The sequence below is a fragment of the Macaca mulatta genome, chromosome X, assembly GCF_049350105.2.
Source record: "Macaca mulatta isolate MMU2019108-1 chromosome X, T2T-MMU8v2.0, whole genome shotgun sequence".
Taxonomy (NCBI): domain Eukaryota; kingdom Metazoa; phylum Chordata; class Mammalia; order Primates; family Cercopithecidae; genus Macaca; species Macaca mulatta.
The window spans coordinates 136,652,409-136,790,835 of record NC_133426.1 but is presented as its reverse complement, the minus strand read 5'-3'; the positions used below and the strand labels follow the sequence as shown (position 1 = coordinate 136,790,835).

Sequence of the window (138,427 nt, the reverse complement as noted above, 5' to 3'; positions counted from 1 at the left end):
GAAAAGCTAGAAGAGAATTTATCAGTAAACCCCCTTCCTCTCTGCTCTTATTTTATAAAAAGTAAATAGTAAACCCTCAGAAATGAGAGCATTCTAATCTTAAAGTTGAAAAAAAGAAAAATCCCAAAGGAAAAAAAAGGTAATAAATCAAAATCAACCTCGCATAGCCTTTTCCTAAAAAATGAAAGCAACAAACATAGAAAGACAGGCTAAATAAATCTATATTACATTGAAAAATTACAGATTATATCTTTATTAACATTTTCCTTGGCATCAGATTCCTTGCTGTTCCAATACGGTTTTATCTCAGTTAAGAATGCCTGTCTCAGTTCAGCCTGGAAATTCACCACAGGCGCTTGCTGCTGCTGAGAAGGCCTCGGGTATAACTGACATTTTTGGTTCTCAGTGAGGTGGTCCTTTTGCGTTTAACTTGGACTTCCACCTCTTGCGCATGCTGGTCTGTAGTCCGTCTCAGGTGTTAGTGATCCCTCGCTCGCTCCAGCGCGTCACTGACAGCTCCTCGGGCATCAGAGACCTCTAGTGGCCAGCCGCTCTGCTCTGCCAACAAAGATTTAAACACACACAACACACACACACACACACACACACACACACACACACACTCCCATTGCCCAGTGAAATACACGTTAATGCAATCTTTCTGGGATTTCTTTTTATGACAATTGTTTCTTCAAATAAACGTTTTGTTCGTTCCCATGGAATTCTAAACATGCTTTTAAAGGAATAATATTTTAGAAATGTACTTACCTTGAAATATACAATTTTCCAAATAATATGCAGCCATCAGAAATTATGTTTATGGGAACCATGTAATAATAATTAATAAACCCTACCATCTATAGACTGCCTACTATATTCCAGAAACTTTACGTACACCAACTCTAATCCTTACAACAACACTGTGTAGCCTTTAGCCTCTGACAGACCAGGTTTCGCTAGCTGTGTGGTCTTGCATAAGTACCCAACCACCCTGTCTTCAAGTTTCCTCACCTGTGAAAACAAGGATCTACCAGACTTATCTCTGGACTTACTGAACATTTAAATGAGCTAATTCATATAAGGCACCTGGAACAGAGCCTGACACATCGTAAGCACTCGATATATGTCTATTATCACCAACAAGGGGCGTGCCTTAAAATTTAAACATGACAGAATAAAATCAAACCATGACAGTACCAGAAGAAGATGTAGGTGAACAGTATTATAACTCTGGGGTGAGAAAGACCTTTCTAAGCACACTACAAAAGGTGGAGACAATAAAAGCAAAGGATTAATAAAACTGACCACTCAATGAAAATAACTTCTGAACAACAGAAAACACTACCAAGTTAGAAGAAAAGCAATAAATTGGAGGAAAAAAAGGCAGGGCACGGTGGCTCACGTCTGTAATCCTAGCACTTTGGGAGGCTGAGGCAGGCAGATCACCTGAGGTCAGGAGTTTGAGACCAGTCTGGCCAACATGGCAAAACCCTGTCTCTACTAAAAATACAAAATTTAGCTGGGCGTGATGGTGCACACCTGTAATCCCAGCTACTCGGGCAGAAGGGAAGGAGAATCACTTGATCCCAGGAAGCGGAGGTTCCAGTGAGCTGAGATCACATCACTACTCCAGCCTGGGTGACAGAGCAAGATTCTGTCTCCAAAAAAAAAAAAAAAAAATGATGACATATTTGATGGATGAAAGGTTATTGTCTTTAATATACAGTGAGCTTTACAAGTTAAAAGAAACCTGTAAATATTTTTAAAAAGAAACTTGTAAAGCTCACAGTACATTAAAGGGGAGGAGAAGGTAGTTGAGATGAGGTCAGGGAGGTACCAGGGGTGGGGAGATCAAATGGGGCTCTGTGTATCATGCCAAGGACTTTGGATTCTATTCTAAGTGTACAAACACTCAAAAGTATTTTCCTTTAAAAAAAGGCAAAGAACATAAACAGCAGAGCAGGACCGTTTGATGTGGCCATTTTATCCACAGAGACATTTTGATAAGCCCTGCTGACACTGCTATCCCTAACCTCCAGTCCAGTAGACTTTTCACTTTTTACTTTACTCCTTTCTGCATCATTTAAATTTTCTTCTATAAATGTGTGACTTGTCATCAGGGAAAAGGAAAGAAAGAAAAAACTTATTAGACAAGGGTAGCCTCTAAGAGGAAACCAAAACATCTTTATAAAATAAATTTTATGATATTAAATATAACATTTGAAACTTAAGTCCTGAGAGAAAAGTTAAGAATTTAGTTTAGTATTTCCTCTACAGCCTAGAGCTGAAAATAAAATATCTTACTGAGTTCCAAATACCCTCCTTCTTCCCCTCCACCTACTGTCTATCTATATCCAATTCATTCATTCATTAGGCTCTTATTGAGCCCCAGTTTTGTGCCAGGCATGGTGCTAGGCCTCAGGACCTCCCAGAGAAGCAGAAACAGTCCCTGCCCCCATGGTGCAGACAGTCTCATTGGGAGTTGGAGGAGGAGCAGGTAAAAAATAATTACATATTCAGGTTAATGATATATTGTCAGGTGTGAGGAAAGGGCGCAGAGAATGGCAGGGGCAGCTGTTTTAGCTACAGTGGCCAGGAGGCCTCCAATGGAGTGATCTTTGAGGAGAGGCATGCAGGAGATGAGGGGACATTGATGAGGATTTCTAAGAACACTCCAGGCAAAGACCTGAAGCAGGCAGGGGCCTGGTGTGTGTGAGAAACCTCAAGTTCAGTAGCACGGCTGGAGCAGAGCCATGAAGGGGGAGGGCAGTGGGAGATGAAGGCAGGGAGGTACCGAGGGTGGTGAGATCAGGTGGGGCTCTGTGTATCATGCTAAGGACTTTGGATTCTGTTCCAAGAGCTGGAAAGGTTGATGTGATCGGGGGAAAGCAAGCCCACACAAAGCAGAGGTGTCTAGTCTTTATATTTTTAAATGAAAAAAAGAGTAACTTCCATTAAAAGAAGTGACTCCTGGTTTTGTGTAATTGCAGACCAAATGGTGCCTAATCCCTAACCATCCCGTACTCCCACATCTAACCTGTACCTCAAAGTGGCAGTGGTTAGCAATAGAGAAATCTTCTGTTTGGCTGTTGTGAAGAAGGCATTAACACAGCATGTTTGGTGGCTTACTCCTTGCATGTCTCCAAGTCACTCCTTGGGAATGTAGCCTTCAGCATGTTCTTTAGGTCACTGATGGATTGACTATTTTGCTCTGTACACCTGGAGTAATACACCATGCCATAGCACCTTGTTAGAGTTGCTTTGCCCAAACATCAAGATTGACGTATGTGAACCTGGTTTCGTTGCTGGGGTCCTGACCACGATCAATGGCACAATCTTGGCTCACTGCAACCTCTGCATCCTGGGCTCAAGTGATTCTCCTGCTTCAGCCTCCTGAGCAGCTGGGATTACAGGCGCACGCCAACATGCCTGGCTAATTTTTGTATTTTTAGCACAGACAGGGTTTCACTATGTTGACCAGGCTGGTCTCAAACCCCTGACCTCCAGTGATCTGCCAGCCTCGGCCTCCGAAAGTGCTGGGATTACAGGCATGAGCCAGCACACCCTGCCTCCTGAGCTTCGATTGCCATGGCCAGTTGCTAGCAGGATGTGCATATACGACTAAGTCTTCCATCAGAGCCTCAGACCTTGAGACTTGAAACAGTCTTCACTGGGCACAGATATTCCACACATGTCCCTGAAGTTCACTGCTATAAGAAATTGAAAGGGGAGCTATAAAGTATCGTAAACTAAAAGAAAAATGAAAACGCAACATAATTAAAGCTGTGGGATGCAGCTCAAGCAGTACTCAGAAGGGTATTCAAATCACTAAATCCCTATACTAGGAAAGCTGAAAGCCCTCAAATCAGTGACCTCAACTTTGATCTTAAGAAACAAACAAAAAACAAAAAAACAAAAAACAATAACAAATTTAACTCAAAGTAAGCAGAAGAAAGGAAATAATAATGGTAAGGGGAAAACATCAGTAAAATAGGAAATAGGAAAAAACAGAGATAAATCAATTACATCAAAAGTTGGTTATTTGAAAAGACCAATAAAATGTACAAATCTGTATCCAGACGGATCAGGAGAAAGAAAGAAGATGCAAATTACCAATATCAGAAATAAGAGAGGAGATATCACCATGTATCCTCCAGACATAAAAAGGATAATAAGGGAATATTATAAACAATAAACAAAAAAGAAAAAATAGATAAGTTAAACTTTATCAATTTTTTAAAATGGACCTCAAAGGACACCACCAAGAAAGTGAAAAAACAACTCACAGAATGGGAGGGAATATTTGCAAATTATATATCTGATAATGGTTTAGTATCTTGAATACATAAAGAACTCTTAAAGGACCCACCTCTCAATACTGCCAAGTTGGGGATTAAATTTTAACATCAGTTTTGGGGGAGGACAAATATTCAAATCATAGAAACAACTTTATGCCAATAAATTTGACGAGGTTGGTGAAATTGACAAATGTACACATTTCTTAAAATACAAAAAGTGCCAAAGTTCATTCAAGAAGAAATCAATAACAATAGTCAAATATTAATTTGTAGTTTAAAAACCTTCTCACAAAGAAAACTTTGGTCCCAGACTTCACTGGCAAATTTTCCCAAACATTTAATGAAGACACAATTACAATTCTATATGAAATCTTCCAGAAAATAGAATAAAATAGAATATTTCCCAAATCATTCTACGAGGTCAGAATACCCTGACACCAAAATCAGATAAAGACATTACAAGAAAGAAAACTAAAGACTAATACTGTTCAAAAAGACTCAAAAATTCTTAAAATTTTAGCAAATTGAATCTAACACTATATAAAAAGGACAATTTATCATAACTACATGGGGTTTATCTGAGGAATGTCAAGTAGATTTAATAATCAAAAATAAATCACTATAATTCACTATATGAATAAAAGAATAAATAAAAAACATATAAACATTTTTATAAACACAGAGAAAACATTTCACAAAAATGCATCATTCATTCCTGATTAAATCACTAAGCAAACTAAGAATAGAATACCCTAAAGAAGGGTAACTACAAAAGACCTGTAGCTAGTATCACACTTACTGATGAGAGACTGAATGCTTTTCTCCTAACATCAGTAATAAGGCAAGGCTGTCCATTCATCCTGCTTCTATTCAGTATGATACTGAATAGAAGAAATTCTAGTCAATGAAATAAGGCAAGAAAAAAAAGGCATTCAGATTGGAAAGGGAAAACAATGAACTCTCATTATTCATGGATAACATGTTGTCCAAATAGAAAATCTTCTAGAATGTTGTACAAATAATCTACAACTAATAAGTGGGCTTAGTAAGGTCACAGAATATAAAGTCAATACACAAGAATCAATTGTACTTTTATATATTAGCTGTGAATAACTGGACATTTTAAATTTTAAAAATATTTAAAACAGCATCAGACATATAGAATATTTAGGGATAAATGTGATGCTAAATATACAAGATCTGCACATTGAAAACTATAAAAAATTACTAAGAGAAATTAAAGAAAACTTAAATAGGAAGATATACTATACTCACGGTTTGGAAGACTCAATAGCATGAAAATGTCATTTCTCCTCAAACTGATCAATAGATTCAACACAATACCAACCAAAATCCCAGGAAGCTTCCTTATAAAACTGATAAGTGGATTCTAAAATTCTTAGTTGATATGCAAAGGATCTGAAATACACAAAAAATTTTGAAAAAGAATGACAAAGTTAAAAGAATTACACTACTTGATTCAAGATTTATTATAAAGGTAATCAAGACAGAGTATCATTGACAGAAGGAGAAATACATAGATCAATGGAGTAGAATAAATGGTCCAGAAATTGACTCACAAATATGGTCAACTTATTTTTAACTGAGATGACAAGGCAATTCAATGAGAGAAATAATATTTTCAACAAATAATGTTGTCGAAATTCAATAACCTTGTCAGGCACATTGACATACACCTGTAGTCCCAGCTACTTGGGAGGCTGAGGTGGGAGGATTGCTCAGGAATTTGAGGCAAGCCTGGGCAACAGAGAGAGACCCTTATCTCTAAAAAATAAATACACACAAAAAATTTTGAATAATCTCATGCAAAAAACCACAAAAGTTAGACCTGTATTTTATGCCGTATAAAAAATAAAATCTCAATGAATCATAGACCTAAAGGTTAAGAGTTTAAAAACTATTTCTTGAGACTGTTATGTAGCAAACTAAATTCCTAACTGATATAGAAGAATTCCATGTTGTAAAAAATATATGAAGAAGTATATTCCTTTTGTAAATGTTTATAATTTGCAATAACCTATTAAAACTCAGAAATCCAACAAATAAATTTAATTTTGTTTAACCCGGTAATACACAAGTATATTTGGCCATGAAGCTCTTTATTTGCATATTAGTAATAGTCTGTGAAACACAATTTGAAAACCATGATCTTGTTCAAGACTTTTGCTCTAAATATGAGAACTCTAATGCCTAGAAAGAGTAATTCACTTGAGAGAAATAGGAGATGTCACCAACCATAAATCCTCTGCTTTTTGCATTACACAACAGATTATCGTTTTCAGTGGCATGGAATATGCGTTGAAGGTTTCATAAGTAAGTGTTGCTTCTACTTCTGTGCTTCTACTACCTCCTGGGCCATCCCTATTATAGCGCTAATCATCCTACAGTACAATAATCTGTCTTTTTCATGAGACTGAGCACTCCTTCTGCCCAGGGAATGATAATGGATCATTTTTCTTTTGCCCAATTAGTGCCAGTGACTAGAATATAGTGGAATTTCAGTAAATGTTTCACGAATAAAATATAAAGGTGGGGAGGATTTCCATGCGAACAGCTGATATGGTTTGGCTGTGTCTCCACCCAAATTTCATCTTGAATTGTAGTTCCCGTAATCCCCATGTGTCATGGGAGGGACCTGGTGGGAGGTAATTGAATCATGGGGGCAGTTACCCCCATGCTGCTGTTCTCATGATAGTGAGTGAATTCTCACAAGATCTTACGGTTTTATAAGGGGCTTTCCCCGCTTTTGCTCAGCACTTCTCTTTGCTGCCGCCATGTAAAGAACGTGTTTCCTTCCCCTTCTGTCATGATTGTAAGTTTCCTGAGGCTTCCCCAGCCATGCTGAACTGTGAGTAAATTAAACCTCTTTCCTTTATAATTTACCCAGTCTCAGGTATGTCTTTATTAGCAGCCTGAGACCGTTATTAGCAGCATGAGAGCGGACTGATACAACAGCCCAAGAACAAGAGTACAGATATCCAACAGTCAGAGTACAAGACTCCAAGTTAGGAAGAGAGGAAACATTATCTAAGGGAGGAAGTCATGGTTGGTGGGAAATTAAAAATAATATATGCACGACAAGGAAACAGGAAAGTAAGCACAATGAGATGCAGCATTAAAATCAGTACAGAAAGATTTTTGGTTCAAGACAACTGGTATATAATTGCATAATCACTAAATAATTGCCTGCACTACACACCAAGAATATGCTGTGTTTCGTGCAAAAAAATCAGCACATTATTACATACTAACCACTTTAAAATCATTATTGCAATTAGACAGCACTGGATATATACAGGTTTAAGTATCAGTTCAATATGTTGAAAGAAATAATTTCAAGCTTGCTATTCTCAAAATAAAAATGTTAGAATATATGACAACAAAAGTACATTACAAAAGAAGCTAACTTTTTAAAATTTATTTTTTTTCCTATAGTAGGTTCAAGTTCAAGAAGAAGCTAACCATTATATATCACACTAAACTCTTGACTTATTTAGGTCTCATAACTACCCTGTCAGGTAGATTTCTCCTAAACCTCCCACCTTTTAAACAGATTTCAGGAAATTAAGCATCCTCTCTCTAACAATCTGCATTCAGTCACAAGAATCTAGGTTGCCCCAATTTTCCCCTAATAATTTCCAAATCTCAAGATTTTTTAATGCAGTGAACTTTTCCAATGACTCCAATTTTACAAATAGAGTTTAATTTTCCTGATGTACAGAACCTCTTGTTGAACACTTAAAAATGATAACATGGAAGCTGAGGCAATAACAGGAACTGCATGAGCTCAGGAGTTCAAGGCTACAATGAGCCACGATTGTGACACTGCACTCCAGCTTGGGCAACAGAGCAAGACCTCTCTTTAAAAAATGACAACAGGTTCATCATCTTGTTCAGGAAAGACACACTCTAGAAATTCAAAACAGGTGCCTCTCCAAGGGAAAACCTAAGACTTGTAAGAGTTCCCAGCATGGTTTTGACTTGAAATTGATTTGTAATTTTTCACAGAACTGTAACCAAGTCCAGACTCATTTTGTTCACCACACGACAGCTCAATATGCCAAGAGACAAGAAGTTAGAGCAAGAACAGTGACTTTATTTTGAAGACCCAGTAAACAGAGAAGATGGCAGACCAATGTTCTTATTCTTGTTCTCTTTCTTTCTTTCTTTCTTTTTGAGACAGAGTCTCACTCTGTCGCCCAGGTTGGAGTGCAGTGGCATGACCTCAGCTCACTGCAACCTCCGCCTCCCGGGTTCAAGCGATTCTCCTGCCTCAGCTTCCCCAGTAGCTGGGATTACAGGGGTGCACCATCACGCCCGACTAAGTTTTGTATTTTTAGTAGAGATGGGGTTTCACCATGTTGGCCAGGCTGCTCTTGAACTCCTGACCTCAAGTGATCCACCAGACCCAGCCTCCCACAGTGCTAGGTTTATAGGTGTGAGCCACCGCACCCGGCCTGGACTACTATTCTTAATAACTTAAGAACCATCTTAACTCAGTAAAAATTTCAGCTCCTTTTATGTTAAGGGCAGGGGAAAGAGCAAGGGGTTGGAATCAAGAAGTGAGCAATGGCTGCAGATATCTGGGCACCAGTGAGGGTCCAAGGAGGTTGGGATCTGTTTTCCTTGGCCAGGTCACAATACTCCTATAAATCTTTAACAAAACATAGTTTGTTGTTTATATACTTCCCCTTTAATGCCAGAGTTAGTTTCAAAAACTATATGATTGCCATTTTTGCATTTTATCTCAGTGCTCTAAAATTATCCTAACTACATGCAGGAATGGGTAAAGGCCCCTTAAACAAAAATGGAGTTAGTTATGTTAGTTCTTCTGCTATTTTACTGTTACATAACCAGAAGTAAAAAGAAAACAAACATGTATACAGTACGTAATAAATTATACAGATATTATGCTAAACACTTTTTAAAGTGTCCTCCATTTAATTCTCACATCTTCCTTATGAGATAAAATGGACCTTGCTTCTGGAATGTTTACTAAACTTTGTGAGTTTTTACATTTTCAACAAAGGTGCCAAGAACGTACACTGGAGAAAGAACAATCTTTTCAATAAGTGATACTGGGGAAAACTGGATATTCATCTGCAAAACAATGAAACTAGACCCCTATCTCTCACCACATACAAAAATAACTCAAAAATAACTCAAAATTGAAGACTTAACTGTTAGACCTGAAACTGAAACTGCTTTAAGAGAACATTGGGAAAATGCTTCAGCACACTGGTCTGAGCAAAGATTTGGGGTAAGACCACAAAAGCACAAGCAATAAAAACAAAAATAAACAAATGGAATTATATCAAGCTAAACAATTTCTGCACAGCAAAGGAAACAATCAACAGAGTGAAGAGACAACCTACAGAATGGAAGAAAATATTTGCAAACTATCCATCTGAAAAGGGATTAATAACAACAATACATAAATAACTCAACTCAATAGCAATAAATAAATAAATAAACACCCAAATAATCCCATTTATAAATGATTTGAATAGGTATTTTCAAAAGAAGACATACAAATGGCCAACAGGTATATAAAAACATGCTCAACATCATTAATCAGCAGAAAAATGCAAATCAAAGCCACAATGAGGTCATCTCACCCAGGTTAAAATGGCTGTTATCAGAAAAATAAGAAATAACAGATGGTGGTGAGGGCACAGAGGAGGAGGAACTCTCATACACTGTCAGTAGGAGTGTAAATTAGCACAACCATTATGGAAAACAGAATGGAGGTTCCTCAAAAACTAAAAATAGAACAACCATACGATCCAGCAATTCCGCTAGTGGGTATATATCCAAAAGAAAGAAAATCAGTATATTGAAAAGATATCTGCACTCCCATGTTGATTGCAGCATTATTCTCAATAGCCAAGATGTGTAACCAACCTAAGTGCCCATCAACGGATGAATAGATAATGAAAATGTGGTATATATTATATACACAATTGAATGTCATTCAGTCATAAAAAAAAAAAAAAGAATGAAATTCTGTCATTTGAAGCAACATGAATGAATCTGGACCTTCACTCTAAGACTTGTAAGAGTTCCCAGCATGGTTTTGAATCAAAATTGATTTGTAACTTTTCACAGAACTGTAACCAAGTCCAAATCCATTTTGTTCACTGCACGACAGCTCATATGCCAAGAGACAAGAAGTTAGAGCAAGAACAGTGACGACCCAGTAAACAGAGAAGATGGCAGACTAGTGTGAAATAAGGCAGGCACAGAAAGACAAATATTGCATGTTCTCATGCATATGTGGGAGTTAAAAAATTAATCTCATGGTGGTAGAAGGTAGAATAGTGATTATCAGAGTCTGAGAATGGGAGAGGGGAAGGGGGATGAAGAGAGGTTGGTTAATGGATACAAAAATGCAGTTAGAAGGCACAAGTCCAAATGTTTGATAGCACAGTAGAGTGACTACAGTTATCAATAATGTATTGTATATTTCAAAATGTTTAAAAAAGATTTGAAATAAATGTTCTCAACATAAGGAAATGATAAATATTTGAGGTGATGGATACCCCAACTACCCTGATTGACATATTGCATGCATGTGTCAAAATATCACATGCATCCCATAAATATGTACAATTATTATGTATCAGTTTAAAAATTCTGGCAACTACTCTAGGAAATAAAAGAAAAAATTGTGAGTTTTTAAAAGGTAGAAAAACAAAGTACATAAATAGGATAAATGTTTAACAATGGAGTAGATTAGTTATAAATAAACAGAAAGTGTATTAGTCCATTTTCATGCTGCTGATAAAGACATAACCCAAGACTGGGAAGAAAAAGAGGTTTAATGGACTTACAGTTCCACGTGGTTGAGGAGGCCTCATAATCATGGTGGAAAGGAGGAGCAAAGTCACGTCTTACACGGATGGCAGTAGGCAAAAAGAGAGCTTGTGCAGGGAAATTCCCCCTTATATAAACATCAGATCTCATAAGACTTATTCACTTTCACAAGAAGAGCATGGGAAAGACATGCTCCCATGATTCAATTACCTCTCACCAGGTCCCTCCTACAACTCGTGGGAGTTCAAGATGAGATTTGGGTGGGGACACAGCCAAACCATTATCATTCCGCCCCTGGCTCCTCCAAATCTCAAATGTCCTCACATTTCAAAACCAATCATGCCTTCCTAACAGTTTCCCAAAGTCTTAAGTCATTTCAGTATTAACTCAAAAGTCCACAGTCCAAAGTCTCACCTGAGAAAAGGCAAGTCCCTTCTACCTATGAGCCTTAAAAATAAAAAGCAAGTTAGTTACTTCCTAGATACAATGGGGGTATAGGCATTGGGTAGATATAGCTATTCCAAATGGGAGAAGTTGGCCAAAACAAAGGGGTTACAGGGCCCATGCAGGTCCAAAATTCAGTAGGGCAGTCAAATCTTAAAGCTCCAAAATGATCTCCTTTGATTCCATGTCTCACATCCAGGTCACGCTGATGCAAGAGGTGGGTTCCCATGGTCTTGGGCAGTTCTGCCCCTGTAGCTTTGCAGGGTACAGACTCCCTCCCAGCTGCTTTCATGGGCTGGCATTGAGTGTCTGCAGCTTTTCCAGGCACACGGTGCAAGCTGTCAGTGGATCTACCATTCTGGGGTCTGGAGGACGGTGGCCCTCTTCTCACAGCTCCACTAGGCAGTGCCACAGTAGCAACTCTGTATGGGACTTCCAACCCCATATTTCCCTTCTGCACTGCCCTAGCAGAGGTTCTCCATGAGGATCCTACCCCTGCAGCAAACTTCTGCCTGGGCATCCAGGTGTTTCCATACATCCTCTGAAATCTAGGCAGAGGTTCCCAAACCCCAATTCTTGACTTCTGTGCACTTGCAGGCTCAACACCATTTGGAAGCTGCCAAAGCTTGCAGCTTGCACCCTCTGAAGCCTCTCAAGTGCAATAGAGAAGACGAGACAATTAAATTTCAGTTCTGTTCAATTCGGGGATGAAAGTAAGGATTTCTCCAATGATAGCCAGTCAGTTTTGGGGTCACTGGATGTGGTAAATATCTATAAGACTCAGGCAGAAGAGACACTGCTAAGAAAGAAGGCAAGGCATATCCAAAGTAATAAATCGAAGAAAGTAGCCACCATCTGAGGGCAATAGCATGTCAAGAAGAGCTATTGGAACTTAGAGTTGGATTCCATGGAAAATATGGAAATATTTCTTTACCAAAAGAGTTGTCCAGCAGGGGAAAGCAATTGTATCTTGAGGGTGGGGGTTTCCATGATGTTGCCAATGGCTAAGCCAAGACCCTGAGGTAGCCAGCCCAGTATTCACCTCTCTTTTCTTGTTGGCCGCATCCATGTCCTTTACTGTCACATCCCTGCTCTAGCTCGTCCCTGAAACTATAATTCTAAAATAAGCAAATTAGCATAATTCATATTTAAATCAATCAGCATAGTCCCATTCCCTGCCATTGGTTGATTTTGTCAGGGCTTTGGGAATAGTTTTCCTTTCATATTCGGGAGGAATTTCAAAGGCAACGCCCTCTTCATGCACTCAAAGAAACAAGGAGACTTGGAGCTGTGGGCAGCCATATCTCAGCCACAAGGAGAACCAAGTTGAAATAAAGCAGACATCAAGAAAACATAGGCAGAAAGAAATCTAACTTTGGTGCCATTTTTGAGTCTCTGAATTAAATAGGTTCTAAACCCAGGTCTACTTTTATTGATTAGGCCAGAGGAATTTGACTATTCTCTTACTTGTGATTTAGTATTTCTAACTGATACAAGCCCATTGGTCATTTTTGGTAACAAAGACCCAAGTAGGAAATGAACAGAAGGATTCGATAACTTTTTTTTTTTTTTTTTCCTGAGATGGAGTTTCAGAAAACTGGAGTTCGCCCAGGCTGGAGTGGAGTGGTGCTATCTCAGCTAACTGCAACCTCTGGCCCCCCGGGTTCAAGTGATTCTCCTGCCTCAGCCTCCTGAGTAGCTGGGACTGCAGGTACATGCCACCATGCTCGGCTAAATTCATTTTATTTTATTTTATTTTATTTTATTTTATTTTATTTTTGTATTTTTAGTAGTAACGGGGTTTCGCCATGTTGGCCAGGCTGGTCTCAAACGCCAGATCTCAGGTGGTCTGCCCGCCTCGACCTCCCAAAGTGCTAGGATTACAGGCATGAGCCACTGTGCCTGGCCAGGATTAGATCACGTTTAAGGCCTCATCCCAGTGGTAAGATTCCACAGCTCAGTGGCAGAGCTATAGGGAAATCCTGAGAAAACGAGGAGAAATGTAATCTAACCTGATTCATGCCTATTTTTAAGAATAATGGAAAGCCAGCTTCTTACCCTTCCCATACATACTGACTCAGAGGAAGAAGTAGCCATCTGCCCAAATCCTCAGTCATGACAGCTCCTGTAGTGGGACTGACTGGTGAAAAAAAATTATTTTTTTTGAGGCAGGGATTCACTGTGTTCCCCAAGCTAGAGTGCAGTGGCACAATCACAGCTCACTGCAGCCTCGACCTCATAGACTAAAGAGGTCCTCCCTCCTCAGCTTCCTGAGTAGCTGGGACTGAAATGCATGCCACCATGCTCAGCTAAATTTTTATACTTTTTGTGGAGACAGGGTTTCACTACGTTTCCAAGGCTGGTCTTGAATTCCTGGCCTCAAGCGATTCTCTTCCCTCAGCCTCCCAAAGTGCTGGGATTACATGCATGAGCTACTGTGCCTAGCTGTGAAATTTTTCATGTCTATCATTGCCCAGAATATTTTATACTTCCTTTTTTCTTATTAGACTGTGAATTCCTTGAAGATTGGGGCTGCCAGGCATCTTTCTACATTATTCAGCTAATAAGTTAGACACTCAAAAAATGGGAGCTGGAATGAAATTTATCATCATTTGACATTATAACAAGGCTTTATTTTTCATGCTCTAATGGGGCCTTTGCACGTGCTCCTCCTCTTCCTCCTCCTCCTCCTCTTCTTCTTCTTCTTCTTCTTCTTCTTCTTCTTCTTCTTCTTCTTCTTCTTCTTTTACTTTTTTAACAGAGTTTTGCTCTCGTCACCCAGGCTAGAGTGCAATGGTGTGATCTCAGCTCACTGCAACCTCCACCTCCCGGGTTCAAGCGATTCTCCTGCCTCAGCCTCCCAAGTAGCTGGGATTACATGCGCCTGCCACCACGCCCAGCAAATTTTTGTATTTTTAGTAGAGAGAGGGTTTCACCATGTTAGCCAGCCTGGTCTCGAACTCCTGACCTCAGGTGATCCACCCGCCTTAGCCTCCCAAAGTTCTGAAATAACAGGCATAAGCCACCACACCCGGCCACATATGCCCTTTTCAATGAGAAAATATTATTCCCACCAGTGTATTTCCTATAATATCTCTGTCCACTTGGGACTAGAAGGAACAATATGATGGAAAAATTAGTTTAATAACAATCAAACCCTTCAGGTAATCACATACCAATCACAGCTGAACTCTCATTATTCTCCTCTAACAGCTGGCAAGAATTTCCCACTTCTGGGGGTTCCTGGCAGAAAATTTGTTTACATTTACTCTTTTAACATTGGTAGATACAAAGATTTCCCTAAACCTTGCTGGTATTCTTGTTTATTTTTATTAAGGTGAAATTCACCTAACATGCAATTCACCATTTACAAGGGTTCAATTCAGCGGCATCTACTACTTTCACAGCACTGTGCAACCACCACCTCAAATCCTTTCATCATCAAAGAATAACACTATGTACCCAGTAAGGAATAAGAAAATGAGGAGACAGCTCACAGAATGGGAGAAAATATTTGAAAATGATATATTTCATGTGGTTCTAGTATTCAGAATATAGAAATAACATCCCCAACTCAACAACAAAAAGATAAACAGCCTAGTTTAAAAATGGACAAAAGACTTGAACAGATACTACTGCAAAAAGGATATCAAATGTCCTATAAACACATGAAAAGATGCTAAACATCATTCTAATGCAAATCAAAGCCACAGGAAATACCACTTCACACCTACTATTATGGCTATTCAAAAAAAAGGAGAAAATAACATGTGTTGGGGAGAACGTAAAGAAATTGGAACCCTTGTGCCTTACTGGTGGGGGAGTAAAATAGTGTAGCTGCTGTGGAAAACAGCTTGGCAGTTTCTCAAGTCAAATGTATAATTACCACATGATCTACCAATTTCATTTCTGGATATTTACCCAAAAGTATTGATAGCAGGGACTCAAACAGGTATTTTTATACCCATAGTTATAACAGTGGTTATTCGCAATAACCAAAAGGTGGAAGCAACCTAAGTACCCATTGATAGATTAATGGATCAACAAAATGTGGCACAATGAAATATTACTTGGCTTTAAAAAGGAATGGAATAGGCCGGGTGCGGTGGCTCATGCCTGTAATCCCAGCACTTTGGGAGGCCGAGGTGGGCGGATCACCTGAGGTCAGGAATTCGAGACCAGCCTGGCCAACATGGTGAAACCCCGTCTCCACTAAAAGTAAACAAATCAGCCAGGCACGGTAGCAGGCGCCTGTAATCCCAGCTACTCGGGAAGTTGAGGCAGGAGAATCGCTTAAACCCAGGAGAAGGAGGTTGCAGTGAGCCAAGATCGTGCCATTGCACTCCAGCCTGGGCAACAAGAGTGAAACTCCATTAAAAAAAAAAAATTAAATACAGATACATACTATAGCATAGATGAACCTTGAAAACATTATGCTAAGTGAAATAAGCCAGACACAAAAAGGCAAACATTGTATGATTCCATTTAATATGAGATATCCATTATAAACAAATTTATATATAGGGAAAGTATAATAGAGGTTACTAGGTGCCAGACGACAAGGGTAATGGGGAGCTCAATAGTTACACTTTCTGTTTGGGGAGATGAAAAAGTTACGAAATCAATAGTGGTGATGGTTATACTACAATGGGAATGCATTTAATGTCACTCAGTTGTAACTCTTAAAATTGTTATGATGTAAAATTTGCAATTTTTATATTACACATATTTTGCCACAAGTTGTTTTTTAAAAATAATGTAATATACAAAAACCATTGCACTGTGCTCTTTAAATGGATTATTTGTATTGTTTGTGAATTATAGTTCAATAAGGCTGTTTAAAAATCCATTACCAGCCCAAAAAAGTAGCATCAAAAAGGATAAAAATATTAGAGAACCTATTTAACCAAGAAAATGAAAGCTATTCTTGAACAAAATTTTAGAAGACCTAAATAAGTGGGAAACCAATCTAGTTTCATGAACTAGAAAGCTAATATTTTTGAGATGGCGATTCTCCCCAAATTGATCTGCAATTTGAATGCATGACCTACCAAAACACCACCGGCCTTTTTTGCAGAAATAGATAAGTCTGTCCTAAAATTTACATGTAATTCCAAAAATCGTCAAATAGCCAAAACAATTGGAAAAGAACAATAGGGAAGAACCCACACTACTGAATTAAACAACTTACTACAAAGCTGCAGAAATCAAAACAGTGTAGGTCTGTCATAAAAAAGAAATATACAGCAATGGGATAGAACAAGAGCCTAGAGATAAACCTATAAATCTATGGTCAATTGATTTTCAGCAAAGGTACTATTCTGATTCAATGGGAAACAACAGTGTTTTCAACAAATAGTTCTGTTGCAACTGGATATTTATGTGAAAAATAATGTATTTGGTCTCTATCCCATACCATAGACAAAAAAAAAAAAAAATCATTCAAAATGGATCAAAGACCTAAATATAGCCTAAAGCTATGAAACTGTAAAAGAAAACACACACTAAATCTTTATGACCTTGAAATAGGCAATGGTTTCTTAATTATGATACCGAAAGTACAGGTATGAAAATAAAAAGTAGATGAATTGGGCTTCATTCAAATTAACAATGTTTGTACCTCGAAGGACACTATCAAGAAAGTTGACCAGACAGTCCACAGAAAGGGAGAAAATATTTGCAAATAATATAACTCATAAGAAGGTGGTATCCAGAATATATAAAGGATTCTCTCATAAAGCCCACTTTAAAAATAGACAAAGAATTTGAACAGACATTCTCCCAAAGATACACAAAATAAATACGCAAATGAAAAGATAGCCAACTCATTAGTCATTATAGAAATGCTCATCAAAATCATGAGATATTACTTCACATCCACTGGATAGCTACAATTTTTTTTAAGTTAAAAAAAACAAGTATTAGGAAAAATGCAGACAAATTGAAACCATCATACATTGTGGATGGGAATCTAAAATGGATCAGTCCCTGGGGAAAATAGTTCTGCAGTTCCTCACAAAGCTAAACATGGAGTTACCATATGCAAACAATCCACTTCTAGGTGTCTACCCAAAAGAGTTGAAAACATGCTTACACAATACTTGTCCACAAATTTTCATGAATGTTCAGCATTATTAATAACAGACAAAAGTAGAAAAACCCAAATGTCCATCAACTGATGAATTCTAAACAAAATGAGATATATCCATACAATGGAATACTATATAGCCTAAAAAAGGAATGAAGAATTGACATATGTTATCACATAGACAAACACTGAAAACATTATGCTAAGTAAAGAAATCACACACGGCCGGGCGCGGTGGCTCACGCCCGAAATCCCAGCACTGTGGGAGGCTGAGACAGGCAGATCATTTGAGGTCGAGAGTTTGAGACCAGCCTGACAAACATGGAGAAACCCCGTCTCTACTAAAAATACAAAATTAGCCGGGCATGGTGGCCAGGCGTGGTGGCGCATGCCTGTAATCCCAGCTACTCGGGAGGCTGAGGCAGGAGAATCGCTTGAACCCAGGAGGCAGAGGTTGTGGTGAGCCGAGACCGCGCCATTGCACTCTAGCCTGGGCAACAAGAGTGAAACTCCGTCTCAAAAAAAAAAAAAAAAAAAAAAAAAAAAAGTCACAAAGACAACTTATAGAATTCTATGAGTCCATTTATATGCAGAAAACGCAAATTTAACAGAGAGCAAGTAGACTAGTGGGTGTTCATGATTAAAGGTTATGTAGGATAGAAAAATGATGACTAAACACTACAGAATTTCTGACTGAGGCAATGAAAATATGTCATAATCAACTGTGGTGATGGTGCACATATCTGTGAATATACTAAAAACCATTGAATTGTACGGTTTAAACGGGTGAATTTTCAAACAAAGCTATTTGAAAAACAGTTGTATTCCTATATACTAGCATAAACAACCAAAAGTAAAACTAAGAAAAGAATTGTATTTCAAACATAATCAAAGCTAATAAAACACTTAGGAATAAATTTCACCAAGGAATTGTGAAACTTATACACTAAAAACTATAAAATGTTGAAATAAATTTAAAAAGATATAAATAAATGGAGCACCATCCCAGTTTCATGGTCTAGAGAATGTAATATTATTAAGATGGCAAACTCCCCAAATTCATTTACAGATTGAATACAAGGCCTATCAAATCTGCCTTTTCTCCCCAACATAGATGAACTCATCCTAAAATTCATATGAAACTGAAGAGTTCCCTAAAGAGCAAAAACAGTGTTGAGAAAGAACAGTGTAAAAGAACACAGTCTTCTTAATTTCAAAATTCATTACAGGCTGGGTGTGGTAGCTCACGCCTGTAATCCCAGCGCTTTGGGAGGCCAAGGTAGGCGGATCATTTGAGGCCAGGAGTTCAAGACCAGCCTGGTCAACACGGCAAAACCACATCACTACTTAAAAAAAAAAAAAGAAAGAAAGACAAAAAACAAACAACAAATAAAAATTAGCCAGACGTGGTGGTGCACGCCTGTGATCACAGCTACTCGGGAAGCTGAGGCATGAGAATTGCTTGAACCCGGGAGGCGGAGATTGCAGTGAGCTGAGACTGTGCCACGGCACTCCAGCCTGGGAGACAGAGCAAGACTTCATCTCAAAAAAAAAAAAAAAAAAAAATAGACTGGGCGCGGTGGCTCATGCCTGTAATCCCAGCACTTTGGGAGGCCAAGGCGGGTGGATCACAAGGACAGGAGTTCAAGACCAACCTGGCCAAGATGGTGAAACCCCGTCTCTTCTAAAAATACAAAAAATTAGCCAGGTACGGTGGCAGGTGCCTGTAATCCCAGCTACTCGGGAGGCTGAGGAAGGAGAATCGCTTGAACTTGGAGGGTGGAGGGTGCAGTGAGCCGAGATTGCACCACTGCACTCCAGCCTGGGCGACAGAGTGAGACTCCATCTCAAAAAAAAAAAAAAAAAAAAAAAAAAAAAAAAAAAAAAAAAGCTTATTACAAAGCATAGGATAGGAACACAGAGAAATGGAATACAATGAGAATCCAGATATAAACCCACACATCGATGGTCAAATGATTTCTTTTTTTTTTTTTTTTTTTTGAGATGCAGTCTTACTCTCTTGCCCAGGCTAGAGTGCAATGGTACAATCTCAGCTCACTGCAACCTCCACCTCCCTGGTTCACGCGATTCTCCTGCCTCAGCCTCCTGGATAGCTGGGATTACAGGCATGTGCCACCACGCCCAGTTAATTTCTGTATTTTCAGTAGAGATGGGTTTCACTAAGTTGCCCAGGCTGGTCTTGAACTCCTGACCTCAAGTGATCTGCCTGCTTCAGCCTCCCAAAGTGCTGGGATTACAGGTGTGAGCCACTGCACCCGGCCTATGGTCAACTGATTTTTGATGAGGGTGTCATAACCACTCAATGAGGGAAAAAAATCTTTTCAACAAATGGCTCTGGGAGAAATGGATATTCAAAAGCAAAAGGAGAATTTTGTCCCTTACCTCATACCATAATCAAAAATTAACATAAAGAGGATTCAATATCTAACAATAAGACTTAAAACTCTAGAAATCTTAAAAGGAAATATAGATGTAAATCGTTGTGACCTTGGATAGGGCAATGGTTTCTTTTTTTCTCCTTTGAGACAGAGTCTTGCTCTGTTGCCCAGGCTGGAGTACAGTGGCGCAATTTCGGCTCACTGGAACCTCTGCCTCCCACCTCAGCCTCCCAAGTAGCTGGGATTACAGGCATCTGCCATCATGCCCGGCTAATTTTTGTATTTTTAGTAGAGACGGGGTTTCACCATGTTGACCAGGCTGGTTTTGAACTCCTGGCCTCAAGTGATCCACCTGCCACCTTGGCGTCCCAAAGTGCTGGGATTACAGGCATGTGCTACCTTGCCTGGCCCCAAAATTTAACCGGGTGTGATGGCAAGTGCCTGTAGTCTCAGATACTCAAGAAGCTTAGGTGGAAGGATGGCTTGAGCCCAGGAGGTGGAGGTTGCATTGAGCCAAGATTACTCCACTGCACTCCAGCCTGGACAGCAGAGCCAGACCCTGTCTCAAAAAATAATAATAATAATTTAAAAATGGATAAAATACTTTGGAATAAATTTAACCACGAAAGTGCAAGACTAGTACTTTGAAAACTAACAAATACTGTCTAAAGCAATTAAAGGAGACCTATATAAATGGAAAACCATACCAGTTTCATGAACAACAATACTTAACATTGTTAGGATAGCAATAGTCCTCACTGATCTACAGTTGAAATGGAAGGCGTGTAAAAATACTAGATGCTGTTTTTGGCAGAATGAACAAATTGATCCTAAAATTCACATGGAATTGCAATGGACCCTGAATGTCCAAAAAAAAATAAAAGTCTGGGAAAAGAACAAAGTAGAAGAACTCAGTTTCTGATTTCAAAACTTACAACACAACACCTCTACGAAACTACAGTAATCACAACCTTATGGTCCTGCCATAAGCATAGAAATATACAGTGTTAGAACAGAACAAGGGTCCAGAAATCAGCCCATACATCGATGGAAATCTGATTTTTATGAGGATGCCACAATCATTCAATAGGGAAAAAGTCTTTTCAACCAGTAGTTCTGGAACAACTGAATATCCACATGTGAAGAATGCATTTGGCCCCTACCTCATACTATACAGAAAAATTAACTCAAAATGGATCAAAGACCTAAATGTAGGATCTAAAACCAGAAAATTCTTTAAAGGAGTGCTCACTTTGGCAGCACATATATTAAAATTGGAACAATACAGAGAAGATTAGCATGGCCCTTAAGCAAGGATGACACAATAATTTGTGATGCATTCCGTATTTTGGGGATTTTTGGTGCAGGGACAGGGAATAAGAGCTTGCTCTGTTTTTACTACTGTTATTATTTTTTAAATAATAAAAGTTTTACAAAGAAAATTCTTAAAAAGGAGCATAAATGCAAATAATTATGATTGTAGATTAGGCAACAATTTCTCAAGTGTGATACCCAATGCTGAAGAAACAAAAGAAAAAACATGAATTGGACTTAATTAAAAGTAAAAATATTTGTGCCTCAAAAAATATTATCAACAAAGTGAAAACACAGCCCATATAGTGGGAGAAAATGTTTGCAAATTGTAAGTCTCATAAGACTCTACTATGAGAATATATAAAGAAATCTCTCAACTCAAACACAAAAAGAAAAACAGCCCTGTATAAAATGGGTGGAGGGACCAGGCGCAGTGTCTCACGCCTGTAATCCCAGCACTTTGGGAGGACAAAGTGGGCTGATCACCTGAGTTCAGGAGTTCGAGACCAGCCTGACCAACATGGAGAAACCCTGTCTCTACTAAAAATACAAAATGAGCTGGATGTGGTGACGCACACCTGTAATCCCAGCTTCTTGAGAGGCTGAGGCAGAAGAATTGCTTGAACCCTGGAGGCAGAGGTTGCAGTGAGCCAAGATCACGCCATTGCACTCTGGCCTGGGCAACAAGAGTGAAACTCCGTCTCAAAAAAAAGGGTGAAGGACCCAATTAGACACTATTCCAAAGAAGATATACAAATGGTAAATAGATACATGAAAATATAATCAACATCATTAGTCAACAGAGAAATGTGAATAGAAACTGCAGTGAAATACCACTTCACACCCACTAGGATAGCTATAATTTAAAAAGAAATAAAACAACAAGTGTTAGCCAAGATGTGGAAAGTTTTGAGCCATCCTACAATCCTGTGAGAAATATAAAATGGTACAAGTGATGTGGAAAACACGTGGCAGTTCCTCACAAAGTTAAACATAGATTTACCACGTGACCCAGAAATTCCACTCTTAAGAACATACCCAAGAGAATTAAAAACATATGTTTACACAATAACTTATATACTGATGTTCATAGAAGCATTATTTATTTATTTATTTATTTTGAGACAGAGTTTTGCTCTGTTGCCTAGGCTGAAGTGCAGGGTATTATGCAATCACAGCTCTCCGCAGCCTCAAACTCCTGGGCTCAAGTGATCCCCCCACCTCGGCCTCCAGAGTAGCTGGGACTACAGACAAATGCCATTATAGCTGGCTAGCTTTTTCTCTTTCTTTCTTTCTTTCTTTTTTTTCTGTTGTAGAGACAAGGTCTCACTATGTTGCCCAGGCTGGTCTCAAACTCCTAGACTCAAATGATCCTCCCACCTCGGCCTCTCAAAGTGCTGGGATTAGAGGCGTGAGCCACCAGCATTGTTCTCAATACAGAAAAAGTGGCAACAACCCAAATGTTCATCAATTGATGAATGAATGAACAAAATGAGACATACACATGTCATGGAATATTATACAGCTATAGAAAGCAATGAAGGTGAAGGACTGCTAATGCTACCAACAAGGGTAAACCGTGAAAACAATATGTTAAGTGAAGGAAGCCAGGTACAAAAACCTATGCATTGTATGATGTCATTTATAAGGAATGTCTGGAATAAACAAATCTATAGAGACAAGAAATAGATTTGTGATTCATTAGAGCTGTGGAATGGAAGAAGAGGGCAATGATACCTAAAATATATGGGGTTTCTTTTGAAGCAATGGAATGGTGCCATAAAAAAACTGTGGTTATGGTAGTATATTTGGAACTAAACAAAAGTAATTAAATTTTACAGCTTAAATGTGTCAAATGTGTGTATTTGATTTATATGCCAATAAAGCTGTCTTTAAGCCAGTAGTATTTCTATATACTGGCATTGAATAACCTGAAACAAAAATTAAGAAAATAATTTCATTTAACTAAAAATGGAATAGGGCCTGGGCATGGTGGCTCATGCCTATAATCCCAGCACTTCAGGAGGCTGAGGCAGGCAGATCACCTGAGGTCAGGAGTTCGAGATCATCCTGGTCAACATGGTGAAACCCTGTCTCTACCAAATATACAAAATTGGGCAGGTGTGGTGGCGGGTGCCTGTAATTCCAGCTACTCAGGAGGCTGAGGCAGGGAGAACTGCTTGAACTTGGGAGGTGGAGGTTGCAGTGAGCTGAGATTGCATCACTGCACTCCAGCCTAGGCGACAGAGCAACACTCCATCTAAAAAAAAAAAAAAGTACCTAAATAGATACCATTAACCAAGGAAGTACAAAGCTTGTACATAGAGAGGTGCAAATATTTTTTTAAAGTAAAGAAGATGCACATAAGGAGAAACGCATTGTGGTTTCTTCTTGGGACTAGAAGAATTAATATTAAGATGGCAATATTCCAAAATCTGTCTACATATTGAATGCAAGATCTATAAAAATATCACCAGCCTTTTTGCAGAAATGGGTGAGCTGATCCTAAAATTTACATGGAATTGTAAAGATCACTGAACAGCCAAAAATCTTGAAAAAGAGAAACAATGTAGGAGGATACACTTTCTAATTTTAAAGTGTACCTGAAAGCTGCAATAACCAAAACACTGTGGTCCTGACATAAGGATAAAAAAATAAACAGATTGGTGGGATACAATGATTGTCCAAGAATAAACCCATACATATGTAGTCAAATACTTTTTGATGGATAAGGTTTCCATGTAAATTTAATCTGGGCCGGGCACAGGAGCTCACGCCTGTAATCCCAGCACTTTGTGGGGCTGAGGCAGGTGGATCACCCAGGGTCAGGAGTTCGAGACCAGCCTGAACAACATGGTGAAATCCCATCTCTACTAAGTACAAAAAATTAGCCGGGTGTGATGGCGCATGCCTGTAATCCCAGTTACTCAGGAGGCTGAGGCAGGAGAATCACTTGAACTTGGGAGGTGGAGGTTGCAGTGAGCCAAAATTGCACCATTGTACTCTAGCCTGGGCAAAGAGTGAAACTCCATCTCAAAAAAAGATAAAAGAAAATTTAATCTGGAAAATATAGTCTCCTCAACAAACGGTGCTAAGACAACTGGATAAATACATGCAAAAGAATGACATGGTCCCCTACCTCAGAATGCATACAGAAATTAACTCAAAATAGATCAAAGAGTTAAATGTAAGGCCTGAAAACATGGAAATCTTCGAAGGAAACATGGTGTAAATCTTCATGATCTTGGATTAGGCGACAGTTTCTTCAATATAACAAAATCACAAGGAACAAAAGAAAAACTAGATGATTAGCATTCTTCAAAAAAAAAACTCTAGGCCTCAAGGGCAATATCAAGAAAGGGAAATACCAAAAGTGGGAAAGGAGAAGGAGGAGAGGCAGCCTCCCTGGCCAGAATTGGCTGGGAGCCAGGAGTGACTTCCCAGTGCAGGGAAGGGGTGAGTAGGAGTCTACCAGTGACCCACATCCCCAACATGGAACCATGCAATCCTGGCCACAGAACTCCTTGTCCCTCCCAACCTCTGAAACTAACATAGGAAGCTGCTGGGAGACTGTGGGTCAGAATTGTTCCAGGGAGGGAGATCATACTGGGTCCCATACCCTCGCTGAGACCTAAGCAGCTACAGTCAGGCACCGTTTTGAAAACTAGCCTCTGGCAACTGCATGTGGTTATGGTAGTATATCTGCAAGTAGGCAAAAACAATTAAATTTTACAGTTTAAATGTGTCAAATGTGTGTGTATTTGATTTAGATGCCAATACAACTGGGGGTTTTGGGGTTTTTTTTTTCTTTTTTTATTATACTTTAAGTTCTAGGGTACATATGCACAATGTGCAGGTTTGTTACATATGTATACATGTGCCATGTTGGTTTGCTGCACCCATTAAGTCGTCATTTACATTAGGTATTTCTCCTAATGCTATCCCTCCCCCTGCCTTTGACAAACCTGACAAAAACAAAAAATGGGGAAAGGATTCCCTATTTAATAAATGGTGCTGGGAAAACTGGCTAGCCATATGTAGGAAGCTGAAACTGGATCCCTTCCTTACACCTTATACAAAAATTAACTCAAGATGGATTAAACACTTAAATGTTAGACCTAAGACCGTAAAAAAAGAAAAAAACAAACAAACAAAACAAACAAACAAACAAAAACCCTGGAAGAAAACCTAGGCAATACATTTTTTTTTTTTTTGAGGCAGAGTTTCGTTCTTGTTGCCCAGGCTGGAATGCAATGGTGCGACCTCAGCTCACTGCAACCTCCACTTCCCAGGTTCAAGTGATTCTCCTGCCTCAGCCTCCTGAGGAGCTGGGATTACAGGCGCCCGCCACCACGCCTGGCTATTTTCTTGTATTTTTAGTAGAGACCATGTTGGCCGGGCTGGTCTCGAACTCCTGACCTCAGGTGATCCACCCACCTCAGCCCCACAAAGTTTCTGGGATTATAGGCATGAGCCAACACACCCAGCTCAAAGCTGTTTTTTCTTTTTTAAGCCACTAATATTTCTAGATACTGGCATTGAACAACCTGAAACAAAAATTAAGAAAATAATAAGTCTTGGAAGTGCTGGGACTGAGGTATTATGGAAACTTGGGCTATCACTGCTGAGATGTGGGAGTGAGCTGGAAGTTCTGCTGCAACCAGGGTTAGGAGGTGACTAATACCTGGGCAGCAGCGGCTGGTGCTGGAATCTAGGACAGGGACATAGGCAGGACATGAATTGCTGCTGGGACTTGGTCACAAGCTGACAGTGGTCTCCTACAGCCAGGGGTAGGGGAATGGGGGAGTTGAGCCCCACAGGGACTTGGGTGTGAAGGAAATACACATTCTCTATTCCTCAGCCCAGGCTATGACCACTAAGGGAGGCCCCACCCTCTCCAGTAGCAGAGCCTCTGCATAGCTGCTACCACCCCTCACTCAAGCACTACAGATGGGGCCTGAGGAACTTCCTGCCCCTGCCCTCCATAGCTGATGCCTACTGTCACCACTGGGGGACCTCAGCACAACATTCTTAGCCCAGGTTTTCCCTCAATCCCCACGAGACAGAGGACATAGCCTGAGGTCCCAGGAATTGCCAAACTCAATCCAACACCTTGGACACCTGAGCACTCCTCCTGGGTGCCTGACATTGGGTTTAAACTCCCAGCTGCTACCACCTCAGCTGGCACCTACCTGCAGGCCTGGAGACTGTCCTACCAAGCCAATTGCAGCCACCACCAATATCAATACACACACTTTGTGACCCAGAGAACCATTTCACCATTGCTATTCTTATTGCTCAAGCCACACCAGCTGCCCAGAAACCTGAGAACTCTCCAACCTGCCCAGTCCACTGCTTCCAGTACTGGAATCTGATCAAGCCGCCCTAAGGCGAAAGAATAGACCTGCCGGTAACTCCCAACAAAGGCTCCAGTGCACTCTGCCCTGCAGCACAAAGATAGGTTCACTCAGCCCGCTACCGCCACTACTGTGCCCTGAAGCCTGGCCCGCCTGCCATCTCAGTCCCCAGCACAACTTCACCACAGCCTCCACTAATAATCACACCCTCACCCACCGAGGAAATCACAGGTACTACTAACACTGTTTACAGCCAAAGAAATCATACAGAGACTACACTACTGCATGCACCCAGAATCAAAGCTGAAGTACCCTACTGAAACAACATCATACATATATCTTCAGGAAAAAGTCCTCCCCCATGAAAGTAAATTTGAAAATAGCAAGAAGTGAGAATAGTTTGGAGGGGCCTCAGAAAAACTAAAAATAGAGCTATGATACAATCCCGCAATCCTACTGCTGGGTACATACCAAAAGAAAGTAAATCAGTATATTAAAGAGATATCTGCACTCCCATGTTTATTGCAGCACTGTTCACAATAGCTAAGATTTGGAAGCAACCTAAGTGTCCATCAACAGATGAATAGATAAAGAAAGTGTAGTAAATATACACAATGGAGTATTATTCAGCCAGAAAGAGGATTGAGATCCAGTCATTTGCAACAACATGGATGGAACTGAAGGTCATTATTTTAAGTGAAATAAGCCAGGCACAGAAAGACAAACATCTCACGTTCTCACTTATTTGTGGGCTCTAAAAATCAAAACCATTGAACTCATGGAGATAGAGAAGGATGGTTACCAGAGGCTGGGAAGGGTAGTGGGAGTGGGTGGGAGGTAAGAATAGTTAATGGGTACAAAAAAATAGTTAGAAAGAATGAGTAAGACCTAGTATTTGATAGCACAACAAAGGAACTATAGTCAATAATAATTTAATTGTACATTTTAAAGTAAGTAGTAGAGTATAATTGGATTATTTGTAACACAAAGGATAAATGCTAGAGGTGATGGATACCCAATTTTCCATGATATTATCACTATGTGTTGCATGCCTGTACCAAAATATCTCATGTACCCCATAAATATATACACCTACTATGTATCCACAAAATTAAAAATAAATTTTAAAAATATATATTTAAAAAGCATTAAAAATAAATTAGTTTCTAAAAAGGTACACTGCTTACAAATCATTTTAACCAAGGGAGTACAAGACTTGTACACTGAAAGCTACAAAATGCTGTTGAAAGAAATTAAAGAAGGCCTAATTAACTGAAAAGACATCTATTTTTGTGGACTAGAAGGCTTACTATTGTTAAAATGCCAATATTTCCCAAATTTATTTACAGTTTGAATTCAAGGTTTATCAAAATATGATCTGGCTTTTATGCAGAAATAGACGACCTGATCTTAAAATGTATATGTAATCGAAAAGCATCCTGAAGAATAAAAACCGTCTTGACAAAGAATAACAAAGTAGAACTTATTGTTTTCAATTCCAAAATATTATCAACCTGCAGTAATCGAAACACTGTGGTCATGCCATAGGATTAAAAAGAAAAACAAAGCAATGACATACAGTGAGAGTCCAGGAAAAAGCCCATGCATTTATGGTACATTGATTTTAAATTTTGTTACCATGACAATTCAATAGAGAAAATATAACCTTTTCAAAAAATGTTTCTGGGAAAACTGGATACCCATGTGCAAAATAATGTATTTGGCCTCTGCCTCATACTGTGTTCAAAAATTAATTCAAAATGCATCAAAGATCTGAAATGCAAGACCTCAACACTCTAAAAATCTTAGAAAGTAACGTAGGTGTGAATCCTCATGAACTTGTATTAGGCAATGATTTCTTTAATATAATATTGAAATCACAAACGACAAAAGAAAAAATAGATAAATTGGATTTCATCAAATTGTAAAAGTTTTGTGCCTCTAGGAAACTATCAAGAAGGTAACAAGACAACTTAGGGGATGGAGAAAATATATGCAAGACACATATCTCATAAAGTTGTAGTATCCAGAATATATAAAAACACTTGTAACTTAAAAAGATGGGCAACTTCAGAAAAAAAAAAAAAAAGGCAAAGGACTTGAATAGACATTTTTTCTTTTTTTCAAGTTCAGATTCCTTTATTTATTTACTTATTATTTTTTATTTTACTTTAAGTTCTGGGATACATGTGCAGAACGTGCAGGTTTGTTACATAGGTGTATATGTGCCATGGTGGTTTGCTGCACCTATCAACCTGTCATCTAGGTTTAAAGCCCCATATGCATTAGGTATTTGTCCTAATGCTCTTCCCTCCCCTTTCCTCCCACCCCGACAGGCCCCGGTGTGTGATGTTCCCCTCCCTGTGTCCACGTGTTCTCATTGTTCAAAAAAGATAAACCAATGATCAGTAAGCACATGAAGGGGAGCTCAACATCATTAGTCATTAGGGATATACACATCAAAACCATAATGAGATACCATTTCACATCCACTACGGTAGTTATTATTAACAATTTTTAACAACGCAAGTATTTGCAAGGATGTGAAGTATTGAAGCCCTGATACAAGGGTGGTGAGAACATTCTGTAGTACAGCTGATGTGGAAAACAATTTTTTACAGTTTTTTACAAAGTTTAGCATAGAGTTACCATGTGACTCATCAGTTCACCTCCTAGGTATAGACCCAAGAGAATTTAAAACATATTTTCAGACAATAATGTGTCCACAAGTGTTCATAGCAGCATTATTCTTTTTTTAATTTTTATTTTAAGTTCATGGGTACATGTGCAGGATGTGCAGGTTTGTTGCATAGGTAAACATGTGCCATGGGAGTTTGTTGTACAGATTATTTCATCACCCAGATATTTTTTTTTTTTTTTTTTTTTTTTTTTTTTTTTTTTTTTTGAGACGGAGTCTCGCTCTGTCGCCCAGGCTGGAGTGCAGTGGTGCGATCTCGGCTCACTGCAAGCTCCGCCTCCCGGGTTCACGCCATTCTCCTGCCTCAGCCTCCCGAGTAGCTGGGACTACAGGCGCCCACAACCGCGCCCGGCTAATTTTTTGTATTTTTAGTAGAGACGGGGTTTCACCGTGGTCTCGATCTCCTGACCTTGTGATCCGCCCGCCTCGGCCTCCCAAAGTGCTGGGATTACAGGCGTGAGCCACCGCGCCCGGCATCACCCAGATATTAAGCCTAGTATCCATTAATTATTTTTCTTGATCCTCTCCCTCCTCTCACCTTCTATCCTCCAAAAGGCCCTGGTGTGTGGTGTTCCCCTTTATATGTCCATGTGTTCTCATCATTTAGCTCCCACTTATAAATGAGAACATGTGGTATTTGGTTTTCTGTTCCTGCATTAGCTTGCTAAGGATAATAGCCTCCAGTTCCATATATGTCCCTGCAAAGGACATGATCTCATTCTTTTTTATGGCTGCATAGTATTCCATGGTGAATATGTATCACATTTTTTTATCCAGTTTATCATTGGCGGGCATTTGAGTTGATTCCATGTCTTTGCTAAGCAGTATTATTCTTAATACACAAAAAGTAACAACAACCTAAATGATCATCTGATAAATGGATGAACAAAATTAGGTATAGCCATAAAATGGAATATTATACAGCCATAAAAAGTAGTGAAGTATGGCTACATGCTACCACATGAAAAAAAAAAAAAAAAAAAAAACCTTGAAAACATTATGCTTGGTGAAAAAAGCCAGACACAAAACTTACATATTTTTTAATTCCACTTATATGAAATGTACAGAATAAGCACACCTAGGGAGACAGCAAGTTGATTATATTTTGGGATAATGGAAAGACACTGAATCACACATAAAGTGCACAGCTTCTATTTGAGGTGATGAAAATGTGCTATAATCGGCTGTGGTGATGTTTCCATGTATCTGTGATATACAAAAAACATAGAATTATAGACTTTGTGTGGGTTAATTCTATGGTACGTGAATTATATCTTAATAAAATGCATACATATCTAAAAATGGTTGCTCTTTTATATATTGCCATTGAATAACCCAAAGGCAAAGTTAAGGAAACAATTGCATTGAAACTTGTCTCATAAAGGATAAGATACTTAGGAATAAATATAACCAAGGAAATACAAGATGAATACGCTGAAAACTACAAAATATTACAGAGAAGCATTAAAGAAGATTTAAGTACAAAGATACCTGGTTCCATGAATTAGAAGACTTAATATTGTTAAGATGGCAATACTCACAAGATTTATCAAAATGCCAATGCCCCCTCTTTTTTGCAGAAATGGGCAAATTGATTCTAAAATTGATATGGAATTGCAATGGAATAGCCAAATATCCAAAACAGCCTTGTAAAAGAGCAACAATGTAGCAACACTCACATTCCCAATTTCAAAACTTGCCAAAAATCTGCAGTAATCAACACTGTGGTTACGCCAAAAGAATACATATTAAAATATTAGCTGAGAAATATGAGAGTCTAGAAATAAAGCCCATACGATAAGAAAAAAATAGTGTCTTCAACGAATGGTTCTGGGACAACTGGATATAAACATGCAAAAGAGTGAATCTGGGGCTGGGCGCAGTGGCTCACACCTGTAATTCCAGCACTTTGGGAGACCAAGGCAGGTGGATCGCTTGAGGTCAGGAGTTCAATACCAACCTGGCCAAAGTGGTGAAACCCTGTCTCTACTAAAATTTAAAAAAAAAAAAAAAAAAAAAAACCAGGCTTGGTGATGCATGCTTGTAATCCCAGCTACTCAGGAGGCTAAGGCAGGAGGATCACTTGAACCCGGGAGGCAGAGGTTGCAGGGAGCCGAGATCATGCCACTGCACTCCAGCCTGGGTGACAGGGTGAGTGAGACTCCGTCTCAAAAAAAAAAAAAAAAAAAAAAAAAGAGTGAATTTGGCCCTTGCCTCATACCATACAAAAAAATTAACTCAAAATGGATAAAATACCAAATTGTAAGAGCTAAAACTATAGAACTCTTACAAGAAAACATAGGTGTAAATCATTGTGACCTCAGATTAGGCAATGCATGCTTAATTATGATACCAAAAGGACATTTAGAAAAGAAAAGTAGATGCATTGGATTTCAACAAAATTAAAGATTTTTGTGCCTCAAAAGATACTATCAAGTAAGTGATGAGACAAACCACAGATTGGGAGAAAATATTTGTAAATCACAAATTTCATAAGGAATAGTGTCCAGAATATATAAAGAACTCTCCGAACCCAAGAGTAAAAAGATAAACAGCCCTGTTTAAAATTGGGTAAAGGAGTTGAAGGATTTCCCCATAAAAGTTATATAAAAGGCCAATAAGCATGTGAATAGAGGCTCAACATCATTAATCATTAGGGAAATGCACAACCCAACAACCACAGTGGGCTACCACTTCATCCCTACCAGGATTGTGATAATTTTTTTTGAGTAAAAAGTGTTGGCTAGGATGTGGAGTAACTGGAACCTTCACGCATTGATAATGGGAATTTAATATGGTACAGTCACTGTTGGAAACACTGTAATAACCCAGTCATTCCACTCTAAGATATATACCCTAGAGAATGGAAACATATTCACACAGTAACTTGTACGCAAGTGTTTGTAGTAGCAGCCCCAAAGTGGAAACAACCCAAATGTTCATAAACCAAAGAATGGATAAGCAAAAGGAGGTACGCTAATACGAGATATTTTTCAGCCATCAAAGGGATGAAGTACTGCGACATGCTACCACATAGATGAACCTTGAAAATATGATGCTGTGTAAGATAAGCCAATGACAAGAGACTGCATATTGTACCATTCCATTTATATAAAAGGTGCAGAATAGGCAAATCTATAGAAATATCAAGAATGGAGGTTGCTTATAGCTGGGGAAGAAAATGAGTTTAGTAATTTACTACTTAATGGTATAGGTGTCCTTTTCAGGGTGGTTAAAATGTTCTGGCATTAGATTGATGACAGTTGCACAATATTTTGAATATACTAAAAACGACTGAACTGTATACTTTAAAATGATTACTTTTATGGTATGTGAATTTTACATCCCAATTAAAAATGTTTTCCATAATGAAAAATATAGAAACCAATAAAAACTTATGTTTATTTCTAATCCCACCAAACAAATAGCCAGTAAGGACTTTTTGGTATATATTCTTTTCCTTCTAATCTGTGTGTGTGTGTGTGTGTGTGCGTGTACATATATAGCACATATTTGAAAACTGAAAGTGAGATCTTATTTTAAGTACAAGTTTACAATCTAATTATATTCTATGAAAAAATTTATACCCTTATCATGTGGATACAGCAGTATAATTAACTTCCATGTACCTACCATTTAGATCAACAAATATTCAATTCACAGCCAATTTTGCCTTCTCCTTACTTCTTGATTAATTTGAAGCAAATCCCAGATATCAATTCATATTGATGGTATCCGCTGCAGCAGGGAGGTGTGGCTGGGGCTGCCCACTCCGTGGAGCAGGCAGGAGCCCCACCCTCCTGGGTGGGGCTGCAGCTGCCCAAACTGTAGCTGTAGATGTGAACCTCCCTGTGCTCCTGGTGGGTGCCAGGAGCAGGCAAGATCTCTGCCCTCTCAAATACAGCTGCAGCCGCCTGACCTGTGGTTGCAGACCCGGGTCTCTCGCTCCACTCCACAGAGAGTAGCTGGGGACAAGCGGAAGCCCCGCCCCTTCTGAATTAGCTGGACTGGAGCTCCCCGGATGCAACCGCAGCCACGCTCCCAGGTGCAGGACCCTGGCGGCTCTGCAACCTGCAGCCTCGGGGGTCTGGAAGGCCCTAGCCCACTGTGTCCCCGCAGGCTCATGCGTGTTTTCTGCTGCTGCCTGGCTTCTCTCTGCTCCCAGTACTCCCTCTGATCTTGGAGCAAGGTTGGCGCTGAGCTCCTGTGCTGTCCCACCCTGGCCGGGTGTGCACAGGTTCGGTGCAGTGTTGACACGCAGGCCCCCTGCCGTCTGGGACCCTCAAGACTTTAGGCACCAATGAGCACAGGAGGGAGGCCAAGATGGGGCTGGGGACAGCTCAGCAATGGCCTGCAGGTGCCCCTCGTCTCTAGTGGTCTGGGCACCATAGGCAGCGGCAGGAAGCAGACAGGCTCCTGGTCAGGAAGGGATAAGTCGCCCGGGCAAGGCCCCACCTTCAGGCCAGGGAGAACCTGAAGGCTGGAGGCCAGGCTGCCAGACCTGCTGACCAGAGTGGAGTCTTGTGGTGCCTCTTCCAGGCTGCCCATGGCAGCCCATGGACCAATCAGTATGAACTTCCTCCCCTCTGAGTTCCATAAAAGCCCCAGGCTCAGCCAGAGCAGGGCAGAGGACAGAGAGATGATGGGATGACCAGTGGCAGAGAGGAGCTACCCTCTCTGCTGAGAGCTTCAGAGATCTGCAGAGACTTCTGAACGACCTGCCAGCAGAGAGGAGCCAGCCTCTCCAGGGCCTCTTCTCTGTTGAGAGCTGAACAGTCCACAGGATGACCGCCTATAGAGAGGAGCTACCCACTGTGGGTCTCCTCTGAGTTGTTCTAACATTAAATAAAGCTACTCTTCATCTCATTCACCCTTCACTTGTCTGCATGCATCATTCTTCCTGGACACAGGTCAAGAATTCAGGCAAAGGTGCCACCAGTCACAGAGGTTTCTGGGAAGAAAATTAATACCCTAAAGATCTGGTAACAATTTTATCCATAAATATTTCACTTACATATCTAAAAGATAAGGACACCTCTAAAAATATATAACAATAATACCATTAATATACCTATACTTCTCATAATTTTTAATAACATCAACAGTCAGTGTTCAGATTCCCCCCAACTATATCATGAATGGTTTTGTTACAGTTGATGTGTTCAAACTGAGATCCAAATAAGTACCACACACTATGTTCGTTTGATATGTCTTAAGCATCTTTGAATCTAGAATGCCTCCCTTCTTCTCTTTCAATTTATGTGTTGAGGCAATACTAGAATATCTGTCCTATAGAGTTTTCCATAGTCTAGGTTTAAAAAAATTATCATTTAATGTGTTATTTATCCTCTGTATTTTCTGTAAATTATTATATACATTTAAAGGCTTGATCTGAGTTTAGTTTGATTTTTTGCAAGAATACTTCATATGTGGTGTTGTATATATGCCATCAGGGCAATAATGTCTGCTTGTCTGTTGTGAAGTTAATCACCATTGCGGATTCTTTCCATCCACACTGTTTCATTGGGGGTAATAATTTCTATCATTTCTTCTTCACGTATTAGTTGGAATACTTCTGTGAAGAGAAATGTCCTTTTATTAACTATGATTAATCTGAGGTACATCATGCATATGAAAGGTAGAATAAGTACTTGTTTCATTCTATTTTATTTTATGGTCTTCAAAATAGTAAGTTGATTCCCTAGGATTGTTTTGGAATATCAATCTGAACAAATGCATTGAAATAGATTTGATATGTTCCAATTCATTATAGTTATTATACTAATTGATGCTCATGTTGTCCTCTCTTTGAATCTTCAAGTTGGCCCTTGAGTCCTTTTTGACATGATTCAGTGGTCTTTGGTACTTAATTTCTGGTATGACAAGATGTTCCAGGACTATCTTGTAATATCTTACTTCAATTCTATTTAATGTTTAACAAAAGCCTGGTCCATTGGCTCATTTATGGCCTGGCACATAAAATAAACTAGGGTATATCATTTGCCTATTAGAGACATATGCCTCTAGAATGGGGCTTGCAAACAATGAATTAAAAGGTGTTAACAGACATGAATAAAACCTCTTTGTGGTGAGGGAGGATATGTATATATTTAATCCCTGATACTCATTAGCCCCTAAGGATATTCTGCTTCTTGAAATGATAATCCCTCTGACAATTCCTGGACATTTCATCATCAGTCAAGAGGATAAGACTTTATGGGAGTATGATTACTGAAAGATTTTTGTTGGTAGGCTTCATTGAAGGTGGCTTACTTCTTGTTCACCTGTGCAAGAAGTTGTTACCAAAAAATGACTCCCTTACTCTTAAGAATTATAAACAGAAAGTCACCCAAAACTACCTATTTGGTTGCTTTGGTTAGCAATATTTGTGTTAGCTAAAATATTAGGGTGAATTGAGCCACCTTATGAATAAAGGCAATTGGTAGATATTTTGGAGTACTGAAAGTTTTCTTTAATTTTTGCATGTGATACTTCTAATTCTAATTGATACACCATGCAATCTGCCTCTTTCCTATATAGAATATTTGAAAGCTATTTTTCTAAGAGTCCTGGACATGGACAACAACTCTTTTCTTTAGGAAAAACTGAAGCATTCTCCAGAGGGAAGCCAGCACATGTTTTTTCATATTTTATTTCCACATACTCTCTCTAATTATTTTAAGATTCAGTTTATCCCTATTTTGAAGGAACCAAAGTAAAGTCTGTGGGATAAAAGTACTTTTGGTCAAAATTCATTAAGAAAAAGTAATTGCAACTAATAGGTATATTTTTAGAAAACAGAAACGACCTTAACCTGTGGAAGAGTTCGTAGAGGAAGTGACTCATCCTTCAAATTATAGGGACCTCAGGCATGGAATGCTTACGCAGAACTCGGTGTGCTTGAAACTGTGTAATGTGTACATTCTCTGCTGACATGCTGTTTATAATCTTCTATGCCAAAATAGAAAACTGGTGTGCATGCATTCCTGTAGGTTATTTTGTCCATTTCTGTTTCTTTTTGTTCGTTTTGTTAATCTTGGGGGGAGGGGTATGTGGATAAGTAGGGCTGCCAGATAAAATACAGAACATACTTATATCAAAAAAAATGATTCACTGTTTATTTGGAAAATCAAATTTAACTGGGAGTCTTGTATTTTTATTTGGTAACTCTAGCAACCCTATGGATGAGTAGAGAGTAGTGGTGACTGATCTTTGAAAATTAAAAAGGACTACATATTATATAAAGTAGAGCAGCACTTCTAAACTTTTATGTACATGCAAATTATCTGAGGTACATGTTAAAAAGCATATTCTGATTCTGAAAATCTAGAGCGGGACCAGAGTTTCTGCATTTCTGACAAGCTTCCTGTTGATGCCAAACCTGCTGGTCTGTGGACTACTACAGTCTGAGCAAGGTTGCAGTGGAAAGGGGTGTGTGTGTGTGTGTGTGTGCGCGTGTATATATATTTACGGTCCAACATCTGAACTCACTTTCTGCATCAAGGGAATTAACCAATATATGAGTCTTGAGGAAAAGTTCAGCCTGGTACCCACTATGGAAGCTGATAGAAGGTATCAAATACTCACTTTACCAGCCTCCCACACAGCCTGGATTTAGTTGTGTGGCCTACACTCTACCAATCAAAAAACCTGCACAGGAATTTGAGTTAGGAGCTAGTCACATAACAGCTAGGATAGCAGTGAGTTCTCTCTCTTGCAACAGCTACAGTCGTGAGCAAATTGATCTCCCAGAGCAATAGTGGTGGTAGAGGAAGGGGCAGAGTCCAGGACACTCAGTAGCGTGAGTTTAAAGCAGTCTTCTCACTGGACTGAGTCTACAGCATGGTTTCAGGCATCGTTCCTGGCTACAGAGCCTTCACAAGATTCTGTGAGCTGTCCAATTTCTTTCCCACCTCAATCACTCAGAATTGGTATTTGTTGCTTGAAACTAAGAACGCTGATCAAGCCAAAGTGTCTGCCAGAGGCTAACTGGCTTGTACAGCTGGCAGTATGTGTGTGGGATCACCACTCGGGGTAATCTCTGCGTCACTGGGTGAGGACCATTCTGAAAGAGGAGTAACCTTCACTTGTAGGAAGGATACCTATTTCCTGGTATATGCCTCTATGTCTCTTATTATTGCCTCAACTGATGACTAATCTTGGCACAATAGGACTAGATACATATACTAACCCTAAAATAACTAGTCCTCTGTTTCCTTGGCAGTTAGAGGGGGCTAAGACAACTACATTGTTTTACTGTTGCATTTATTCATGTTATATCCTTATTATTTGTTTTTCCAGCTTCATTGACGTACAAACTACACATCATAAAATTCACCCATTTCAAGTGTACAGTTCAATCACTCTTAGTAAATTTACCAAAATGTGCAATCATCACCATAATCAAGTTTTAGAACATTTTCTTCTCTTTAATAAAATCCTTCAGGCTCCATTTACAGTCAATGCCCATATCCACCTCCAACCCCAGGTAATCAGTAATCTACTTTCTGTGTCTATAGATTTTCTTTTTCTGGCCATTTCAAGTAAATAAGATCATAAAATTATAATTATTTGTTACACAAGTTTTTGCTGTTAGATGGTGAGTTCCCAAAAGACCTGTGTCTAAGAGCAGAAATCAATGAAATTTAAAACAGGAAAAACAATAAAGAAAATCAATAAAACAAAGAGCTAGATCTTTGAAAGGATCAATAAAATTGACAAACCTCTGGCAAGTGTGACACAGAAAAAAAGGTACAAATTACCAATATCAAAAATGAAACAGGGAATATCACTGCAGATGCTGAAGACATCAAAAGGTTTGTAAGATAACAATACAAACAATTCTACACAAATATATTTTAGAATTTCGATGAAGTTGACCAATTGGTTGAAAATCACAAACTAGGCCGGGCGCAGTGGCTCACGCCTGTAATCCCAACACTTTGGGAGGCCAAGGTGGGCAGATCACAAGGTCAGGAGATCAAGACCATCCTGGCTAACACGGTGAAACTCCATTTTTACTAGAAGTACAAAAAATTAGCCAGACGTGGTGGCACACGCCTATAGTCCCAGCTACTCAGGAGGCTGAGGCAGGAGAATTGCTTGAACCTGGGAGGCAGAGGTTGCAGTGAGCTGAGATCGCACCACTGCACTCCAGCCTGGGTGACAGAGCAAGACTCTGTTTGGGAAAAAAAAAAAAAAAAAAATAGAAAGAAAGAAAAAGAAAATCACAAACTAACAAAATGCACCAAAGACAAAATAGATCATCTGAATACTCCTATAACTATTAAAGAATGTGAATTCATAATTTAAAACCTCAAAAGACATCTGCAAGCTCAGATGGTTTTATTTGTTTCTACCAAACACCTAAACAGAAATAATGCCAATTCTCACAATTTCCTCTAGAACACCGAATAGGAGATAAACTTCCCAACTTATTTTATGAGATCATTATTACCCTGATGCCAAAACCAGACAGACAGTACAAAAAAAAAAAAAGAAAGAAAGAAAACTACAGATTCTAGACTAGGATCTAACAGGAAGTTAGATGCAAAATTCTCAACAAAATACTAACAAACTAAATCTAACAATGTATGAAAAGAATTATATAGTATGACTAAGTGGGATTTATGTCTCATATGAAAGGCTGGGTCAGCATTTAAAGATCATTCAACATTTCCAACGATATCAACAGACTAAAAAAGAAAAATGCTATGATTATAGAAATTTACACTGAAAAAGCATTTGGCAAAATTTAACCCTCCATTCATGATAAAAGCGCTCAGTAAACTAGGAATAGAGGGGAACCTCCCCAACTTGATAAAGCATATATACAAAAACCTACAGCTAACATTGTTCTTCACAATAAAAGAGTATCATACATAATGGTAGAAGACCATTTTCCTAGGGGAGTGAAATACACCTGTCTGGCCCCAAGAGAGGAGCTAGGGTCCAGTCCACCCGCCTCTCTCTGCCCCCAGGCTCTAGGTGGCACCCACAGCCCCAGAGAAGGGACAGTGGTCCAGCACAGCATGAAGTCCAGGGCATCAGCACCTTTGTCTGCAAGGATGAGTGGCAGGGCATTAGCCTAGGGCTAGTTCACAATCGCCTCACCCAAATAGCCTCAACTCCCACACATGTTCCCTTTTCATACTGCATTCTCTCTTCCCCCGCATTCTCCTTTGGACCTTCTCCAGGTTTGGATCTTGTCTTCTGAACACCTTGCTCTTGCTTTCTAAAGTGAAAATAACTGAGGAAAAATGCCAATGTTGGTTAGAATTAGCAATTAGCTAATTCTTTAGCTAGTTAGCATTTTTTGCAAATAGCAATTAGCATTTTTGTCAAAGTTTTTACTAAATCTTAGCATTTTTGTCAAAGTTTACACTAAATCTTCCACCATCTTCAGACTTTCTTAAAAGACTGGGAGTAGAGTGATACCCTAGAGGTGCCTCGATAAGGAGGAAGAAAATGAGTTTCCATCTTGATTTTTTTAGAGACTGGTGGAGAACTCTTTCCATATTCTTGAGTGTTCTTATTAAGAGGGTATCAAGCTGGTGGGTTTCTCACTTGATTTTCAGCTGTGGTACATTCAGAGAACTTATATATTTTTCTTTTTATATCTGGAAGGGGAATAAAACCAGCACCACTCTCCTGCACAAGTTTTCAGACTTATGAGGCCACAATTAATATGCACATCAGAAGGAGGGAAATACTGTATTGTACCTTATTTTCTCACTTGAATTAAATCCTCCTGAGACCATGGCTGACCCTTAGGCCCATGGTATTCCTGAATATAATTGGCATGCATAATTAGCAGCCTAGTAAGAGAGAAAGAAGAAAGTGCTGTCAAAACCACTACCCATGGACATCAAAACAATGGCTTGAGAGATTTAATGGGCCATCCCAGCTCTGCCACAGACACCCTCTGGTACTTATGCAAAGTCAGATTATCTCTTTGTCTTTCTTTCTTCCTAGTAAATTAAATAAAACTATTCTCACCACTCCCTACTCACAAGTATGTTGTAAAAAGAAATGTAAACAACTGAGGTAAAAATACTAAAGGTTTTGTTTTGGGAGTTAAACGGACAGAAGATAAAATGCACTCTCTGAATGGAAGATTCAGTAAAAGGAAGTCATTTGACCTTCATTCCAGAAACCAATCATTTCAACTAAACTCAGTACATGTCTGTTGAGTACTAACTCTGTATATGCTGTGTTCTGTGCTGTATGCTACGTGGCTTTTATGGGACTTATAGTCTACTGGAGTCACACACACTCCAACATACTCTGACATTCTCCCATGCCTTATTTCAGGAAGTCAGGGACCCTGAACGGAGGGACTGGCTGAAGCCGCAGCAGAAGAACATAAATTGTGAAGATTTCATGGACATTTATTAGTTCCCAAAATTAATACTTCTATAATTTCTTATGCCTGTCTTTACTGCAATCTCTGAGCATAAATTGTGAAGATTTCATGGACATTTATCACTTCCTCAATTAATACTCTTATACTTTCCTATGCCTGTCTTTACTTTAATCTCTTAATCCCATCATATTCGTAAGCTGAGGATGTATGTTGCCTCAGGATCCTGTGATAATTGCGTTAACTGTACAGATTGTTTGTAAAACATGTGTGTTTGAACAATACAAAATCAGGGAACCCTGAAAAAGAACAGAATAACAGCAATTTTCAGGGAATAAGGAAAGATAACCATAAGATCTGACTGCCTGCAGCGTCAGGCAGAATAGAGCCATATTTTTCTTCTTGCAGGGATAGTATAAACAGACATGTGAGTGGGAGAAATATTGCTGAATTCTTTTCCCAGCAAGGAATATTAATAATTGATAACCCTGGGGAAGAAATGCATTCCCAGGGGGAGGTCTATGAACGACCACTCTAGGAGTGTCTGTCTTATGCGGTTGAGATAAAGGATGAAATACGTGCTGGTCTCCTGCAGTGCCCTTAGGCTTACCAGGATTGGGAAGTTCCAGCCTGGAGAATTTTAGTGAGACCAGTTGTCTGCTCTCGAACACTGTTTCCTGTTAAGATGTTTATTAAGACAATGCGTGCCCAGCAGGACATGGACCCTCATCAGTAATTCTAATTTCACCCTTGCCTTGTGATCTCGCTCTGACCTTTTGCCTTGTGATCTTTTATTGCCCTTTGAAGCATGTGATCTCCGTGCTCCCACTCCCTATTCATACACCCCTCCCCTTTTGAAATCCCTAATAAAAACTTACTGGTTTTGTAACTCGGGGTTGCCATCACAGTCCTACCAATATGTGATGGCACCACTGGAGGCCCAGCTGTAAAATTTATCTCTTTGTACTCATTCTCTTTATTCTCAGACTGGCCGACACTCAGGGAAAATAGAAAAGAACCTACGTTGAAATATTGGGGGCTGGTTCCCCTGATATCTGGTGCCCAATGAAATCAGGGCCTGATAATGCCTGAAGCAGTTTCCAATGCTGAGCCTGAGCCATTTTTATTATTTCTCTATTCATGCTCAAAGGCAGCAGAGTATTGCTAGATACAGGCACAAAATAGCACTGTAGTTGGGGTTTCCCACTTGATCCTAAGCTATGGCTTAGAGTTTAAACATGTCTGAGAGGCAATATCCCAGAAGTCTGTTACTTCAGTGATTGAAGAGCCTCCTGGGAGAGAATGTCTTCAGGGAAGAAGGAGCTAAATACAATGAGCTTGAACCAAAAACAAAGATTAGGTCGTCAGAAGAGAGATTCTCTAAGTCCAGTCCTGTGTCTCCTGGCCCTCGTCTGAGTCTGGTGGGAGATGGGATAGGGATGGGGTCAGGGAAGAAAGAGGGAGATGGGGCTATAGCTGAAAACTGATGAAAACTGAAATATCTGTTTCAAATATCTTTTCAAATCCCACACTCCATATTTATAACACATGCTCTTCCTTTCTACCTTACTAGAAAAGATCAAGGCATCAACACAATTGCAAGAAGCACCAGAAGACCTAACCAGATATGACTTATTTTAAAAATAAGTATTTATTTTAAAAATAATTATTTATTATCTTATAAAATGAGTTTGGGGAAAGATGGTTCCAAGGTAGGTCAATTGAGTAAACCAAAGATGTCATCAAGGACTCAAGTGAATTTTCTTTCTGCTCTGCCACCTACAGTGTGTGAGTAATACTCCTCTTACCTCCTGTCATTGCTGTAACATGGCTTCAGCATTGCTTGGTGTCAGATACAAATGGGAGCACCTAGCAAAGGAAAGGGATACTACCTTCTACACCTATGATTCATTCTCTCTCTCTCTCTCTCTCTCTCTCTCTCTCTGTCATATCTATGTCTCTGTTTCTATCTCTATCAACAAAGGAAGGAAAGTCCTTTCCAGAGACCTCTAGCAGAATTTTCCTTGGGTCCCATTAGGCAAAATTGTGTCACACGTCTATCCTAAACTAATTCCTTGTAAGGAGAAGGAAACTAATCAAATCCACACCTCATCACTTTCCCAGAGCAGGTGGGAGGGTAGGCTCAAAACAACACCAAATTTTGCCAGAAAGAAATAAGGAAAAATGGCTGTGGCTTAGAACCTAACAAATGTTTTCACCCTCTCTCTCCTCCTGTTAAACCATAATTGTACATACTCCCCCAGCTGCAAAATGTTTCTGTACCTACCCTTCTTCATCACCTTTAAATTGGTCTATCTTCACCCAGATTCTTTAGTATCTCAAGAGGAGTGGTAGTCCCCCTTCCATTTCAAGATCTAGTGCTCTATCTCTCTACCTCATAGATCCTTGACCCTGTTCTTGTCCTAGACCCTCACACTGGTCCCTGAACCATACCTGCATCCTGTTCTACTTGTCACTCCATTAGTGATAATCAGAGGAGATCTAACGTTCTTTCCTTTTTTCCAGGAGAATCCAGATTTAAAGATACAAGAACATTTTCAAATCCTATTAGGTGAGGCAGGAGTAGGGGTGGGAAAGCAAGGACCAGAAGCACGCTTTATTGTTTACTTCCAGGATTCTGTACACGAGGATTCTCTGTCCCACTCTGGGATGTAAAAGTACCATGTGGTATCGTCAGCCACTTGTCTGTTGTCTGCTTCTGTCCCCTCTCCCCTACTCCCTGATGGTCCCAATCCCCTGGAGATTGGATTCCACTCTAATTTTCTGTGTCCCATCCTGGAGGAACTCTAAAAATGACTTGGCTTGAATCTGAAACTTGTTCCATTTCTTTTGTATACTCCCATTCATTTATTTATTCATTCAACAAATATTAAACTCTATTCCAATCACTATGTCTTTGGTAGATGTTGGTAAATGAGCCATGGTTCCCTGACTTCATGGAACTTGCATTCTGTTGGGGTAACTTTGTCTCTCCCACAATATGTAGCTTGAAATTTATGGCTCTCTCACAAGGATCAGAATGGAAACAAACTTAACAACAATGCTGGCGAGGCACAGTGGCTCACACCTGTAATCCCGGCACTTTGGGAGGCCAAGGTGGGTGGATCACCTGAGGTCAGGAATTCAAGATGAGACTGGCCAACATGGTGAAACCCCAACTCTACTACAAATACAAAAAATAGCTGGGCATGGTGGCAGACACTTGTAATCCCAGCTACTCGGGAGGCTAAAGCAGGAGAATCATTTGAACCCAGGAGGCAGAGATTGCAGTGAGCCAAAATGGCACCACTGCACTCCAGCCTGGGCAACAGAGTGAGACTCCATATCAAAATAAACAAACAAACAAAAAAAAACCCAGTGCTGAGTTATTAACTCTATACAGCGTCCCTCATGTCGTAATCCTTCACGAACAACTACTATTATAAGTTTAAATTATTTTAACCTCTACACAACTAATAACATATCACCTTTTTCACTGAGGCCATTGTTTTAGACAACTACAGTTTCTACAAAGATAAGCAGATCACAGAGCAATGTACTCGTAGTACAGTATGCTTTATTAATAACAGGGCTTGTCATCTGAGCAGGTTATGGATGGATGATTGCAACAAAAATTGAGCCTATATCTGATCTGAGTTTATGTATTATCAGAGTTGTTAGCCTTTCTTTTCTCACAGTAATCTGTCAGATTCTTCAGCAGAATGGTTTATACATACATTGTTAGGAGATAAAATATTTACTGTTACCTACCCCTCCTCCTTTGGCTATACTTGCTTGAGGATATATAGTAAAATAGAATTATAATTTCTTTTTTACATTTCAAAATTCACCCGTTTAATATTCCCATTTTTGCTCTTAGAAAAAAAAATTTTTTAAAGGAAGGACTCTCAAAAAAAAGTGCTACACTATATGGAAATACAAAACTGCTTTTGTGGCCAGGCACAGTGGCTCACGCCTGTAATCCCAGCTCTTTGGGAGGCTGAGGCAGGCAGATCACCTGAGGTCAGGAGTTCGAGACCAGCCTGGCCAACATGGTAAAACCCCATCTCTACTAAAATACAAAAATTAGCTGGGTGTGGCAGCACCCACCTGTAGTCACAGCTATTTGGGAAGCTGAGGCAGGAGAATCATTTGAACCCAGGAGGCGGAGGTTGCAATGAGCTAAGATCATGCCATTGCACTCCAGCCTGGGCGACAGAGCATGACTCCATCTCAAAAAAAAACAAAACAAAAAACTGCTTTTGTATGTTCTACCAATTAAGGTTCTTCAGATGGTATCATGGACCTTTGGTGTCTAATTTATCCTGAAAGAAGCCAATTCATAATGCAGTCCTGAAATATGAGTCCAAGAAGGTAGATGTAGCAGAAGTGAAATCAGAGCATTTAAATGAAATATGACTCAGTCCAGGCTGAGGCAGGAGGCCACTTGTAGCTTACTTTTATCATATTACTTATATGTTTGTAAACCCGTTTTCACCACTGGAATGTAAGCAATTTGAAGACAGAGACTGTGTCTCATTTATCTCAGTATTCCCAACACGTGACACGGCGCTCAATAAACATTTGCTGCATGGATGATTATGTACATGAATAAATGAATAAGTATTTAAACTCATTTCCCACAACACTTGTGTTACCAGTAGAGGGTCTTGACTGCAAGTTGTCCAGGTTCTTATCGTTTTGAACAAAGAATTGGACAAAACACACAGCAAAGGAAGGAAAGAATGAAGCAACTGCAGAATGAAAGCAGAGATTTATTGAAAATGAAAGTACACTCCACAGTGTGGGTGCAGGCCTGAGCAGTGGCTCAAAGGCCCCAGATATAGAATCTTCTCAGGTCCAAATCCCCCTAGAGGTTTCCCATTGGCCACTTGGTGCTCACCTCTTAAATGAAGTGGTGGCCCACAATCAGAGGCTGAAGTGAAGTTAACAAAGGTCACACCCCTGTGCAAATGTCTGATTGGTTAGAGAAAGTGCTTTCAATTTTCCATCTGCTGAGCAGAAAAGATAGGGGTTTGCAAAGGGAGTAGCCTCTGGTCCTTTTGTTACTTAGGCATGGAAAGTTAGAGTTTTCCTTTCAAATTATTACTAGGAAGTCAATGGGAAACGACCTTAGGTTCCCTGCCTCCAGAACCTATTCTGCCTCATCTCCCCCTGAAAGATGTGATCCCCATAAATCTTTATAGGATGCAAAGGGCCTGACAGTCTTTCTTCTGTAACTGCTTCTTGCTGACTTGGGGCATAGTTCCTACCTGTTGGAGATCACAGAACTTTTGCCGTACTCTGTCTAGCGGAGACCGGGTGGCTTCTTGATGGCTGGGGGTGGTTTCTTCACCTGGAACTAGCTGGAAACCTTGTTGCATGAGCATCTGAAGCTTGATGGTCTCTATGTGAGGGGAAATGAATTCAGTTAAAAGATTTAATGGGAACTTTGGGGGTGGATACCTATGCTGTCAGGAATGTTTGTTACAGAATTGTATTGAAAACATTCTGCTTAATTACTACGAAGGTAGTGATTCCATCCATTTGGAAGAAGGCAATTAAACTGCAATAATTAAAAATAAATGGCTACTATTATCCAGCCTACAGTAACTCTGAAACAAAGACACCAAGGAAGGTTGGTAGGCATTTCGGCTGTCTTCTAAACAGGTACTTCAGATCTTCCACAGTTTCACAGGTGTAGTGGCTAATGGGAACTTCAGGTTCCTGGTCCAGAGCTTCTGGTTTTACTGGTTTGATCCTTGAAAGATATATCTAACTATCTAATCCAAGTACTTTGACCACAGAAGGCATGGCCAGTGTTACTGGAAATGGTTCCTTCCATTTGGGTTATAAGTGTTGAGCAGGTGATCCTTCCTTCCATGTTTTAATAAGTACCTTATCTCCTGGCCTGATTTGGGGTTACTGATTAGTTCCCAGTGTGGAAAGTCCTTGAATTACAGGCTTTTGTAAAGCCTGCTGAAATTGTCCTAGGTTGACTAGGTATTTTACTAAACTAGCTGTTTCTGGATCAGTAATTAAATTATTAGTTAAGAATGGCCTTCTGTATAACATTTTGTATGGGCTTATATTAATTTTTGCTCTAGGAGTATTATGGAGCCTTAAGAGGGCTGTGGACAGCAAGCCAACCCAAGTTTCTGATGCTTCCTGACATAGCTTAGCTAACACTCATTTTAGAGTTTGGTTAGCCCTTTCTACTTTCCCAGAGGATTGAGGCCTCCATGCTGAATGTAAATAGTATTTGATTCCAAGAGTCTTAGCAACTCCTTGAGTTATTTGGGAGATAAAGGATGAGCCATTATCACTTTGGAGGCTCTGAGGTAACCCAAACCAGGGGATTATTTCTTCTAAGAGAAACTTTATAGCCTCATTAGCCTTCTCTGTTCTGGTAGGAGAAGCTTCGACCCAACCAGTAAAGGTATCCATTAGCACTAACAAAAACTTGCATCCTCTTCAAGCTGGCATATGGGTGAAGTCTAATTGCCAGTCTTCCCCTGGATAAGTTCCTCTCCTCTGGATTGGTTCTATTGGAGGAGGCATTTTGTTTCCTGGGTTGTTAAGTGCACACAGTGAGCAGGCTTGGCAGACCTGCTCAGCCACTGAAGCCAAGTTAGACCCAGTAAAGAGCTTATTTACTATGGCCAGAGTTGCATCTCTCCCTACATGGAAAGAGACATGCAGGGCTTTTATAACTTTCTACTGGGCTGTCTGAGGGAGATATATTTTTGATGCCAATACCACCGGGATCCTTGTTTTTGTCCCCTTTGTTCCTTTATTAACTGTTCTTCCTGTAGTGTGTACTCCGGTTATATTGGGGAATCACAGAAAGGAAGTAGTGCTAGGATCTGTTGGGATTGCACCCTGAGGGCTGTGACTTTGGCTTCTCTATCATCCTTTCTGTTCCCTTGTGTTATAGGTGTTAAGTCCCTTTGATGTCCCCTATAATGGATTATAGCTATGGCCTTTGACAGGTGTATTGCTTCCAGTAGCTGAAGAATTTCAGGCCCATGCTTTATGGGGGAGCGTTTGCTAGTTAGTAATCCCCTTTCTTTCCAGATTGTAGCATAAACTACCACAGGGAATGCATATTTAAATTCTGTATAGATGTTAAGCTTTTTCCATTGTCCCAACATTAATGCTCGAGTAAGAGTAATGATTTCGGCATTTTGTGCTGATGTGCCAGGGGGCAATGGCTGGGCTTCAGTAATTGTATTATGATTCACTACTGCATATCCAACTCAGCACTCCCCATTTGACACAAAACTACTGACATCTATGAATTGGTCATCCTCAGAATCTGGGAGACGCTGATCTTTTAAAGCAGGTCAGCTAACATATGTGCAATGACCTGCTCATAGGAATGATCAGTTATTGGGCCTGTGGGCAGCAATGAAGCTAGATTCAGAGTGTTAAAGGTTTTAAGGATTACAACTGGATCATCTAGGAGCATAGCTTGGTATTTGGTTATCCTTTCCCCTGTCATCCAGATGTGTCCCTTTATCTCTAAAACTAACTTTACCTGATGAGGGACTAGAACTTGCAGTGGTTGGCCCAGGGGAATTTTAGTGGCTTCCTCCACTAACATAGCAGTAGCTGTTATTGCCTGCAGGCAACTTGGCCACCCCAAGGCCACTCTGTCCAACTTCTTTGAAAAGTAGGTGGTTGGTCTGGGTTCTAATCCAAATTTCCAGGCTAGCACTCCCACAGTTATTCCCCTCTTCTCTGCTACATACAAAAAGAAGGGCTTAGTTAGGTCTGGGATTGCAAGAGCAGGAGCCTGGGTGAGAGTCTGTTTTAACTTGGCAAAGGCTCCTCTCATTTCCAGGGTCCATTCCATTAGCTGATTTTCAGGCCCACTTATTGCCGCATACAGGGGCTTTGCTCTGAGTCCTAAATTTGGTACCCATGTTCTGCAAAACCTGGCAATTCTCCAAAAATAACAAAGCTGTTGCCTGGTGTGGGGGGTCCTCAAACCACATATGGCTTGCACTGATTCTGGAAATATTTGTCAGGCTTCAAGTGTTAAGACATACCCTAAATATTGGACCCATTAAAGGGTAATCTGTGCCTTCTTTTTGGACACTTTATATCTCCTGTCTGCCAGGAAAATCAAAGTTTTTATAGTATTTTGGTCAGAAACTCCTGAGTTGGGCTACACACAAGAAGGTCATTCACATACTAAAGTATACTCCCATTCTCTAATTGCAGATCCCTCAGACCCCTCTCTAAAGCCCAGGCATAGAAATGGGGGCTATTCCGAAAACCCTGAGGGAGTACTATCCAAGTGTATTGTTGCTTTTCCCTGGTATTAGGATTTTCTCATTAGAAGGCCAAAAGGTATTGGGACTTTGGGGCCAGGGGAATGGAGAAGAAATCATCTTTTACGTCTAGGACTGAGAACCATTTTGCATCCCCTGGCACCTAAGCCAGGAGGGTATACAGAAATAACAGCTTCATTAATTATTCTGAGATCCTGTACTGACCAGTATTCCCCTGAAGGTTTTAGAACGGGGAGAATTACAGGGTTTTTTTTATTTATTTTTAGACGTAGTTTCGCCCTTGTTGCCCAGGCTGGAGTGCAATGGCATGATCTCGGCTCACCACAACCTCCACCTCCCAGGTTCAAGCAATTTTCCTGCCTCAGCCTCCCGAGTAGCTAGGATTAGAGGCATGCACCACCACGCCCAGCTAATTGTGTATTTTTAGTAGAGTCGGGGTTTCTCCATGTTGGTCAGACTGGTCTCAAACTCCTGACCTCAGGTGATCTGCCCACCTCGGCCTCCCAAAATGCTGGGATTACAGGCATGAGCCACCATGCCTGAAGAATTATAGGGTCTTGAGAGCCCATGGGTAAGTAATACCTTAACTATTGGTGTTAGGCTTTTTCTTATTTCCTGCTTAATTGGGTATTGTTTACAACTGGGAAAATAGCTGAGGTTTTTCAGCTGTATTTTGACTGGCACTGCCATTTTAACCTTCCTCGGTTTTCCAGTATACCATGCCAGTGGGTTAACTTGTTTATTAATGTAATCTGGGACACACTGTAATTTTGACTATTAGCAATTTCACTGGGTGAAGCTTAAATTGTTGTAGTGCCCTTGTTTTAACCACAATATCTCTTCCCAACAGGGGGATTGGGCAGCTTGGTACTACTAGGAATTCCTGCTGGAAGATTTGTCTCTCAAATTGAAAAATCAAAGGAGGAATAAAAAACCTTGTCTGTGGCTTCTCTTTCATTCCCATAACACTCATGGACTGAGAGGAAAGTTTTCCTGCATAAGCAGTAAGAACAGAATAATTTGCCCCTGTATCGAAAAGAAACTGAATTTGGGTGCCTGTGATGTCCAGAGTTACCTAAGGCTCCTCAGTAGTAATTAAAATGTTCCTGGACGGGGGCAGTGAGGAAGAATCCAGGCCCCTTCAGTCTTCATCTAATTCCTCCTTTCGCACTGCTAGAGTTTTGCCTGACTGAGCCCCTTGATGGGAGAAGGGACAGTCAATTCTCCAGTGCCAGGGGCCCCAACTGGTGCCTTCACATTGACAGCAGGGGCCTGGCTGGGGCTTAGAACATTCCTTTGCCCAAAGCCCATTTTTCTTGCATTTGAAGCAAGAGACTTTGCTGGCATTATCCTTATGGCCCTTTGGATATGCCTTCGACACTCTTTGACCAATCAGGGCATTGCCAATGATGGCTGCCACAATTTTGGCTTGTAATTTTTCTTTATTCTGTTCCCTTTCTTCCTTCCTCCAGGTCACAATTGTTATACACCATAAAGGTGGTATCAGGAAGCCGATTTTTATTAGTTTGTGGCCCCATTTGTAGCTTTCAGAGCTTACATCTAATGTCTGGGGCAGATTGGCTAACGAAATGCTGTGCCATTAATGTTTTGCCTTTGGGAAAGGAAGGGTCCAGATTGGTATTTTTTAAAGGCTTCCTCCAGCCTGCCATAAAACATGGCTGGGTTTTCCTCCCTGCCTTGCATAATCTCCCTTACTTTATCATAATTTACTGTCTTAGTTATTCCCTTTCTCATTCCTCAAAGGAAAGCCTCAAGAAATTTAGCCCAGCTGTTCATTCCCACAAGGGTGTTATATTCCCAGTTAGGATCAGCAGTGGAAACTGTGTCTGGGCCTGAGCGATTACCCTGAGAGTTTTGGGCAAATAATTTGTCTGCTTCCTGGTGGGTGGTCTCAAAGACTCGTTCCTTTTCTGAAGGAGTGCAACAGGTTGCTAGAATGAATTGAACATCTCTCCATGAGAAATCAAAGGCTAAGGTCAAAGTTTGGAACCCATCTGCAAATTTCCTAGGATTCTCAGAATAGCTTCCTAGCTTTTCCTTATATTATTGTATATCAGTTATAGAGAAGGGGGCCTGTACTAGGACTGACCCCTTGGCTCCTGCTAATTCCCTAAAAGGTAGCACGGTTAAGAGTTAAATGTGGTGTTCTCCTCTGAGTGTGAGGGGGACTTAGTAGGGTCTCCAGTGTTTGCTCCTGGGTTTTAGCCTCAGGAGCACTTGGCAAGGGGCTATATGGGGTGGTCGTTGTTCACCCTGAGAAACAGGTGGCCCTTGTAAAAGGGGGTCACCTATAATATCTAGTTCTGCCTTAGAACTTTGTGGAGGTGAGTTCTGGGAGTCTCACAGATGGTTAGGTTTGGTATAGGGTCATGAAAGCCTTTACATATAGGATTTCTGACCATTTGCCCTGCCTCTTGCAAAATAGGTCTAATTGCAGGATAATGTCATAATTAAGCTACCATTGACTGCCCATTGTTCCAGGCTGGGCAGCTCATAATAGGGCTAGACAGTATTGTAGAAAAAAATTATGCATTTTCTCTTTAGATTGTCAGAGTCAAATTGATTCCAATGGTGGATGATGTAACTAAGCAGGGAATCAGGTGGAATCGGTAGAGAGTGGCCCACAGTGGAATCAGGTGGAATAGATTGAGAGTTGCCCCTAGTGGTCTGGTGGAAGGCTCACTAGGTGACCCAAATTTTATCCAGGTGTCCCTGTGGAAAAATCCTGGGCCCAGGCTGGGTTCCTTGAGGGCATCACTCCTTAAGGGCCCTAACTTAGTCTGTCAGATATCTAACCTTAGATGTATGGTGGCACCACTTTGGAATGGTTCCCTCCACCACTGAGGACCTACTATGAACTTTCCTTAAGGTTTTTCTATCCCACTGAAAGCAACCCTTTAACTCTCAATTGAGGCAATAATAAATTTCCTTTCATGAATTCCCCTCCCCACCCCCCACAGACCACCTAGCACATACCCAGACCTTCTGACTAGTATAACGCCCCCTTTTTTTTTTGGCATAGCTAGGTGGGTTTTCTGTCCTTAGCCAGTCAAGTGGGGGAAGCGAAGAATTTAGCATAAGAAAAGAAGGTTTAAGTCGCCTGAACATGTGTGAGTTCACCCTGGATGAACTGCCACTGCCAACTGCTTCACACATAGGGATCAGGGACTATCACTGAAAAGGATAGAAAAGAGTCTTTCCCCCTTCTGGGAAGGGCAGCCATCCCTGCTCTCTCCTTGGCCTTCAGACAACAACAGAGAGTGGCCCTAGCCAGTTCCCCTCAATTACCAAGGAGCTACTAGGAAACAGCCACTGAAAGACTGCAAAATGAAAAAGGAAAACTCAGAAAAAGGAAAAAAGGAATAGGACTTAGAAAAAGGAAAACAAGGAAAAGGACTCAGGTCCCTTACCCAAACCGGGCGGTGGTGGTCAGGCGCTTCCACATGGAAGCCTTTCAGTTTCACCAGAGAGTGGACCTGGCCAGAAAGTTGCAGTTGTCTGCATGCTTAGGTGCTGCCCACTGAGGGTCCTGAGTTAGAAACGAAAAGAGAGAGACAGAAAGATTTCCCTGCATGTAAAAGGGGAAAGGAGAAAAATAAATCCCAAACTTTGGACATGCTTTCTCCTGGCTGGCTTGCCAAAATATGTTACTGGTAGAGGGTCTTGACTGCAAGTTGTCCAGGGTTCTTGGCGTTTTGAACAAAGAATTAGACAAAATGTACAGCAAAGGAAGGAAAGAATGAAGCAACCACAAAATGAAAGCAGAGATTTATTGAAAATGAAAGTACACTCCACAGTGTGGGTGCAGGCCAGAGAAGTGGCTCAAGGGCCCCAGATACAGAATCTTCTCAGGTCCAAATACCCCCTAGAGGTTTCCCATTGGCCACTTGGTGCTCACCTCGTAAATGAGTGGTGGCCCACAATCAGAGGCTGAAGTGAAATTACAAAGGTCACACTCCTGTGCAAACATCTGATTGGTTGCAGAAAGTGTCACGCACATCCATTTGAAGAGACCACCAACAGGCTTTGTGTGAGCAATAAAGCTTTTTAATCACCTGGTGCAGGCAGGCTGAGTCCGAAAAGAAAGTCAGCAAAGAGAGTTAGGGGTGGGGCAGTTTTATAGGATTTGGGTAGGTAGTGGAAAATTACAGTCAAAGGGGGTTGTTCTCTGGCAGGCAGGGGCAGGGGTCACAAGGTGCTCAGCCGGGGAACTTCTGAGCCAGGAGAAGGAATTTCACAAGGTAATGTCATCAGTTAAGGCAGAAACCAGCCATTTTCACTTCTTTTGTGGTTCTTCAGTTACTTCAGGCCATCTGGATGTATACGTGCAGGCTTGGGCTCAGAGGCCTGACATTCCTGTCTTCTTATATTAATAAGAAAAATAAAATGAAATAGTGGTAAATTGTTGGGGCAGTGAAAATTTTGGGGGGTGGTATGGAGAGATAATGGGTGATGTTTCTTAGCGTTTCTTCGAGCGAGATTAGGGGTGGCATGGGAAGCTAGGGTGGGAGAGATTATGCCGAAGGAAGATTTTGTGGTAAGGGATGATATTGTGGGGTTGTTAGAAGAAATATTTGTCATATAGAATGATTGGTGATGGCCTGGATACAGTTTTGTATGAATTAAGAAAGTAAACAGAAGACACAAGGTCTGAATAAGGGAAGGAGAAAAACAGGTATTAAAGCACTAAGAATTGGGAAGACCCAGGACATCCAATTAGAGAGTGCCCACGGGGGTTCAGCATAATTACTTGCTTGGTTGGCAAGTTGGACAGCCGATTTCCAGTGGGGTCCTGCACAGATGGGACACGGCTTAGGAGGAATCCCAGGCTGCGGGCATTCCTTGGCTCAGTGGCCAGATTTCTGGCACTTGAAGCAAGATCCTGATGGAGGAGGTCCTGGAGGAACACCTGGCCACTGTGGCTTAGGCGTTTTGAAGTTCTTATGTGCTAGAGATGTGGCTGGGTTTTGTCTCACAGCAGAGGCAAGTAATTGTAACTCTTTTCTATCATTGTACACCTTGAAGGCGACATTAATTAAGTCTTGTTTGTGGGGTTTGAGGGCCGGAATCTAATTTTTGGAGCTTTTTCTAATGTCGGGAGCAGATTGGGTAATAAAATGCATATTGAGAATAAGACAGCCTTCTGACCTTTCAGGGTCTAGGGCTGTAAAGCGTCTCAGGGTTGCTGCCAAATGAGCCATGAACTGGGCTGGGTTTTTATATTTGATGAAAAAGAGCCTAAATGCTAACTGATTTGGGAGAGGTCAGATGAAGAAATAGGAGCATTAACTTTGACTATGCCTTTAGCTCCAGCCACCTCTTTAAGAGGAAATTGTTGGGCAGGTGGTGGAGGGCTAGTTGCCAAACGAAACTGTAAGCCAGACCGGGTGTGAGGAGGGGAGGTGATAGAGGATTATAAGGTGGAGGAGCAGAGGCTGAGGAAGAATTGGGACCTGGCTCGGCCCAGCGAGGAGCAGACTGGGAAGGAGAGAAGAGGTCAGATGGGTCGGTAGAAAAGGAAGATTGAAAAGATTCAGTGATGCTTGGGGTTGGGACTGAGGGGACAGGCAGGAGGGAAAGAAGAAAGATTTGGGACACGTTGCATTGGGGACAGAGACGAGGGAGGGGCCGATGTGTAAAAGAATGCCGGGATGTCAGGCACCTTAGACCATTTGCCCATTTTATGACAAGAATTATCTAGATCTTGTAGGATGGAGAAATCGAAAGTGCGATTTTCTGGCTATGTGGAACCATTGTCAAGTTTGTATTGGGGTCAACGGGCATTGCAGAAGAAAATAAGGTGTTTAAGTTTTAGGTCAGGTGTGAGTTGAAGAGGTTTTAAGTTCTTGAGAACATAGGCTAAGGGAGAAGAAGGAGGAATGGAGGGTGGAAAGTTGCCTATAGTGAAGGAGACAAGCCCAGAGAAAAGAGAGGGTAGAGACACGGAGAGAAGAGGTGGGGGGTACTTGCCCCCTTGGAAAATGGTACTTGCCCCTAAGGTGAAGGATCAAGGCAGGTGTCCCTGTGGTGATCAGACACCTCTGAAACGTGGGTGAATAATCCCACAGTGATTAAACACCAAGGGAAGACTGTCTTCCCGAGTCTGTGACTGGTGCCAGAGTTTTGGGTTCACGGATAAAATGCGTCTCCTCTGTCTCTTCCAGAAAAGGAAAGGAACTGAAATTACGAGAAGGGAGAGATTGAAGGGTGGTGCCAAGATTGAAAGGAGAAAGAGATTGAGGGATAGTGAGAGAGGTTGGAGAAGAGAGTAAAAAGAGGCCACTTACCCGATTTAAAATTGGTGAGATGTTCCTTGGGCTGGTTGGTCTGAGGACCCGAGGTCATAGGTGGATCTTTGTCATGGAGCAAAGAGCAGGAGGACAAGGGATTGATCTCCCAAGGGAGGTCCCCTGATCCAAGTCATGGCACCAAATGTCATGCACATCTGTGTAGAGACCACCAACAGGCTTTGTGTGAGCAATAAAGCTTTTTAATCACCTGGGTGCAGGCGGGCTGAGTCCGAAAAGAGACTCAGCAAAGGGAGTTAGGGGTAGGGCAGTTTTATAGGATTTGGGTAAGTAGTGGAAAATCACAGTCAAAGGGGGTTGTTCTCTGGCGGGCAGTGGCGGGGGTCACAAGGTGGGGGAGCTTCTGAGCCAGGAGAAGGAATTTCACAAGGTAATATCATCAGTTAAGGCAGGAACCGGCCATTTTCACTTCTTTTGTGATTCTTCAGTTACTTCAGGCCATCTGGATGTATACATGCAGGCTTGGGCTCAGAGGCCTGACAGAAAGCAACCAATCAGAGGTGCTTTCAGTGTTCCATCTGCAGTGCAGAAAGGTGACGGTTTGCAAAGAGAGTATCCTCTGGTCCTCTTGTTACTTAGGCGTGGAAAGTTAGGGTTTTCCTTTCAATTTAGTTCTAGGAAGTCAGCAGGAAATGGCCTTAGGTTCCCTGCCTCCAGACCCTATTCTCCTGCCTTGCTCATACACAACATTTCCTCTAATCAGACTTGTCCCATTATTGTCTCAGAGAAGCATTCTTTTCAATTCTGTCTCCTTACATTTTCCCTGTCACTGTTCTTATCTGAAATGCCTCTTCTTTGTCTTATTAAATTGTATTCAACCTTTGAGATCCTGCTTAGTCTAAACTCAAGCTTAAGAGCAAGCCTTCCATGTCTACTTCCATCTGCTGTAATTTTCCATTTCTCTGAATTTTTTTCTGTACTGGACAGTTTGAACCACACAGAGTTAATAGTTGATTATACATGTTCTTGCATTGCTCACTCACCATTTCTGGGGTGTTGGGCCTAACTTGCCAATAGATGTTAATGCCATAAGAGAAGCGTCTATGTTGCATACTTACTTGTGCCTTTCCTCTGACATATAGCATAATGCAAAGTACTGATTACATACATTTAAACCTTTCACTTTGAAAGGCTAAGTCAATCTACGTATACAGTTACCAGAGGAATGTGAAAACTCTTTTCCTAGAAATTATATAAGTGGCCTGATCATCCTTGGGACTAGCTCAAGAGTTCTCTACCACTAAGTGGCTTAATCAGAAATGTGAGAGGCATGGAAAGGCATTAATTGAAATCTTAGAGACCCAGGTGATTAAGCATATCCCTTCCACCAAATCTTTGATAGGAATAACTTTTTCTTCCTGGGAGATACATTCTACTGGCTACTTACTCTATTTCACTTATATTTGGTTCTACATGAAGACAGCAGGGTGTGATATTCCCTCTGTTATTTAAAACATACCCCAAAACCTCCAATCTTGGTGTCTCATGCTATTTATATGCTTATTCATTTATTCAGTATATTTATTTATTGATCACCTAAAGAGACAGGATAGTATAATGGCTAAGATGCCAGATGCTAGAACCAGAATGCCTGGGTTCAAATCCTAGTTTTACCACTTTCCAGTTTTGTGACAACTTATTTGATATCTCTGTGCCATCTGTAAAGTGGGATGGTAATAAGAGTTCTTTACTGATAGAGTTGTTGTATGAAATAATTCATATTTATAAAGTACTGGGAACAGTGCTTTGCACACAGTAAGTGCTGTACAATTTTTATCCACAATTTTTGTCATTTGTATATATCCGGTATCTCTACTCCTGCCTATTTTCTTTCCTTCCATTCACTAAAGTGAATACCTTCCATTCACTAAAGTGTTCTGAAGGGGCATTTTCTCTAGAAGGTCCCACTCATAATAAACATATGTTCCTGGGAACATTTATTATGTTATTAGACAGACTACTTGACATACTCATTTTTGATGGGATGAGAAACAGAACAGGAAACATTTTAATTCAGTATTAGAAGTACAAATGGGAAGAGCATTGGACTGGGATTAAGGAAACCTAGGTTCTAGTATTGCCCTGCCTTTTTTCTCTTGTCCCATGTGTGATGTTGAATAACTATTTTAACCTTTCTAGGTTTCCATGAACACATCTTCAAAGTTGGTGACTTGGCCTAGAACAACAGCTTTCAAATGTTTGTCATTTATTTCATATCGATGGAAACTTTTATTTAAAAAAAATATTAGGAAGAAGCTCAAAATGTAAACATGGAGTTGCTGCTTTGGTTTAAAAGAATAGGAGGAGCTTTCTGAGGCACCTTTACTTAAGCATTAGGCCATAGAGACTGAAGCCATAGAATTCAACCAGCGGTTTGTGCTGGTAATCCAGCTCTCAGTAGTAGTGTTTGTTGATTTCCTGTGGTGTTAATACTTTCACCATGGCAAGTTTCAACCTACCAGCATGACATAACTGAACAAGTCAAGAAGAGATATCTATAGTCAGCTCTTCTAACGTGAGTAGGGGGCAACTCCAGCATTTTTAGACATTTAGATTCCGGCCAAGGAGAGTTTAGGGGACCTGGAGTTTACGTGGATAGGCAGAATGTGGGGAAGTGATATATGCTCTTGGATGCCAGATGGGAAGGGATATTTATTTATTTATTTATTTGAGATGGAGTCTCGCTCTGTCACCCAGGCTGGAATGCAGTGGTGCCATCTCAGCTCACTGCAACCTCTGCCTCCCAGTTTGAGCGATTCTCCTGCCTTAGCCTCCCAAGTAGCTGGGATTACAGGCACCCACCACCATGCCCAGATAATTTTTGTATTTTTAATAGAGATGGGGTTTCACCATGTTGGCCAGGCTGGTCTCAAAATTCCTGACCTCAGGGTCCTCTCACCTCGGCCTCCCAAAGTGCTGGGATTATAGGCATGAGCCACCACGCCTGGCCAAGATATTTAAAAGAAAGATAACAAGAGTTAGTTTTAACATTTTGCCAATGTTACTTTTGAGGGCATATGACTAGGGGTTCAGCACTTTGTGTATTTGCTTCCAACCTGTCTCCATATTCAGAAGGAGAATGAGCTGACCAAAAGCCACTGAGGATCCATACTCATATTGAGAAAAAAGAAAACAAAACAACAATCTTACAGATGTTTTTTATAATAATAAGTAGAGTAAACTGAAAACACAAATAATCTGTCAGCCCACTTCATGATGTTGCCTGGGAAGCCCAATAAATATTCCTATGTGACCTGCTTCAAACTTCTCTGTGCTTGGTAACATTATTGCTGCTAGATGTACACAAAACACCTGCCTTGGGCATCAGGCTCGGCCCAAATTCAGGCCAGGAAAGAAACTGGAAATGAAACTAGAGGAAGGGGTTCAACTTTTTCAGGTCATGGATAATTCTCCCTTCCTCTCCATCCTTTCTTATCTCTTCTCCTTCCTTCTATCCCTTCTGATCCTCATCCCCTGTCCTCTCCTCTGTCCTCTCCCTCCATCCCTCTCTTCCTTTACCTCCTCCAACCCCTCACCCATGCCATCTTGCTCTAGAAAGAGGCTGTTTATTGGGCTTCTGTGTACCATCCTAAAGCACAATGATATCAAAATAAAAATGAGAATGCCTCAGACTCAGGCAGATGGCAGATCTGAGGCTTAGTTTCCCTGACCTGTTCCCAGTTCCTGTGTAACATGGATGTTGAATGGAGAACAAGTGGGCCCACCACAGCAGATTGAAGGGTGAAACCCGGGACCAATGGACTAACTATAGGAAGTGGCAGAAATTCTGAGATTAGAAGCCATCAGAAACCATGGCACTACTTTACACCCACTAGGATGGCTATAACCAAAACAAACAAACAAAAAAAATGGAAAATAGCAAGTGTTGGTCAGGTTGTGGAGAAATTGGAATCCTAATAAATCCTAGTGGGAATGAAAAATGGTTCAGCCACAGTGGAAAAGTTTAACAGTCCATCAAAAAGTTAATTATAGTTATATGACCCAGCATTTACACTCCTAGTTATATAACAAAGAGAATCAAAAATATATTTTCACCCAAATATTTGCACAGGAATATTCATAATAGCCCAAAAGTGGAAACAACACAAATGTTTATCAACTGACAAATGAATAAACAAAATATGCTATAGTCATGCAATGGAATATTATTCAGTCATAAAAAGGAAATAAGCACATGCTACAACTTGAGTGAACCTTGAAAACATTATGCTAAGGGAAAGAAGCCAGTCACAAAAGACAGCATATTATATAATTCCATTTATATGAAATGTAAAAAAGAGGGAAATCTGCACAGACAAAAAGTAGACTAGTAGTTGTATAGGGCAGGAGGGTAGCTGAAAGGAGGGGTGGGGTGAGTAAGGATATGGTGACAAATGTGCACAGAATTTCTTTTTAGGGCGATGACAGTGTTCTAAAATTGACTGTGGTGATGGTTGTATATACCTGTGAATATACTAAAAACCACTGAATTGCATACTTTAAGTGCATAAATTGCATCTTATATGAACTTTATCTTCATAAAGCTTTTTTAAAAACCTTGTACACCAGCTGGGCGTGGTGGCTCACGCCTGTAATCCCTGCACTTTGGGAGGCCGAGGCAGGTGGATCGCCTGAGGTCAGGAGTTCGAGACCAGCCTGGCCAACATGTTGAAACCCTGTCTCTACTAAAAATACAAAAAATTAGCCGGGCATGGTGGCGGGTGCCTGTAATCCCAGCTACTCAGGAGGCTGAGGCAGGAGAATCGCTTGAACCCAGGAGGCAGAGGTTGCAGTGAGCCAAGATCATGCCACTGCACTCCAGCCTGGGCAACAAGACTGAAATTCCGTCTCAAAAAAAAAAAATCTTGTACACCAATTGATATGGTTAGACTTTGTGTCCCCACACAAATCTCATCTTGAATTGTAATCCCCAGGGTTTGAGGAAGAGACCTGGTGGGAGGTGATTAGATCATAGGGGCAGTTTCTCCCATGCTGTTCTCATGATAATGAGTGAGTTCTCACAAGATCTGATGGTTTTATAAGTGTTTGACATTTCCTCCTACACACACTCTTTCTCTCTCCTAGCACCTTGTAAAGAGGGTGCCTGCTTCTTCTTTCTCCATGGTATAAGTTACATGAGGCTTTCCCAGCCATGCAGAACTGTGAGTCAACTAAACCTCCTTTGTTTATAAATCATCCAATCTCAGGTAATATCTTAATAGCAGTGTGAGAACAGACTAATACACCGATATTCATGGCTACATTATTTATAACAACCCAAAAGCAGAAACCACCCAAACGTCCATCAACTGAAGAATGGATAAACAGAAAGTGATGTTTGTACAATGAAATACCATGCAATAATAGAAAGAAATGAAGTGGCCTGGGCACAGTGGCTCACGCCTGTAATCCCAACATTTAGGAAGGCCGAGGCAGGTGGATCACTTGAGGTCAGGAGTTCAAGACCAGCCTGGCCAACATGGTGAAGCCCCATCTCTACTACAAATACAAAAATTAGCTAGGCATGGTTGCAGGACCCTGTAATCTCAGCGACTCAGGAGGCTGAGGCAGGAGAATTGCTTGAACCTGGGAGGCAGAGGTTGCAGTGAGTGGAAATCGCCCCACTGCACTCCAGCCTGAGAGCCAGAGCTAGAGTCAATCTGGAAAGGAAGAAAGGAAGAAAGGGAGGAAGGAAGGAAGGAAGGAAGGAAGGAAGGAAGGAAGGAAGGAAGGAAGGAAGGAAAAAAGAAAGAGGAAGAAAGAAAGAAAAGAACGAATTGATATGTGCTACAACATGGATGAACCTACTTCAGAAACATAATAGTGAATGAAAGAAGCTAGACACGAAAAAACTACATATTGTATGTTTGCATTTATATGTGATATCCAGAACAGGCAAATCCAGAGATACAAAAAGTTAATTAATGATTGGTGGGAGGATACAAATAGGAAGAAATTAGGAGTGGCTACTAATAGGTTTGCAGGTTTTTTGGTGGGAGGTAATGAAAATACTCTGGAATTAGATAGTGGTGATGGTTGCACAATACTGTAAGTATATATAAGAAATCACTCTATTGTACACTTCAAAATGGCAGATTTTTTTCATGTAAATCTGTCTCAATTTTTAAAATTGTCAGAAAAACCGGTACAGGAGTAAGCCCTCATTTACTGGAAATGCCGAAAAATAAAAAAGAACATACAGCCAGCTAGTCAAGAGAACCAATATAGAGTGGTTTTCTAGAAGCCTGGGTAAGAGTTTTAAGAATAGTTAAAAATCACCCAAACAACATCCCATGTGTTAATTCCATTCTCACCAGACATCCTTTTAATTATTGTTATTATTTAGCTTCTCAAATTTTCATCTTGATAGAAAATTTGCTGACCAGAATCTGCAGAGTCAACTGACCAGAGCCTGCTGGCCTTCTTGGCAGTATTTTTCATGAAAAAAAATAAGTTAGATTTAAATTTGGGTGTATAAGTGTTTTCTGGTCATCCTGCTGAGGCATTTTGACCATTCCTCCTCCTAATTTTAGGTCGGATGTGGACACTCATGACACTAGATATACCAAGAGAATTTGAGAGAAATTTTATTACTCTGGGGACTAGTGGGGGTAAGTGAGGAGGGGTGGGTGCTGCAAACAGGTCTGGGCTGGTTTGAGAGAGGCAGAGGAAGTTGGATGGGCCTTTATAGCATATTGGAAGTGGGACTGGTGAAAATGCCGCACAGGCTGCAGATTTGCAAGTTTTAAATTTCTCAGCTGCGCCAATTTTTGCTGCCAGTTTTAAATTTCCCGCCAATACCAAAGAAGGAGGCAGGCTGGAGAATTACAGGTTTTAAATTTCCTGCTAGAGCCAGAGGCAGAGTCATGCGGGCTGTAGACTTCCTAATGTTAAATCTGCTGGCATCAAAGGAAAAGGTGGCCGGACTTACTTATCACCCTGACTGGAAGCAGGGACCAACTATGCATGCCCCAAGATTTTGGGACTTTTCACTTTTTTGTTTATTTTGATTATTCTCTGTCTTCTCCTGTGAAGCTTACTTTCAGGGTCAGAAGCAAATAGCTGTATCAATAAGAAAGAAGAAACTAGCTCAAATAAAAAAAAAACGATAGGATTCAGTGACTGGATTTATGTGTGTGTTATGTGAGTCACATGATATTTTCAGTCTGGGCAACTCTTAAGAGATGAATCGGGCCAGGCATTACGCCTGTAATCCCAGCACTTTGGGAGGCCAAAGCAAGGAGATCACCTGAGGTGGGGAGTTTCAGACTAGCCTGACCAACATGGAGAAACCCCGTCTCTACTGAAAATACAAAATTAGCAGGGTGTGGTGGTGCACGCCTGTAATCCCAGCTACTCAGGAGGCTGAGGCAGGAGAATCGTTTGAACCCGGGAGGCAGAGGTTGTGGTGAGCCGAGATCGCGCCATTGGACTCCGGCCCGGGCAACAAGAGCGAAACTCCGTCTCAAAAAAAAAAAAAAGAGAGAGAGAGATGAACCAGTACTGCTATAAACCTTGAAGAGAAAGTTGGGAGAAGAAACTTTTACAGTTCAAAGCAGTGTCTAGAAAATGTTTCTGTAAACAGTATTTTGGCAAGTGCTTTTCCTGTAAACGTATTTACAAGTTCCAGTGATTCTCCCGCCTCAGCCTCCCAAGTAGCTGGGATTACAGGCATGCACCACCACGCCCAGCTAATTTTGCATTTTTAGTAGAGATGGGGTTTCACTATGTTGGTCAGGCTGACTGGGCCTGACTGGGGTTCAGAGAAGGAGGAGGAAAAAGAAGAGGAGGAAAGGGAGGTGGTCTCGAACTCTTCACCCCAGGTGATCCACCCACCTCAGCCTCCCAAAGTTCTGGGATTACAGGCGTGAGCCACCGCACCCAGCCGTAAATGTATTTTTCCCTAGCATTTTTGTAACTGCTATAGGCATCCATACGGCAATTAGAAGTAACAGACAAGCAAAACCATATGTTTAAAACAAAACGTGGTGAAAATAACTTATATTTTCAGACGTGTTTCAAGTACAGTATTTCTAAAAAACTATATATATTTTGTTTTTTAACTCGTGTCTTTAGCCCTCACACACAAGGAAGACCCGGAATTCATGTTTCTCTGTAGTCAGGTACAACGTGTTTTTTGGGATGACAATTCCAGGTTAAATAGAGGGTTTGCTTAGAAGAGCTGCATCCACGCTGGTCAATTGCACTTGCTCGGCTGCCGTCGACGGTAAGTAAAGTAGCTGCACATGTAAGTACCAGCCGTCCGTGGTCGGTTAGAAAAGGCCCCGGATGTTCAGGGGGTGGAGTCGGCGTCTACCCATGAAGCAGCGCGCGCAGTTATATACTCCTGCCCCCGGCTGAGGCGCCGGTTCCGCGCTGGAAGTCTCTGCGGGAGTCGCTGTTGCTGAGGCTGTCGCCCGAGGTTTTCGCGCTCCTCCCTTTCCTCCTCCTCTTTCTCCTCCTCCTTATCCGAACCCCAGTCAGGCCGATCTGCTCTGCTCTCGGTAAGCGGCCCCCGCCCCCGCCTGTGCCGCGCGGAAGCAGGCTGCAGCTCTCCCGCGCGGCCGAGGCAGCCTTCCCCAGAGGGCGGTTCTGAGGGCGGCGGGCTGAGGGTCTCTATGCCGGTGCGGATCGACGGGGGTGCGGGGGAGGGGACAGGCTTGGCGGCGTGGTGGCTGGTGGGCCACCATCTTGCGCCGGGCCCTGAAGGGGGAGGGTTTTCTGGAGGTAGAGCCTGGCGGCCCGCGGCGGGCAGTGGTTTCGCGGGCCGCGGCAGCTGCGGCAGCCTTCTCACCTCCTGAGTCCTACCGGTCTGTTTCCAACCCGGTTTGGGCTTTTCTTTCTGGAGGCAACTCCCTTTCGTCTTTTGTACGTTTGATACTGATGTTTGACGGAGACCCGCCCACCCTCAAGTCTCTTCAATCAAACGAAGAGAGACTTGAAGGGATTCCGAACTTTCAGGCGTCAGAGATCTTGTGACCCCTTCTTTCTGCCCAGGTTCCCCCCACACAGGACCGGTCATTCCATGCCCACAACCTTGTTCTGGCCAAGGGGACTTCCCTTCTCTGTCACAGAAATCGTGCCCCATTCCGTTATTGTCTAAGGATAAGAGCCCTGAGGAGAAACGTGGAGTTAAATACACTATATTCTAACTAGGAGGTTTGCAGGTTTCCCTTAAAGAGATGGAAAAAATTATGCTGAGGTATACTCCTGCTGTAGAGATGGAAGGAGTTCCTCTCAACTTCTGTCAGGTTTTAATGCTTTTTAAGGAGAAATTCGAGAGGAAAATGTCAAGTGAACCAGCTTCTGCAAGCATGGGAGACCTTCATCCAAGGGATTCTCTTTGTTTGGAAAGATTTGTTAGTTTTGTGGAGTTTTTTAAATCTGCGACCTTACATTTTTTTTTTTTACTATTGTTTTCAGGTTTGCACTATGAGTTGTAATGTCTTTTACTGCCCCTAACATAAAATTGAAACCTAGAAGTAGAGTTTTAAACTGCAAAAGTCTCCTCTTAGTATTTGTGAGGTATCCTGGTTTGGGGGTTACCGTGCAAACTTATCTCCTTAAGCAGAAACTTTACTGAGCCTACAAAGGCACTGCTTTGCTTGTACAATTAGGGCTGTGTACCTTTGATGTTTCTATAGCAGCGCAAATTCCATTATAATCGTATCTTGCATTTGTATATTTCATTGGTAGCACCCCTTTTGAGATGGGCTGTAGGGTATTGATAGAACTGTTTGAAGATGAGGAAACAGCCTCGAGGACAGAACTTTACCGAGGTCATGTCCCTAGGAAGTGATGGAACCAATTCTTAAACCTAGGCTTTCTGACCTTCATCTAATGTTCAATTTGCTATATTACGTCTCACTTTTTGTGAGAGTGAGGTGGTCACGGAGAATAAGCAAGGAGGCTCACTTAAAAATTTGAAGAAGTATTATTCAATTCCCTTTTCCTTTATATTTTTAAGGCTTCATTTTTTCTCAACTTTTTAATACTTTAATATTATTTCTAAGCATGTTGAAGAGTTGAATATCCTATTGAAAAAGTTCTTAGGTTGAATAACTCCAAGTCTCAGCTACTTGGTTTTCAGTGAGTTTGTCTTAGGTAATGATTCAAAAAGATTTGATTTCCTCAGTAATTTTTTTTTTTTTTTTTTTTTTGGAGACGGAGTCTCGCACTGTCCCCCGGGCTGGAGTGCAGTGGCGCGATCTCAGCTCACTGCAACCTCTGCCTTCCGGGTTCAACCGATTCTCCTACCTCAGCCTCCGGAGTAGCTGGAGTTACAGGCGCCTGCCACCATGCCCGGCTAATTTTTGTAATTTTAGTAGAGATGGGGTTTCACTATGTTGACCAGGCTGGTCTGGAACGCCTGACCTCGTGATCCACCCACCTCGGCCTCCCAAAGTGCTGGGATTACAGGAGTGAGCCACCGAGCCCAGCCTTCCTCAGTAATTTGAATCAAATATGTTTGTCTAGATTTTTCTTCCCAGTGCTCTGCACAATCAGAGAAACATCACTAGGAATGAACTGTAGAAATGACCCCTAAAGTATAGTGTTCGTCTAGACTTTATTCTTTCGCTGCAAAGCAGTTTTCTTTTAAGGAGTGTATTTTTTTTCATTTTTTTGTTTCCTTTTTAATTTTTTATTGGCAAATGATAATTGCGTGTATTTATGGGGTACAATGTGATGTTTTGATATGTATACATTATTGAAAGAGGCTAACATAGCCATCATCTTACCAACTTACCATTTTGTTATGAGAATGTTAAAAATCTATTTTAGCAATTTTGAAATATACCATACATTATTAGTATTAGCTGTGGTCACTTTGTAGTGCAATAGATAGCTAAAACTTATTCCTCCAGTCTAATTGAACTTTGTACTCTTGGATCAACATCTTTTCCCCATCTGTCCCACCCCCGAACTCCCAAGCCTCTGGTAACCATCTTTCTACTCAATGTTTCTACGAGATAAAGTTGTTTAGATTCCACATGTAAGTGAGATCATACAGTATTTTTCCCCAGAGACTGATAAGAGAATCCAGCTGCTTTTTATTAAGATAAATATTAAAGACATTTGCAAAAATGTAAATCCATGTTACTCTTCTCATTAGATTTCTTTTTTAAAAGTTATTAAAAGTATTTTTATTAACTTGTAATGGGCTTATAAATATTTTAAATAAAAACATTTGAAATCTGTCTCAGTTTTAATTTCTAATATGGGAAATATCAACACATACTGTCCATATAAACATAAAGCTCATTGGGGTTCTCATTAAGTTTTAAGTGAAAAGAAATCCTGGGACAAAAGGTTTTGAGAACTACTGATGTGATGCAATTTATTTATGATATGATTTTAATTGAGCTCTTTATGTGAACTAGATTTGTTTTAAGTGCTTGTACTCATCAACTTACAGTATGACTTCAGGTAAAGAAGGAGAAGTTGAGAAAAATAGTGCAAAGTACTGTTCAATAATATTTCCTGTGCTTTATTTAATGTTCACACTAGCGCTGCAAGGAAGATATTACTGTTTTCGTTTTACAGATAGAAAAACTAAGGCTTACAGAAGTTGATTATACTTCTTATAGATTTGGCAGCCAGGAAGTGGTAGACCAGAAATTCCCACTCAGGTTTTCAGCTCCTGTGTCCAGTGTTCTCATCAGTGCACTTACTTGACATTTTCCCTGGTGGATAAGTTTTACTCCTATAAAAAGCAAATTAATTAATAATACATACTTCTTGAGGTTACTTTAGGAATTAGTGACTATAGAATATCTTATGAAACTTACATAAAGTATTTACTATACATAGTGGCTTCAAAGGCCAGTAATTGTACATTCGTCTTTTCCCCATGTTATATCTTTTACATAGGAATTATAATAAAAGACTATGCCTATAAAGTCTTTACCCTGAATATAATACAAAACTTATTTGTAGAAGTATATTTTATTATAGTGCCCTATCCCAAAGCTGACATAAAATGTTTTAAAATATAGGCAAACTTTGCAAAGTATTATGCTAGTGAGTTTTAAATCTTAGTGTAAACCAGCTATTTTCTACAAATAGATGAAGTATGAAAATTAACAGAGACAAAAGTTGAAAACAAATAAATTAGGATAAAAATAATAAAGTTATTAAATGTCTTCTCAAAATATACCTGGACTTATGTGTTCAGCCTTTCAGAAAAAAAGATAATTTGCATAGTATAAAAACTTGGACAAAGAAAAGGTGAAGAGCCTCTATTTTCTTTCTGAATTGTATGTAATTTGTTCCCAAAACCTACTTTGAAAGTTTCCATCGTTTAAATGCCAGCGAAATTGTCTAAGGAACCAAGATATAATCCAGTTTTCTTGGATTTCAGTACTATACCAATTCTTGTTATAAAAAAAAAAATTTCACAGACACCCCTGAACTTAAAATGTTTGAAACATTCTCAGAGTTCTTACATAACCATAAAACAAAGCCGTCAAGTGAAACTACAAAATCATTGCCATTTGAATCAGTTTTCATATATTGAATATGTATTTTGCTGAGTCACTGCCTACTTCTATTGAGTTTTTCATACCTGCTTATATTTACTATATATATACATTCCCTACTTATTATATATAAATAATAGCAAGGTTTTTTTATTTGAACCCTTTCAGTACCTTCATTTCTGTAGCTAACCGTATTGTCATTGCCCTTCATTTAGTGCAAATGCGTCATTTAGTTATATAAGGTGGTCACCCAGGGAATCCCCAGAGCAGGCTTGTTAATTTTTTTAGATAGCAAAACAAAAAGAGAATTATATTGTTATAGAGCTCTCTTGCACAACCTGGAATATATCTATTTTCCTGAGAGGTCTGTTGACCCTGGTTTGAAAAAGAGGTAATCCATTGATGAGTTTATTAATAGTTTTAAACACAGTTGCCGGAAACTTAGCTCAAAGTAGATTAAACCAAAAATGAATAATTATTTTCTCTCTTAACTGAAAAGCTGTTGTGGATAATTTGCTGCAGGCATGGCTAGCTTCAGGTGTTTAAATGGTATCATCAGGACTTGAATGTTTACCTACTCTCCCTTTCTCTACTCAGAATCTTACAGCTTTGCTATCTTTGTTAGGTTCTTTCTTTGGTACTTTTTCTCCACATCACTCCCAAGCTTATATCCTACCAGCTGATTATTTTCTTTCTTTTTATCTTTTTTTTTTTTTTTTTTTTTTAAGATGGTGTCTCACTCTTGTCTCCCAGATTGGAGTGCAGTGGTATGATCTCGGCTCACTGCAACCTCCACCTCCCGGGTTCAAGCGATTCTCCTGCCTCAGCCTCCTGAGTAACTGAGATTACAGGCACATGCCACCACGCCCGGCTAATTTTTATAGTTTTAGTAGAGACAGGGTTTCACCATGTTGGTCAGGCAGGTCTCGAACTCCTGACCTTGCGATCTGCCCTTCTCTGCCTCCTAAAGTGCTGGGATTACAGGTGTGAGCCACTGCGCCTGGCCTTACTATTAATAGCATTATTAAGATACAATTCATACAGCATACAATTTACTTATTTGAAGTGTGCGATTCAATGGTTTTAGTATATTTACAGTTGTGCAGCTAGCACCATAGTTAATTTTAGAACATTTTCATCACCCCAGTAAGAAACCTTGTACCCATTAACAGTCACTCCCCATTTCCCACCAACCCTCCCAACCATATGCAGCCACTACTCTACTTCCTGTCTATGGATTTGCCATTTCTAGACATTTCACACGAATGAAATCATAGAATATATGGTCTTTTTGACTGTCTTCCTTCACTTAGTATAATGTTCTCAAGGCCCATTCATATTGTAACATTTATCAGTGCTTCATTTCTTTTTATTACCAAATAGTATTCAGTTGTATGGATATATCACATTTTGTTTATCCATTCCTGAGTTGATGGGTATTTGAATTGTTTCCACTTTTTGGCTCTTGTGAATAATGCCACTGTGAACATTTGTGTTCGAATTTTTGTGTGGATATATGTTTTCAATTGTCTCCAGGAGTGTAATTGTTGGGTCATATGATAACTCGGTTTAACTTTGTGAGGAACTGCCAAAATGTTTTCCACAGTGGCTGCACCATTTCACATTCCCATCAGCAGTGTATGAGGGTTCCAATTTCTCTACATCCTTGCCAACACTTGTGATTATCTGTCTTTTAATTCTAGCCATCCTAGTGGGTGTAAAGTGACATCCATTAACTATTCAAATATTTTTTATTGTGGCAAAATACATATACTATTTACCATTTTAACTATGTTAATCTATTATTTTTAACTTTTTGTAGAATAAACTCTTTGTAAAACACAGTTGAGTTTTAGATACATAAAAGCTGAAACCAAAAAATAACTAAATAGGAATTATTTATACAGGCAGTCTTCAAAAAAATGAATAGGTTGTGTTCAGTAGGTGTTTCCCGAGTCAGTTATTCAGAATTCATTTTTTTCCCCCAGAAGAACAGTGTATTAAACATGGGTATAGTGTCTCCACCTGAATCAGTAGCTGAAATATGGAGTGTTCTTTCCTCTTGTGCCTATTTTGATGCCAACTCTGAGTTGCAGAACCTAGAGACCCTCCGGAGTTGCTATTATAGGAGCTCTAAGATGCCCACTACATATCTTTGCTGGATATTCCATTTCTCTGACAGCTTACTTAATCCCCCATACAATTCCTTCCCTTGCCACCAAAATTCTGATGTGGTGACTTTAGGGGTTTTTGTGATAGTTTTAGAAGGCTGCAGTCCTTCCCCAAAGGAATCCATGCAATTGTATGTATTTGTTTATTTTAAAAACTGGAACTAAGTATGGTAGTATTCTATTGACGTGTTGTCCCATAGAAGTTCCATAGCTGCGTCATCCACTGCAGTAGCCGCTAACCACTTGTGGCTTTTGAGCACTTGAAATATGGCTAGAGTGACTGAGGAGCTGGATTTTTATTTTTTAATTAAGTTGAAGTAGCCACATGTGGCTAGTGGCTAGTGGCTACTTTATTGGATAGCACAGCTTTGGACTGAAGTTATGGCTCTAATGGCATTCAGAGATTTCTGACTTTTTAGAGCGTTTATGAGCATACCAATTAAGACTCTTTGGTGGCTGCATTGGGCCTCAAAAGCTATTTCTATAGCCATAGGCAGTAAATTTGACTTGTTTATATAGTCTACTTGTACGTTTAGTAATCATTTTAGGATGGTTATGCCAATAAATATTTTATATGACCATTTAATTAAAGTGTTAAGCCAGGCACAGTGATGTTCACCTGTAGTCCTAGTTACTTGGGAGGATCACTTGAGCCCAAGAGTTCAAGGCTGTGGTATGCGACGATCAGTCGTGCTTGTGAATGGCCGCGTCACTCCAGCCTGGGCAACATAGCGAGACCTTGTCTCTAAAAAATAAAAATTAAAAAAAAAATGTGTTATATGAGTCTCATAGGCTGTGCAATTGTGACTTTAAAAAATTCTGTGCTCTTGGTAGCAATAGATCCTTAATGTTGAGGAAGAATTCTCATGTATTTACGTGACGTATGTATTACCTTAATTCTAATTTAGGAACAAACACTAACTATCCAAGTAGTTGAGTTTGAAGAGATTTGAATAGTCAGAACTCAGAACTAGAAACATGTACCTAATTACAGAATTCACTAGAAACTCTTGTATTAGAAATCCAAACGTTTATACAAGTAACTTCTTCTGGAGTTAAAGTAATGTTTTCCCCTTTGGTCTAATTCAGTCCAAATAATTTGGAATTAGGGAAAGTTTGCTTTTGCCAGTTGGAAGATAAAGACAAATGTGGAGACTGAATTAGCTTTGTATATCCTACTTTAGATTTCTGATGTTTGATTTTTACCTTTTTTGTTTTATAACTGAAATAGTATTTTAAAAGTGTTTATTCTGTATGTAGAATATATGGTATGTACAGTGCACGAGAACTCAGGATACAAATTCCCGTTTTAGAAAGCAATTCAATTTTTTTTGATAATGTTTAATGTAACAGCTTTTTGAAAATCCCGAAGAATCGTAGACAGATTGTAAACTTCTGAAGGCAAGGACTATGACTTATTCATCTTTGTATTTTCCCTAGAACCTAGCACAGTACCCTGAGCACAAAAGGCAATGAGCAGTTACTTTATAATGAATTGTTCTGTTATGCAATTTATCCAATTTTCTGTTACTTTTCGATTCAGAGTTGATTCAAAAAACTAAAAATATCTAAATGTATGTGTTTTCTTATAGTAATAATATTTCTGAAATGTGACTAGGAATCAGTTAAAGATTAATGTCACTTAGCATTTCAGAATTCAGATTTACTAAAACATATATTACAGGATAATTACTCATTTTTGCAAAAAGATGCCTTTTGAAGTTTATTTGTAATCTGATAACTCCGATTTCTTCAAGTAGTAAATTACAGAATTCTATACGTTAAATGTATTCATTTGGGAATGAACCAGTTACAGAAAATGAATTACCTGTGTGTATCAAACATATCAAACTCAAAAGGTAGGCTTTTGTAGGAGAAAGAGACTAAATTAGTGTGCATTTAATTTAACAAAATCCACACTAGTAGTAGACATCTTTATTTTAGAGGGTGGAAAACTGAGACCTAGCTTACTATCTTGTCTGGAGTCATATGGTGAGTGTGCTAGAGATCAAAATTAGACCCAAAGATTTTGGATCTCAGGTTTCATGTTTTAGTACTTGGTATTACTTAAAGTGACTCATAACATTGATTGATGTCATGTGTTGGTACTTAGGTGACCTTGCAACTTCATGGATGACAACAAACCTTTTCAACCAAAAAGTAAGTATTTCCGCTGTAGTTGATACTAATAGGCATGGTTTTTGTACTGTAAACCTTTCAAAAGAAAAGATTAGAGACAGAAATGGGCACATTTTCTTAAAAACAAATATTATTTATTTATTTATATATTTTTTGAGACAGAGTTTCGCTCTGTCGGCCAGGCTGGAGTGCAGTGGCGCGATCTCGGCTCACTGCAAGCTCCACCTCCCGGGTTCACGCCGTTCTTCCACCTCAGCCTCCTGAGTAGCTGGGACTACAGATGCCCACCATAACACCTGGCTAATTTTTGTATTTTTAGTATAGACAGGGTTTCACTGTGTTAGCCAGGATGGTCTCAATCTCCTGACCTCGTGATCCGCCTGCCTCGGCCTCCCAAAGTGCTGGGATTACAGGCATGAGCCACTGCACCTGGCCTATTTGTTTATTTTTAAGACAGATTCTCACTCTTTCACCCAGGCTGGAGTGCAGTGGCATGATCTCAGCTCACAGCAATCTCCACTGCACAGGTTCAATCTATTCTCATGCCTCAGCCTCCCAAACAGCTAGGATTACAGGCACCCGCCACCACACCTGGCTAATTTTTGTATTTTTAGTAGAGATGGGGTTTCACCATGTTGGCCAGGGTGGTCTCGAACTGACTAACTGATACACCCACATCGTTCTCCCAAAGTACTGGGATAACAGGCGTGAGCCACTGTGCCTGGCCAAAACAAATATTTGTTAAAGTAATACATATTCCTAGTTTGAAAAAAAATACAGTAAACATGTTGGTAATAGATATGAAATGTTTCCTTCTCATCCCCAGAGATAACTACTGTTGTAGGTTGAGTATACATAATCACAAACTTTTTTCTATGCATAGACAAAAAATAATTTCTAAATAAGATCATACTATATATGCTATTATGTGCCTTTTAAAAATTTTTGCTCAGTAGTATATCTTGAAATTAACAATGGCAGAACTCAGTAAAAAAGCATAGGGAAGACCTATTATTTGTTCCCATAATATCATCACAGTGGTATCAACATGAATGTAAATTATTTTTTTAATTATCAGTATATATGAGTCTCCCTTATTTCTTTAAATCTGGCATTGCCTGGGTTTACCTAGTTTCTTACCCCATAGATAATCATGTGTTAAGTACCTACTACGTATCCAATACACTACTGTGTGTAGGAGGAAATACAAAGAAAGAAAATATGTTCTTCACTCTCCAGGAGCTTACTTTGGAGTTGAACATATATAATTAAGACACACTAAGAAATAGTAGGCAGTTTGAGATCATATATATTAAATCTTGAATTTCTTAGCACAGACTGTCAGTGCAGTAAGAGGTTAAAGAAAAGTCTAATGGTTTGCTGAGGAAGTTATAATTGAACTAAGAGTTGGGAAGGGGCAAGGAATAAATTTGAAGTTAGATACTTATTAATACGGCATTTTCCTGAATCTCTGTTACCACTTCTATTAGGTAGATATTGTGCTCATGTTAGAGGTGAGAAAATAGGTTCGAGTAATTTCTCCAGAGTCACATAATTAGTAATGGTGCAATGAGGATTTGAACTATTCAATTTGATGTCAAGTCCATGCTCTTTCCACTATACTCGAATGATGTGGACAGTATAAGGTAAGGAGAAAGGATATTCCAGGTGGAAGAAGCAGTACGAATGAGGACTTCAGGGGACACAATGAGTGTGGTATTTTCAAGTATTCAGAATATACAAATACTGAAATATGAATTAATACTTTTAATTGTCTGACTTAGAACATTCTATATGTTTTTTTGAGGTGGTATTTGGAAAAAAAGGGTCAGTTCATAATATTGGTTACTTTTGGGAGAATGTGAAGATTTTTTGTTTTGGGGGTTTCTTTGTTTGGTAGGCAGACTACTGAACATGAAACAGTGTTATGCCAAGCCATGGTATCTGGCATATCTGTATAGAAGAGGAAATCAAAATGTTTTAAAAGAATGGAACCAATTTGTTAAGAGGTTTTGTTTGTGTCCTGTCCTCAAATCATTGTTTTCAAGTTTTACATGTTAAGGCCATGCTAAAGGATGGTCTTAATTTTTGAGTCAAAAGTAGAAATGGCATTATTTTAGTATAGTAAAATTACTGTTAGGAATGACTGCACTTGAAAAACAAAGATATCATTGTTTAAACCAGAACCCTGAAGTTGTTTTATATTGTTTCTATTTATTCTTATAGTTGTCCCCTACAATCCACATGTCTCTCCATCACTTATATACATTCCCATTTTTATTATTTATTTATTTTTTATTTTTTGGAGGCAGAGTCTAGCATTGTGGCCCAGACTGGAGAGCAGTGGTGCCATCTCTGCTCACTGCAACCTCTGCCACTCAGGATCAAGTGATTCTCCTGCCTCAGCCTCCCAAGTAGCTGGGATTGCAGGTGTGCCCCACCGCTCCCGGCTAATTTTTGTAATTTTAGTAGAGACGAGGTTTCGTCATGTTAGCAAGGCTGGTCTCAAACTCCTGGCCTCATCTCAGTCTACCAAAGTGCTGGGATTAAAGGTGTGAGCCACCATGCCCAGACTCTATTGCTGTTATGTTAGTTTACATCTCCTTCACTGCTTTTTAACCTAAACAATACACGGATCTTTTTTTAAAGTCAAACGAACTTGAAAAGACTTTTAAGTTACATAAGCACAGTCTCTTGAAGGGAGGGAGTGAAGGGGAGAGAGAGAGGTAGAGATAGCTGTGTATGTGTGAGCGCATGCACATACCTATATCCTCCCTGTTTTTCAAGCTAAAAAATTGAAAAGCATGTACTTTCAGTTGTATAGCTGTTTTTCTAATAATTACTTCTACGTTTCTCAATTTTTAAAAACTCATGTACATATAGTTGTCTCTTGAATCATCATGTTTTGCCATTACCTAGTGATTTTCTATCAAGGAAGATGAGGATTTTAGTTTTCTTAAAACTTTTTCTTCCTTTTAAGCATCTCTCAATATAGTTATATCTCAATTTTTGAGTAAATCGTATTCGATGATTTTATGATGACCATAATACTGTTCACAGGTGAGCGTGGTACTATATTAATGTATTATGATGGATACATTTCCTTTTCTGTTTTTATATATTGCTCAATTAAAATTTTCATTTTATAAGTTAGCAAAGTTTATTAAAACCTGTAGCCACTCACACCCTTCCAGAGCCTCTTTTCTTTTTTTATTTTCTGAGACAGTCTCACGCTGTCGCCCAGGCTGGAGTGCAGTGGCGTGATCTCAGCTTACTGCACTCCCGGGTTCCAGCAATTCTCCTGCCTCAGCCTCCCTTCTAGCTGGGATTAAAGGTGTGTGCCACCATGCACTGCAAATTTTTGTATTTTTGTTTTCAGTAGAGACAGGATTTTGCCATGTGGACCACACTGGTCTCACACTCCTGACCTCAGGTGATCTGCCTGCCTCAGCCTCCCAAAATGCTGGGATTAAGGTCGTGAGCTGCCACGCCCTGCCACTTCCTCGTCCCCTTTTTTTCTTGAGATGAAGTCTCCCAGTCACCCAGACTGGAGTGCAGTGGTGTGATCTTGGCTCACTGCACCTCCCACTCCCAGGTTCCAGCGATTCTCATGCCTCTGCCTCCCGTGTAGCTGGGAATACAGGCATGCGCCACCACCGCACCCGACCCCATGGCCTCTTAATTCACTTTTCCTACACTGTGAGACTTGTCAGGTAATCTAACAATTTAATGTTTAATATTTTAATAATATTTGGGGGGATTGGCAGGTTCCTGGGAGTGAGTGGTATTCTCCTGCACTACTCTGGCTTGTTGCTCTGTAGGCCTACTGCACAGCTATTGTCCTGGGACTTTCTTTTGTTTTTGTATTGTGCTGAATGTCAGATTTTCTGCATCCTGTGTCATTCTCCTTAAGTCTTGTTTTGGTGGATTCTTACTGAGAAAGGGTGAATGAGAGGGAAATGTTGTATAATATTGCTGGTCTTTATTCTTTTTTTCTTTTCTTTTCTTTTTTTTTTTTTTTTTTTTTTTTTTTTTTGGAGATACGCCCTTACTCTGTTGCCTAGATTGGAGTGCAATGGTACCTTCATGGCTCACTGCAGCCCCCACCTCCTGGGGCTCAGGTGATTTTCCCACCTCAACTTTCTGAGTAACTGGGGCTAGAGGTGCATGCCACCATGCCTGGCTAAGCTGTTCTTTATTGTTTGTTTGTGTGTTTGTTTGTTTGTTTGTTTGTTTGTTTGAGTCTCACTCCATCACCCAGGCTAGAGTGCAGTGGCAGGGCCCAGTCTCAGCTTACTGCAACCACCGGCTCCCGGGTTGAGGCGATTCTTGTGCCTCTGCCTCCCAAGCAGCTAGAATTACAGGTGCGCACCACTGTGCCTAGTTAATTTTTGTATTTTTGGTAGGTACGGGGTCTCACCATGTTATCCAGGCTGGTCTCGAACTCCTGGCCTCAAGTGATCTACCTGCCTCGGCCTCCCAAAGTGCTGGGATTACAGGCCTGGGCCGCCGCACCCAGCCACTTGGCAATTTCCAGTATTCTGAAATTTCATAGGTCTTTCTAGTGTAGTTTTTATTCTTGATCAACATGCTGACTGCTAGTGGGCCCTTTTGATTCTGTAGATTTATATCCATGAGAACTGGGAATTTTTCTTGTATTTTCCTTTGATTACTTCTCCTCTCCTTTTTCTCTTTTGTTTTTCCTGGAACTTTTGTTAGGTGCATTTTATACCTTTGAAATTGATTTTTCTACCAATCTTGTTTTCTGTGTTTAATATATGTGTTTTTTGCCGGGCGCGGTGGCTCAAGCCTGTAATCCCAGCACTTTGGGAGGCTGAGACGGGCGGATCACAAGGTCAGGAGATCGAGACCATCCTGGCTAACACGGTGAAACCCCGTCTCTACTAAAAAATACAAAAAAATAGCCGGGCGAGGTGGTGGGCGCCTGTAGTCCCAGCTACTGGGGAGGCTGAGGCAGGAGAATGGCGTGAACCCGGGAGGCGGAGCTTGCAGTGAGCTGAGATCCGGCCACTGCACTCCAGCCCGGGTGACAGAGCGAGACTCCGTCTCAAAAAAAAAAAAAAAAAAAAAAAAAAATATATGTGTTTTTTGTCTTTTGGCTTCACATTTATTCAACTTTGACATTTGACTTTTTTTTTTTTTTTTTTTCTTTACTGAATTTTGGCTGTCTTTATATAATATCGTCTTATCTCTCTAAAGATGCTAATTATATCCTGTTGTCTCTTGCTCTCTGTATTATCTCTGTCTACTTTTTTTAACTTTTAAGTTCAGGGATACATGTGCAGGTTTGTTATGGGTGCACTCATGTCTTGGGGGTTTATTGTATAGGTTATTTCATCACTCAGGTATTAAGCCTAGTACGCATGAGTTATTTTTCCTAATCTTCTCCGTCCTTCCACCCTCAAGTAGGCCCCCAGCATCTGTTGTTCCCCTCTATATGTCCGTGTGTTCTCATCATTTAGCACCCACTTATAAGTGAGAACAAGTGGTATTAGGTTTTCTGTTCCTGCATTAGTTTGCTAAGGATAATGGCCTCCAGCTCCATCCATGTTCCTGCGAAGGACATGACCTTGTTCTTTTTTATGGCTACAAAGTACTCCATGGTGTATATGTACCGCATTTTCTTCATCCAGTCTACCATTGATGGGCACTTGGGTTGATTCCATGTCTTTGCTCCTGTGAATAGTGCTGCAGTGAACGTATGTATACATGTGTCTTTTTGATAGAGCAGTTTACATTCCTTTGGGTATATACCTAGTAATAGAATTGCTGGGTCTGATGGTAGTTATGTTTTTAGCTCTTTGAGGAATCACCACACTGTCCTCCACAGTGGTTGAACTAATTTACACTCCCACCAACACTGTATAAATGTTCCTTTTTCTGTGCACCCTCCCCAGCGTCTGTTTTTTTTTTGACTTTTGAATAATAGCCATTCTGACAGGTGAGAGATTATATCTCAGTGTGGTTTTGATCTGCATTTCTTTAATGATCAGTGATGTTTTGCTTTTTTTTATATGCTTGTTGGCTACATGTATGTCTTCTGATAAGCGTCTGTTCATATCCACTGCCAACTTTTTAATGGGGTTGTTTGCTTTTTTTCTTATAAATTTGTTTAAGTTCCTTATATATGCTGGATATTAGCCCTTTGTCAGATGCATAGTTTGCAAAATTTTTCTCCCATTTATAGATTGTTTACTCTGTCTATAGTTTCTTTTGCTGTGCAGAAGCTCTTTCGTTTAATTAGAGCCCATTTGTCAATTTTGGCTTTTGTCGTAATTACCTTTGATGTCTTTGTCATGAAGTCTTTGCCCATTCCTACGTCCAGAATGGTATTGCCTGGGTTGTCTTCCAGGGTTTTTATAGTTTTGGGTTTTACATTGAAGTCTTTGATCCATCTTGAGTTGATTTTTGTGTATGGTGTAAAGAAGGGGTCCAGTTTCAGTCTCTTGCATATGGCTAGCCAGTTATCCTGGCACCATTTATTGAATAGGGAGTCCTTTCCCCGTTGTGTGTTTTTGTCAGTTTTGTCAAACGTCAGATGGTTGTAGGTGTGTGGCCTTATTTCTGGGCTCTCTATTCTGTTGCATTGGTTTATATATGTGTTTCTGTACCAGGACCATGCTGTTTTGGTTATTGTAGCCCTGTACCGTTTGAAGGCAGGTAGCATGATGCCTTCATCTTTGTTCTTTGTGCTTAGGTTTGCCTTGGCTGTCCAGGCCTTTTTTTTGGTTCCTTATGAATTTTAAAATAACTTTTTCTTGTTCTGTGAAGAATGTCATCGGTAGTTTGATAGGCATATCATTGAATCTATAAATTGCTTTGGGCAGTATGCCATTTTAACAATATTGATTCTTCCTATTCATGAGCATAGAATGTTTTTTCATGTGTTTGTGTCATCTCTGATTTCTTTCGGCAGTGTTTTGTAATTCTCATTGAAGAGATTCTTTAACCTCCCTGGTTGGCTCTATTCCTAGGTATTTTATTCTTTTTGTGGCTATTGTGAATGGGATTGTGTTCCTGATTTGGCACTTGGCTTGACTGTCGTTGGTGTATAGGAATGCCGGTGATTTTTGTACATTGATTTTGTATCCTGAGACTTTGCTGAAGTTGTTTATCAGTTTAAGGCACTTTTGGGCTGAGACTACGGGGTTTTCTAGGTAGTGGCTCATGCTGTCTGCAAACAGGGGTAGTTTGACTTCCTGTCTTCCTATTTGGATGCCGTCTGTTTCTTTCTCTTGCCTGATTGCGGGACTTCCAATATTGTGTTGAATAGGAATGGTGAGAGAGAGCATCCTTGTCTTGTGCTGGTTTTCCAGGGGAATGCTTCCAGCTTGTGCCCATTCCATATGATGTTGCCGGTGGGGTTGTCATAGATGGCCGTTATTATTTTGAGATGTTTCTTCAATACCTAGTTTATTGAGATTTTTTTTCTTTTTGTTTTTGAGGCAGAGTCTCACTCTGTCGCCAGGCTGGAGTGCAGTGGCACAATCTTGGCTCACTGCAACCTCCGCCTCCCGGGTTCAAGCCATTCTCCTGCCTCAGCCTCCCAAGTAGCTGGGACTGCAGGCACGCGCCACCACGCCCAGTTAATTTTTGTATTTTTAGTAGAGACGGGGTTTCACCATATTGGCCAGGATGGTCTCGATCTTTTGACCTCGTGATCCGCCCGCCTCGGCCTCCCAAATAGCGGGATTACAGGCCTGAGCCACCACACCTGGCTGTTTATTGAGAATTGTTAACACGAAGAAGTGTTGAATTTTATTGATAGCCTTTACTGTGTCTGTTGAGATAATCAGATAGTTTTTGTCGTTAGTTCTGTTTATGTGATGAATCACATTTATTGATTTGCATGTGTTGAACGAACCCTGCATCACAGGGATAAAGCCTACAGGATAGTGGTAGATAAGCTTTTTGATGCGCTGCTGTATTCGGTTTGCCAGTATTTTGTTGAGGATTTTTGCATCCATATTCATCAAAGATGTTGGCATGAAAGCTTTTTGGTTTTTTGATTATTGGTTTTTTCGTTTTTCATTTTTTTCTGAGACAGCGTCTCACTCTGCTGCCCAGGCTGTAGTGCAGTGGCACGATCTCATCTCACTGCAACCTCCGCCTCCTGGGTTCAAGCGATTCCCCTGCCCCAGCCTCCTAAATAGTTGGGCTTACAGCTGTGCACCATCATACCTGGCTAGTTTTGTGTTTTTAGTAGAGACAGTGTTTCGCCATGTTGGCTAGGCTGGTCTTGAACTCCTGGCATCAAGTGATCCGCTCACCCCGGCCTCCCAGAGTGCTGGAATTAAGGTTGTGAGCCCCTGCGCCTGGCTCCTTCTGTCACGTGTGTGTGTGTGTGTGTGTGTGTGTGTGTGTGTGTTTTTCAGACGAAGTCTAACGCTACCTCCCAGGCTGGAGTGCAGTGTTTGCACCTCCCCTTCCTGGGTTCCAGAGATTCTCGTTCTCTTCCTGGGTTCCAGAGATTCTCATTCCTTCGCCTCCTGGGCAGCTGGGACTACAGACATGCACCACTACCATGCCCGGTCCTATGGCCTATTAATTCACTTGTCCTACACTGTGAAAGTTGTCAGGTTATCTAACAATTTAATGCTTAATATTTTGGAAGATTGGCAAGTCTCCTGGAAGTGATATTCTCCTGCACTGCTCTGGCTGTTCGCGCTGTAGGCCTACTGCACAGCTGTTGTCCTGGGACTTTCTTTTGTTTTTGTGTTGTGCCAAATGTCAGATTTTCTGCATCCTGCATTGTCCTCCTTCTTAAGTCTTGTTTGGTGGATTCTTCCTGAGAAAGAAAGGGTGAATGAGAGGGAAATGTTGTATAATATTGCTGGTCTTTATTCTTCCTTTTATTTTTTTCTGACAGGTCCTTAATCTTGCCTAGACTGGAGTGCAGTGGTGCCATCATGGCTCACTGCATCCCCAACCTCCTGGGGCTCAGGTGATTCTCCCACCTCAGCGTTCTGAGTAGCTGGGACAGAAGTACTTGCCATCATGCCTGGCTAAGCTGCTGTTGTTGTTTTTTTTGTTTTTGTTTTTGTTTTTTTTTTTTTTGAGACTCAGTCTTACTCTGTTGCATAGGCTGGAGTACAGTGGTGTGATTTCATCTCACTGCAACCTCTGCCTCTTGGGTTCAAGTGATTCTTCTGCCTCTGACTCCCAAGTAGCTGGGATTACAAGCGTTCACCATCACCCTGGCTAATTTTGTATTTTAGTAGAGATGGGGTTTCACCATGTACCCAGGCTGGTCTCGAACTCTTGACCTCAAGTTAACCGCCCACCTCGACCTTCCAGAGTGTTGGGATTACAGGTGTGAGCCACCGCGTGCAGCCAAGTTTTATTTTTTTGTTGTTTCTCTTCCCGGTTTTGTTATCAGGACAATGCTGGCCTCATCTCATAGAATGAGTTAGGAAGGACTTTCAGTAGAAATAGTACCAGCTCTTCTTTGTACATCTTGTAGAATTCAAGTGTGAATTCATCTGGTCCTCACCTTTTTTTTATTGGTAGGCTCTTTTTACTGGTTCAATTTCAGAGCTTGTTATTATTCTGTTCAGGGATTCAGTTTATTTCTGGTTCAGTCTGGGGAAAGTGAATGTGTCCAGAAATTCGTTCGTTTTTTCTGGATTTTCTAGTTGGTGTCCATAGAGGTGTTCATAATATTGTCTGATGTTTATTTGTATTTTTCTGGGTTCAGTTGTAACATCTCCTTTGTTGTTTCTTATTGTGTTTATTTGGATCTTCTCTCTTCTGTATTAGTCTAGCTAGTGGCCTATTTTATTAATTTTTTCAAAAAAACAGCTACCGGATTCATTGATCTTTTGAATGGTTTTTCTTTTCTCAGTCTCCTTCAGTTCAGCTCTGATTTTGGACATTTCTTGTCTTCTCTGTCAGCTTTGGGATTGGTTTGCTCTTCTTGGTTCTCTAGTTCTTTTTGTTGTCATGGTAGGATGTTAAATTGAGATGTCTTTTTGATGTGGGTGTTTAGTGGTCTCTTTACATAATCCCATACTTCTCAGAAGTCTTGTTTGTTCTTTTTCATTCTTTTTTCCCTATATTTTTTTGGCTATCTTAGAAAGCCAGTCTTCAAGCTCTGAGATTCTTTCCTCTGCTTGTTCTGTTCTACTATTAATACTTGTGATTGCAGTTTGAAATTCTTGTATGTTTTTTAGCTCTATCAGGTCAGTTGTGTTCTTTTCTATACTGGCTATTTTGTCTGTCAGCTCCTGTATTGTTTTATTATGATTCTTAGCTTTCTTGGATTAGATTTCAGTGTACTCCTGCATCTCAATGACTTTTATACCTGTTCATATTCTGAATTCTTTTTTCTGTCCTTTCAGCCATCTCAGCCCCCTTCAGAACCCTTGGTGGAGAGCTAGTGTGGTTATTTGGAGGAAAGAAGGCACTCTGGCTTTTTGAGTTGTCAGAGTTCTTTTGCTGGTTCTTTCTCTTCTTTGTGGGCTTATGTTCCTTCAGTCTTTGAAGTTGCTGTCTTTTGGGTTTTTTTTTTTTTTTTATTTTCTTCTATCTGATGACATTAAGAGTTTGATTGTGGTATAAGATAGATTCAGTCAGCTGGCTTCATTTCTAGATTTTAGGGGGCCAAGGCTCAGCTTACAACTCCCGGAGTGCATGCTCTAATTTTGCAGGACTGATATTGGGCCTCCGCTTTTTTCTCTGGCTTCTCAAGTTTAGGAACTCACTGTGCTAGGGGGACTGAGGTGCTCATGTACCTCTTGTCCCAGCATGCCAATGGGTGGTGCCAGCCAAACTGTTTTGTAGGGCAGTGACAGCAGGGTCCGTTCCTGTTCACACATGCCAGTGGCAGCAGCAGCACAGCAGAGTGCACATTCATCAGCTGCTGCAGGATGCTAGCAGCTTCTGCATGGACTTTCGCAGAAGCGGCAGAGGCAGCATGGCTCAGGGGTGCAGGGGCCCCAGCCGGCAACTTTGCATATGGTCATGCTGGTGGTGACATCAGCGTGGGGATGGGTCACTGGCCAGTGCAGGACTGTATGCGCTCTTTGTACATGTTGATACAGGCAGAGATGGCTGCTCAGGGTCGGGGAGGGTCCACTGTTCTCTGTGCCTAGTTACATTCTAGTGGCAGTGGTGGCTCAGGGTCAGGGTGCTGGTGGGTACAGGGCTTGCGGGCTCTGTGCTCACCAAGGCTCCGACTACAATGGCATTATGGCAGAGGAGGGTGGGCGGAGTGCACTCCCACTGGCAGCAGGCAGGGCAAAGTGCACATATACATGTGTGCTTACAGGGCAGGGAAGGCACGATCCACCTGCGCACATACACACTGACTGGCAAAGTGATGTGGAGGGAGGCCATGGACCCCGGGTAAGCAGGAGTGGGGAGAATGAGCAGGTGGGCCAGTGCATGGCCACAGGAGCAACCCTGCTGGAGCTCTCTGCTGGTCAAACCTGGACGGCCAGCTCAGGAGCTATGATGAGGGCCATCAGGGCACCCTAGGCTGTACTGCAAAAGGGAATGGGCAGGCTGGGGCCCCAGGACAGGAGAGCAGACCAAAGAGTGCTCAGGTCAGACCGGTCCTGTCTGATGGGCAAGGCCACCCTGCAGAGTTCAGGTCTGACAGTTCCTCTAGTGCTACAGTCTCTTATAGAAACAAGCAGAGCCTAGGGGGATGAGCATCCCAGGCTGTGCTCCAATACAGATGCTCCTGCAGCAAACCCTCTGGGCTTCACACTGGCTCACGTGCTGCCTCTATCGCTTCTCTAAGCAGCTCTCCCTGCCAACCAAAGTGTCCGTGATGATCGAGGGATTTTCTGCTGCCGGGATCCCAAGAGGTCTGTGGCAAGAGTGAGTTGCTCCTTGCCAGTTCAACTCACCCATTCCCCTGGAGTCATTAGGGGCCAGGAACCAGTCCCTGTGCACAGTAGCCCCATGTGGGCTTCCCAGTTTCCTCCGGCTTCATTCCAGCTTCTGTGTCTTCCCTCAGCCCACTCAGTGCCTCCCCTTTGAAGATCTGTTAGGAGTACACCAGTCGTCCCAGTTTCTTGGTGGCAGCTGTTCCACCTAGCTGTATCTAGTCCGCCATCCTGCGTAGCTCTCAGTTTTCTTTAAAATCCTTTAATCTGTTTTATTGCTTTGGTGTTTCACATTGAAGGTTTTCCTCAATTTTCTGGTACTCATTGGTTGTCCACCCATATTTAAGAGTGAGGCACTAAAATGCTTCCCAGGAGATCTGAGTTTGGTCAGAACTTGTAGGCTGGTGATATTCACAGTATGTTTTTTACTCAGTTTCTTCAAATGAGGAATGTCTAATCTGTCCTGGAATGGAATTAAGTTTCACTTAATTTCCGTATTTTCAGTCTAGGACATTATCCCTGCTTTGCTCTGTGCCTGATATACCTGAATCTGGTTCCATTCTTCTAGTATATCTCTTACCTATTTTCTCTTAGTTTATCTCCCTTGTTTATACAAGTGGAGTTTTTTTTTTTCAGATAATAGCTAACAAATCCTTGTTGTAGATATAATCATTCTAGTCATATAACTAAAACTCACTTTGGATTTGATCCTAAAATGTATTGGCCACTGTAAATGACTACTATCCTTCATTATCTATCTGTCTAGCCAAGTTTAACTAGCTTAGATCTTAGAGATTTAGTTCTGAGTTTATTTCTTTTGCTACCATGTACTGAAAGGCAGAGATGGCCACTCAGGGTTGGGAAGGGTCCACTGTAGACCATGTCTGTAGTCCCAGCTACTCAGGAGGCTGAGGCACGAGAATCAAGTCAGAAGGCTGGGCGTGGTGGCTCACGCCTTTAATCCCAGCACTTTGGGAGGCCGAAGCAGGCGGATCACTTGAGGTCAGGAGTTTGAGACCAGCCTGGTCAACATGGTGAAACCCCGTCCCTACTAAAAATATAAAACTTAACTGGGCGTAGCAGTGGGCACGTGTAATCCCAGCTACTTGGGAGGCTGAGGAAGGAGAATCGTTTGAACCCGGGAGGCAGAGGTTGCAGTGAGCTGAGATCACGCCTGGGCAATAAGAGCAAAACTCCGTCTCAAAAACAAACAAATATCAAGTCACTAATTGCTATTAGGATTATTAAAGTGCATCTTAAATATCATACTGTGTATTGCACAAAAAATATTTTTCTCTTTGAAAACAAAGTTTACTTCTCTCCTTTTGAAAATTAGACATTTCAAAAATGGCAGAACTCTTTATGGAATGTGAAGAAGAAGAGCTAGAGCCATGGCAGAAGAAAGTAGAAGAAACTCAGGACGAGGATGACGATGAACTGATCTTTGTTGGAGAGATATCAAGTTCAAAACCAGCCATATCAAGTAAGCATTTACTTTCAGTGAAGTAACGTTTCATAAGATGGTTGTTTCTAATGGAAGATATATGGGATATCTTATCTGTCCTTGATACTGTTGTTCTTCTGTAAGGAGTTAGAGGTAAGAGGGAGAGTAAAGGTCTGTAAGAACTTGTGAGAATCAAAGCAAGAATGTAGTTGAGGACTGGAGTAAGGAGGTGAGAGGTTAAAATATCAGATGTGAGCAAAAGGAAATAACTAAGTTAATTGAGGGTTAAGATGACCTGAACAACATTGTAAGCCTTCTGAGATTGAAAATCATAATTTTTAATGGAGCCAAGTAGCCTGTTTGTTAATTTTTTTTTCTCCCTTAAACTCAGATGTACAGAAAATGAAGTGTTTGGAATACTTTTCTTAAAATATCATAATATGCTAAATAAGTTTGTGTGTCTTATGGGGGTTCTAATGTCTAAGCAACTGCCTCATCAAAGTATCATCTTGATATATGACTATAAAATGCATAGGTGCTGCATCATTATAGAATCTCTGATCTGTCTACCAGCATGTGCTGTAGCCTCTGGCTACACCCATCTTCTGCGACTACTGTTTATATTCATGAAGGAGGGAGGGCCTGGTTTTCCAGCACTATGCTTGGACAATGCAGGCAGTCAGCACACGTAAATCTTCATGGCTTTCTGGCAAAACATGTCCAGTACCTTTGTGGATTGTTAGATTTCTGTTAGAGTAAGTAGACTTGGCATTATTATAATGTTAAAGTGAAGATATTGGTGATGCTTGTTAGAGTATCTTCTCCCTGTAATCCTAGCAGTTCGGGAGGCTGAAGTGGGTGCATCACTTGAGGCCAGGAGTTTGAGACCAGCCTGGCCAACATGGTGAAAGCCCCTCTGTACTATAAAGATACAAAAATTAGCCAGGCGTGGTGGCGCGTGCCTATGTTCCCAGCTATGCAGTAGGCTGAGGCATGAGAGTCGCCTGAACCTGGAGGCAGAGGTTGCAGTGAGCCAAGATCATGTCACTGCACTCCAGCCTAGGCAAGAGAGTAAGACTATGTCTCAAAAAAAAAAAAAAAAAAAAAGTCCTCAGAAGTGTGTAAAGTGCAAGGGACAACATAACTGAATTTCAGGAGAGAAAGAGGAAACAGATCTTTTTTCATTTTATTTACTTTTTTTAGGCCTGGAGAAGTCAAGGAATGTAGCCAGCATACCAGTCTTCTTTCTTACCATGGCAATGAGTAATAGTGTGGTTAAGAGATGAGTTTTAAATTTTCTGAAAGCCTAGTTCTTTCTTCTCTTGGCTCTAAACTTGGGATAGCATTTCTACTCAGTTTTATCAGAGGCAGAATAATTTAGCTATTGAATTCTCAATGTCATTTCCTGTGGCAAATTGGGAGGTTCTAAGTGGAGAGCCACTTAAATTATTAAATGAGCTAGACATATTTGACATATTTATTGTTGATAGTAGAATAGAATATTCTCTTATTTCAAGTCACTGTTTTAATTTTTATGCTGAAATATTACCATATTTCAAAATTATCACTCAAATCATCTTATTGAAGCATGACAATTAAGATTCAAGTTGGATTTATATTGATTGTAGATGACTTAGTAGTACTCAACCAAAACAATGTGTATTAGTTTTCAGATATTCTACCAAAAAGGGTATTGGACCCAATATTGATAACTCAGAATTTAAGTGATTTTATTGATGTTTTATTTGTGAGCTATAAAATATTTTAGCATATGGAATATCATCTAAATGTTCCTATGGAACTACAATGAAGGCAGGAGAAGGAGAGGAAAAAACTTGTGATTGGTAGACTATAACCACCAAAAAGTAAAAATAGCTCTTAGTGGATTAATACTTATCCTGAATTTCTGAATGAAAACATTATCAAGTTGTTTGAGGAGATTTTTCTTCTAGAAGACTTCTGTAATGTTTACTCATAAAATACTAAATTTCTATGATCAGAAAGCAACCCTACTTTTGTGTGACCCTTCACTTTTATCCTGACCTCAAGTGATGCACCCACTTTGGCCTCCCGAACTGCTAGGATTACAGGGAGAAGATACTCTAATAAGCATCACCAATATCTTCACTTTAACATTATAATAATGCCAAGCCTAATTACTCTAACAGAAGTCTAACAATCCACAAAGGTACTAGACATTGATAGAATTATTTCATGGGATCTGGTTCTTTTCTTTTTTTTTTTTGTTTTTTTTTTGTTTTTTTTGAGACGGAGTCTTGCTCTGTCGCCCAGGCTGGAGTGCAGTGCGCTATCTCAGCTCATTGCAAGCTCTGCCTCCCAGGTTCACACCATTCTCCTGCCTCAACCTCCCGAGTAGCTGAGACTACAGGTGCCCGCCACCACGCCCGGCTAAATTTTTTGTATTTTTAGTAGAGACAGGGTTTCACCGTGTTAGCCAGGATGGTCTCAATCTCCTGACCTCGTGATCTGCCTGTCTCAGCCTCCCAAAGTACTGGGATTACAGATGTGAGCCACAGCGCCCAGCCGGGATCTGGTTCTTTTCTGCTAGGAGAGAAAAAAGGAAAATTGTTGAAGTTTTATGGGATTTGTTAATGCTTTGTACCTTTTCCTGATAAGCAATTTTAAGCAAATCACTATTCTTCCAAATTTCAATTTGACCCCTCAGTAACCTAGAAGTTATGGAGTTCATATGGGCACAAGGGTGTGCAATCTTAAACTGATCCAGAGGGTTTTGTGAGGCTCAAATTGATTTCTAGTGTGGTAATAGATTTGAAACCCCTTACACTAATCAGATACTCTGGAACTACAGGTTTAATTTAGTCTGTAGTCTCTGATAATTTCCTATTCAGAACTCAAGAGTAATGGTACAGAAAGTTAATCCAGTCAGCCCTCCCATCATGAAACTTCCAGATTTTTAGAGGTGTGAATGTGGCACAGGGTTAGGGAAGGGTTTGATTTCAAGTCACGGGAATCTGAATCTGTACACAATCCTGTCACCATTAAAGGAAAGAAATATGCTTCAATTATTGGTTATGTAAAGATATATTTTTGGAGGAATTTTTCTATTAGTATAAATTTCTTTCACATAACAAATTTTAAAATAAATATAATTTTATAGATATTTTGAACAGAGGCCACTCCAGCTCATCTTCAAAAGGAATAAAGAGTGAGCCACACAGTCCAGGTACAGTATTACTGTAGTATTTCCATTTTAAAGTGAAATATTTTGATATAATTGGTTGTATAAAAATATATTCAATATGTTGTGTAATTTTAAAATACAGGTATTCCTGAAATATTCAGGACTGCAAGTCAACGCTACAGAGACCCACCATCAAATCCAGTGGCTGCCTTGCCTAGATTTCATCCTGTATCTAAACCTTCACAAAGCTCTGTTACTGTTGAGAATGTGTCTAAACCTGTAAGTGTTTATAAAATTACACAATTGGCCAGGCGCGGTGGCTCACGCCTGTAATGCCAGCACTCTGGGAGGCTGAGGTGGGAGGATCACAAGGTCAGGAGATCAACACCATCCTGGCTAACACAGTGAAACCCCGTCTCTACTAAAAAATACAAAAAATTAGCTGGGCGTGGTGGTGGGCACCTGTAGTCCCAGCTACTCGGGAGGCTGAGGCAGGAGAATGGCGTGAACCCGGGAGGCGGAGCTTGCAGTGAGCCAAGATCACACCATTACACTCCAGCACTCCAGCCTGGGCGACAGAGTGAGACTCCATCTCAAAAAAAAAAAAAAAAAAAAAATTACACAGTTAATTCGGGAACACATTGGCTGTTACAATACTGTGTTAAAAATGTGATCTATCAGCCGGGCACAGTGGCTCATACCTGTAATCTTTGACACTTTGGGAGGCCAAGGCAGGCAGATCGCTTGAGCCCAGGAGTTCGAGACCAGCCTGGCCAACATGGCAAGACCACATCTCTACAAAAATACAAAAAATTAGCTGGGCATAGTGGTGCCCCACTTGTAGTCCCAGCTACTCAGGAGGCTGAGATGGGAGGATCGCTTGAGCCCTGGAGGTCAAGGCGGCAGTGAGCCAAGATCATACCACTGCATTCCAGCCTGGGTGACAGGGTGAGATCCTGATTCAAGAAAAAAACAAAAGCCAACACAAACCCCCAAAATTGTGAACTATCATAGCTAGTTACCTTTTCAGTAGAAAAATTATCCCCATCTTTATGATATAACTCAACCAAAACCCAAAATAATAACTGCAGGAATTATCCAACATGTTAATAAATCAGCTAATATGCTTAGAGTATTGAAAACTATACTATCTAAACATGAGTGAAAAAGTATGATCAGGTTCAGCATAGTGGCTTATGCCTGTAATCCTAATACTTTCGGGAGGCTGAGGGAGGTGGATTGCTTGAGCTCAGTAGTTTGAGACCAGCCTGAGCAGCATGGTGAAACCCAGGCGTGTTGGCGCATGCCTGTACTCCCAGCTATTTGGGAGTCTGAGGCAGGAGAACCGCTTAAACCTGGGAGGTGGAGGTTGCAGTGAGCTGAGATCGCACCACTGCACTCCAGCCGAGGCAACAGAGTGAGACTCCATCTCGTGAAAACAAAAAACAACAAAATAAAAAATTAAAACGTTTAATCAGTAATGAAATGTTGGCATATTTGCAACATGAATAATGCATAATGGCAACATTTTAAAGTTAATAAACTGAAACAGGTGGTCTTAAATTGGAAAAAGTGTTCTGAAGTCATTATTGCTGCTTATTCTGAAAAGATACTTTCATAGTTTAGCTTTAAAAACTTTTAGTAGGCCGGGCGCGGTGGCTCAAGCCTGTAATCCCAGCACTTTGGGAGGCCGAGACGGGCGGATCATGAGGTCAGGAGATCGAGACCATCCTGGCTAATACGGTGAAACCCCGTCTCTACTAAAAAATACAAAAAACTAGCCGGGCGAGGTAGTGGGCGCCTGTAGTCCCAGCTACTCGGAGGCTGAGGCAGGAGAATGGCGTAAACCCAGGAGGCGGAGCTTGCAGTGAGCTGAGATCCGGCCACTGCACTCCAGCCTGGGTGACAGAGCGAGACTCCGTCTCAAAAAAAAAAAAAAAAAACTTTTAGTAAAAGTAATAGATAATAATACTTAACATTTACTGGCCTGTTAATATGTACAAGTCTTTGTGCTAATCTTACTTAATTCTTATGGCATCTTTATGAGGTAGGCACAATTTTTATTTTTTTATTTAATTTTTTTTGAGACAGTGTCTTGCTCTGTCTCCCAGGTGGGAGTGCAGTCGCACGATCTCAGCTCTCTGCAACCTCTGCCTCCCAGGTTCAAGAGATTCTCCTACCTTAGCCTCCTGAGTTGCTGGGATTATAGGCACCCACCACCACACCCAGTTAATTTTTGTATTTTTAGTAGAGACGGGGTTTCGCCATGGTGGCCAGGCTAGTCTCGAACTCCTGACCTCAAGTGATCTGCCCCCCCTTGGCCTCCCAAAGTGTGGAGTTACAGGCGTGAGCCACCGCGCCAAGCTGAGGTAGGCACTATTATTATTCCCATTTTATAGTTGAGGAAACTCAGGCTCAGAGAGGATAAATGATTCACTCAAGGACACACAGCTGGTAAGTGATGGATCTGGTATTTCAATCCAGGATAACCCAGAATTTTTAAAATATTCATATACACACATCCATTTATACATTTAAGCATATACTTTATTTATTTAGGGACAGGGTCTTGCTCTGTCACCCAGTCTGAAATGCAGTAGCATGATCATAGCTCACTGCAGCCTCCAACTCCTGGGCTCAAGCGATCCTTCCACTTCAGCCTCCTAAGTAGCTGGGACTACAGGCATGTACCACGATGCGCAACTAATTTGGCTTTTAATTATTTTTTAGAGATGGCAGGTGGGGGGGGGTCTCACTATGTTGCCCAGGCTGGTTTTGAACTCCTGGCCTCAAGCTGTCCTCTGCCTCAGCCTCCCAAAGTGTTAGGATTACAGGCGTGAGCCACTGCTCAGCCCTGTTAAGTATGTACTCTTTAAATGGAAGCACTGCCTTAGAGCATTGGTGTACCCTTACAATTCCCTAAGTCTCTTTCAGGGGTCTGTGAGGTTAAAACTGTTGTCACAGACATTTGTGCTCTTCACTGTGTTGACATTGTAAAACTCTTCAAGTGATTGTAATGTGCAGCCAGAATTGAGAATGACAGATATTCTCGAATGAATTGAGAATCCTACATAAGGAAATTTTGTTTAAAAATTTTAAATCTGTTTCATTATCTGTGTCTCAACTCTTTCAGGCAGGGAAGGAGAGTATTATCTCTTTTAAAGCGAGTGTGATATAGCTTAAGGACACAGACTTTGTAATCAGGCAGACCTTAGTTCTGATTCCAGCTCCTTCATCTGTAACAGGCTGGGTTGTACTGGGAACCTTAACTACAAGATATTTTAGTTTACCTTTTTATAAAATGTGAGATAATATTACGTCTTTATTAGTGCTGTTATGATGGCTATTAATATAATACATGTACTGTGAAAGAGGCAAGTACATTTTAAATACATAATTTTTAGTGGCTCTTATTTCAGTTGGAAAGGTAAATAACTTGAAGTTCAGAAGTGGCTTGCCCAGGGTAACATAGTTAAATAAATGGACAGGTCTTCTGAATCTCAGCCTATTGCCTAGTCTGCCTTACAGTTACATTTGTTACCTTTCTGAAATATTTTATGAGACATAAGAAATTCCCAATTGGAGAATTATTTAACAGGTTATTTGTTGAATAATGTGTCTGCTTTCTGAAATTGTGGTACTTAATTTATCAGAGATGTCACCTCGGAAAAGGTTGAAAGTGCTACCTTTATTCAGAGGAACTTTTGTTAACTATTTTTGGAAATTGCAAATGGATATTTTCCACTTTTAAACTTTTAAATAAAAAATATTTAGAGAAAATAATATTTTGTGGTAAGATTGCAGTTAGTCACAATTAAGTCATAGTCTAAAACCTAATCATCTCTCAAATTGTAAGCACAAAATAAGCAAGCAAAATCTTTATATCTTCATTATAAAAGTAATGTGTAAGGAGGGGTAGGTTAGAAAAGAAACAGGGAAGAGTACATACTGTATTTTGATTTTTGTTTTCTGTAGATGGTTAGGGTGACATTAGAGTATTATCAGTCAGGGGACCATATTAATATATATTTGATATCTATTCCTCATTGTTCTCTGAACATTGTACTGGGAACATTGTTCTTTGTCATTGGATATTTCCAAAAAAATATGTTATGTGATAGTATCATTTAATTTATTTAGTCATTTCTTTATTGTTAGGCATATAGGTTTTCAATTTTTGCTATTATAAATCATTCTTCATTAAACATTTTCATTTCTTTAGCATAGATTCTTAGAAATGGAGTAGTTGGAATAATTGGACCAGAGAATATGAACTTTTTTTTAAAGACCTTGTTATAGACACTGCCTAAATTTCCCCGCAGAAAAGTTGTTCCAAAATATAACCTCTACTTTGCCAGTAATATTATTTTTACATTTTAACGTTTTATTTCAAACTGATTTTAGATTTACAGAAAAATTACAAAAATAATACAAAGTTTCCATATACCTCTCACTTAGTAGATGCTAATTTTGCCAGAGACTAATAATTACCTTTGTGTTTTATACCATATTAGTAATTGGATTATTAAGATTCTTTATAGTATTGACGTACAGCTAAATTTACCTCTATAAAAGTTCATGAAACAAAATAATCATAACTTTTTACAGGATTTTACAAAGAATTCACAAGTTGGATCAGATAATTCTTCAGTTTTACTGTTTGACTCGACCCAGGAATCACTACCACCATCCCAAGACATACCAGCAATTTTTAGAGAAGGTTTGGTTTACCACTCTTTCATAAAAATTATAAATAGAGACTTGTTGAATATACATATGGAATTGAATTTGTTTTGAAGCCCATACCTTCATGTTAAGATTTTCATATATTATAACATGGAATAGAGCTAATCATTCCTGAATGCCTTTCTTGGGTGATATATAAAATTGTGTTTAGTAATACAATATTTTATTTATTTCTATTAAGTTGGCTAGCACATATTCTTTGCACTCTTTTTCACTTGGAACCAGCCATGGACTGAACAATCTTAATATAATTTCTGTGAGTCAAGGAAGTCCCCTGATGCCTTAAATACTCTGTGAAAACAAGTAGTAATTATTTGGAAGACACTTAGTATGAGAAAAGGTGCATGGTTATAGTTGATTTCTCAATATGCTAATGTTTTTCTATTCAAATAAATGATGTAGATGTGATAGTTAAACATGATTATAGATTAGTATTGTAAAATGAAAGAACTAAAGAAACAGTGATTTCCACATGGTAAGTACTCAGTAAATATACTTTGAAGTAATAATGGAAATTTTCCAGTTGAAGTGTTAGAGTTCTTTGATGTCCACCATAACAAAGTTCTTCATTAACCTAAAATAAATTAGTATGCCAATAAAGGAATTTTGTCTCATTGAAAAATTCTCTATAATCAAAGCAATTATTGTTCTCTATAATAGCTAGTTTAATATGTTTCACTAAATGGAAAGAGGAACACAATTTTTTTGAATATGTAATTATTTACTCATAAATTAGTATATAACCTTTACCAAACCAAAACAAAAAAATTGTAGTCATATGAATGCCAAAAATATTTTCCCATTTTGATATTACTTGGTTTGATACTCACCTATCTAGGTGTCACTTACCTAGTTAGTAAAATAGCCAAGAACCAAAATAAACAGGGAGATAAAATAGTTGTTTTAACTCGGGTTTTGCAAAGCACATGATCTTTATTCATAGAAAAAATCTGAATTATTGAAGCTCCCAAAGGGTAAAGACAGTGACTCCTACTGTCTCTCTAAGATTAATACAGCAGAGAGTGGAACTTTGTCCTGAATGGTAAATAGGGTTATAGTTAATTGGGAAGATACAGGTTTAAGCCTTTATTCTAAAGATTTCTGTGGCCTTTATCAAGTCATCTAACCTCTGTATACCTCAGTTTTCTCACATTATTAAAATACTTTCATTTTTCTCACATAAAGCATTTATTCTCCAGACCTGAAATGAGCCATTTGGGTATTAAATTTTAATTCTTGGCAATCTCGGGGCTTTTTTTTTTTTTTTTTTTTTTTTTTTTTTTTTTTTTTTTGAGACGGAGTCTCGCTCTGTCGCCCAGGCTGGAGTGCAGTGGCCGGATCTCAGCTCACTGCAAGCTCCGCCTCCCGGGTTCACGCCATTCTCCTGCCTCAGCCTCCCAAGTAGCTGGGACTACAGGCGCCCGCCACCTCGCCCGGCTAGTTTTTTTGTAGTTTTAGTAGAGACGGGGTTTCACTGTGTTCACCAGGATGGTCTCGATCTCCTGACCTCGTGATCCACCCGTCTCGGCCTCCCAAAGTGCTGGGATTACAGGCTTGAGCCACCGTGCCCGGCCTCTCGGGGCTTTTTAAAGGCCCCCAAAAAATAAGTGGAAAGTGAAAAATGCATTATCAGTTATAAAGGATTTGACAATAAAGTTCTTAGAATAATAATCATGAATGATAATATGTGCTATATGTTCAGAAACATGATTAATGGACTCCTAAGATGATCATGGAAAGTTCTTAGAGAAAGTTGGATTTGAACTTGATTTTGAAGAATGAGGATAGGATTTTTATTAACACAGATAAGAAGAGTTGAGGTAGGGAACACCGCAAGCCAAACACAACAGAAATAAATAAGCTAAAGAGTCAGAATTTAAAACTATTGAACTCAGGTTGATTTTATTTAACTTAGATTTATCATGCTTAAAATACGCATATTTAACAGTCTGTTTTTATTATCCAGCTGGTTGTATAATCAGTTGCCTAGTCCAAAGTACTAGCACTCGTTGGTTGTTCAGGTAACCTAAGCATCTCAGAAAAATGTTAGTGGTTACACAAAAATTAGTCTTAGGTGCCTTCAGTATAGCTGGCAGTAATTATGTGCTTTGAGGATGGAAAAAATCATTTCTGTTTAAGGAAAAAATCATTTTTATCTCAAAGAATGAAACATAGATTTAACAGAGGAACCCACTAATGTAATACTTATTTTCCTTGCATGTATCTACTCTAGTGCTTCTCCTATTAATGTAGTTGTGAGCTTTTAAAACATGACGTGCAGTTTTAGAAACCTTATCACAAAGTACAATTGTATATTATTTTCAAAAATCACTTGTGTTGGGTCTGGTTATAGCCTAAATAGCCCCACTTGTCTTGGGAATGCCCTGAATTATATAATCCTTTGGTCTTTAAGGTGATGGCTCTCAAACTCAGAACTATCTTTAGCAATGAAATTCTTACTCAAAATTTATGCAGAAATTAATAAAACGTAAAAGGGTTTCTTTATCTGACATACCCATTATATTTTCTAAGATAGACCCATTGGATTAAGGGGAACATACTTTGAAAGTCATCATATTAACTCTAAACCTTTTCATATGAATGAGTGAGGTATTATCATTCAAGATTAGTTGTTTCTACTTTGTATATAGGGAGTAAACAAGATAATTTAAACCACCTGTTAGGTTGTTAGGTGGAAAAAGAACCAATTTGAATTTTCCATTACACATCTTAAGTTTTTTAAAAAACATTTAAAAGTGTTTCTCTAAGCGTTTAGAATAAATTTTTTAAATATTTTACAAACTCAAATGCATTTAAGCATCTAAATATAAGTTGATGTGTAGAATTTCAGCTCAGAGTATTCTCTGTGCTGTAACTTTTATTTATTTAGCTTGGAATTTTTTGTTATAACTTTTTTCATGATACTTGTTTGCTTTATTTGAAAGCATTTTTAGAAGTTTTGTATATAAAGTTTATTTTGTGAAGTAAAGATATGTAGTTCATAGTAGTAGCTGTGCAATTTCTACTTGCTTATATAAATTTTAATCATTATTGTCATTTGTATGATATGCTTATTAAATTATATTACCTTTAATTTTGTTCCAAACTGTTTTTGCTCAATTTTAAATGTAAAGCCATTTTGGTAGCAGTTTTACATAAGCAATATTCCATACTGAAATATTTACAAATATCTTTCTCACTATTTAAATCTTTGTAGGTATGAAAAATACTTCATATGTATTAAAACATCCTTCTACTTCTAAAGTAAACAGTGTTACTCCAAAAAAACCAAAGACCAGTGAAAATGTTCCTCAAATAAATCCCTCCACTTCATTGCCTTTAATTGGTTCTCCTCCAGTGACATCCTCCCAAGTTATGCTATCAAAAGGTAAACATGAAATCTGGCATGTAAAAAAAAATATTATTTATACATACATTTTAGAAATGGTGATGAATTTTAAAACCATTATTAGTGGTCATTTAAGGTTTTAAAAAGATGAATCTGAGTCTTAAAAGTCCTTAATTTATTATAGGTACAAATACCTCATCTCCATATGATGCTGGAGCACATTACCTAAGAGCTTGTCCTAAGTGCAATGTTCAGTTCAATCTTTTGGATCCTTTGAAATACCACATGAAGGTAAAACTTTTTTCAAAATTCAGTTGTTAAAAATGTTTATAGATCCTTGAAAATATTAAAAATTAATATATAGTAAATGCTGGTTTATCCAGATATTTAGATAAGAAACCTTCTCATTGGCATTTCCATATAACTTAAGTTAAAATTGATATTCACAATGATTATATAAGATTTTAAAGTCCTTTCCAATGATGAAATTTTTTAAATTAAGTTATGGATAGAACTGGAGGCCATTATGTTAAGTGAAATAAGCCAAGCATAGAAAGACAAATGGATGTTGTCACTCATATGTGAGAGCTAAAAAAGTTGATCTTCCAGAGGTATAGAGAGTAGAACAATAGTTGCCAGAGGCTGGGAAGGGTATGTGTGGAGGAGTAGGGGAAGAGGAAGAGAAGTTGGTTATTATGCACAAAGATACAGTTACATAGGAGGAATAAGTTCTAATGTTTGGTGCAAAGTAGAGTGAAAAATTGCTAGGAGAGAGTACTTAAGATGCTGCCAACGCAGAGACATGGTAAATACTCGAGGTGATGGATACCTCAGACATCCTGATTTGATCATTACGTATTCTGTGCACTTAACAAAATATCACATGTACCCCATGATAATTTACAAACATTATATATCAATTTAAATTTTTAAATTAAGTTCATATGCACTACAGTGTATGCATATTGTATTTTATTTTTGTTTGTTTGTTTGTTTATTTATTTGAGACAGAGTCTTGCTCTGTCGCCCAGGCTGGAGTGCAGTGGCACAATCTTGGCTTCCTGCAACCTTTGCCTCTCCGGTTCAAGCGATTCTCCTGCCTCAGCCTCCCGAGTAGCTGGGATTACACGTGGCGCCACCGTGCCTGGCTAATTTTTGTATTTTTAGTAGAGACGGGGTTTTGCTATGTTAGCCAGACTGGTCTCAAACTCCTGGCATCAATTGGATCCACTGGCCTCAGCCTTCCAAAGTGCTGGGATTACAGGTGTGAGCCACCGCACCTGGCCTGCATTTTAATTTTAAATAAAAATAATGTACAAATTGGAATATTTTATTGACTAAATTATGCCATTCTTCAAACTTCCTGTAAAGCAGGTGTTTTATTAGGTGCTTAATCTTTTGTGTAAAGTAAAAACTCCTTTTGTTTAGCTTATTTTTTGCCCATGGTGACATATGCATGTCACATTACCCTAAGAAAAGCTTGTTTTTGCCCATGGTGACATATGCATGTCACATTACCCTGTGAAAACCTTAGTCTTACATTTTAATTTTCAACACTCAAATAAATTTCTAATGATGGAGCATTTCATATGAAATGATAGTTTTGGCCGGGCGCGGTGGCTCAAGCCTGTAATCCCAGCACTTTGGGAGGCCGAGACAGGCGGATCACGAGGTCAGGAGATCGAGACCATCCTGGTTAATACGGTGAAACCCCGTCTCTACTAAAAAAAAGTACAAAAAACTAGCCGGGCGAGGTGGCAGGCGCCTGTAGTCCCAGCTACTTGGGAGGCTGAGGCAAGAGAATGGCGTGAACCCGGGAGGCAGAGCTTGCAGTCAGCTGAGATCTGGCCACTGCACTCCAGCCTGGGCGACAGAGCAAGACTCCGTCTCAAAAAAAAAAAAAAAAAATGATAGTTTTAACTCAATCCATAATGTGGTTTATATAGTTATAAATGAATTCTAGGCCGGGCGCGGTGGCTCAAGCCTGTAATCCCAGCACTTTGGGAGGCCGAGATGGGCGGATCACGAGGTCAGGAGATCGAGAGACGATCCCGGCTAACACGGTGAAACCCCGTCTCTACTAAAAAATACAAAAAAATAGCCGGGCGAGGTGGCGGGCGCCTGTAGTCCCAGCTACTTGGGAGGCTGAGGCAGGAGAATGGCGTGAACCCGGGAGGCGGAGCTTGCAGTGAGCTGAGATCCGGCCACTGCACTCCAGCCTGGGTGACAGAGCAAGACTCCGTCTCAAAAAAATAAAAAATAAATGAATTCTAGCTTTCTATTAATATAGGAAGCTCTTGAAATTAGGTTTTAGGTAATTTTCACAGTACTAATGGAGTATGGGATTAAGGTAACACTCCACTTAAAATATTTTAGTAGATATTACAGTATTCTGTTATGTGTTTATAAAGATGGTCTGTATTCTCTTTGCATGCCCGATGTAAATGACAGGAAGGGGCAAAGGAGGCAAGAAAAAAAGTCAGTGTTGATTATATGTGGGAAAGAAGTAATGAGAAGAGTGCAAAACAAAGAAGAAGCAACTTAGAAAAAGGAATTGTTCACTATTTCAAAGATTGGCAAATTTTTATTAAAATTTGGCATTTTACAAAAAAAGAATTCTAAAATTCCAAATACAAACGTCTTTACTCTGACGCAAGACTGTATTGAGTCTTTTGCTGTTTCCACCTCCCTGAGTGTGTTTGGAAAAGGGGAATCCAAGTCTCACATTACCACTATTTTCCCATGGTGTCTTCCAGTTCTGTTTCATGGTGGTGTTCTTTAGGACATAGATGTATCCATCTTTTATGATTCATTGTGAGTGCACCCTTTAGCATTTTTATAGTGTCCTTTTTGTCTGTTTAATGCTTTTTGTTTGATATCAGGCTCACAACCCTTGTTTTCTTATTGTTTCCACCTGCCTGTTTTATTCTTTGCTTATCCTTTTACTTTCAACCCTCCCAAATCACTTTGTTTTTCTTCTTTCTTGCTTTCACCAGAGTTGTTTTTTCTTTTGTGATCCTATATGAAAACTTTTCTTTTAGAAGTGGAGCTAAACCCATGTATATTCATTGGTAGGAGAAATTTAACTGGTCTGATAGGTTTAATTGGTCTTAGTTTTGTCACAATGTTTTGTTATGCTTCTTTGTCCTTTTTTTTTTTTATTTATTTTTTTTTTTTTTAGTCTTTCACTTTGTGATTTTAGGGAAGTTTTTTCTTTTGTTTTCCACTCTACCTTGTTTTAGTATGTAGTCTTGTCTTTATTTAACACTTTATTTAGTATTTAGTTAGTATGTAGTCTTGTATTTTTGTAACACTTTATTGAGGTATGATTGACCTATAAAAATCTGTATTTAATGTATACAACTCGATGAGTTTGGAGCTAAGTATACATCCATGAAAACATTACAATTTGTGTCATAAACATAACCATCACCTTCAAAAGTTTCCTCCTACCCTCTATTACCTTTTTGTGATATGAACACAATAGAAAATCTACGCTTTTAGCAGATTTTTTTTTTTTTTTTTTTTTGAGACGGAGTTTTGCTCTTGTTGCCCAGGTTAGAGTGCAATGGCGCAATCTCAGCTCACCGCAACCTCCACCTCCTCCTGGGTTCAAGCAATTCTCCCTTCTCAGCTTCCTGAGTAACTGGGATTACAGGCATGTACCACCACACCCAGCTAATTTTGTATTTTTAGTAGAGATGGGCTTTCTCCATGTTGGTCGGGCTGGTCTCGAACTCCCAATCTCAGGTGATCTGCCTGCCTTGGCCTCCCAAAGTGCTGGGATTACAGGCGTGAGCCACTGCACCCAGCCAGATTTTTTAAGTATGTAATACAGTATTGTTAACTATATGCACTATTCTATATAGTAGATCTCTAGGACTTACTCATCTTGAATAACTGAACCTGTGTACCGTTTGACTAATACCTTCCCATTTTCCCCTCCCTCTAGCCCCTGGCAATCACAATTCCACTCTCTGCATCTATGAGTTTGACTATTTTAGATTCCTCATGTAACAGAAATCATGTAATATTTGTCTGTCTGTGACTGGCTTATTTTCCTTAGCATGTTTTCCAGATCCATACATGTTGGTGCAAATAAGATTTCCTTCTGTTTTTACGGGTGAATAATATTCCATTTCTGTGTGTGTGTATATATACCACATCTTCTTTATCCATTTGTATATTAATAGACGTTTAGATAGCTTTCATGTCTTGGCTATTATGAATAACCCTGCAATGAACATGGGAGTACAGATGTCTCATTGGGATTCCGATTTCAGTTCCTTTGGGCGTATACACAGAAGTAGGATTACTGGATCATATGGTAGTTCTATTTTTAACTTTTTGAGAAACCTCCCATGTCTTCCATAGTGACTGCACCAATAAAATTCCCATCAACAGTGTAAAATGGTTCCCGTTTTTCCACATTCTTACCAACACTTATCTTTTATCTTTTTGATATAGCTGTTCTAATAGGTGTGAGGGGATAGCTCATTGTAGTTTTGGTTTGCATTTCCCTAATGATTAGTGATGTTGAGCACTTTTGCACATACGTGCGTGTTGGCTACTCATGTGTCGTCTTTTGTCTATTCAATTCCTGTGTCCATTTTTAAAAATTGAGTTGTAGGAGTTTCTCGTATATTTTGGATTTTAACGCTTTCTCAGATACAGTTTCTCCTATTTTTTTCTCCAGTTATTCTTAGAGAATTCTTCTAGAGAAATTCTACAACTGTAAAATATACCCAATAAATAAATTAGTTTTATCTCATTGGATAAAAAAGGCTTTTGTATGAAAGTATTCCACATTAGGATCAGTTTATATGATGTCTTGATTTTATTCATGAGGTAGATTTCCCCTTCAGATATTTAGGCATTCTAGATAGAATATGTTGAGATATTCAAAATGTAACTGATGCTTCTTTCTTTGTGTTACACACATTTTCTAGCATGTTAAGTCTGGAGAATAGCAGGTTAGCTGTGCTCAAAGTCTGGTTCCAACCAGGCTTCACTTAAATATTACTGTGTTATTTTGTAATCAAGTTTATACATAATGGCATATAAAACTACCTTTTAAGCTTTTTTTTTTTTGAGACAGACTCTCGCTCTGTCACCCAGACTAGAGTGCAGTGGCACGACCTCAGCTCACTGCAACCTCTGCCTTCCGGGTTCAAGCAATTCTTCTGCCTCAGCCTCCTGAGTAGCTGGGACTACAGGCACACGCCACCATGCCCGGCTAATTTTTTTGTGTTTTTAATAGAGACGGAGTTTCACCATGGCCAGGCTGGTCTCGAACTCCTGACCTCGTGATCTGCCTGTCTCAGCCTCCCAAAGTGCTGGGATTATAGGCATGAGCCACCATGCCCGACCTGAGCTATTTTTTTTTTTAATTATTGTAGATTCGGGGATACATGCGCAAGTTTGTTAACAAGGGTATATTGCATGATGCTGAGGTTTGGACTTCTGATCCTGTCACCCAAATAGTGAACATAGTGTGCAATAGGAAGTTTCTCTTCCCCTGCCCTCTTCCCTCCCTCCCAATTTTTGGAGACCTCAGTGTAGTTTCCATCTTTATGTCTATGTGTACCCAGTGTTTAGCTCCCACTTGTGAGAACGTAAGATACTTAGTTTTCTGTTTCTGTGTTAATTCATTTAGGATAATGGCCTCCAGCTGCATCCATGTTGCTGCAAAGGACATTATTTCATTCTTTTTTATGGCTGTCTGGTATTCCATAGTGTATGTGTACCACATTTTCTTTATCCAATCCCCTGTTGATGGGCACCTAGGTTGATTCCATGTCTTTGCTATTGTGAATAGTGCTGCAATGAACATACAAGTGTAGGTGTCTTTTTGGTAGAACGATTTATTTTCCAGTGGGTATATACCCAGTAATGAGATTTCTGGGTCAAATGGTAGTTTGATTTTTAGTTATTTGAGAAATCTCCAAACTGTTTCCACAGGGGCTGAACTAATTTACATTCCTACCAACAGTGTATAAGCACGTAAGCTGTATCTTGACACAGATGTGAAATGGGTGGTTTTGGGCCAAGAAAAAAATTATTATTAAATATTTACATCTAAAAAGAAAAATTGTAAAGAAAAAATATTAGATATATAAACATCCCTGATCTTAAGGTTTTCAATTTGTTTTTGAAGTTATTCCTTTATTAAGATAGTAGGTGTTTATTGTTTGAATTTTTTTAGAATATATAAAAATGGAAGCCACAATTTTGGTGAATATCTTTCTAGATACATTACCAAGCATAGTTTTATATCATCTGGCCTTAGATGTAAACTCAATCGTTTTTTGATATCTAATCTTTAAAAGAGCTATAGACAAGGCTCATATTTTTTTCCTCTTTCAGCATTGTTGTCCAGACATGATAACTAAATTTTTGGGAGTAATTGTTAAATCAGAACATCCATGTGCTGAAGACAAAAATAAGACTGATTCAGAGACGGGAAAGTTGATCATGTTAGTCAATGAGTTTTATTATGGAAGGCATGAAGGAGTCACTGAGAAAGAGCCAAAGACTTACACAACCTTTAAATGCTTCAGTTGCTCAAAAGTTCTTAAAAATAATATTAGGTATGTAAATATTTATTTTTATTTCTGTTTGAAAGTTGGAATATGACAGATAAGAATATAGTATCTTTACTTTGCTGTGCCATCCTCAGTAAGTAATTATAATACTTTCTACTAAGAACAGAGGCAGATTATCATGTTGGAAAATTTTTGTTCCTTCTTGTATTTTAAGAGTTTGACTCCAGGATCCACCTAATTGTATTGTTTTCAGATAGTTTAAGAAAAGATAAAATGTATTTTAATTTAGGGGGAAATTATTTCTTTTCCCTGCATTTATTATTGAACTAGGAGGTTTCATGAGAAACTTATATTTTCTAGCTGTCTTTGAATCTTACTTTTCTTCATGTCACCAGAAGAACCACTATGCAGCATGACCTCCTTCATACTAACCTTATTTAAAGCTCAAATTTTTCAATTTTAAAATAAATTTCAGACATTTACCAAAACTAAAGAGAAGTGTTTTGGAGGTGTAACAAAAGATAAAAACCCAAACCTTCACAATATTGCTATCTAGGTTGATGACATTATCACTTTGTTTCAAGATTATTTTCTTCAGTGATTCATAATTGTAAATAGTTGACCCAGTCTTAAAATTGTTTACATTGAATATGCTTACTTTGAAATTCAGCAAAAAGTTTTAGTAAGCCCTTTGAAAACGGTATGTCCATTTATATTGTACTCTCTGCTATTGAACATCATAGTTCCTTCTCTTCAGAAGCCTTTTAGAGAAGCTAAAATAGCAGACGGTAAAACTGAAAAACAGACGGTGCTACAAAGGGCACAGCCTGCTAAGAAAAATGAATAGTTTGTGCTAACAGTAAGCCAGTATAATTAGATAAAACAAAAGGTTCTTGTAATTATAGGCATTAAAATTGCTATTGCATGCATTTAGAAACCAAGACACAAATAAAAATATACCAGCAGTTTGTCTTTTGAAGCGCTGAAACCTTCAAAGCTTTCAAAGATTTGTCTGTTCCCTGTAGCTGCTTTTGGTGGTAGGGTTTCCGTCCTTTCAGTATTTTATTTTAAAATGTAAATAGTATTTTACGTATGGAAAAGAAGCCTGCTATTTTTCTTTGCAAAAAAAAAGTTTTAAATCTAAAATAATGATAAAGTGTTACAGCAAATTAGTGATGTTTCATACGACTACATTAATGGATTATTTTAAAAACAAAGATAAAAAAACCTTACTGAGCCACTTGATGAAAATTATTTAAAGTACACACTTTTCTAGAGGGCTTTCAGGCCTCGGAGATGTTATTTTGAGTAATAGAATTACATTTTTAAAATTTAGGTTCAGAGACTTTTCTTTGGTTATAAGTCTGAATTTTTGCTCTTATTGGCAAATTGTTTATAGGTTTATGAACCACATGAAACATCACTTGGAACTTGAGAAGCAGAACAACGAAAGCTGGGAAAACCACACCACCTGCCAGCACTGTTACCGGCAGTATCCCACACCCTTCCAACTGCAGTGCCACATTGAGAGTACACACACTCCCCATGAGTTTTCTAGTAAGTGAAAGTTTCTTTGGAATCCTGAATATTACTGACTTTGATCATCCGAACTGTGAGGAACCCTTAAAAATTCTGACAGAAAAATAAAAATAAGAAGTAGACTTTGTAATTTGAGGGCAAAATTGAAAAGAAAAATCATAACTTTTATAAACTTAGATTAAATGTGTTACTAAAGCCAGGTGTGATGGTGCATGCCTGTACTCCCAGCTACTAAGGAGGCTGAGGCAGGAGGATCACTTGAGCCCTTGAGTTCAGTACTCTAGATTGCTGTGATCAATTGCACCTGTGAATAGCCACTGCACTCCAGCCTGAGCAACATAATAAGACCCTGCCTCTACAAAAAAAAAAAAAGTAGAAGAAAAAAAATTGTTAAAATTGAAGTCCCTCGGTCGGGCGCAATGGCTCATGCCTGTAATCCCAGCACTCTGGGAGGCCAAGGTGGGTGGATCACCTGAGGTCAGGCGTTAGAGACCAGCCTGACCAACATGGAGAAACCCCATCTGTACTAAAAATACAAAATTAGCCTGGCGAGGTGGCACGTGCCTGTAATCCCAGCTACTCGGGAGACTGAGGCAGGAGAATCACTTGAACCCAGGAGGCGGAGGTTGCAGTGAGGCAAAATGGCACCATTACACTCCAGCCTGGGCAACAAGAGTGAGACTCCATCTCAAAAAAAAAAAAAAATTGAAATCTTTCTTATAAACAATTCATTAGTGGAAACTTCCTTGGCATAACATGCATTGTGTGTAGGGGACTAAATTAGAACACCCAGATTCCATGGTTTTCAAATTTGAAATCAATTGTCTTGATTTACACTTTAGACAAAAAGTAACTGCAAAGTTAGTTAAGATTTAGAGTCTGAGAAGCGAACAGATTTGGTTCAGATTCCAACTTTGCCTTTTACTACAACTGTGAGATCTCAAGCAAGTTACTTAATTTTTCTGTGCTTCTGGTTCCTCATCTGAAAAATAGGAATAAAAAATAACAGTACCTTCCTCGGTGATGTTACAAGAATTAAATAAGCTAATATATCCTTGGAACAGCATTACAGAGTTAACAGCTATAAAATTGTTAGAACCACATCACTATTACTTCTACTATTATTATTACTTGTTGTTGTTATGGATGTACAAAATGAATCTTTTTTATACACATCCTTAAATGGTATAATGTGTTTTTTTCCACTTTCAGCTATTTGCAAAATCTGTGAATTATCATTTGAAACAGAGCATATTCTTTTACAACATATGAAGGACACCCATAAACCTGGTGAAATGCCATATGTTTGCCAGGTACACATTTTATTATGTAGTTAAGTGTTTGTTTAATTTTCATGTGCCATGAAATAGTATTGTTCTTTTGATTTTTTTTAAAGCCATTTAAGTAAAATTAGTTACTATGCTAAAACTGAAGACCCTCTTCATTAGTGGAAACCCCCTTGGGATTAACTCATGCATTATAAATAAGGGGGTGGAGTAGCTTTTGCCTGTGGGTTGTACTTTGCTGACCTCTGCACTAGATGAGGAAATGCCCTACTAGAGAAAGACAAATATGTGGGTTATCATATAGGGAAGATTGTAGATATGCTAGAGAAATAGGAAAATCTCTTAGTTATAGAAAACCGATTTAAATGCTTTGGGATCAGTGTTCCAGAATTTGAAGTGGCTTCCAGTAACAAGGAAGTGAGATAAAGATAAATTGACACTGGCATAGCATGGATGCTATTTAAAATCTGAAGAAGAGAGTACTCTGTTTTATATAGCAGGAAACTTTTTAGAACAAGATTTGGCAGAGCTTGAAAATTCGCATCAAGATAGGGGTGGTAGATTTGAAAAGAAGAGAGTCTTACTGTGTTTTGAAATATATGCCTAAACTTTGAAAGATATCTTTCAAATGTTATCTTTATTACTTGCAGTAATATGATTCTTAGTTGTATAGGCGGCAGAGCTGTACTAGTAGTACATGTTCTTCCAAACAGATGACCCGTTATTGCTACTTTGATGTAATTGCAAGAAGTTATAAAATTTCAAGTTAAACTAAGCCTTCTTTATATTTCTAGGTTTGCCAGTTTAGATCATCAACATTTTCTGATGTAGAAGCTCATTTTAGAGCAGCCCATGAAAACACTAAGAACTTGCTATGTCCATTTTGCCTCAAAGTTAGTAAAATGGCAACCCCCTACATGAATCATTACATGAAGCATCAGGTGAGATTAAGCAGTTCTTATTTGTTCATGTTGTCTTAGTGAAAAGATACAGATCTATATGTATAGATCTATAGCTACATCTATATCTATCTATAACTTAGAACATTGGTTAGATTTGTTCTGAACAGAAAGCAAAGTTGTTCCGAATGACACAATTAATTTATAATTTATGCTGAATAACTTGTGAAACTTTCACTTATTTTCCTTGCTTGCTTTCTGATGACGCTGAGACTCAAATAGTCAAAGTTCTGAAAGATAGCTAGAAATAGGAACCCCAAAGTGGAGGAAAAAAACAGAAAATTCATGAAATTCTTAAGTTAGATATTTCAGGACCTAAGGGTGGTGGGACTGGGAATGATTTTGGAGGTGCTTATCAAGAGCAGGAAAAAATAAGTTTGAATGGAGGAACGTAAGATTAAGGACTCATAGCCTTGTGTTTTCCTCTTTGTCTTGAAATCTTATTTCTACTTTCTAGCCCACTTTTTATTATGAGACATGTGGTTGTCATCAGTGACCCAGAATTAACTTTTGTAGCAGCCATTAACAAAGGAAACAGCAAGAACACTTATGACCAGATATGTGAACTACACCGGAGAACTATATTTGGGTTGTAACTTACTTCCTTTGTGACTTTTGCCAGTTCTGCTATATAATTTCTGGGATACCAGTATTGATGCTTGCATCTTTCCCTTGAATTCTGATTTTATGCTTACTGATTCTTTTCCCCAATTAGAGCATCCTGTGGGCTGAAAACTTTGATGAAACAGTGGGCCTATTCTTGAGTGTTTGAAACAGCAATAGTGCCTTTGCCAAAAATCAGAAGTTAATGGATTTACTAAATCTGGTCATGTAATCGAGTTTTACCTCCTCACTGATCAGCTCATTACATTTTCTTAGTATTAATTGCATTGTCTCGGCAAGTTCATTCAGCACTGGCGCTAACGTGGCCCTTGATTGTAGTCGTTGGATGATCATGAAATCAACTTGTAGTTAATTGGAAAAAAAGTCATAAAAATAGAATTTCCAAATACATTCAGATTACCTGTGTTATGACTTAGATGGTATCAGTGTCTTTTTTTTTTTATCCCGGTAGGCCATCTCACCCTTAAAAACCTTTGGCAAAATCTTTCTAGGGTTTCCCCCAACAGTGTTCACTCAAATCTTAGTAAGTGTTTCCCTCTTAACTTGTTCCTAGTGAAAGAAATTTAGTGAATGGCTGGATTTACAAAATTCATAGGGGTGTTTTTTCTTTATTTTTAAAAACAAGACTTTTCAGAGCTTTCAATATGCTAATATTGTAAATCTCTAAGCAAGGGACATAGTATGTAATGGTCCTCAAACATTTTTAACCTTTGAGCCCTTTATTTGCACAGTACCTATTAACATTTCTTGAGGTATAGAGTTTGGGAAACACTATTCTTGGTGGTCTGTATTTCGTTTTTTGGCCTTCAATTTTGAAAAGAAGAATGGAACATAAAGCAGTATCTCTGACTGTCTAATTATAGGTCTTCTAACATACTTCTTTTGCCTATGCTTTACTAAGCTCTAGAGTGATATACATGTAGATTCGAAAAGAGTGATAACATGCTTAGAAAGGTAAGAAAGACACAGTGAACCCACTTTGTGAGCTGTGTCTCATAAGTGGTTTATCTGATCTGTAGTCATTCTTCATACCCTAAATTGTATGCCTTAACTTACTGTATGTATTGGAAAGAGTTACCCAACAGGTCTGAGTTGCTCAAATATTGCACAATTTCAGAAGTGCCTGCTTGTATAAGTGCCCCTTGGCTAAATCTTAGAAATTGAGCTCCTAAAATGTTCTTAATTGATAAGAGTGTTTTACATGCCTGGAACCTTGAGCCATGTTGTAACAGTTTGTCAAGAAAATTTACACCAAAAAAATACGGTTATGGTGACCACTTGCTTTTCTTGCAGTGGAGGGAGTCGTCTGAAAATTTGGTGGCTTACCCCCATGAAAAACCTAAGCTCTTAGACTCAAGAGAGCTTTCCCATCAAGCAACACTTTATAGGTGTTGCTGCAGTTCAGTGCTGAGGGATTATATGCGTATTGCTGCAGTTCATTGCTGAGGGATTAAGTGTGTCCTGTGTGACTCCACTGGAATGGAACTCTTAGAAGTTGGCACCTGGTAATCCTCTAGAAGCTATCCAGTGCATCATTTTCCTTTATTAATCCTGCTCTGTACCCTTACACTGTACTAAAACATAGCCGTGAGTGTAACAGTGTCTTAAGTCCTATCGATCCTTCTGCTGAATCATCACATCTGGGAGTAGTCTTAGGGACCACTGAGGTGCCACAGGTGCTATCTTAGTCTGTTTGAGCTGCTATAACATGCTATTATACCACTGACTGGGAAGCTTAAACAACAAGAACTTATTTCTCTCTGTTCTAGAGGCTGTAAAGTCCAAGATCAGGGCACCAGCTGTTCAGTGTCTGGTGACAACCTGCTTCCTTGTTCATAGATGGCCATATTCTCACTGTCTCTTCCCATGGGGGAAGGGGTGGAGAGAGCTCTCTGGGGTCCCTTTTATAAGGATGCTAATCCCATTATGACAGCTCCACCATCATAATCTAAATACTTTCCAAAGGCTCCACCTCCCAATACCATTACATTGGAAATTAGGATTTTACCATATGAATTGGGGGGCGGGGAGGGGGGGCACAAGCATTCAGTCCATTTCAGGTGCTCAATTTTTTTTGTTAAGTTTGGAGTACCTAAAGAGTAGGCAGTCAGCAGTGAAGAGGTAAGATTCTATTGATGAGGATCATCAGGCTTCTCTGAAGGTATTTGCAGTTTGCATAATTATTCACAAAAGACTCAAAAACCTGAGCTGACCAGTATTATAAGCTTGTAATTGAGATGGCATTATTAGTGCAATTTTATATAATAAGAATTATTGAATTTATTTTATTCTTTTTGAAGACTTGGATTGCAACTTTTTCCTAAAAATAATATATTATTATGTCTTGAGTGATTTTGGAGTTAGCAATGCAGTTTATACATTTTTTAACAAAGGCTGAAAGACTCCAGATGTGTTACATATCCTCATTAGCTCTTTAATAATAACAATAAGCAGTTAACATGTACTAATCACTTACCATTTGACAGCCACTGGTGCTTTTACATGCATTATCTTGTTTAATCTTCACAGCCACCCTATGAGGCAGGTATATGATTGTTTCCATTTTATAGTTGAGGAAACAAAGCTTTATAGAAAGTAATTTGCCCAGTGTCACATTCCCTAATAAGTGGTGGAGCCAAAAATTGATTTCTAGCCCAAGCTTCCACTGCAAACTCATATTCCACATTGACATTAGGTCTAAAGGCAGAAATTACAGATAGTTACCCTTGAAAATCCCTCCAATTGGCCAGGCGCAGTGGCTCATGCCTGTAATCCCAGCATTTTGAGAGGCCGAGGCAGGTGGATCACCTGAGGCCAGGAGTTTGAGACTAGCCTGGCCAACATGGTGAAACCCTGTCTCTACCAAAAATTAGCTGGGTGTGGTGGTGCATGCCTGTAATCCCAGCTACTTGGGAGGCTGAAGGGGGGAGAATCGCTTGAACCCCGGAGGCAGAGGTTGCATTGAGCCAAGATGATGCCACTGCACTCCAGCCTGGGAGACAGAACGAGACTCCGTCTCAAAAAAAAAACTCTCGTATCACCCAAAACCATATAGTATGCATGTAAAGAAGTTCAACACTTAACTTTTTCTCTACCCTTGGAACAAGTTACTGTTTCTTTTGTTAAACATTTTATTTTAAAAATGTATTAGTTGGGCATGTTGACTCACACCTGTAATCCCAGCACTTTGGGAGGCCGAGGGGAGTGGATCACTTGAGGTCAGGAGTTCGAGACCAGCCTGGCCCCATCTCTACTAAAAATACAAAATTAGCGGGGTGTGGTGGCAGGCGCCTGTAATCCCAGCTACTTGGGAGGCTGAGGCAGGAGAACTACTTGAACCCAGGAGGCGGAGGTTGCAGTGAGTCAAGGTCACGCCATTTCTCTCCAGCCTGGGCAACAAAAGCAAAACTGTATCTCAAAAAACAAAAAAAAAGTATAATCATCCGCGATCATTCGCACAATGCAAGCATACATACATAAGAGAGATATGCAGGACTTGAGTCCAACTAAGGGAATAGTAGATTAATGTCTCCCATCTTGGGGCTCTGGACAAATAAATACTCATTGAATGAAATGGCAGACACTTTGAACTAGTTAAATTGTGACTGCTGCTCATTTGTACTCTGTCAGTCTCTTGCCTCACTTTATTTCTTTATTTAACAAATATTTGAGTGCCTAATAAATGTCAAGGACTGTTTTAGGTACTGGGGATACAGAAGTAAGCAAAGCAAGGTTTGTGCTTGCTAAAATTTGCATCATGGTAGAGAAGGATTTGTGTGTGTATGTGATGTCTGAATGTATATGTGTGCCAGCTGATGGTAAGTACCATGGGAAGAAAATATAGATAGAGGGAATGCCAGGGCTCAGATGAAGGAGTGGTTTCTGTTTTTTAAATGGTGTGGTTAAAGAGGGCTTCTCCAAAGGGAATAAGAGAGTAAATCATGTGGCTTACTCATCTGGGAGAGAATGTTCCAGGTAGAGGGAACAGTAGTAGGTAGACAGTGAGGTGAACATATACCTAGGATATTCAAGGAAGAGCAAGAGGCCAGTGTGGCTGGAGCACGGTAAACAAGTGAGAGGAAACGTCGTAGTAGATGAGGTTGTAGCAATAGAATGTAAACCAGATCATTTAAGGACTTGTAAGCCAGAGTCAGGATTCTGGAGTGTTATGGAAAGCCATTGGAGGGTTTAACCATGTGAAAGATCTGTAACATTTTAAGATCACTCTTGACAGCTATGGGAAGAATAGACTGTAGAAGGAGAAAGGATAGAAATAGGGAGAAGATAGGAGGCTATTGCAAGAGTCCTCGTAAGTGGCTCAGAGAAGTATGGTAACAGTGATTGGAGGTGATAAGAAATTGAAAAATTATAAATTTTTTTAAGGTATCACTGACAGGTTTTATTAATTTGTTGAATGTGGGATGTAAGAGAAAGAGAAGAGTTGAGAGTGACCAAGTATTTTTGTCCTGAGCAGCTGCAAGAATTTAGTTCCCATATACTGAGATATTGGGAAGAGTAGGGAAGGTACAGATTTTGTGCCCTTCCCCACTCAGGATGAATGAGAGGGAATCTAGAGTTCAACTTTTTTGTCCATGTTGATTTGAAATACCTATTAGACATCAAGAGATGTCAAGTAGGCAGTGGGTGGATGCTATTTAAAGCCATGAAACTGGATGAGGTGATGAGGTATAGGTAGAGAAAAAATCTGTGGGAACTATACTCTAGAGAAACATTCTATCCATCATCTTAATTTACTGTCTGTTACTTAGCTGAGTTTTTCTTCTTTCCCCTTCTCTCTTGAGCACCTACAGGTAAATCTGTTTGTGTTTACTGTACCTATGGTATGATCTAGTACACCACACTTCTAAAATAGTCTGAAGGTCAAACTAAAATAGTAATGCAAACACCTTATCTTTATATATTGTCTTGAACTTTGTAAAGAGCTTTTATTTAGCAAATGCCTTTTGTGCACCAGTAACTCTACTAGGTACTTTCATACATGTTACCTCATTTGGTTTTCCTAAAAGATTGTTTGTGTTTTATATGCAAATAATGATGAGCTGGTGGAGATACATCTTTAAAGAAAGCATTCTTTTGTATTTGTATGTTGTTCTAAATTTATAATAATATAAAATATATTTTAATTAATGAGAACAGATACATAAAGATTGCAATTGATAATGTATAGTAGAAAGAACACTAACCAGCTATGGGCAAGTGACAAATTTCTCTTGGGTCCTATTTCCCATTGGTAAAATAATAATGGGACTAGGGTTTGAGGAGGAATTTAGTCAAGGGTTTCTCAAACAATAGATTGGAATCCATTCTTATTTATGCCACTACAATCAGTATAGAACTTTTCCAATTAAAATCTAATTATATACTTTTTATGTTTGATCCTTATATGGTGACTAATGCTTTTGAAACTCAAATACTAACACAAGGAGAACTTTTAAATAATAGATCATTTCGAATTGTCTGTGGTGGGAGATGATAAAATTCTGGTTGTAAATTTATTTAGATTTTAGAATTAAGAGCAATTTCAGGTCCTAGGATTTGTGGTGGTGGAAGTTATTATATCTAATCTTTTCTGTAAACAGAAAAAAGGGGTTCATCGTTGCCCAAAATGCAGACTACAATTTTTGACCAGCAAGGAGAAAGCTGAACATAAGGCACAGCATCGTACATTTATAAAGCCTAAAGAACTAGAAGGATTGCCTCCTGGAACAAAAGTGAGTTTGTGAGGGGTTTTTTGGTGGTTTTTTGCACATTCTATTAATTTTTTTTTTATTTTTTATTATTATGGATAGAAGGAATAAGATCTAGTGTTAGGAAGCTCACTGGGCAACAGTAATCAACAATAATTTATTGTATATTTCAAAATAACTAGAAGAGTGGAATTGGAATGTTCCTAATACAAATAAATGATAAATGCTTGAGGTGATGGATACCCCAGTTACCCTGATATGATCATTACGTATTGTATGCTTGTATCAAAATATCACATGCACCCCAAAAGTGAGTTTTAAATATGCTGTATTTTTAATATTTTGTATGATAATAGAAACAAACTACTGCCTGGTTTTATCTATTGAATATAGTATTAAAATTGACGTCTGATTGTTATTAAGACTTTAATTTTAGGTTTTATCCTTCTTATGCTTGTAAAGAAAAACTTCTAACCATTGTTTTATTAGTTGATTGACGTGGTTTGTTGGAGGGGTATTTCTAGTGCAACTAGATTGTAGACTAAGTCGACAGGTTGTTTCAATGTTCTGTAGGCTGTTTTTGAGCTATTCCAGTTGTCAATGTGTATGTCTTTCAGTTGCTAGACTATAAGATACTTAAGATCAGGAATTATATTTATCTTTGTGTCCCCAGCATCTGTCGTAGTGCCTTGAATGCCATAGGTTTGTTGAAGTTGGTATTACTAATCTCTCAGAGAAGCAAGTGTTGCTCCTGAATAGCATAGCATTGCTGTTTTTCATGAGCAAGCACACATCAGACTACAAATTTCTTTCTCCTTGTTTGCCTTACACAAGTTTTCTTTTTTTTTTTTTTTTTTTTTTTTTTTTTGAGACAGTCACTCTATGCCTCAGGCTGGAGTGCAGTGGCGCGATCTCAGCTCACTGCAGCCTCTGCCTTCTGGGTTCAAGTGATTCTCGTGCCTCAGCCTCCCAGGTAGTTGGGATTACAGGCGTGCAGCGTGATGTCCAGCTAATTGTTTGTATTTTTAATAGAGACCGGGTTTCACCAACATGGCCAGGCTGGTCTCAAACTCCTGGCCTCAAGTGATCTGCCCGCCTCGGTCTCCCAAAGTGCGGGGTTACAGGCATGAGCCACCATACCTGGCCCTCTGACTTCTTTACGTAAAGTTAGCTCTTAAATATTTTCTCCAGTGAAGAGCTATATAATCCAAGGTGAGATAATCCCCACATATTTGTATTTCATTTGGAGTACATACTTTTGAATGCGAGTATGTCTGCCATTTAAATTAACAAAAATAATATAAAACAATTATCTGAATATCTAGTGTAAGATATACCATCTGGCATCTTCTGTGCAATCCATTTGTTCCATGTTGATATTAGACATGCAGAATGTTAATGTAGGCAGAACAGTCCTCTCTCACATCTTCCCTTATTAATAAGATACCAGTAGTAATGGTAATATTGGTAATAATGATACTATATGTCTTATAACACTTTAGAATTAAGTGTTCAGTGTGCCTTTCCATACATTTTATTATTTAACCTTTGTGGTGATCCAGTGAGATAGACAAGGCAAGTATTATCCCCGTATTAGAGATGAAGAGGTTCAGAGAGGCTAAATTCCTTACTCAAGGTCATGTAGCTAGGACGAGGTAGTACTAAGATTCTTAAACTTGGATTTTTTGACTTCTCCAGTGCTTTCAAAAAATTTATTTTCAGTTTGCAAGCTAACAAGTTCTGCTTCAGTGCTTTTCTATGATACTTCATATATTTCATAGGACTTCACAGAAGCTGTTCTTCAAGTACATGGGGGGAATGTAGTCAAATGATTAAAGAGAATGTTAGTGGGTGACTGTTTTCTATTATTAACCAGTAGATGCAAACATTTTCTTTTCCCAAATAGTAAATGATAAATTTTATATGTTACCATTAAGGAAATTCTGAGCATTATTATAACTACCATGCTGTATGATGAATTGATGTAAGCTCCACCATAGCCTTGGAAGCAGAAATCGTGCCCCCTGATCCACCAGGAAGAGGTCACATTTACTGAAAATCTGTTTTATAGTTACCAGAGGGTAATTCAGGCCTCTGTATTACATTTTGACCTCTCTATTTGTGAAAGCCTTTTAGTTAGGGTTTTTTTTTTTTTTTTTTTTTTTTTGAGACGGGGTCTCTCTGTCACCCAGGTTGGAGTGTAGTGGTGCCATCTCAGCTCACTGCAACCTCTGCCTCCTAGGTGCAAGCTGGGACCACAGGCCACAGGTGGATGTCACCATGCCCAACTAATTTTGTTGCATTTTTGTAGAGATGAATTGCCCAGGCTGGTCTCAAACTCCTGAGCTCAGGCAGTCCACCCACCTTGGCCTCCCAAAGTGCTGGGATTGCAGGTGTGACCCACCACACCCGGCCCCTTTTAATTCTGTCAAAGCGTAAAATAGCTATGGAATGTGCTCTTTCGATATTCATCTAATTTGTACTAACTCCTAATTATTCGTTAATATCTGTTAACATACAATTGTTATCAATATAAAACTAATATTACAACAGTAAGTAAATATCAAGATAAATTTAGAATAAGTGGAAGGCTTCCACCATTTAGAATAAGTGGAAGGCTTATCTGATTGCAGTTTTATACTTGCCACTTTCAAAATAATGATTTTAACTTTTTGTATTGTAGTGATTTTTTGGTAACAGTGTTATTGAGATATAATTCATATATCACACAATTTACCTATTTACAGTGTACACAGTTCAGTGGTTTTTAGCATATTCAGATTTGGGCAAACATCACTACAATAAATTTTTAAACATTTTTATCACCCTCAAAAGAAACCCCATACCCTTTAGCATTCACTATTTCCCCTCCACTAGCCCTGTGCAAACTTTAGTCAGCTTTTAGTCTCTATGGATTTTCCCATTCTGGACGTTTGGTGTTGAATCATACAATATGTCATCTTTAGGGACTGGTTTATTTCACTTAGCATAGTGTTTTGCAGCTTCATTGATACTGTACCATGTTCCACTACTTCATTCTTTTTTGTGGCTGAGTAATACTGCACTGCATAGAAATTCTACCTTTTATTTATGCTTTCATCTATTGGTGGGCATATCCATTTGTCTTTCTGATCACCCATCTTTGCATTCTTTCAATATGCAGTAGGTAATACTGTACTGCATAGATATTCTACCTTTTATTTATCTTTTCATCTATTGGTGGGCATAATTCTCTTTTCTATATACATCCACTGCAGTTTTTGCAAGTACAATACTAACTGTAACAAAGCCTTTGTAAATCATGTGATGAGGTAAGAAACATGTAAACTGCCAATCAAAATTGCCATTTGGGTCATTTGTTTTTTGAAAACACAGTTATCCTATTGGAATTTTTACATCCACTGCAAGTAAAGCTAATACAAGTAAGCCAAGGGGACGTATAGCTAAGTCCAAAGCAAAATCCTCTTACAAGCAAAAACGAGAGTGCAACAGAAAAAGTTTCCTCTTTTCGGCTGTAATGCTGCTGTAAAAATTCATGTACAAGTTTTTGTGTGAACATGTGTTTTCATTTCTCTTGGGTATATACCTCTGAATACAATGGTGGAGTCAAATGGTAACTCTTACCTTTAATATTTTGAGAAACTGCCAAACTGTTTCTCTTTTTTTGTTGTTTTGTTTTTTGTTTTGTTTTGTTGGAGATGGGGTCTCGCTCTGTTGCCCAGGCTGGAGTGCAGTGGTGCGATCTTGGCACACTGCAACCTCCGCCTCCTGGGTTCAAGTGATTTTCCTGCCTCAGCCTCCTGAGTAGCTGGGATTACAGGCACCTGCCACCGTGCCTGGCTAATTTTTTGTATTTTTAAAAGAAATGGAGTTTCACCATGTTGGCCAGGCTGGTCTCAAACTCCTGACCTCAAGTGATCCGCCCACCTTGGCCTCCCAAAGTTCAGGGATTACAGGCCTAAGCCACCACACCTGGTCTGCCAAACTGTTTTTCGTTATAACTACACTGTTGTGCATTCCCACCAGCAGTGTATGAGGGTTCTCATTTTTCTATGTCTTAGCCAATACTTGTTATTTTGTTATTGTCTGTTTATTACAGCCATTCTGGTTGGTGTGAAGGAACATCTCATTTGGGAATTGATTTGCATTTCCCTGATGACTAATGATGTGCACCATCTATCTCTTCGTGTGGTTGTTGGCTGTTTGTATATCTTCTTTGAAGAAATGCCTATTCATCTATTTTCTCTTTGATTGCTTGTGCTTTTGGTGTCATTATATAAGAAACCATTGCCTAACTCATGCTCACAAGGATTTACTACTGTATTTTCTTCTAAGAGTTTTGTAGTTTTACATTTTAAAATTTGGTCTTTAATACATTTTGAGATAATTTTTGTATATAATATGAGGTAGGGATTCAAATTCTTTCTTTTGCACATGGATATCAGTTTTTCTAGCAGCATTCATCAAGACTATTTTTTGCCCCATTGGAAATGTTTTGGGACCCTTGTCAAAAACCAATTTACTGTAAATGTGAGGGCTTACAATGATATTTTTAATACTAATGTGATGGTTACTTTCTAAAAATACATATTGGCTTTGTTTTTATAGGTTACTATTCGAGCTTCACTTGGACCTCTCCAATCAAAATTACCAACTGCACCTTCCGGTTGTACTCCAGGCACTTCTTTTCTTCAGGTCACACCTCCGACATCTCAAAATACAACTGCTAAAAATCCTAGAAAATCTAATGCCGGTAGATCTAAGACAAGAAAGCCTCATGCACCTACATCCACTGCAAGTAAAGCTCATACAAGTAAGCCAAGAGGACGTATAGCTAAGTCCAAAGCAAAACCCTCTTACAAGCAAAAGCGACCGCGCAACAGAAAAAATAAAATGAGCCTTGCTTTGAAGAACTTAAGGTAATATCTTTTATTTCTGATATACAATACAAATTTAATCTTAAGTATGAAATTTACCATATCACAGAACCCTCTTACACATTTACATGATAATCACTTATCTGGCATAAAGACCAAGCAAATGAGAAAAAGTTACTTTTTACAACTACTGAGCAGAACTTGAGTCATTGTGTTTATTCTCTAATTTTCATCTTTTACACTAATCTTTTATTTTATGCTTTTATCTTATGATAGATTAATTGGTTTATTTGATCCCTTTTATTCCAGGGAAATGTTAACTGGTGTTAAATTTTTTGCACTTATTCTAGCTTGTTTCAAAGCAAATTTTCAAATTACGAGTCTACTTAAAGATCAATTTAGGGCCGGGCGCAGTGGCTCAAGCCTGTAATCCTAGCACTTTGGGAGGCCGAGACGGGCGGATCACAAGGTCAGGAGATCGAGACCATCCTGGCTAACACAGTGAAACCCCGTCTCTACTAAAAAATACAAAAAACTGCCGGGCGCGGTGGCTCAAGCCTGTAATCCCAGCACTTTGGGAGGCCGAGACGGGCGGATCACGAGGTCGGGAGATCGAGACCATCCTGGTTAACACGGTGAAACCCCGTCTCTACTAAAAAATACAAAAAACTAGCCGGGCGAGGTGGCGGGCGCCTGTAGTCCCAGCTACTCGGGAGGCTGAGACAGGAGAATGGCGTGAACCCGGGAGGCGGAGCTTGCAGTGAGCTGAGATCCGGCCACTGCACTCCAGCCTGGGTGACAGAGCGAGACTCCGTCTCAAAAAAAAAAAAAAAATACAAAAAACTAGCCGGGCGAGGTGGCGGGCACCTGTAGTCCCAGCTACTCGGGAGGCTGAGGCAGGAGAATGGCATAAACCTGGGAGGCGGAGCTTGCAGTGAGCTGAGATCTGGCCACTGCACTCCAGCCTGGGAGACAGAGCGAGACTCTGTCTCAAAAAAAAAAAAAAAAAAAAAAAAAGATCAATTGAAACATTTTGGGTTCAGTTAGTAAAATGTTAATAAGATTTTCCCCTATTATTTTTGTTTTATAATCTATTTTTATCATTTTTTTTCCATCTCCATAAGGTGTCGTCGGGGAATTCACAAGTGCATTGAATGTCATTCCAAAATAAAAGATTTTGCAAGCCACTTTTCTATATACATCCACTGCAGTTTTTGCAAGTACAATACTAACTGTAACAAAGCCTTTGTAAATCATATGATGAGGTAAGAAACATGTAAACTGCCAATCAAAATTGCCATTTGGGTCATTTGTTTTTTGAAAACAGAGTTATCCTATTGGAAGCAAGTTTGTCTCATCAAGGAACTAAAAGGGTCTAGCAATAGGAACTTCTAAGATGTTCCTTGTACTATTTTCCAGCATAGTAACTCATAAAATTACTGCGACAAAAACTCTTAAGAACAATTAGACTAATGAAACTAAAATGAGTTTGTTAGGGAAATTTGTTTTTCTATGGGACTTTTTTTTTCTTTTATGTCTTTCAGAAAGTGGTTTTTTCAATATATTTATCAAATAAATATGATCAGCTCTTGCAGTCCACATCTGTGGATTCAACCAACTGTAAATGAAAAGCGTTTTAAAAAATTACGTCTCTACTGAACATGAACAAACCTTTTTCCCGTCGTCATTCTCTAAACAATACAGTATAAAACTATAATAGCAGTTACATTGTATTAGGTATCATAGGTTTACAAATAATCTAGAGATGATTTAAAGTGTACAGCAGGATATGTATAGTTTATATACAAGTACTATGCCATTTTATATCAGAGACTTGAGTCTCTGCAGATTTGGATGCCTGGAGAGGAGGTCCTAGAAGCAATCCACCATGGATACAGGGACCCCTGTATATGTAATCTCTTGAGTCTTATCCTCTTCAAAGCGATCACTTTGAGAGACTCCAGGCTTTTTAATGATGCTAAGAACATTATCCTGTCTCTGTCTCCCACATCTGTCTGTCCATTTGTCTTTCTGATCATCCATCTTTGCATTCATTCAATGAAACATAAGCGACTGTAGGAATATTCCAGTCATGATGCTACCATTGGAATTCCTTTTCATGCATTGATTCAACTTAATTTGAGCACCTATGATGTACTCTACACAAGGGAAAAACTTCAGAGCCCCCCTTACTTTCATTTGAACCTCATTCGTAGGGGCTTGCCTTATTCTTTCAGAATGGATTTTATTTTAAATTACCAAAAAGTGTCCACATATAAATATAAGTTGATTATTCCAATTAAGATAGTTCCATTTATTTTCAGTTAGAAATAAGATATAACTAGCCAGGCACAATGGCTCATGCCTATAATCCCAGCACTTTCAGAGGCCAAGGAGAGGGGATTGCTTGAGCCTAGGAGTTCAAGACCAGCCTGGGCAACATAGCAAGACCTCATCTCTATTTTTAAAAAAGAAAAAAAAAAGAAATAGGTATAACCAATGAAAGTGGTTTTCTTGCAGATTATCAAAAGACCTCTATATTATTTTCTGCTCATAATCAGCTACCACTCTGAAGGATTCACCCACATTTTGATGGCTTCAGCACCTGGCTTGCAGGGGTTTTTTTCCCTTTGGTGATCAACCTGACCTTATGATACCTTTACTTCTTTAGTGCTAGCACTTTACATCCCTTTCTGCTTTGTTGTATCCCCTTTCTTAACACCATCCCATTTTACCTCATTGTAGACAATACTTACTTTGAATTCTCATTACCCCATGACTTTCAGGGTCTTGACTCCTTTTTTCTAGTCCAGTAGTATCAATTCAATTTTGTAGCCAACCACACCCTTAAGGTCTTCTGTTTTGAATGCTGCTTTGTTTCTGTCCTAAATTCCTTTGTATCTTCAGTCATGCTTAGTCTTGCTATCTTTGCATCTTTTATCCTTTTTGATGTATCCCTATCTCGGTTCTAGACTACCATACCATGCTCAATTCAGTCAGCTCTGAATTCGTGATCTTTAATTTGGTCCTACCTTTTTAAAAATACCACTTTGTGTTTTGTTTGTTTCTTTGTTTGTGTTTTTGAGACGGAGTCTTTCTCTGTCACCCAGGCTGGAGTGCAACGGCATGATCTCGGCTCACTGCAAGCTCCGCCTCCCGGGTTCACGCCATTCTGCTGCCTCAGCCTCCCCAGCAGCTGGGACTACAGGTGCCCGCCACCATGCCCAGCTAATTTTTTTTTTTTGGTATCTTTAGTAGAGACGGGGTTTCACCCTGTTAGCCAGGATGGTCTCAATCTCCTGACCTCGTGATCCGCCCGCCTCGGCCTTCCAAAGTGCTGGGATTACAGGCGTGAGCCACCACGCCCAGCCAAAAATACCGCTTTGTTTTTATCTACAACATCTGTCAGATTTTATTCTAGTCCCTCAGTGGTTAACTTTGCCTAATAATTACTCAGAGGTCATACTTTTTGTTTTTCTCAAGATTAACTTTTTTGTGTCTCAAGGTTTTTTTTCCTTCAGCCATTAATCTCAAAAAACAGACATGTCCCACTATTTTTAAGTTAACCCTGTTCGTCATCTCTTTCATTTCCTCCACATCCTTATTTCATTACTTTGGACCTTCAGTTCATCTCTTTCTCTCTACCACATTCATTGTGTCTGCAGATATTTTCAGGCATATTTTTAGGATGAGGAAAATCTGCCTTTACTTTGCATGTTTTCTTGTCCTCGTTTTACCATCAACATTTGTAAAGAGTATTCTTTACTAGCCTGTTTGTCATTTTTTGACCCTTTGTGATTTGAGTGTCGCCCACCACCCCCACCTACATGCAGCTAAAGCTGCTCCTTTAAAGGTTATCAGTCATATCCTAACCACTGGATATACTCATTATTTTTCATTCTTACTCCTCTATGACTTCTTCAGAGTATTTGACATTTTTGATCACTTACTTTTGGAACTCTTCTCAACTTCTGTTAAACTGTTACCACCGTTTTTCTTCTTTCCTTTTGGCTACTCCTGCTCTATATAATTATCTTTTCTCCCTTCGACTGTTCTTGTCCCCTTATAATCCCTTTCTTGGTACCTTAACCATTCTTAAAGTTTTCTCTTTTACCTTTCAACTGTAAATCCTCTGATTTCAATGCTGAGTTTCCCTGAGACCCCACTCTGTTTCTAACTAGGATTCAAACCACTTTTACTTCAGTACCCTTTAAGCTCAGTCTTGACTGTTTCAGGGCATCATTTGCATGAACATGGAGCACCAGCTAGAAATAATTTACTATCCCAAGTTTTTGAAACCCATTGAGTTCTGTTGATCTGCCACCATACATTCTAGCTTCCTGAGAGTCCACCTTCTGCAATATTCCAGTCTGCCTCTTCCACTACTATAGTGGTTCTGCACCTATACCCCAGTTTCTCTAAAGCAGACCCTAGCCAACCCTTCCCCTAGTACACTGCTATGAGTAATGTTGTTCTCTTATTCTGTGCCAAACACTTGGCTGCCCTAATGAGGCTTTAATTCTGCCCCTAATTTATAGAGGATTAAATTGGAAAACATTTTTGGCATTACTTAAACCCATGTGTCATTCCATCCTCCTCTCTCCCATTTTCCATAGGCTCACCAACTGTCTTGCAGAACCTTCAGCCCCATTCTATCCCCAAACATTCCCAACTGACCTAAAGTTACCTTCATAACCTTTTCCTAATTTCTGGTGAGCCCCTGCACTGTCATCACACACATTGAGCTCTTACTCATCATTAACCTCGTCTAGAACTGAAAGCTTCCACTTCTACTCTTCTAAGGGCCTCATAGGTCCCTTTGCTTTTCCCCTACTTCAGGGGCACATTGTTTCCCTCATTACTTCAGGTACCTCCCTCTGAATGGTGCACCCTCACTCCTACTCGGTGTGGACTTTTGTCATAGGTTTGAGTTCTGTATGTTCAGAGGCTTCATTTTCTCAGAGGTTGAGTACCTTTATTCCCAGGCTATGCCAACTCCATTGCGAGAAGACAGGCCCCCAAAATTGATCTATCTTCCCCAATGTATAGATTCTTCATATTCAGTATCTAAAGTAGTTTTTTCTTGTTCTTGATTATTCTCTGGAATGCTCCTTTCCTTCCCTCTCATTTCACCCTCTGCGAAGTATCTGATCAGCACAGCCAGTCATAGGAATCATTCCTTTCTTTGAGTTCTGTAACATTCGCTCTTCTGCCTCACATGTCTCTATTATCTATTTGAGAGAGAAGCTCGCTCTTTGTATTCACCATAGTGCCTATTCTGAGGATATTTTCTTGAAATTAACAGCTAGCCAGAATCTTTATTTTCCCATGCACATATAGTATGCTGGTGATGGTTACCTTGTGTCTGAGGGTAACTGTTGACCTGCTGTGTGGGGTCTGTCAGTGCAAGACAGGGCTAGTGCTTCTCAAACTAGCTTGCATAAGAATCAGCTGGAAAACTTGGGAAAACAGATTTCTGGGCCCCACTGCCAGAGATTGGTTCACTATGTTTGCAGTAAGGCCTTAAACTTTGTGTTTCTAACAAGCTTCTAGGTATGCTGATGATGCTGGTCCATGGACCACACTTTGAGTAATACTGTGCTAGGCTAATCCTGGCTAATCTTGCCTGGTTTTCTAACACAGGAAAGCTTTCCTTATCAATTTAAAGGGAGGCATAAAAGCTATTACCATTGGCTCTGAAGTTTGATTAGTGGTTTTCTGATCTGTGTATAGGAGAAGCATTGTTTTAATTCTTGAGCTCTGCTTCCCTTAATTTGCTCTCTTTGAAAGTTCTCCTGGTAATTGCAAAGGATTCTTTAAATGTTTCATGTTTATTGAATTAAGCAATGGCATTTATCTCAAGTAGTGTTTACTTCCAGGATCATTCAGATTATCCCCCTCCCCAAACATACTAAGATTAAAATGTAATGAATAATTATTATTCTCCAGCCTGGGTGACAGAGCAAGACTCTGAAACAAAAAATAATTATTTTAACAATTTCTATCATAGCAAAATACATTATCAAATATCTTTTAAATTGTTCTTACTCTTAATAGTTAAAAAATTTTTAATTTGACACTGCATTTTTAACTCAAGCATTTTTTTTTTTTTTTACTAATGGTGAGATACTGATCATCTAAGAAAATTCTCAGGGAAATATGTAATTAGAAAATATACAGGTAAAGTGGAATGTAAGTTAAAATTCTTGAATTAAACAGAGATGACTATCTTCGTCCATTCAGGCTGCTATAACAAAATACCATAGACTGGGTAGCTTATAAACAACAGAAATTTATTTCTCACAGTTCTGGAGGCTGGAAAGTCCACGATCAAGGTGCCGGCAGATTCGGTGTCTGGGTGAGGGCCCATTCCTCATAGTCAGCACCTTCTCACTGCGTCCTCACATGGTGGAAGGGGCACACTGGCTCTCTAGGATCTCTTTTATAAGTGCACTAATCTCATAAGGGCTATGCCCTTATGACCTAATCACCTCCCAAAGGCCCCACCTCTTATTACCATCACTTTGGGGGTTAAGATTTTAACATGAATTTTGGGGTGACACAGAAATTCAGATTATAGCAATAACCAACAGCATTTTATTATTTAGATCGTGATCTTTTATTCAAAACTAAGAAATTAGGCATTGGCTTGAAATGTGGTCATAAAATTAATATGGCGTTGTATAATAAAATTAATAAAATCTTGTTTGTCTCGTGTTTCTCAAGCTCTCATAGCAACCATCCAGGTAAACGGTTTTGTATTTTCAAGAAGCATTCAGGAACTCTCAGGTAATCATTGATCTTTTTTTTGTTTTTCTTTCCATTGAAATATTGCAGTAACTTTTTAAAAATGATGTTGGAGTGCCTACTTTGGAAATGATAGAGTTCTGTTTATTATATCCTTAGACCAAAGTTGGAGAGATAGCCTATCATTTCTGACTAAACTCTCTGTAGTGTCAAGCATTAAGATGAAACCTTCTTACATATGCATTTGTAAAATAACAAAAATAAGGTTCTCCAACCATATCTGAATAGAAGGAAGTTTTTGAAAATACCATAATACTTGAAATCAATATATAGCCTTCATAATTCTTAATGTTTTTAGAATTAAAGTATATAACTTGTTTACTGTACAGAAAAAAGTACTGATAAATATTTCTAAAGGCATTGATAATTACCATTGGTTACACCACACACACTTAGCTCAGAATCCACTAAAACATCTATTTTTTTACATTATTTTGATATCTTTTTGACTCCATCTTCCTTTGTTAATTATTTTGCTCATGTTGACAGATGTTTGCCTGGCACATAGTACCTGGCACATAGTAGGCACTTGGTAAATATTTGTTGAATAAGTTAATGTATATGTTGAAAATGAATTATGTGGATAATGTTGGACCAAGAGTTCATAGAGGAAATTTTTATTGTATTATTAAAACATACTCGTGTTAGGCCGGGTACGGTGGCTCACACCTGTAAACCTAGCACTTTGGGAGGCCGAGGCGGGTGGATCACCTGAGGTCAGGAGTTCAAGACCAGCCTGGCCAACATGGCGAAACCCTGTCTCTACTAAAAATACCAAAATTAGCTGGGCATGGTGGCTATAATCCCAGCTACTTGGGAGACTGAGGCAGGAGAATCACTTGAACCCGGAGGGCAGAGGTTGCAGTGAGCTGAGATCGCGCCACTTTGCTCCAGCCTGTGCAAAAGAGCAAACAAAACTCCCATCTAAAAAAAAAAAATTTATGCTATTTTTAAAACATTGAATTCGAGGAATTAGAAAAGAGTAAAATATATTAGGTGTTACCTTTACTGAAAAATGCTTTGTAAGAATGAAAAGAGATTTAATTCTAAAAATGAGATTTCACTTTGATTTTTACCACGTGATGGTCAAGCTCAATTGTATGCTTAGTTTTTAAATGAACTGTATGATTTGAAAGATCTGAGGTGTTTTTTTTTTCAACTCGAGTGGATCTCACATCTAAATAGAAAATTGGTCAAATTCTGTGTATGGGCCAGGTGCAGTGGCTCCCACCTGTAATCCCAGCACTTTGGGAGGCCAAGGCGGGTGGATCACTTGAGCCCAGGAGTTCAGGATCAGCCTGGCCAACATGGCGAAACTCCATCTCTACTAAAAATACAAAAATTCGCCTGGCATGGTGGTGCATGCCTGTCATCCCAGCTACTCGGGAGGCTGAGGCACGAGAATTGCTTGAACCTGGAAGGCAGAGGTTGCAGTGAGCCAAGATTGCACCACTATACCCCAGCATGGGTGACAGAGTGAGACTCAGTCTCAGAAAATTTTTTTAAAAATCTGTGTATGGACATAGCATTTTATATTTCTATAAACAATTTTTTCATAATTACTATTTTGTTAAAATGAAATATTCATTCTTTAGCTATTTATTGTGTACCTATCATGTATAACACAATGTAGCAAGTCCTATACAGATGACCATGATGAAGAAGAAGGCTTGTACCAACCGTCAAGGAATGTACAATTTATTAAAGGGATAAAAGGTGTGAACATAAATAACTACAGTAATACAAAGAGGTTCCTAGTAAGTGCAATAAGAGATACTGATTTCAAAGGGGAGAGAGGTTTCTACTTAAAAGAAGAGGCACAGGGGCATTCTAGTTGGCAGAAATAACATTAATAAAAGTTCAGAAAGGAAAAAACAAACTACACATTCTTCTGAATCACAATGGAGTAATTTTGGAGTAACTAGGAGTAAAATTTGGATGAAGCACGAAGTTCATATAGCATAGTATTATACTAAGATCAAAGTTGGCCGGGCGCAGTGACTCAAGCCTGTAATCCCAGCACTTTGGGAGGCTGAGGTGGGTGGATCACCTGAGGTCAGGAGTTCAAGACCAACCTAGCCAACATGGCAAAACCCTATCTCTACTAAAAATAGAAAAAAATTAGCCAGGCGTGGTGGTGTGCACCTGTAATCGCAGCTACTCGGAGGCTGAGGCAAGAGAATCGCTTGAACCCAGGAGGTGGAAGTTGCAGTGAGCCGAGATCGCGCCCCTGCACTCCAGCCTGGGCGACAGAGTGGGGCTCCATTCCAAAAATAAAAAAAGATCAGTCTGGGGAGATAGTTTTGAACTTAGATCCAGATTGTTGAATCCTTGAAAACAAGGCCTAGGGAGTTTGGGCTTAATTTTCATTTGGAAGACATTGGGGGGGGAAAGCCATTGATGTTTTGAATAGAATCAAGGGTGCTGAAGGAAGATCACTTTGGAGGAGTATACAAGATGAGTTGTAGCTGCATGAGACACATAGACTGGTTAAGGCTATTGTAGTGGTTAAGACTTACTTAATAAAGCCCTGGGCTAAGGTGGTGGGGTGGTATCACATCATGTTTAAGAGCATGGGCTTCAGAATCAGAGGGCTCCATTTCCAACCTGATCCTGGCCTCAGTAGATTACTGAAACTAATTCTGTCCTCTGTAAAAGGGTAATAATTATAGCACCTATCTCTTTGGGTTGCCATGAGATTTAGATCAGACAATATGTCTAAAACCCTCAGACTGGCATAGAGTAAGTACTCAATAAATTGTTAATATCATAAAATGTTTGAAATATTGAATGTTTTATGTAAGAAGAGAGTCAGAGATAACTAGAAATTTGAGCCCCAGTATTAGGGAAATGGCATCATAAGAGAGACTTTTCCGCCTAAATTTCATGGGGAAAGCACATGATTCCAGTTTTATGAAGATAGTTTTTGATGTGCAGGAGTTCTGGCTAGGTGTAAATCCACAACAGGTTGTTAAAACTAGAGAAGTCAATGCAAGGTATGCCACTGGTTTCCTATACAGGTGAAATATTTAAGTTTAAAGTATCTGATGAACTTCAAAAGTATATGTATGCTTTGTTAATAAACTGATGATGATAATTACATGATTTTAAAACCTTCACATTTCTTTTCTAATTTTATCCTCATTTGACTAAGATATTAGATTGCAGAATCCACAGACTGTACCTTTTTTGGTTACTGTTGTATTCACAATACCTAGTAGTACAGTGTGGGTGAAGAAGGTTCTCAGCAAATGTATATTTATATATTTCAGTGAATGAATATTACATCCTTGCTTTGCAAGTAATAACTTGCACACATTACCTAAGTTGTTAAGGGAGACTGGGCTTTCAGTCAGTCTCTTGATGCCTAGCTTTCAGCTAGGCACAAGTTGAGAGGTGACAATTTATAAAGCACTAAATGTTAGCATAATTTGAATATGGCCATGCCATTTTCTTTTCCTTTTTTTTTTTTTTTTTTTTTTTTTGAGACGGAGTCTGACTGTCACCCAGGCTGGAGTGCAGTGGCACAATCTTGGCTCACTGTAACCTCTGCCTCTTGGGTTCAAGCAATTCTCCTGTCTCAGCCTCCAGAGTAGCTGGGGCTACAGACGCACGCCATGATGCCTAGCTAATTTTTGTATTTTTAGTAGAGACGAGGTTTCACCATACTGGTCAGGCTGGTCTCGAACTCCTGACCTCAGGTGATCCATGCACCTCGGCCTCCCAAAGCGCTGGGATTATAGGCATGAGCCACCGTGCCCGGCCAGCAATGCCATTTTCTGGAGAACCATTTTAGATATATCAAGTTTATATAACAAAGTTGGAAAATGACGGTTGTGGAGACTAAAATGCAAATCAAATTAGTACATGGAAAAATAATTATTGAGCTCATAATATAATTATGGATTTTCATAAATGATAATATTTTTTACTGTCTTCTTTTTTTTCATAGGGGCATTACTCTAGTGTGCCTTAAATGTGATTTCCTAGCTGATTCTTCTGGCTTAGATCGCATGGCTAAACACTTAAGTCAACGTAAAACTCATACTTGCCAAGTTATAATAGAGAATGGTATGTATATATAATTGTGTTTCTTTGATTTTCTGATACTTATTTCAGTATTTTTGATCAGACACCATATGGACCCATGTATTACATTGATAGTCTCACTCTTCATATACACTATTGTAAATGTAAAACTTTTTTGATTTCAGTTTCCGAAAGTACCTCAACTTCTGAACCCATTTCTGGGTAAGTTTAATTTTCCTTCGGTGCGGTTTGCTTTGATGGACTTTAGCACTGTTGTATTTTTTAATGTATCATTAATATAAATGAAAAATATTAAAGTTGTTTTTGTTTTTGTTTTTAAAGCTGCTCATTGAAATAGATTCCTGCTCCATGGAGTTCGTGCAACCTGGTGCAAGACAAGTTGGAAGTTCCTAAGTTCAAAGTTCTGAAGTGTTTTCTCACACAAAAGGCAGTTAAACAGCCAAGTTCATGACACTAGCTCTCATTCAGCTCTTTTCAGCTTTCAAATGCCACTAGATTCTCACTCCACCTTATCTTTGTGTCAGGTTAACATACCTTAACACATTTTTTTCTCCAATTGGCTCTCTCCAAAAATACCTTTTGTTTTTCTCTGCTATACTTGACTTGCCTTCATAATACTACATTCCAGATAATATGACTGTTCATCTTTTTCTGTCTGTTTTGTCTGCTTTCTTAATTTCTTATAAGTCTTACATGTTTAGGTCAGATAGCCATTTTTTCTTCATTCCTTGTTCATTACTGTTCTGTTTTTCATATTTTTCAAATGAAGAAGCAACGCATAAGTTTCAAAAAATATCCAGGGTACTCCTGGACAGTGTCCCCTTTTGATGGACACGACTGATGCCTGTTCTTTCTTTCCAAGAAATGTGAATTATTTGACTGTGAGACCTCCTCTAGTTTGTGGCCTTAAGAGATCAGATCTTGGGGAGAGTCCCTTCCTACCTGACTGACCTCCCATAAGGTTGATGCTGATTTGGCCAGAGATGACCTCAAGGCCCACCAAATAGAGCACAACTTCCCACTGGGGGCTTTGGCTTTTGATCTTAAGCTTATGGGTCGATTCTAACCAAGAAAAGTCCATGAGATCACTGCTTCAACATCCAGGTTGACGTTTAACCATTTTGGCTGCTGCTCTTTAATCTTACTCTAGCAGGCATGCAGTCCAAGGAATATAAAAATTCTTGTTGTGTGGGAACCAAGGTTACTTTCCTGTTCTTGGAAAAAGAAAATTTCTACAATTACAGTTCCCAAAGTCACAGTTCATGTTATTTAAAGTTTTATCCAGTATTCTAGGAATTTTCAGCAATACTAATATTCACATTTTTAAACATTTTTTACATTTTGTTTTATTTTGGTAGCTTGGTTTTATATTGTTTTTAGATCAGTGCTTCAACATCCAGGTTGACGTTTAACCATTTTGGCTGCTGCTCTTTAATCTTCCTCTAGCAGACATGCAGTCCAAGGAATATCAAAATTCTGGTTGTATTGGGAACCAAGGTTACTTTCTTGTTTTTGGAAAAACAAAATTTCTACAGTTACGGTTCACAAAGTCAGTTATTCATGTTTTCATTTAAAGTTTTATCCAGTGTTATAGGAATTTTCAGCAATACTGATATTCTTTTTTTTTTTTTTTTTTTTTTTTTTTTGTAGACGGAGTCTTGCTCTGTGTCCCAGGCTGGAGTGTGCAGTGGCGCGATTTTGGCTCACTGCAAGCTCTGCCTGCTGGGTTCACGCCATTCTGCCTCAGCCTCCCAAGTACCTGGGATGACAGGCACCCGCCACCACGCCCGGCTAATTTTTAATTTTTTGTATTTTTAGTAGAGACGGGGTTTCACCGTGTTCACCAGGATGGTCCCGATCTCCTGACCTTGTGATCTGCTCGCCTCGGCCTCCCAAAGTGCTGGGATTATAGGCATGAGCCACCGCACCCGGCCAATATTCACATTTTTAAACATTTTTTTTTATTTTACTTTGGTAGCTTGGTTTTATATTGTTCTTAATCAAATTTATTTTACTCTATTTTGTTTTTCTGTCACTTCTTTGTCCCAGATTCATGAAATTTGCTGATGTCCATTTTATGTCTACTTTTGAATTATTTGTGTTTGTTTTGTTTTTATTTCAAACTCCCAAGACATTTCTTAGAATTGTCTACAGATTTCGTGTAGCTACTTATTGGTAGCTTCTTAATTTCATACTTGTCCAGACCATTAGACATTATTACATGCTCTATCTTGGGCCTATCATTAACATTAGCTTAGGGATTCTGATTTCAAAGACATAAAGAATTGGCAAAGCTCTTCTTACAGACCTTAAAACAAGTTTTAAAGGTACATTTCTGTTCATCTAATACATAATATCTTCTTAGCCATTAATGTAATTCCTCTGGATAAAGATAATATATTCAAAAAATATTGGGACCAAAAAATGCACTTGTTTCTTGCTCATATATATATAGATGTATATTTTTTTTAATTTGTTGTTTGTTTATTTTGGTTACATTGAATATAGATTTGCTGAACAGTTTTGATGTTATTTTTTTAATAAAATTTGTATTGTTAAAGTGCCTTGGAAATTTCTAATAAATAACTTCATATAAAAGCTGTCATACAACTATAGGAGCATTGCTTTGCTCCTAGTTCCGTGGAGCCTGATTGCTTGACCCGCAGACGGAAAGCTTTATCTACCGAGCACATCTTGCACTTTTTCCTCCAGCACAGTTAAAAGCAAACTATTTATACTTTACTAATGTCTTGAGCAGCTAGCAAAAGCCCCCTTTGTGATCTTAATAATCGTGAAGGTGGGTAGGCTCTGAAGTCGTTTGACTCAATGTGGGTGTTTTTTAACTCCAAAATTAGAACTGGACTGGATACAGTGGCTCATGCCAGTAGTCCCCAATACTTTGAGAGGCTGAGGTGGGAGCCAGGAGTTTAAGACCAGCCAGGGCAACATACCAACACTCTTGTCTCTACCACAAAAAAAATATATTAGCTGGGTGTGGTGGCATATACCTATAGTCCTAGCTACTCAGGCTGAGGCAGGAGGATCGCTTGAGCCCAGGGGTTCAAGGCTGCAGTGAACTATGATCATGCCACTGCATTCCAGCCTAAGCCAGAGAGCAAGACCCTGTCTTTAAAAAAAAAAAAAATCAAAACTGCTTTGATGATATACTTTGAAACATTGAAAGCCAGTGTCAGTGGCCACTGCCATGTAGTATACTTGTAATTCATAGGAGTTGAATCGATTAATTTTAATTTTCCGAACAGATTTCTGCTGTAAGTGATTTTCCCAAATCTCCAAAAGGGGCTTATGTCATAGTCGTGGACTTGGTGATACTCTGTTCTTTCTTTCCATACCTGTCTCTAGAATGTTTTGTCAAACACCATTTTCCTACCCATTATTTTTTATTGTGGTAAAATACATGTAGTATAAAATTTGCCATTTAAAACCATTTTCCATTCAGCATTAATGACACCTAACTTTAAGTTTTAAACTTTTTCCCAGAAATGGCAACTTATTTGCATTTTTAGCATTGGTCCTCTTAATTTACAGATATTTTCTGTCTCTGACAGTTCAAAAATACAAAAAACCACATTCTTGCTATAGCAGTATTTTAGGTAGAGGTACAGCTTTGTTCTTCCATAGGGTTTTATTATACTATGTATCATGTTATTTTTCTTAAAATTTAATGCTCTGGAAGTTATGTGTCCCATAGCATCACTTTTTTTTTTTTTTTTTACTTTGTTTAAAGAAAACGATTTATGCAGTCAGTGCTAAGCTTACTTGTTATAAGCAGTTGAGTTTTAATAGGTGTTAATGAGTTTTAGCTTGACAATCTGATCCCTCTTTACCTTGAGGCTGTTAGAGTTATTTCACCTGATTCAGAAATAGCCATCTCATGCATGTGTCCTTTTTTGTTTTCAACTGAATAAAAGGTATGATTGGATCAGTTTCAGTCCATCACTATTATTATAAAAAAAAAAAAAACTAAATGACAAAGACTTAGATTCTTGCCCTTCTTTTTGTCACATTTTGGCAAAACACCTCTTTCAGTTTTTTTTTTTTTTTTTTTTTTTGGAGACAGAGTCTCGCTCTGTGGCCCAGGCTGGAGTTCAATGGCATGATCTCAGCTCACTGCAAGCTCTGCCTCCCGGGTAGCTGGGACTACAGGCACTTGCCACCACGCCCAGCTAATTTTTTGTTTTTAGTAGAGACGGGATTTCACCATGTTAGCCAGGGTGGTCTCGATCTCCTGACCTTGTGATCCGCCTGCCTCAGCCTCCCAAAGTGCTGGGATTACAGGCGTGAGCCACTGTGCCAGCCCCTCGGTCTCATTTATTTAGTAAATATTTATTACCTACTATGTGCCTGGCACTGTTCTAGTTGTTGGAAATACAAACTGAAATCTCTGGCTTCTTGGGACTTAGATTTCAGTTGTGGGAGACAGACAATAGAAAATAAAAACTTATAGTATGTTAATGGTGATGAAGACTATGGAGAAAAATAGGGAAGGGAGATAGCAATGTATAGGTTGGTGGTTGGGAGGTTGCCATTTTAAATTTGATGGTTTAAAGGCCAAGTTGGGCCTTCTTGAGAAGATGGCATTTGAGTAAATGGCCAAGAAGGCCAAGTTGGGCCTTCTTGAGAAGATGGCATTTCAGTAAAGACCTGAAGGAGGTAAGGAAGTGAGCCACCTGGGTATCTGTCAGAGGAGCTTTCTAGAGAGGGGAAACAAGTGCAAAAGCCCTGAAGCAGAAATTGGAACCCTCATGTATTGCTGGTGGCAATGTAAAATGGTCCAGCCACTATGAAGAACAGTTTGACAGTTCCTCAAAAAGGTTAAGTGTAGAATTACCATGTGACCCAGCAATTTCACTCCTATATACTCAGTCGAAAGCAGAGACTCAGATACTTGGACATGCATGTTCATAGCAGCACTATTCACAATAGCCGAAAGATAGAAATTGCCTAAATGTCACCCACAGATAAAGGGATAAAATACGGTGTGTTGCCAGGCACGGTGGCTCATGCCTGTAATCCCAGCACTTTGGGAGGCCGAGGGAGGCGGATCACCTGAGGTCAGGAGTTTGAGACCAGCCTGGGCAACATGGCAAAACCCCGTCACTACTAAAAATACAAAAATTAGCTGGGTGTGGTGGTGGGCGCCTGAAGTGCTGGGAAGGCTGAGACACAAGAATCACTTGAACCCAGGAGGCAGAGGTTGCAGTGAGCTGAGAGCATACCACTGCACTCTAGCCTGGGTGACAAAGCAAGACTGTCTCAAAAAAAAAAAGTATGGTGTGTCCATACAATGGAATATTTTTCAGCCACAAAAAAACGAAGTACTGATACTTGCTACAATGTGTATGGACCTCTTAAACAAGTGAAAGAAATCAGTCACAAAAGGTCATATGTTGTATGGTTCCATTTATATGAAATATTCACACAGGCACGGAAAACCAAATACATGTTCTCAGAGCTAAAAATGAGAACTCATGAACACGAAGGGAACAAGAACAGACACTGTCGAGGGTGTTCATGAACCACTTCTAAGGTGGAATATGTAACTGGAGGCTAGCAATAATCATTTTCATGCCAGGCGCCGCAGCTCATGCCTGTAATTCCAGCATTTTGGGAGGCCGCGGCGGGTGGATCATGAGACCAGGAGTTTGAGACCAGCCTGGCCAACATGGCAAAAACCTGTCTCTACTAAAAAATACAAAAATCAGCTGGGTGTGGTGGTGCACGCTTGTAATCCCAGCTACTCAGGAGGCTGAGGCAGGAGAATCACTTGAACCTGGAAGGTGGAGGTTGCAGTGAGCCAAGGTCGCACCACTGCATCCAGCCTGGGTGACAGAGTGAGACTCCATCAAAAAAAAAAAAAAAACACTTGTCACAAAGCTAAAGTAATCAAAACAGTGTGGTCCTTTCATAGGATAGAAACATAGAGAAGTGGAATAGAATGAGAGTCCAGAAGTAAACCCACACACTGCACTCAAGGATGACAGAGCAAGACTGTCAAAAAGTCATTTTCATATTTTTAGAAATTATATCAGGAAAAATAGTATGGTCATTGTGTTTGTGAAACCTAAGGAATACGTAACTGCGACAGTCACTTTACACAATTTCAAACTTGAGAACTTTCAGACTTAATCGTATCTAGCTTCTCTCTATAACTCATGCTTGGCTTATTAATCTACCTACTTTTCTTGGAACTATTAGTATTTTCAGCCTATTATTGTCCATTAACAAGTTTCTTACTCTGTAAAGTCTTCCTGCTTAAACAGCTTCAAGAGAGTTTCTTAATATTAGGATTACAAGGTCCGAGATTCAATACCTGACTCTGCAGTAAACCCTCTCTGCACCCTTAAAGGTGCAGTGCAGTGGAGTGGTTAGAGCCCAGGCTCTGCAGCAGACTGCCTAGGTTGGAGTTCCTGCCCTACCAATGATTAGATTTGTGTGACTTTAGGCTCTGTGTCTCGTTTTCCTCATTTGTAAATTGCATGTAATAGCAGCTACTCAGAGTTGAGGGAATTAATTGAGTGAATACAGTATATGTATATCCCACTTAGAACAGTGATTGGCACACAGGAATGCAATCCAACATTGTTACGATTATTGCTACCTTGTGACTACCTTTCCTGATTTTATTTATCTTAATTTTATTCAGATAGAAGTAGCTCCAATCTTCACCCAGTTTTTCATTCCAACCTCCTCACACCACCTTCACAGTGACTGTTAACTCTTTTCCTAACGCAGTGGCTTTCTTGAGGGTCACAGTTGAAGCACATAGTACTAAAGATAGGCATACCATTATATTTCTTGGTTTCTCAAGCTCACCAGACTAATATTTTTAAGGAATGTCAGTGCTCCTGGGTTCACTTTAGTCGTGATTGTCATTTATAAATATTAGATTAGTGCCAAAGTAATCACTGTTTTTGCCATTACGTTCAATGGTGCAAAAACCGCAATTACTTTTGCACCAATCTAATAGTATTAAGATATTTCCCCTAAATTATACTACCTATACTTGGCCACACCATGGTTCACCTCATGCTGATACTCATACACTTCTCTGATTTTGAAACCCTTCTGCAGTCTGATTCTTGTCAGTTTGGTATTTGACCACCGAAAAAGCTTAAGATCAACAGACTTGGAGAGGCCGCTGTGCATGTCTCCTACTGTTTCCAATCCTCCACACTGAAAAATATCTATCCATACCACTATGATATACGGTGGCTGGGGGGCTGCCGAAGAGAGTGCAGCCTCAAAATAACACAGTCCTAGGTTTCAATCCTGGTTTTGTATCTAAACAGCTGTGTAGCCTTGAGTAAATTACCTGAACTTGTTCAGTCTCAGCTTCCTCATCAGTGAGAGGCATGTAATGATGATATTCTTGCAAAGTTGTTGTAAGGAATATATATACACAAACGCTCCTCAACTTACAGTGGGGTTACATTATGACATACCCATCCTAAATTGAAAATATCATCAATTGAAAATGCATTTAACACACCTAACTTACCTGACATCGTAGCTTAGCCTAGCCTACCTCAAATGTGCTCACAACACTTACATTAGCCTACAGTTGGGCAAACTCAACTGGCAACACAGTATGCTGTGTTTTTGGTGGTTTACCCTTTGTGATCTCGTGGCTGCCTGAAAGCTATGGCTCTCTGCCACTGCCCAGCATCACGAGACAATATCCTACTGCATATTGCTAGCCCAGAAAAAAAGTTGAAGTATGGTTTCTACTGAAGGCATGTGTATCCCTTTCACAGCATCATAGAGTCAAAAAATCGTAAGTTGGCTGGACGTGGTGGCTCATGCCTGTAATCCCAGCACTTTGGGAGGCAGAGGCAGGCAAATCACCTGAGCCCAGGAGTTCAAGACCAGCCTATCAGGGGAACCAGCCCAGGATATTTCAACGTAGGTTCTTTTCTATTTTCCCTAAGTGTCGGCCGATCTGAGAAATAAAGGGAAAGAGTACAAAAGAGAGAAATTTTAAAGCTGGGTATCCGGGGGAGGCATCACATGTTGACAGGATCCATCCATGAAATCTTCACAATTTATGTTCTTCTATCACAGCTTCAGCAGGTCCCTCAGTTTCGGGGTCCCTGACTTCCCACAACACCAGCCTGACCAACATGGCGAAACCCCGTCTGTACTAAAACTACAAAAATTAGCCGGGTGTGGTGGCGCACACCTGTAGTCCCAGCTACTCTGGAGGCTGAGGTGGGAGGATCACCTGAGCCCAGGAGGCAGAGGTTGCAGTAAGCCAAGATAGTGTGCCCCTGCACTCCAGCCTGGGCAAGGGAGCAAGACTCTGTCTCAACAACAACAACAACAACAACAAAAATCATAAGTCAAACCATTGTAACTTGAGGACCATCTGTATATTATATATGTATAACGTTTGGCTCTGGCATGACAGAGTAGACAATGAATAAACAATGCTGATGTTACTGCTACTCCTGCTGTTGCTTCAGCTGTTGGTGCTGTTATTTCTGTTGCTGCTGTTACTGTCACTACTGCTTCTTCTGCTGAGACCCTGGAAACGACACATCAGTGGAATCTTCTCTGACAGTTTTAGTGGCAATCCATCAACATTGTGGTTATTCGTAACTTTGGCTTATAATTCCCAGGTCTTGAAGTACATTCCTTCAAACTGTCGGATGGATGACATCTTATCACAGTGCTTCAATTACATGTGGCGTAATTCTCTCATGTCAGAAATGAGTGTAGCTCTGGCTTTTCTGTCTAAGGACTATGAAACGACACTGCCTTGTTGAAAACTAGTACAGAATCCTGTCTGCTCTGGAGGGAAGCATTCCTTTTGTGCTAAAGAACCCCTTCTTTAAAAGAAACTTCTTTACTCATTATTACCAGGAATTCATTTCCAGAAAGAAATGAATCTTGAATCAATGAAATCTTGGCTACTTACTCAATACAATTAATTATATGAAAACATGTAATTTTTTTCTTTTTTTTGAGACAGAGTCTCGCTCCGTCACCCAGGCTGGAGTGCAATGGCACAATCTCAGCTCACTGCAACCTCTGCCTCCCAGGTTCAAGCGATTCTCCTGCCTCAGCCTCCTGAGTAACTGGCATTACAGGCGCCCGCCACCATGCCCAGCTAATTTTTGTATTTTTAGTAGAGACAGGGTTTCACCATGTTGATCAGGCTGGTCTCGAACTCCTGACCTCAGGTGATCCACCCACCTCGGCTTCCCAAAGTGCTGGGATTACAGGCGTGAGCCACT

At 39.6% G+C, this 138,427-nt stretch overlaps 1 protein-coding gene and 1 non-coding gene across 3 annotated transcripts; both read left to right on the top strand.

The window, feature by feature from the left end:
- Nucleotides 1-21,310: 21,310 nt before the first annotated feature.
- Nucleotides 21,311-21,417, top strand: LOC114675146 (U6 spliceosomal RNA). The gene has a single exon (XR_003726245.2). It is a non-coding gene; the product is annotated as a U6 spliceosomal RNA (small nuclear RNA).
- Nucleotides 21,418-63,793: 42,376 nt separating this feature from the next.
- Nucleotides 63,794-131,727, top strand: ZNF280C (zinc finger protein 280C). 2 transcript variants are annotated; one of them, XM_015128188.3, is made up of 19 exons: nucleotides 63,794-63,930; nucleotides 72,190-72,236; nucleotides 85,407-85,553; nucleotides 88,654-88,719; nucleotides 88,820-88,956; nucleotides 93,286-93,397; nucleotides 96,641-96,811; nucleotides 96,957-97,063; nucleotides 103,139-103,362; nucleotides 104,717-104,874; nucleotides 106,069-106,169; nucleotides 106,937-107,083; nucleotides 113,326-113,457; nucleotides 118,042-118,352; nucleotides 119,435-119,575; nucleotides 125,037-125,099; nucleotides 129,070-129,188; nucleotides 129,332-129,368; nucleotides 129,489-131,727. In XM_015128188.3, the coding sequence occupies exons 2-19, from the start codon at nucleotides 72,206-72,208 to the stop codon at nucleotides 129,502-129,504; spliced, it is 2,220 nt and encodes a 739-aa protein (XP_014983674.1). In that variant the 5' UTR covers nucleotides 63,794-63,930; nucleotides 72,190-72,205; the 3' UTR covers nucleotides 129,505-131,727. The 2 variants fall into 2 exon arrangements, with proteins under 2 accessions (XP_014983674.1, XP_014983675.1); XM_015128189.3 differs by lacking the exon at nucleotides 106,937-107,083 and having other exon boundaries at nucleotides 129,489-130,701.
- Nucleotides 131,728-138,427: the final 6,700 nt, after the last annotated feature.

Coding starts and splice junctions, on each gene's coding strand:
- ZNF280C (XM_015128188.3), top strand. CDS start 72,206: ATGGATGACAACAAACCTTTTCAACCAAAAA. Junction 103,363..104,716: donor GTTCTTAAAAATAATATTAG/GTATGTAAATAT, acceptor AATTGTTTATAG/GTTTATGAACCACATGAAAC. Junction 129,189..129,331: donor CCAAGTTATAATAGAGAATG/GTATGTATATAT, acceptor TTTTGATTTCAG/TTTCCGAAAGTACCTCAACT.